This window comes from Anolis sagrei, chromosome 9 (genome assembly GCF_037176765.1).
Source record: "Anolis sagrei isolate rAnoSag1 chromosome 9, rAnoSag1.mat, whole genome shotgun sequence".
Classification (NCBI taxonomy): Eukaryota; Metazoa; Chordata; class Lepidosauria; order Squamata; family Dactyloidae; genus Anolis; species Anolis sagrei.
This window is the reverse complement of record NC_090029.1, coordinates 18,797,330-18,903,367: the sequence shown is the minus strand read 5'-3', so window position 1 is coordinate 18,903,367 and position 106,038 is coordinate 18,797,330. Positions and strand designations below refer to the sequence as shown.

The 106,038-nt window shown below is 44.2% G+C and overlaps 1 protein-coding gene across 1 annotated transcript; it reads left to right on the top strand.

Annotated features, from left to right (window-relative positions):
- Positions 1–28,107: 28,107 nt before the first annotated feature.
- IGDCC4 (immunoglobulin superfamily DCC subclass member 4) lies at positions 28,108–105,329 on the top strand. The gene is made up of 20 exons (XM_060755610.2): positions 28,108–28,362; positions 51,446–51,769; positions 53,209–53,350; positions 53,480–53,613; positions 63,574–63,711; positions 66,344–66,499; positions 70,627–71,037; positions 72,907–73,071; positions 75,787–75,924; positions 77,390–77,560; positions 78,861–79,094; positions 82,163–82,270; positions 85,053–85,236; positions 86,494–86,621; positions 88,459–88,629; positions 89,216–89,353; positions 91,027–91,132; positions 94,313–94,553; positions 100,888–101,049; positions 103,194–105,329. The coding sequence occupies exons 1-20, from the start codon at positions 28,302–28,304 to the stop codon at positions 103,692–103,694; spliced, it is 3,813 nt and encodes a 1,270-aa protein (XP_060611593.2). The 5' UTR covers positions 28,108–28,301; the 3' UTR covers positions 103,695–105,329.
- The last annotated feature ends 709 nt before the right edge of the window (positions 105,330–106,038 follow it).

The window sequence follows — 106,038 nt, the reverse complement described above, 5'->3', positions numbered from 1 at the left end:
TTGTCCTCCTCCTCCTTCCTCCTCCTTCTCCTCTTTCTCTTTGTCTTCCTTCTTTCTCTTCATCTTCCTCCTTCTTCATCTTCCTCCTCTTCTTCTTCTTCCTCCTCTTTCATATCTTCTCTGCCTCCTCCTCCTCCTCTTTCTCTTCATCTCTATACTAGAAAAATGGGGGTGGGGTGGGGTGGAGGATTAATCAGGGCTGTCCATAGCAAATCAGGACAGCTGATCAAATCTCATTTCATATTCCAAATTATCTTACTACTTCATGCATCTGATATAGTGGGCCACGGTCCATGAAGTGTGCAAAATAATAAATCTCTTGGTCATGGAATCGTTCCCTTTCTCCAATTAGGTGCCTGTCTCTTCTCCGGCTGCTTTGAGTTTCGCCCAGGGCAACTTTAAAACATAACTACAAGGTTTAGGCTCCAGGGCTGCTCTTTGCCACAAAACCACCCCAGAGACCATCCAGATGCAACATAAAAAATGATAGAAATCTTGCTGCCTCTGGGGGCCTCTTGTAATGCAATGGTTTTGCTGCCCATCACATTATGTCTGCCTTTTGGGGAGGGTATTTTCTAGGGCTTCAGACTTCTTGGTCTGAAAGAACGCAGGCTTCCCAAGGAAAGGTTCTTGGACTTAAGAAGGGATCGGCATCCAAAGTGTTGGCAGGCCAAGTGTGAAACGAATACGAAGGCATTTGGGACTGATCCCACTGTTTTTAGAAATTGGAGCCCAGACCGAGTGTGTGAAAGGCATCCAGAAAGGGCTGGCAGGATTCGGATAATGGCAGGGGACTGATTTTTCTTCTTCTCAGCATTTCAGAGTTATTTGAAAGGGTTGCATGTTTTCGTGAATAACAACAACATTCTGCTATTGCTTGGCCACACATCTTCATCTGAGGATGCATCTATACTGTATTATCCGCAACCAGAACATTGTATTACATTTCTAACAGAACAAAACAAACAAACAAAAAAAAACAACACAAATTTTGCAAACTTGGTAGCTGATTAAATGTCCTTTGACCAGTATCTGGCCACTTGGAGTGCCTCTGGTGTTGCCGCAAGAAGGTCCTCCATTGTGCATGTGGCAGGGCTCAGGGTGCATTGCAGCAGGTGGTCAGTGGTTTGCTCTTCTCCACACTCGCATATCGTGGATTCAACTTTGTAGCCCCATTTCTTAAGATTGGCTCTGCATCTCGTGGTGCCAGAGCGCAGTCTGTTCAGCGCCTTCCAAGTCGCCCAGTCTTCTGTGTGCCCAGGGAGGAGTCTCTCATCTGGTATCACCCATGGATTGAGGTGCTGGGTTTGAGCCTGCCACTTTTGAACTCTCACTTGCTGAGGTTCCAGCGAGTGTCTCTGTAGATCTAAGAAAACTATGTCTTGATTTAAGTCATTGAAGTGCTGGCTGATACCCAAACAAGGGATGAGCTGGAGATGTCTCTGCCTTGGTCCTTTCACTATTGGCTGCAACTTCCCGGCGGATGTCAGGTGGTGCAATACCGGCTAAGCAGTGTAATTTCTCCAATGGTCTAGGGAACAGACATCCTGTGATAATGCGGCATGTCTCATTAAGAGCCACATCCACTGTTTTAGTGTGGTGAGATGTGTTCCACACTGGGCATGCGTACTCAGCGACAGAGTAGCATAGCGCAAGGGCAGATGTCTTCACCGTATCTGGTTGTGATCCCCAGGTTGTGCTAGTCAGCTTTCGTATGATATTGTTTCTAGCACCCACTTTTTGTTTGATGTTCATGCAGTGCTTCTTGTAGGTCAGAAAACGGTCCAGAGTGATATACTGTAGAGTGAATGCAGTTTAGCACCACTTGCACAGCCATGGTTTAATGCTATGGAATTGTAGGAAGTCTCCATCACTATTGTGAAGAGAAAGCTAAAGACGTTGAGAAACTACAGCTTCCATGATCCCATAGAACTGGCTCATGGCTGTCAAAGTGGTGTCAAACTTCACTCATGCGAAGTGAAGAGGTTAGGAAAAAGTTAGCGGTGTCTCAGTTCCTAAGACCATTGGAAATATGTGTTTTCCAGTGGTGACAGGCAACCTCTGTGAAAGGATTGTTTTTGACCCCAAAGGGGTTGCGACCCACAGGTTGAGAACCACTCTTCTACAGGGTGTTCCAAAAGTCTGCATACATAGGAAAATTAATAAAGTCATATTTTATTTATTTTTGACAACAACAATTATGTGTGTGTGTGTGTAAAATACTTTCAGATATATAACCTATCCAGACATAGCTCTTCTTATGAACCATCTAGGACTCTAAGATCTTCTGGGGAGGATTTGTTCTCAGTCCTGCCTCCTTCGCAGATGAATTTGGCAGGGATGAAAGACAAGGCCTTCTCAGTGGTGGCCCCTTGGCTGTGGAACGCCCTTCCTAGGGATATAAGATTGGCCCCCTCCCTTCTGACACTCCGAAAAAAGGTTAAACCCTGGCTCTTCGGGCAAGCTTTCGCTAATGCAGCAATATCAGGTAAATATAAAATCACCGAACAACCTGACAATGCAATTGGATAATGATTTTAGTAAGGAGACACTCATGATAATGTTTTTATGGCTTTGTGTGGTTTTTATATTATATGCTAAATGTTTTACTTGTGTTTTATAATTGTTTAAATTGTGTTTTATAATTGTTGAGGCATCAAATTGTTGCTGACTGTGAACTGCCTTGAGTTACCTTCAGGCTGAGAAAGGCAATATACAAATGTGGCAAATAAATAAATAATAACAAATAGAGTATATTTTCAATATGTTTTGTAAACAAAGGTAAAAAAAAAAAGGTAAAGGTAGTCCCCTGACATTAAGTCCGGTCATGTCTGACTCTGGGGTGTGGTGCTCATCTCCATTTCTAAGCCGAAGAGCCGGTGTTGTCCGTAGACACCTCCAAGGTCATGTGGCCGGCATGACTGCATGGAGCGCCCTTACCTTCCCGCCGGAGCGGTACCTATTGATCTACTCACATTTGCATGTTTTCGAACTGCTAGGTTGGCAGAAGCTAGGGCTGACAGCGGAAGCTCACGCCGCTCCCCGGAATCGAACCTGCGACCTTTCGATCAACAAGCTCAGCAGCTCAGCGCTTTAACCCACGGCGCCACCGGGGGCTCAAAACAAAGGTACCTTTTGCAATTATATAATATATTTTTAATAATGATATTTTCCATCTATTCTAATACTTTTGGATATGCAGCATGCAGGTGATATTTAGAAATATTTTGTACATCTAGCTACTGCTTTCCATTTCCCCATGTAAGGCGATTTTTTGGGAGACATTTTGTCCAATGTAGATACATATGGTTTCGGTCCCCAAGAAAAGAGGGGAATGAAAGCTTGATAGCAGTACATGTGAAAAAGATCTTGGTGTTCTCATGGACAAGTTAAAGATATATTTTTTTGTCGTGTTAGGAGTGACTTGAGAAAGTGCAAGTCACTTCTGGTGTGAGAGAATCGGCCATCTGCATGTTGCCCAGGGGACGCCCGGATGATTTGATGTTTTTATCATCCATGAGAAGCTAGAGTTGATAGAGGGAGCTCATCCGCCTCTCCCCGGATTCGAACCTGCGACCTGTCGGTCTTCAGTCCTGCCGGCACAGGGGTCTAACCCACTGTGCCACAGGGGGCTCCAAGTTAAAGATAAGCCAACAATGTCATGTGGCAACTAAAAAAGCCAATGGAATGTTGGTCTTCATAAATAGGAGTCTAGTGTCTAGATCCAGGGAAGTCTTGCTACTCCTCTATTCTGCCTTGGTCAGAGCACACCTGGAACCACGCTGTGTCCAATTCTGGGCACCACAATTGAAGGGAGATGTTGACAAGCTAGAATGTGTCCAGAGGAGGACGACTCAAAGGATCAAGGGTCTGGAGAACAAGCCCTATGAGGAGCGGCTGAAAGAGCTGGGCATGTTTAGCCTGAAGAAAAGAAGGCTGAGAGGAGACATAAGGGAAGCCATGGATCAAGAGTTGATGGGAAGTCTAAGAGAGGAGGGAGCAAGCTTGTTTTCTGCTGCCCTGGACACTAGGATGCGGAACAATGGCTTCAAACTACAGGAAAGGGGATTCCACCTGTCCAGCAATGGAACTCTCTGCCCTGGAGTCCAGTGAAGGCTCCTTCTTTGGAGGTTTTTGAGCAGAGGCTGGATGGCCATCTGTTGGGGGTGTTTTGAATGTGATTTTCCTGTTTCTTGGCAGAATTGGATTGGATTGGATGGCCCACGAAGTCTCTTCCAACTCTAGGATTCTATGATTGCATGAAAGTGACCAAAAGGAATGTGAACAAACGGAAGAGTTTGGAGAGATTTTCAACATTGCACTCTCTACCAATCTGGAGATTCAGAGACTGAAGGAAAGCTATTGAAATACACAAGCATGTGCACAATTCAACAGAAAGGAGGAAACCATGAAAATGAACAAAATCTGGCTACCATTATTAAAAAAAACTCTAAAATTATAACAGCACAACAACAGAGAGGAAACAAACAAAGACGTCTAATCACCTCTCAACAAATGTTTGCTTGAGGCACTGTCAGGCCATTATATGCTAATCAAGGTGGCCAGTTGAAACATTCACACCTAGCTCCAGCAGACAAGAGTCCTTTGTCTCACCCTGGTCATTCCACAGATATATAAACCCTTTTTCCTAGTTCCAACAGACCTCACTACCTCTGAGGATGCTTGCCATAGATGCAGGCAAAACGTCAGGAGAGAATGCCTCTAGACCATGGCCATATAGCCCGAAAAAACTACAAAAACCCACTGAAGAAAAGTTTGCTTTGGATGGCCTAATTCTGCCTTCCTTTTAGAAGAACTCCAACCCTTTGAGAAATACCCTTCGCTTCGCAAGGCTGGTTTTTTGGCCAAAGGAGAAAGAATCGAGCAGGGGCGAATTAATCTTCTGCTCTGCCGCTCTTTTCAAAGAAGGGTATGTGTGTTTGTGTGTCTCTGTGCGTGGGTATTCCAGCCTTTCCAAGGGCTTCCACAACAAGGCCAAGGACCCATCTCCCTTTGCCAGGCTAAGGCAAGCGCCAACTCAGCCTTGGGGCCAACAGAGAGAGCCATCCAAACTCTGCTGCTTTGTAGTCTCATTGAGTCTCTTTGCTCCCAAAGTCTTCTTGGCTCCCGTCTCAGGGCTGTTTAGCATCATTAGTTTCCCCAGTGCTATTAAATGTTCTTTCTTGGGTTTCACTTCATGTCAAATAGAGAAGTAAACACCAAGGGCTCTTTCCAGGGAAAGAGTCTTTCTCTCTCTCTCTCCACTCCCCTCTTCCTTCCTTTCTGTCATTCTCTTTCTTTCCGTTCCTTCTTCCTCATTCCCTTTCTTCCTTCTTTGTGTTCCTTCCTCTCCCATTCTTTCTTTCTTTCTTTCCTTCTTTCTTTCTGTTTTTTCTTTCTTCCCTCCTTCTTTCTATGTCTCTCCCTCTGCCTTTTCACATTTCTTCCTCATTCCCTTCCTTCTTTTGTGTCTCTTCTTCCCCCACCCTTTCTTTCTTTCTTTCTTTCTTTCTTTCTTTCTTTCTTTCTTTCGGACTATTCTTTTCTTTCTTCCCTCCTTCTATGTCTCTCCCGCCTTTCTTTCTTTCTTTCTTTCTTTTTGTTCTCCTTTCTTCCTTATTCCCTTCCTTCCTTCTTTCTGTATTGCTTCCTCCCTCCCTCCCTTTCTTTTTTCTGCCTATCTGTCTCTTTTTCTTCCTGCTCTCTCTCCTTCCTTCCTTCCTTCCTTCCTTCCTTCCTTCCTTCCTTCCTTCCTTCCCTCCCTCCCTCCCTCCCTCCCTCCCTCCCTCCTTCTTTCTGTGTCCCCTCCCTCTCTTTCTGTCCATTTTTCTTCATTCTTCCTATTTTCTTCCCTCCCTCCCTCCTTCCTTCTGTCTCTCCCTCCCTTCCTTTCTTTTCCCTTTCTTTCTTTTTCACTTCCTTCCTTCTTTCTGTATCTCTTCCCTCTCCCTTTCTTTCCTTTTCCTGTCTTTCTGTCTTTCTTTTTTCCTATTCTTCTTTCTTCCTTGTTTAGTTCCCTTCTTCCTTCTTTCTGTTTTTCTTTCTTCCTTATTCCCATCTTTCTTTCTTTCTTTCTTTCTTTCTTTCTTTCTTTCTTTCTTTCTGTTTTTCTTCCTTCCTTATTCCCATCTTTCTTTCTTTCCTTCTTTCTGTGCCTCTCCCTTTCTTTCTTTCTTTCTTTCTTTCTTTCTTTCTTTCTTTCTTTTTTCTTTCTTGTTCCTTCCTTCCTTCCTGTTTTTCTTCCTTATTCACATTCTTCCTTCTTTTTGTGTCTCTCCCTTTCTTTCTTTCTTTCTTTCTTTCTTTCTTTCTTCCTTCCCTCCCTCCCCTCTTCCTTCTTTCTGTGTTTTTATTTTTATTTCTTGCATTTATTAACCGCCGCTCTCAGCCCTAGGGCGACTCGTGGCGGTGTACAATACAAAAAAGACACTTTACAAAGCAATCAGGACAACAAACTAACATCACTAATACACAACATTTAAATTACACTAAAAATCCGCTGCGTCATATTATGGAATCATAATCAATCTCGTAGTCGTAAATTCATTCCGGTTGCCATTTCCAGTAACATAGCACTCAGTTGAAAGCCTGCTCGAAGAGCCACGTCTTCAGGCCCTTACGAAAGGCCATGAGGGAGGGCGCCTGTCTGATGTCAGCAGGGAGGGAGTTCCACAGCCGGGGGGCCACCACCGAGAAGGCCCTCTCTCTTGTCCCCGCCAGACGTGCCTGTGAGGCAGGCGGGATCGAGAGAAGGGCCTCCCCAGATGATCTCAAGGTCCTCGTGGGCTCATAGGCCGAGATGCGGTCCGTAAGGTATTTTGGGCCGGAACCGTTTAGGGCTTTGTAGGATAACACCAGCACCTTAAATTGGGCCCGGTAGCAAATCGGCAGCCAGTGGAGCTGGAACAACAAGGGCGTTGTGTGCTCCCTGTGTCCTGCTCCTGTTAACAACATGGCTGCCGCGCGCTGGACGAGCTGAAGCTTCCGGGCCGTCTTTAAGGGCAGCCCCACGTAGAGAGCGTTGCAGTAGTCAAGGCGGGATGTGACCAGAGCGTGTACCACCGTGGCCAAGTCTTCTTTCTTCCTTATTCACATCCTTCTTTCTTTCTGTGTCTCCCTCTCCCTTCCTGTCTCTCTTTCTTTCTGTTCTTCTTTCTTCCTTGTTTACTTCCTTCCTTATTTCCCTCCCTCCTTTCTGTGTCTATCATTCCCCCCTCCCTTCCTTTTTGTCTCTCTTTCTGTGTATCTTTTGCTTCTCCCCCCCCCCCCCCGTGCCACTTTCTGTCTATCTTTCTTTCCTTCCTTGCATCTTCCTATTTGTTCATCTTTTTGTATTACTCCCACACTCCCTTCCTTCCTTCCCTCCTTTCCTTTTGTCTCTCACTCCCTTTCTTTCTTTCTTTCTTTCTTTCTTTCTTTCTTTCTTTCTCTTTCTCTCTCCCCCTTTCTTTCTTTCCATGTTTCTCATCTGTCTTTTTCATCTCCTGATTTTATTTTTTGCTTTCTCCAGCTGTGATCCACAGACTGCTTAGCCCCCCCTTCCCCCCTTCCCCACCTCTTGTTAAAAAGAGAAAAGAAGTCTGTTTCTTTCTCTCCTTCCTTCCTCAACCCCCCTCCTTCTCTCCATCCCAGCAGCTGTTCTTCGCTCTTCATGCCCTTCTCTGCCAGGCCTTTCTAACCCCCAAATCTGCCCCCCCTCCTTGATCTGCTGAGTGAAAACTATGCCTTGGAGACCCAGAGACCAGCAACACTTTGAAAACATGCTGAAGAAAATTGAGTCAGAGGAGTGGGCATTTTGAGACTAGGAAACCACTTTCCTTTCATTGAATTGCACAAATGATTGTGTGTGTGTGTGTGTGTGTATCTCTATCTGTCTGTCTATCTATCTATCTATCTGTCTATCTATCTAATCCATGGCTTGATTGTAGTCTGCATTTTGATAGCAATCACTTACAATTTTGCAGTCTTTAGTGTAAGCACATGATTACAGTCCTCTTGGAGTGCATCCGTACTGTGGAATGAATGTTGTCTGGCCACACTTTAATTGTCATTTATAGTTCGGAGAGGTGCCAGAACTCTAAAGGTGAAAGACCTTGGAAAACTACTCATCCCATGATTCAGCAGCTTCGTGTCATCGCGATCAAAGTGGGGGTCAAACTGCATTCATTCTACAGGGAAGATACACCCCATGGATCCCTTTTGGGAGATGGTGGCAGGATATAAAGATTATTATTATTATTATTATTATTATTATTATTATTATTATTCTGACACAAAAACACAGTATGTCACAGCAAACAAGATCTATATGCTGGATTTCGCATCAAAAAATCACAAGTCGAACACTTCCCAAGCGTCTAGGACTGTGTGATGTATTTTTGAATTATGTGCGCAGATCCAAGTAAGGTGGACTTTTGCAGTTGACAGATCATAATAATATTTATTTATTTGATCAGTCATATGACCATTTCAAAATAGAACACGAGTAAAAAACAAGGCAACAAGGTGATAAGTCAGAATCTTATTTTCCTGGTTCTTCTTTCAAGAAATCTGCTCTTTTCTTAATAGCTTTCAGAATAAAAAGGCTTACTCTGATTATGCTGGATCTTTCCTGCCCTTGCAAGAGGGATGTCAGAATATCATTTCTGTTGGGGGACCTGCAGTTGGATAATATTGGATGTAAATATCTGTCTCGCAGTTCGGTGTATGCTGGACAGTCAATTAAGAAATGTTCAATGTCTTCCACTGTTTGTTCTCCCCAGACGCAGAATCTCTCACTTCTTGGGATGTTACAGTAGCGCCCGGTTTGCTCCATAGTACCGAGTTGGTTGACAGATCATGATTTTGTCAATGTTTATTGTTTCCAAATGCCGGTTGAGATCTTTTGGCATGGCACGATCATTATTATTATTATTATTATCATCATTATTAACTTTGGGTTTGGGTAAGATAAGGAAAAAAGGACAATGATGCTTCGGAATTAGAAAAACACAACCCGCAATGTCCTGTTGTTGTTTATTTGTTCCATTGCTTCTGCCTCTTGGTGACTTCCTGGACCAGGCCAGGCCAGAGTTTCCTGTTGGCCATTCCTTCAAGGATGACATCCATCCATCTTGGTCAGCCCCTCTTCCTTTTTCCTTCCATTTTTCCCAGCATCATTCTCTTCTCCAAAATCTCTTGTCTTCTCATTATGTGGCCAAAGGACTTCATCTTTGCCTCTAATATCCTTCTCTCCAGTGAGCAGTCAAGCTTTCTTTCCTGAAGTATGGACTGGTTGGATCTTCTTGTGGTCCAAGACACTCTCAGGATTTTCCTCCAGCACCACAGTTCAAAAGCACCTCTCTTCCTTCGCTCAGCCTTCCTTATGGTCCAGCCCTCGCATCCATAGGTTAGTATGGGGAATACCATTGCTTTAACTATGTGGACCTTCGTTGCCAGTGTGATGTCTCTACTCTTCACTCCTTTATTAAGATTGGTCATTGCTCTCCTCCCAAGAAGGAAACGTCTTCTGATTTCCTGGCTACAGTCTGTGTCTGCAGTCAACTTTGTGCCTAGAAATACAAAGTCTGTCACTGCCTCCACATTTTCTCCCTCTATTTGCCTGTTATCCATCAGTCTTGTTGCCATCATCTTGGTTTATTTGATGTTGAACTGCAACCCAACTTTTGCCCTTTCTTCTTTAATTTTGGTTAGAAGGCTCCTCAGCTCTTCCTCGCTTTCAGCCATCAAAGTAGTATCATCTGCATATCTAAAGGAGGTGAATGTTTCTTCCAGCAATTTTAACTCCAGCCTTGGATTGGTCAAGCCTCGCACATCCTCACATGATGTGTTCTGCATACAAGTTGAATAGGTTGGGGGAGAGGATACAGCCCTGCCGTGCTCTTTTCCCAATCTTGAACCAGTCTGTTGTTCAGTGGTCTATTCTCACTGTTGCTAGTTGGTCATTATACAGATTCTTCAGGAGACAGGCAAGGTGGCTTGGTCTCTCCAGACCACCAAGAACTTGCCACAATTTATTATGATCCACACAATCAAAGAATAATCACTAAAACAGAAAGAGATGTTTTTTTCTGAAACTCCCTGCCTTCCTCCATTACCCTTTGGATATTGATGCAATGTCCTAGCTTTCACTTAAGGAGACAAAGAGAAACCCAGGGCAGCTGTACCCTTTGCAGGAGTATACTTCCCAGTTGAAGTTGTTAGGGTACCCATTGGCACGAGCTCTATGGAGAAATCCATCACATTAAATATTATTTATTTATTTATTTGCTGTATTTGTATACTGCCTTTCTCAGCCAATCGGTGACTCAAGGTGGTTTCCAACAAAACAGTATACACAGTATCAAATACAATATATATATACAAATACCATATATCCATTAAAATTACATAACACAACAACAATAAAACAACATCATTGGCGTCTCCTTATTGTCAAGCATTGTCCAATTCCATCGTCAGTCGTCCATTTCCTATGTCAATTACCTTTATACGTTACTCTGTGTTTGTGAACGCTTACTCAAGCAGCCATGTTTTGACTTGTTTCCGAAACGTTAAGAGGGAGGGGGCAGATCTAATCTCTCTAGGGAGATTAGATCCATAACTGGGGGGCCACCACTGAGGAGGCCCTGTCTCTTGTCCCCGCCAAACGTACCTGCGACAAAGGTGGGGCCGAGAGCAGGGCCTCCCCCTTCTCAGCCCGGATGATCTCAAGTTCCTAGATGGTTCATAAGGGGAGATACGTTCAGACAGGTAAGTTGGGCCAGAACTGTTTAGGGCTTTATAGGCTAATACCAGCACTTTGAATTGTGCCCGATAGCAAACTGGCAGCCAGTGGAGCTGGCACAACAAGGGGGTTGTATGCTCCCTGAGAGCCGCTCCAGTTAACAATCTGGCTGCTGTCCACTGGACCAGTTGAAGCTTCCGGACAGTCTTCAAAGGCAACCCCACGCAGAGAGCATTGCAGTAGTCTATACTGCATAAGATAAGGAGCTTAAGATCATCTGGGGAAGCCCTGCTCTCGATCCTGCCCTCATTGCAAACATGGTTGGCGGGGACAAGGGACAGGGCCTTCTTAGTGGTGGCCACCCGGCTATGGACCTCCCTCCCCAGGGATATTAGATCGTCTCCCTCCCTCCTGACTTTCTGAAAGAAGGTGAAAACGTGGCTCTTTGAGCAAGCTTTTGAGAATACAGCAGAATAGATGACATGAAACTACGAATGATGAACTCGGACTGGCTAGACGATGTTACTGGAAATCGATTTTCACAGGATGACACCGGAGATTACATGTTTTATTGGCTTTTATATATGTTTTAATATTGTTGTGTTGATTGTTTTTAATTTCTCTTTTAACACTGTATGGCATTGAATTGTGCCAACCTGTAACCTGCCTTGAGTTACCATATGGCTGAGAAAGGTGGGCTATAAATATTGTAAATAAAATAAATCAATCAATAAATAGTAAGTTCTCCAAGCAGAAGGGGAGGAAGCAGGATCCGGATTGTGTTTCTGCAATGCGAGGTCTCCTTTCCCCCCATTTTAGGCCTTCTCCAAAGAGACAATGGGGGTAGCCCTTGGCTCCTTCCCTCCTCCTTGTTTGCTTTCCCACATTCCCTCCTTCTCTCCCCCTTTCCCTCCCTTCATGAATATTCAGAGATGGCTGGCAGTTTGGAAGCTATTGAAGACTCTTGTTAACACTTGGACTAATGAATAGGAGACAAAAACCAAGATAAGAGCTTGTTAGGAAGGCAACCTTGTCCTTCACCTAACAAGGTTCCCATTGACTCAGGGAAACCTTCTCGCACCAAAGAGGAGTTTATTATGATGCTTCTCTCTCTTTTGCTTCCATGGAATAACTATGGATTAGTTAGAATTAAAGCAGTTTGGCACCAGTTTAACAGCCATGGCTCAATGCTAGGGAATCCTGGGAATTGTAGTTTGCACTATTTGACACAAAAGGCTCAAGGCATTGTGAAACTACAGTTCTCAGGTCTCCCTGGCATTGAGCCATGGCAATGAAAGTAGGATCAAAGTGCATCCATTCTACAGTGTTAAATGCACCCAATATTTGTCTTGATGCACCAATTTGCACCACTGCTGTCCTCGGTTCTTTGCCCATCATTAGGCTTGGCTCTTTCCTCCTACCTTTGCAAGGATCTTACTTCGGTGCTTGTCATCCTCCTGTCAAGGTGCTTTGGTATCCATGGTTACCGCTTAATTACATCCCAGCCGCGCAAGTGGCCGCACTACCAATTAAGACCACTCCAGCATTGGAATTCTTGCAAACGCTTTTTAAGTTCGTTTGCAAGAGTTTGCAACTCTCGAAAAAGGACTGTTTTGGATTGTTTGCTGTGATTTGTTACTTCATCATATTCATTAAATAAATACAACTGAGCTACTCACTTAAGAAACGGCAACTTACTGTGTTTATCACATGACATAGGCTTTGAGTGTAGAGGTGAGATATCTTGGCGTTTAAAAAGCATTGCAAAGAGTTATCTTTTCAGACGCTTTCTAACCTGGTTGGAAATGGACTTTTTTTGCAAATTATCTGAATAGAGATGGGCAAAATGGCCGGTTCTGTCATGTGATGGCATTTGTCCTTCTCAACTTTAAAATGATATGGTTATGTAATTTGTGGGATGAGCCGAAATGCCCCTTTGAGAAATAACTCCATATAGTTACGCCATTGATCTGAAGGAAAATTGGCTGAAGACCACACACCACTGGTATATGACACCAAAAAAATTAGGGAAATGCAATAGAAATACCAGCACAAACTGTTGGAAGTGCAAAGAAAAAGAAGGGTCATACTTTCATACCTGGTGGACTTGTAAAAAGGCAAAATAATATTGGAAAGGGGTTCAAAAAGAATTACAAGAAATTCTAAACATCAAAATTCCATGGAAGGCAGAACTTTTCTTACTATTTATTTATTATTTATTTATTTACTGCATTTGTTGACCGCCGTTCTCAGCCCTAGGGCGACTCACGGCGGTGTACAACATATAAAAAGACAATTTACAATGAAAGCAATATCATAAACAACAATAACAACATCACTATTAATAATACCATTACACTAAATCATTCGCGACGTCTCACCATAGAATCACAATCCAATCTCGTTATCCATATTCCGTTCCACTCATCATTGCCAATTTGTTGTAGCACTTAGTCAAACGCCTTCTCAAACAACCACGTCTTTAGGCTCTTGCGGAATGTCATAAGGGAGGGCGCCTGTCTGATGTCTACAGGGAGGGTGTTCCACAGCCGGGGGGCCACCACCAAGAAGGCCCTATCCCTCGTCCCCGCCAGGCGTGCCTGTGAGGCAGGCGGGATCGAGAGAAGGGCCTCCCCAGACGATCTCAAGGTCCTCGTGGGCTCATAGGCCGAGATGCGGTCAGACAGGTATTTTGGGCCGGAACTGTTTAGGGCTTTGTAGGCCAACACCAGCACCTTGAATTGGGCCTGGTAGCAGATCGGCAGCCAGTGGAGCTGGGACAACAAGGGCGTTGTGTGCTCCCTGCGTCCCGCTCCTGGGATGCGTGAATTAAAAATAGAAAAAAAAATCAGACAAAATTCTTTTTTTTATAACAACGGCAGCAAGGATTTGCTATGCCAGAAGATGGAAACAAAAGGAAATACCAGACGAAAATGAGAGACTGACAAAAATTTTGGAAATTAAGAATATGGATAGACTTACTTTCTTAATATCAAGAAGTAAAGGAATGAACATGAAAGAAATGAATTTGGGAAAAGTGATAGACTATTTCAGACATAGGAATAAAAAGATTCTGATCTAATTAAGGAAGAGAAAGAAAAGGAAGGGGAGAAAGAAGGCAGAGCAGACCTCTAGAAGGTTCCAGGAAGTCGATAACAACTATTACTCTCGCTTTTAATTAGGCTGTGGGCTTTAAATCTACTTTTATTCATTTTTCTTTTCTTTTTCTCTCTCTTTTTTTTCTTGTCTCTCTTTGCCCTCTTCATCCCCTCTCTCTCTCTTCTTCACGCATCACATTTCTTTTCGGGATTTTCTCAGCTATCACACTTCACACTTTTTAGCAGCTTTGGCTACATATCTCTATTTTAAATGTAAATCGGAAATTTAATAAAGATTATATACTAAAAAAAGAAAGAAAGAGAAATAGCTCCACCACTACCTTTTGCTCATGAGGAGGAAAGATCGGCCATATGCTGTGTTCCTTTTTGTCTCATGCGCTTTTTATAGGCCTGTCTGCCTTCTTTCCTGCCTGCCTGCCTGCCTGCCTGCCTGCCTGCCTGCCTGCCTTCCTTCCTTCCTTCCTTCCTTCCTTCTCTTTGTTTTGTGTGTGCCATGTGTTACCTCCACCTCCTCCCCTTCCTCCTCCCTCCCTCTCTCCCTCCCTCCCTCCCTCCCTCCTTCCTTCCTTCCTTCCTTCCTTCCTTCCTTCCTTCCTTCCTTCCTTCTGTACATTGTATGTGCCATGCGTTATCTCCTACTCCTCTCCTTCTTGAGGTGCTGTTCAATAACCTTCCTTCTTTCCTCCCTTCCTTTCTTCTATCCTTCCTTCCTTCCTTCTCTTTGTTTTGTGCATGCCATGTGTTAGCTCCTCCTCTCCTTCCTTCTTTCTTTCCTTCCTTCTCTGTGTTATGTGTGCCATGTGTTACTTCCACCCCCTCCCCTTCCTTCCTTCCTTCCTTCCTTCCTTCCTTCCTTCCTTCCTTCCTTCCTTCCTTCCAGGGGCGGCTCAACCCATTACGCGCAAAGTAAGCATTTGCAGTATAGTTGATTTTGCCCAGAGGCGCTCTTGAGGCGCTCTTGGGGGAAAATAGACCTTGACATATGCGAGTTGTAGTTACTGGGATGTATAGTTCACCTAAAATCAAAGAGCATTCTGAACTCCACCAATGATGGAATTGAACCAAATATGGCACACAGAACTCCCACGACGAACAGAAAATATATATCAGTGATTGGTTGGGGGGGGGGGGGGGGGGGAGGCACCAAAATACTGTTTGCTTACCATTGAAAATTACCTAGGGCTGCCTCTGCTTCCTTCCTTCCTTCCTTCCTTCCTTCCTTCCTTCCTTCCTTCCTTCCTTCCTTCCTTCTGTGTGTTGTATGTGCCATGTGTTACCTCCTCCTTCTCCCCTTCTTGAGGAGGTGTTTGATAACCTTCCTTCTTTCTTTCCTTCCTTCCTTCCTTTCTTCCCTGTGCATTGTGTGTGCCATGTGTTACCTCCTCCCTCCTCTCCTTCCCCCCTTCCCCCCTTCCTTCCTTCCTTCCTTCCTTCCTTCCTTCCTTCCTTCCTTCCTTCCTTCCTTCCTTCCTTCTATTTATTTGTCTTCCTCATAGTTCCAAGGTATTGATACTACTCTTCCATCATCATATGAATTTAAAATACTGATAGGGATTGGGGGGAGACTTGTAGAAGATGATGAGAGCTGTAGTCCAATCACATCCAGAGAGCCATGTGAATCACACCCATTAGGTATCTGGGCTTGGTAGTGGTTTGCATACCTTTCATGATCCATTTTAGAGTACTGGTGGGGTATTTTTAGTTGGAAAATGGGAACTGTAGTCCCATCAATGTAGATTTTCTGCTTCATATGTGATGCATCTACACTTTGCAGTTAACGCAGTTTAACACCATTTGAACTGCCAAGCCTCAATGCTATGGAATTCTTGGTTGTACCTTGGTGAAGCATCATTGCTCTTTGATAGCAACAACTTTGTAAAGTGGCAACTCTCACAATCCCATGGCACTGAGCCATGGAAGTTCAAATGGTATCAAACAGCACTACATTCTACAATGTAGATGCACCCTTTGACCCAACCACCAACAGAAGGATTTGCAATGCATACCTTTGGCCTCATTGGAGAACCTTGAAACGTCTTTCCTCCATGACCTTTCTGTCCTGCAGTCTGTTTGTTTTATGATTGCAGTGATATGCCCTGCCTCTGGTGCTTTGAGGATAGAGCAGAAAAGCAGGATATTAGAAACCGTTCGGTTAATAAATAATAAAGAACTCCCAGCGACCAAAACACCAAGAAAGTATCTTTCTCTAAATGACAACAACAGCAAGAATTGAATATGCAAAATTGTGGAATATCAATGATACAGAAATTATAGAAGAACATACACACACAAATATAGGTATATAATAATAATAATAATAATAATAATAATAATAATAATATACTTTATTTATATTCCGCTCTATCTCCCCAACAGGATTCAGGGCGGATTACAGAATACATATGTGGCAAACATCCATTGCTGTTATGCATTTAACAAAGATGATGTCCAAATCTGTCACTCCTTCTCACCTGTCACCAAGGAGGCTGTCCAGACCTTGAACTGGTGTTTGGCCGCTGTATCGGACTGGATGAGAGCTAACAAATTGAAACTGAATCCAGACAAGACAGAGGTCCTACTGGTCAGTCGTAAGGCCGAACAGAGCATAGGGTTACAGCCTGTGTTAGACGGGGTTACACTCCCCCTGAAGACGCAGATTCGCAGCTTGGGAGTGATCCTGGACCCATCGCTGAGCCTGGAACCCCTGGTCTCAGCGGTGGCTGGGAGAGCTTTCGCGCAATTAAAACTTGTGTACCAGCTGCGCCCGTGCCTTGGGAAGTCTGATCTGGCCACGGTGGTCCACGCTCTTGCATTACTGCAATGCGCTCTACGTGGGATTGCCTTTGAAGACTGTTCGGAAACTTCAATTAGTCCAACGGGCGGCAGCCAGATTACTCACTGGAGCGTCATACAGGGAGCATACCACCCCTCTGTTGTGTCAGCTCCACTGGCTGCCGATCCAGTTCCGGGCACAATTCAAAGTGCTGGTTTTGACCTACAAAACCCTTTACGGCTTCGGCCCAGCATACCTGTCCGAACGTATCTCCTTCTACATCCCACCTCAGAGTTTAAAATCTGCTGAGGGGGCCCTGCTTTCGGCTCCACCTTTATCACAAGCGAGACTGGTGGGGACGAGAGACAGGGCCTTCTCGGTGGTGGCCCCTCACCTGTGGAATTCACTCCCTGGGGAAATTAGGACATCAACATCCCTCCTCTCCTTCAGGAAAAAGCTAAAAACCTGGATGTGGGACCAAGCGTTCGGGTAAGCTGGCAGATGGACAAAGACAACCAATAATGACCAGAGTAGGAAAGGACACTGACGATGCTAAATGGTTTACGGACTTGGATTGGTGAACACTGACCACAAAATGTTTATTGCTGCTAGTGTACTGTCTGATGGTTTTAATATGTTATAACTGTGAGTTGAAGCCAAGCCCAAAATTACAGTACAGCAAATAAATAAATAAATAAAATGCAAAAAAGCAAAAATATCATCCAAGTAAATACATGAAATAACAAAATAAAATAAACAGTTTCAAAATAACATGATAGAGAAAAAGAACATAGTGGGCTGGCCAAATGTTCTAGGATAAAATTGATAAAACACTGGATGAGATAGGTAGTGGGAGAATATGTTTCTGAGGGAGGAGCTCAAAAGGAACGCACTAATCACACAAGACAGAGTCCAAAACACATGACATGAGTTTAAAATTTATGCTTAAAGACTTGCTGTGTAGGTCTTTATACAGTTTCTATTCACTTCAAGTCTCATTAGTGGGAAGAAGTAAGGATATTGATGATGATGTTGATGATGATGATAACAACAACAACAATGGGAAAGTAAATAATCACAATAATTGAATAGTTTTATTTTTTTCAAATATGCTATTAGCCAGCCACCTTAAATCTCATTTATGGGGAAAAGATGGAATAGTAACAACAACAACAGAGTTTTTGTATAATTTTTAGTCTGATTCTCTCATTAGTGGGCAAAAGGCAGGATATTAATTATGATGGAAATGGTAGTCTCTAGTATGAAAGCCCTAAACAGTTTGGGACCCGCCTACCTGCGAGACCGCATCACTGTATACGAACCTACGCGATCTCTTCGATCATCTGGAGAAGCCCTGCTTGCGCTCCTGCCTCCATCGCAAGCGCGATTGGCGGGGACGAGGGACAGGGCCTTCTCGGTGGTGGCCCCTCGATTCTGGAACGTACTCCCCAGGGACATCAGACTTGCTCCAACGTTGGCAGCCTTTAGGAGGAGCCTGAAAACGTGGTTGTTCCAGTGTGCCTTCCCAGATTAAGGAAACTCCCAGCAATATGTCCCTTAACGCACTTTAGTAGCGATTTAGGATTGTCTGCACGCCCTATCCCTCTCCAAAATTTCTATCTTGTTTATATGTCACCTGGTCACGCCCAGCATTTTTTTTTTAATTTTAATTAGTACATCTGGCCCTGCCATAGGTTTTTAAACGTCGTTGTGTTATTGTTAATGTTTATTGCTATTTTCTGTTTATGAGTTTATTTACTGTTGTATTACTGCTGCTATGTTTTATTGTTGTATTGTGGGCTCAGCCTCATGTAAGCTGCACCAAGTCCCTTGGGGAGATGGTAGCGGGGTACAAATAAAGTTTAATAATAATAATATGATATAGTGCAATCTCCAGCACCACATGGAGCGAGAGTTGCCAGATGTTCAAGCTGGGATTAGAAAAGGCAGAGGAACGAGAGACCAGATTGCCAATATCCGCTGGATAATGGAGAAAGGCAGGGAGTTTCAGAAAAACATCTATTTCTGCTTCATTGACTATTCTAAAGCCTTTGACTGTGTGGATCATAATAAACTGTGGCAAGTTCTTGGTGGGATGGGCATACCAAGCCACCTTGTCTCTCTCCTGAGGAATCTGTACAAGGACCAAGTAGCAACAGTCAGAACTGACCACGGAACAACAGACTGGTTCAAGATTGGGAAAGGCGTACGGCAAGGCTGCATCCTCTCACCCAACCTTTTTAACTTGTATGCAGAACACATCATGCGATGTGCGGGGCTGGATGAATGCAAAGCTGGGGTGAAAATTGCTAGAAGAAACATTAACAACCTCAGATATGCAGATGACACCACCCTGATGGCCGAAAGCGAGGAGGAGCTGAGGAGACTTCTAATCAAGGTGAAAGAAGAAAGCGCAAAAGCTGGGTTGCAGCTAAACATTTAAAAAAACCAAGATTATGGCAACAAGAATGATTGACAACTTGGAAATAGAGGGAGAAAATGTGGAGGCCATGACAGACTTTGTATTTCTAGGCGCAAAGATTACTGCAGATGCAGACTGTGACCAGGAAATCAGAAGAAGCTTACTTCTTGGGAGGAGAGCAATGTCCAGTCTCGATAAAATAGTAAAGAGTAGAGACATCAGACTGGCAACAAAGATCTGCCTAGTCAAAGCCATGGTATTCCCTGTAGTAACCTACGGATGTGAGAGCTGGACCTTAGGGAAGGCTGAGCGAAGGAAGATTGATGCTTTTGAGCTGTGGTGTTGGAGGAAAGTTCTGAGAGTGCCTTGGACTGTGAGAAGATCCAACCAGTCCATCCTCCAGGAAATAAAGCCCGGCTGCTCACTGAAGGGAAGGATACTAGAGACAAAACTGAAGTACTTTGGCCACATCATGAGGAGACAGCAAAGCCTAGAGAAGACAATTATGCTGGGGAAAGTGGAAGGCAAAAGGAAGAGGGGCCGACCAAGGGCAAGATGGATGGATGGTACCCTTGAAGTGACTGGACTGACCTTGAAGGAGCTGGGGGTGGTGACAGCTGACAGGGAGCTCTGGCGTGGGCTGGTCCATGAGGTCACGAAGAGTTGGAGACGACTGAACGAATAAACAACAACAACAAACAAAAGAAGGCAAGGCCTACTGACTATCTTTGGTTTCTCTCTAGTCTTCCCCCTTTTCATTGCAATGTTTTTTCTTCTGCAACGTCTCCTTTCATCTCTGGCAGCCTTCACTATAACCTGGTTTCCACTCTTCTCGCTCTTGCAAATGTGTGCGCATCCCATCTGTCTGATGCACAAATGCACACAGAGGCGCATCATGACTTCAGTTTGGGAAGCGTTCAGGACGGATGCGCTGCGGACCAATTAGTGGCCAAAGATCTCATTAGCCATTCTGTCCTATCCCTTCCCTGCAGCAAGACATCTGCAAAACAATGGCTTTGTTTGGGAGGGAATATAATGGGACAGTTCAAAGGGACGCGGTGATGTCCTGGGAACTCAAGAGTGAAGGGTTGTGAGTGAAAGTTTTGGAGAGCGAGGAGAGGTGTGTGTTTAGAAGCTTGCATGAAACAGTTCTGTTCCAGAGATGGTCAAGAAAGCAATTCATTGCCTTCCAGGGCAAAGGAGACTTTTTCCTCTGCCTTTCCAAACACTGGAACTATCTAAACTATCTCAGTTGACAGTTCTCTGCATCCTTTTGGCAGTAGCCCCATTGAATGAATGGGATTGATGTAAGCACATTGTTCAGCAACTTGTCTAGGGTGCATCTGTATTGCAGAATGAAGGCAGTCTGATATCGCCATGGTTCAATAGCATGGAATCCTGGGATTTGTAGTTTAGTGAGGCACCGGAATAGGCAGAAGAAAGTGAAAGACTTTGTATACATGTCCCAAGATAGCTCATTGTCTATACATTGCTTAAGTTGGATACAATGTTGGAGGTAGCACTTAAGATTCCGAAAGTTAGCAAGATCTACGCCAGATCCACGAGGTATAAAGATTATTATTATTATTATTGTTGTTATTATTATTATTATTATTATTTTACTGACACAAAATCACAGTATGCACAGCAAATGAGATCTCTATGCCGGATTTCTTATCACAAAAGCACAAGTTGAACACTTCCCAAGCGTCTGGGACTGTGTGATGTATTTTCGAATGATGTGTGCAGATACAAATCAGGTGGCCTTTTGCAGTTGACAGATCGTGATTTTGTCAATGTTTATTGTTTCCAAATGCCGGCTGAGGTCTTTTGGCATAGCATCCAGTGTGCCAATGACCACTGGGACCACATGTACTGGTTGATGCCAGAGCCTTTGCAGTTCAATTTTGAGATCTTGATAACAGCTGAGTTTTTCCTTTTGTTTTGCCTCAATGTAACTGTCACCTAGTATGGCGACATCAATAATCCAGACTTTTTTCTTTTCCACAACCGTGATGTCTGGCGTATTGTGTTCTAAAACTTTGTCCATCTGGATTAAAAAGTCCCACAGTATTTTTGCATGTTCATTTTCCATGACCTTTGCAGGTTTATGATCCCACCAATTCTTTACTGCTGGCAGGTGGCACTTGTGACATAAGTTCCAGTGAATCATTTGGGCCACAGAGTTGTGCCTCTGTTTGTAGTCCATCTGTGCAATTTTCTTGCAGCAGCTGAGGATATGGTCCATGGTTTCATCAGCTTCCTTGCACAGTCTGCATTTTGGGTCATCAGCTGATTTTTCAATCCTTACCTTAATGGCATTGGTTCTGATGGCTTGCTCCTGGGCTGCAAGAAAGAGGCCTTCTGTCTCCTTCTTCAGGGTTCCATTCGTGAGCCAGGTCTTCTCCTTATCAACTTTTCCTTCAGTTTTGTCAAGGAACTGCCCATACAATGTTTTGTTGCGCTAGCTGCCAGCTCTGGTTTGGAGTGCAGTCTTGTACTGTTTTTTGTCTGCTGTGTTTTGAGAAGTTTCTGATTATTGACTTCAATTAAAGCAGGTTCTTGGCTTTCCTTTACATATTCTGCCAGGGCGTGTTTTCTTCTTTGACTGCTTGTTTTACTTGTAAGAGTCCTCTGCCACCAGACTTTCTAGGCAGCTAGAGCCGGTCAACATCACTGCAAGGCTATTATTATTATTATTATTATTATTATTATTTGGTTAATTTCAATACAATCCATATCAAACCCAGAATTCTTTGAGCTCCTTGTGCCTACACCAGGTTGAGGGTGGCTTGTAAATGAGTTTGCCAATTGGATCATTAGGTTATGAAATAACCCCATCCCAGTTCCTGGGCTATTTGCTATAATTACATCCCATTGTGGTGGCCTTTCACATTTGCTTCCCCAAAGCTCCAGTGTTTGACTATTATTTCCATCTCTTCATCCGGACATGTTTTTCCAAATGCCAAGGTCTCAGCCTTGTCGTGTCAACATTCCGAAGGCCTTGAAGCTTGGAATGGATTTCCTCGTTGCTTGTTCAAATCACAAATCCATATAACTCTGGAAGTAGAGTTGCACTACATCTCCTCAAATGTGAGCTCCAAGGGCATTGTCCTCATTGGTCATAGATGGCATTGATAGCAACGTGATGGCAACAAGTCATGCACTAGGGCAAAATGGTGCATGACTTGTTACTTGTATCTAGGCACTAAGCTATATCTCTGATAATACCAGATTATAATAAAGCAGCATTTCTCAACCTGGGGCTCGGGGCCCTTGGAGGGATCACGAGGGGGATGTCAGAGGGATCCCCAAAGACCATCAGAAAACACAGTATTTTCTATTGGTTATGGGGGTTCTATGTGGGAAGTTTGGCCCAATTCTATCATTAGTGGGGTTCAAAATGCTCTTTGATTGTAGGTAAACTATAAATCCCAGCAACTACAACTTCCAAATGTCAAGGTCTATTTTCCCCAAACTCCACCAGTGTTCACATTTGGGCATGTTGAGTATTCGTGCCAGGCTTGGTTCAGATCCATCATTGTTTGAGTCCACAGTGCTCTCTGGATGTAGGTGAACTACAACTCCCAAACTCAAGGTTAATGCCCTCCAAACCCTTTTAGTATTTTCTGTCGGTCATGTGAGTTCTGTGTGCCAAGACTGATTCCATTCCAGCATTGGTGGAGTTCAGAATGCTCTTTGATTTTAGGTGAACTATAAAGCCCAGCAAACTCCCAAATGACAAAATAAATCCTCCCAACCCCACCAGTATTCAAATGTGGACGTATTGCGTATTTGTGCCAAATTTGGTCCAGTGAATGAGAATACATCCTGCATATCAGATATTTACATTACAGTTAATAACAGTAGGAAAATTTCAGTTGTGAAGTAGCAATAAAAATAATGTTATGGTTGGGGGTCACCACGACATGAAGAACTGCGTTAAGGGGTCGTGCCATTAGAAAGGTGGAGAAACACTGCAATAAAAGCATATCATCTCACATTTCATAGATGAAACTGGAGCACATGTTGTCATGAAATATCAGAGTGTGGCCAAGATAGCAGAACTAGTGAATGGAGAAGGAAACACAAGATAGGAAAGGATCAGCAGACGTTTGCTATTGCCCAAGTCTCCTGGGAAGTGCACGATACCACCCTTTTCTCTGCTCTCCCCTTGAGCACACACCACTTTTGAACATCGTTTAGAGCAAGAGAAGTAGGCTGAGGACAAAGGGAGAAACTCAAACAAGGAGGGAGAAACTGGTGTTGGCTATTATGGGCCAGTTTTTGGTGGTCTTGACCAGCCTCGGTCAGTGTCCATTGGTCTTGGTTTTTGATGCTTGTTTTATATTTTGTATAATGTTGTTTTATGTTGTTTTAAATTGTTGTTATGCACTCTAATGTGCTATGTTTTAACCTTGTTATCTGGGCTTGGTCCCATGTAAGCTGCCCGGAGTCCCTTTGGAGAGATGGAGGTGGGGTATAAAATATGATGATGATGATGATGATGATGATGATGATGATTATTATTATTATTATTATTATTTTATTGACAAAAACTGTATGTCACAGCAAACGAGATCTCTATGCTGGGTTTCGTATCACAAAATCACAAAATCACAAGTTGAACACTTCCCAAGTGTCTAGGACTGTGTGATTTATTATTATTATTATTATTATTATTATTATTATTATTATTATTATTATTAGAAACACAACAAGATGAGTCCACAGCAAACAAGATCACTCTACTGGCATTTGTATTGGATCATACGTTGGACACTTCCCAAGTGTCTAGGACTGTGTGATGTATCGGTGAATAATGCGTGCAGATCCCAGTAAGGTGGCCTTTTGCAGCTGGCAGATGGTAATCTTGTCTGCACCGACTGTTTAAGTGCAGGCCAAGGTCTTTAGGCATTGCACCAAGTGTGCCGATCACCACTGGGACCACCTTGACTGGCTTGTGCCTGAGTCTTTACAGTTCGATCTTTAAATCCTCATATTGTGTCAGCTTTTCCAGTTGTTTCTCTTGAATTATAATTATAATTATTATTATCATTATTATATCATTATGTTTTAAAATCAGCTGGAAAAGTATATTCAGCAAGACCATCCCTAGTAAAATGGGACAGTTGGAGGATATATACGTTGCACTTTCCAAACAAAAAGAAGTCCAGTCTCGTTTTATTCTGTGTGTGTGTGTGAAGTGGGGAAAACCTCCTGCCTCGCCATAATGCATCCACCTTACGCTCTCTAAAGAGCAATGAGAGGTTGCCTTCAATAAATATTTATGAGGATTGGTGTAATGAAACGAGCTTATTATCCACAAGTTCCCCGAGGGCCTCAGCGTCGAAAGGTTTCCCTTCCTCTCCCTCGAACGGTACGGAATTGCCCTGATATCTCATGAATTGTTGAGCAAATTGCGTATTTTGTTGTTCACTTATATGAGGTCAGCTATTAAAGGCAGCCAGCTGCTCCGCCTTGGCAGGGCTCACCCAGACAGAACGGGCGGCTGGCGTGGGGACATCTCTGTGTATTTGTCACTTTCTGTATTGTGAGCAGGTTTTATAACACAGACATCCTTCCATGTCCACGAATCTTACATCCAGGGAGAACTACCAAACACCCTATCCAGTAGGTTTGAATAGCCATGGTCAGTGCTCATTGGTCTTGGCTAGCCTGGGTCAGTGTCCATTGAGATTGCTTAGCCTTGGTCAGTGTCCAGTGGTCTCGATAGCATTTGTATATGATTGCTGTGCTTGGCTAGGTCTGGGTCAATGCGTGGTGATCATGGCTAGCTTGAGTCAGTACCCAGTGGTCTTGGCTAGCCTCGGACAATATCAATTGAGCTTGACTAGCCTGAGTTTGTGCACTTGGGCTTGGCTAGCCTGAGTCAGTGTCCATTGGTTTTGAATGGCTTGGGTCAGTGCCTGGAGGTCTGGTGTCTGTTGAGCTTCGCTAAACTGGGACTGGTATTTTTGGCTACCATGGGCCAGTCCCCATTGGACTTTGCTAGCATGGGATAGTTTCCACTAGCTTTAGGAAGCTTGAGTCAGTGTCCAGTATTCATGGCTAGTCTGGGTCAGTGCCTACTGGTCTTGGCTAGCCTCGGACAATATCAATTGAGCTTGACTAGCCTGAGTTTGTGCACTTGGGCTTGGCTAGCCTGAGTCAGTGTCCATTGGTTTTAAATGGCTTGGGTCAGTGCCCGGTGGTCTGGTGTCTGTTGAGCTTCGCTAAACTGGGACTGGTATTTTTGGCTACCATGGGCCACTCCCCATTGGACTTTGCTAGCATGGGATAGTTTCCACTAGCTTTAGGAAGCTTGAGTCAGTGTCCAGTATTCATGGCTAGTCTGGGTCAGTGCCTACTGGTCTTGGTTAGCCTGGGTCAGTGTTCAGTGATCTTGACTAGCCTGGGTCAGTGTCCATTGGTCTTGGCTAGCCTCAGTCAGTGCCCAGTGGCCTTGGCCAGTCTGGGTCAGTGCCTGGTGGTCTTGACTAGCCTTGGTCAGTTTCCATTGGGCTTGACTAGTCTGGGTCATTGTCCATTGGGCTTGGCTAGCCTGGGCCAGAGTCCATTGGACTTGGCTATCTTTGGTGGTGTTGGCTATCATGGGTCAGTTTTTTGTGGTCTTGACCAGCTTGGGTCAGTGTCCATTGGTCTTGACAAGCCTTGATCAGTGCCCATTAGGTTTGGCTAGCCTGGGTCAGTGCATGGTAGTCATATTGGCTAGCTTGAGTCAGTGCCCAGTGGTCTTGGCTAGCCTTGGATAATATCAATTGAGCTTGAGTAGCCTGAGTTTGTGAACATTGGGCTTGGCTGGCCTGGGTCAGTGTCCATTGGTTTTGAATGGCTTGGGTCAGTGCCTCGTGGTCTTGGCTAGCTTGAGTCAGTGTCCATCAAGCTTGACTAACCTTGGTCAGTGCCTGGTGGTCTTGGCTACCCATGGTCACTGTCCAGCGGGCTTGTCTAGCCTGAGTCAGTGTCTGGTGATTCTGGCTAGCCTGGTTCAGTGCCCAGTGTCCTTGGCTAGCCTGGGTCAGTGACTGGTGGTCTTGACTAGTATGGGTCAGTGCCCATGGGGCTTAGCTAGCTTGGATCAGTGCCTGGTGGTCTTGACTAGCTTGAGTCAGTGTCCACTGAGCTTGACCAGCCTTGGTCAGTATCTGGTGGTCTTGGCTAGACTAGATCAATATCAATTGAGCTTGACTAGCCTGAGTTTGTGCACATTGGGCTTGGCTAGCCTGGTGGTCTTGAGTCATTTTCCATTGGGCTTGGCTAGTCTTGGTCAGTGCCTGGTGGTCTTGGCTATCCTTGGTTGGTGTCCAATGGGCTTGGCTAGCCTGGGTCAGTGCCTGGTGGTCTTGACTAGCTTGAGTCAGTGTTCATTGGGCTTGGCTAGCCTTGGTCAGTATCTGGTGGTCTTGACTAGCTTGAGTCTGTGTTCATTGGGCTTGGCTAGCCTTGGTCAGTATCTGGTGGTCTTGACTAGCTTGAGTCAGTGTTCATTGGGCTTGGCTAGCCTTGGTCAGTATCTGGTGGTCTTGGCTAGCCTGGGTCAGTGTCTACTGAGCTTGTCTAGCCTGGGTTTGTGTGTGGTAGCCTTGGCTAGTCTTGGTCAGTGCCTGGTGGTCTTGGCTATCCTTGGTTGGTGTCCAATGGGCTTGGCTAGCCTGGGTCAGTGCCTGGTGGTCTTGACTAGCTTGAGTCAGTGTTCATTGGGCTTGGCTAGCCTTGGTCAGTATCTGGTGGTCTTGACTAGCTTGAGTCAGTGTTCATTGGGCTTGGCTAGCCTTGGTCAGTATCTGGTGGTCTTGACTAGCTTGAGTCAGTGTTCATTGGGCTTGGCTAGCCTTGGTCAGTATCTGGTGGTCTTGGCTAGCCTGGGTCAGTGTCTACTGAGCTTGTCTAGCCTGGGTTTGTGTGTGGTAGCCTTGGCTAGTCTTGGTCAGCACCTGATGGTCTTGACTAACTTGAGTCAGGGTTCATTGAGCTTGACTATCTTTGGTCAATATCTGGTGGTCTTGACTAGCTTGAGTCAGTGTCCATTGAGCTTGACTAGTCTTGGTCAGTATTAGGTGGTCTTGAATAGCTTGAGTCAGTGTTCATTGGACTTGTCTAGTTTTGGTCAGCACCTGGTGGTCTTGACTAGCTTGTCAGTTTCCATTGGGCTTGGATAGCTTTGGCCAGTGCCTGGTGTTCTTAGTTGGTGTCCAGTGGGCTTGTCTAGCCTGGGTCAGTGTCTGGTGATCCTAGCTAGCCTGGGTCAGGTGCCCAGTGTCCTTGGCTATCCTGGGTCAGTGCCTGGTGGTCTTGGCTGCCCTTAGTTGGGTGTCCAGTGGTCTTGGCTAGCCTGGTGGGTCAGTGCCTGGTGGTTTTGACTAGCTTGAGTATGTATCCATTGAGTTTGACCAGCCTTGGTCAGTATCTGGTGGTCTTGACTAGCCTGGGTCAGTGTCCATTGAGCTTGTCTAGCCTGGATTTGTGTCTGGTGACCTTGGCTAGCCTGGGTCATTGCCTGGTGGTCATGGGTAGCCTGGGTCAGTGTCCATTGAGCTTGGCTAGCCTGGGTCAGTGCATGGTGGTTTTGACTAGCTTGAGTATGTATCCATTGAGTTTGACCAGCCTTGGTCAGTACCTGGTGGTCTTGGATAGCCTGGGTCAGTGTCCATTGAGCTTGTCTAGTCTGGGTTTGTGTCTAGTGGCCTTGGCTAGCCTGGATCATTGCCTGGTGGTCTTGGCTAGCCTGGGTCAGTGGCTGGTGGTCTTGGCTAGCCTGGATCAGTGTCCATTGAGCTTGGCTAGCCTGGGTCAGTGCCTGGTGGTCTTGGCTAGCCTGGGTCAGTGCCTGGTGGTCTTGACTAGCCTGGGTCAGTGCCTGGTGGTCTTGGCTAGCTGGGAGCAGAGGAAGGGGCTCTTCCTGCTTCCTCCTTTGGCCCAGAAGGCGACCCTCCGGGCGGTATGGAAGTCCCACCTGTCTTGGGAGAAGGCTGGCGAGCTGTGCGTGTGCCTGGTGTGCCCAGGCCCGAGCGTGCGAGGGAGGGAGGGGGGGGGCGTGCAAGGGGGGCGCGCCTGCTCGCCTCCGTCCCCTTCTCCGCCTGCGCCCAGCCTCCGCATTGTTCTCCCCTTCTCCCTTCTTCCTCCTCCTCCTCCTCTTCTTCCTCCGCGCAAAGATGGCGAAGTCAGCCTGGCAGCCTCGCCGCCCGCTGCCTCGGGGGCAGCTCTAGGACCCCCGCCCGGAAAGAAGGGGCCACCCCCATGGCGACGGGAGCCCCGCTTGGCCTCGCCACCCTCCTGGCCCTGACCTTGGCCCTGCCAGGTAAGCCCCCTCCACTTGGACTTCCCATGCAAAGGAAGCAACTGGGATGATTCTTTTTGTTCTGGGAGGGAGCCGGGAAAGAAAGGCTGTGGAAGGTGTGGAAGGAAAGAGCGTGGGAGCAAAAAAGGGGGATTCCTCTCCCTAAAGGACCCACGAATGGGGAAAGGACCCATTGGCAACACTGTTGGGGGATCAGGCAGAGAAAAGGAGGGTCTCCCCTTCCTTCTCTTCCTTCTCTTTTCCTTCTCCTTTCCTTCTTCTTCTTCCCCGCGTGTCCGCGTCCCTGATGATTGCAAACAGGTGTGTGGATCCATGGGAAAAGGGGCTATTGTTGGCGGGGGCGCGCCTCCTGGAGAGGAGATGGCCTCGTGCGCGCGCACTCCCCCCCCCCCCCACCCGGGAGCCCCTCTGCTCGCCCCTTCCCCAGAAAAGGACTTCCAATGTAAGATGCCTTTTCTCTGGACTTTCTCCTTGAATCAGAGCATCACAGCGTTGTATGTGGTTTTGTGCATGTGTTCTCATGCATTTTCTGCTGGTGGAGGCTGCTTCTTTGGAAGCTTTTAAACAGAGGCTGGATGGCCATCTGTCAGGGGTGATTTGAATGCAATATTCCTGCTTCTTGGCAGAATGGGGTTGGACTGGATGGCCCATGAGGTCTCTTCCATCTCTTTGATTCTATGATTCAAGGGTCATCCAATCCCACCCTCCTCCCAGGCAGGAAAAGCACCATCAAAGCACCCCCAACAGATAGCCATCCAGCCTCCAAGGAAGGAGCTTCCACTGGACTCCAAGGAAAAGAGTTCCACTGTTATAGAATTACTAGCCGTGCCCTGCCATTCGTTGCTGTGGCCCAGTTGGTGTATATGTGTTTTGTGTGTATATATGTATATGTATGTATTTGTTTATATGTGTATATATGTGGTTTTACACATGTGTTGTAATGTATTTTCTGTTTTTTTGGCTTTTAAAGTCTCTTCTGCTGTGTTTTTCAGTGTTTCTATGAGTGATGGTCACTCGTTGACCTGATAGGTGTCTTGTGTCCAAATTTGGTATCAATTCGTCCAGTGGTTTTTGAGTTATGTTAATCCCACAAATGAACATTACATTTTTATTTATACTATCTGTCCCCTGCCATGTGTTGCTGTGGCCCACAGGGGGGTTCTGTGTGGGAGGTTTGGCCCAATTCTATCGTTGATGGGGTTCAGAATGCTCTGTGATTGTAGGTTAACTATAAATCCTAGAGACTACAACTCCCAAATGTCAAACTCCACCAGTGTTCACATTTGGGCATATTGAGTCTCCATGTAGAGTTTGGTCCAGATCCACCATTGTTTGAGTCCACAGTGATCTCTGGATGTAAGTGAACTACAACTCCAAAACCAAAGGACACTGCCCACCAAACCCTTCCAGTATTTTCTGTTGGTCATGGGAGAACTGTGTGCCAAGTTTGGTTCAATTCCATTGTTGGTGGGGTTCAGAATGCTCTTTGATTGTAGCTGAACTATAAATACCAGCAACTACAACTCCCAAATGACAAAATCAATTTTTTTGAGTGAAGGACATACATTGAGTTGTTAGGTGTCTTGTGTCCAAATTTGGTGTCAATTCATCCAGTGGTTTTTGAATTCTGTTAATCCCACAAATGAACATTACATTTTTATTTATATAGATAGACTCATAGAGTTGGAAGAGACCTCGTGGGCCATCCAGACCAACCCCATTTGACCAACAAGTAGGAAAATTACATTCAAAGCACTCCTAACAGATGGCCATCCAGCCTCTGCTTAAAAACCTCCAAAAATGGAGCCTCCACCACACACTGGAGCAGAGAGTTCCACTGCTGAACAGCTCTCACAGTCAGGAAGTTCTTCCTCATGTTCAGGTGGAATCTCCTTTCTTTCCTATAGTTTGAAGCCATTCCTCCATTGTGTCCTAGTCTCCAGGACAGGAGGAAACAAGCCTGCTCCCTCCTCCCTATGTCTTCCCTGGCCTCCCATCTTGATCCATGGCCCGCTTCATGTCTCCTTTCTGCATTCTCTTCTGTAGGCTAAACATGCACAGCTCTTTAAGCCACTCCTCATAGGGCTTGTTCTCCAGACCCTTGATCCTTTGAGTCTCTCTCTTCCTCTGGACACATTCCAGCTTAGAGTCAACATCTCCCTTCAACTGTGGTGCTCAGAATTCTGTGATTCCAGGTGTGATTCCAGGTGTGGCCTGACCAAGGCAGAATAGAGGGTTAGCATGACCATAAGAGTTGATATTAAGACTTGAACAGCTTTTACAGTCAGGAAGTTTTTTCCCCTAATGTTCATCTCCTTTCCTGTCATTTGAACCCATGGCTCTATTGACTCTTAGTCTCTAGAGCAGCAGAAAACAAGCCTGCTCCCTCTTCCTCAGGGCATTCGTTCAGATATGTAAACATTGCCGTCATGTCTCCTCTTTGACACAACTTTCACTGCCATGGTTTAATCCTGTGAGATCCTGGATTTTCCACACTTGGCTATGGAAACCCTCTGGGAGAGCATGGGCCAGTCACACTCTCTCAGCCTCACCTGAGAATATCACCTTGAACAAAGCTTGTTAGAAGTGAATCTCAACTGTGCAATGAAGACGGTTTGATGTTTTGGAAAGGCACAATCTTTTGGAGATCATAACCTTTTGGAAACATCAGAATCTCCATGACCTTTTGGAGAAAAATTGCATTCACAAAAATGTGAAAATCATAACTTTTTGTAAGAGAATGGTCTTCCAGAGCAGAGCCAAAAAACCCATTTGAGTAAAATCTTCTCAGATATATATTGTCTGCGTAAATGGCTGAGACAGTGACTCCTTAGCTTTCTGATGGTTCAGTCCACACAAACACACACTCTGTTGACAATGACACGCAGTGTTTACAACAGACTCTGCAGAAAATGCTTCAGTCGTGCTTCATAAAAAGAAAACCCAGCTTCTTTAACAAGTCCTGCTACAACAACAACTAAACAAAACTTTATTTATATACCGCTCTATCTCCCCAAGGGGACTCAGAGCGGTTTCCAAGTAACATAATCAATACGTACAAAGAAAACAGCATAAACATAAAATTAACAAGACAATATAAGCATTAAAAACCACAATAGCACATATATTTAAAATAATCCTGCCTGTTAAAGGCAGTTTAAAAGGCCGGGCCAGGCTAATGCGATTTTAGAGGGCCTGGGAAATTAGGTAGGGTCTATGGCTGTACATTTCCAGGGCCTAATAGAAGAAAGGGACCTGGGTAATTGATAGAAAAAGATATGGCCAATTTTAACAGTATCTGGGGCAGAGCTAGAATTAGTCGTTCTCAAAGGTTTGTTTAAACCACCAGGTTTTCAGGTTCTTACGAAAGGAGGGGGAGGGATGGGGCCTGTCTTATTTCTCCAGGAAGGGTGTTCCAGGGGAGAGGGGCCACCACCGAGAAGGCCCTCTCTTTCGTCCCCACCAACCACGCTTGTGACGGTGGTGGGAGCGAAAGGAGGGCCTCCCTGGTTCATAGAGGGAGATGCGATCACGAAGATAGGTGGGGCCCGAATCCCTGTGCCAGCAGAACTGAAGACCGACAGCTCGCAGGTTTGAATCCGGGGAGAGCGTGGATGAGCTCCCTCTATCCGCTCCAGCTCCGCATGCGGGGACATGAGAGAAGCCTCCCAAAAGGATGATAAAACATCAAAACATCCGGGCGTCCCCTGGGCAACATCCTTGCAGACAGCCAATTCTCTCACACCAGAAGCGACTTGCAGTTTCTCAAGTCACTCCTGACACGACAAAAAAAAAGTTCATAACCTGCACCTTGAATTTGGCTCAGCAACTTATCGGCAGCCAGTGAAGCTATTTTAAAAGGGGTGCTGTATGCTCCCTATATTTTGCTCCAGTAAGGAGCCTGGCTGCCGGCCGCTGGAGCTTCTGGGCCATCTTCAAGGGCAGCCCCACGTAGAGCGCATTGCAGTAGTCGAATCTGGATGTGACCAAGGCGTGGACCATACTGGCTAAGCTGATTTGTTATCTGAACATGTTTGATTTCTATACCTATTTCATTTACCTATATTTCTCAGTAGGAAAAAGGTCAGGAGTGGGAAACGTTTAAGAAGCCTTGCTCTAGACCAGTATTGTTGACATCAACTGGTAGTGAACCTACTTCCTGGCCCAGTTTGCACCAAACCGTATATGATTGCAATTTTTGTGTTTGGTGTTGCTGTTTGCTGCATAGTCCTGGTTTCTATATTTGAAAATAATAAACAGATGAATACAATCCCGTCCTCCTAGAAAGAGCTGGACCGTTTTGGCCTCTTTGAAAAGAAATACTCCCTTCTTCTTTCTACTCTGTAACAAGCTTAACTGTGAACATGAAAAGGCTGGCTGAAGTATGTTAAGGGAGAAGCTTTTTCCTATTAAGTATCCAGGGATATTCCTTTGAGGTCATTAAGCTTCTGCTTTGTTTAGATGGCACAGCAAATTGAAACATGTCGCCTAAACTATAACAAACTGTTTGCTTGCTTTGACTGGAGGCTGTAGAGATACCTAGAAAGAACACATCTCAAGGAATCTCTAGCTCGTTCAATGTAATTTCAGTAGGTGTTGACTAGAGGCCGTAGAGATATCTAGAAAGAACATTTCTCAAAGAATCTCTCTGTCCTTCCATGTGATTCTAGTTGATTTTGACTGGAGGCTGTACAGATACCTAGAAAGAATACGTCTCAAGGAATCTCTAGGTCCTTCAGTGTAATTCCAGTAGGTGTTGACTAGATGCCATAGAGATATCTAGAAAGAACATGTCTCAAGGAATCTTTCGTCCTTCCATGTGATTCCAGTTGATCTTGCCTGGAAGCTGTAGAGATACCTAGAAAGAACACGTCTCAAGGAATCTCTAGGTCCTTCAATATAATTCCAGTAGGTGTTGACTGGAGGCCATAGAGATACCTAGAAAGAACATATCTCAAGGAATCTCTCAGTCCTTCCATGTGATTCTAGTTGATCTTGACTGGAGGCCCCAGAAAGACCTTGAAAGAACACCTCTCAAGGAATTTCTAGGTTCTTCAATGTAATTCCAGTAGGTTTTGACTAGAGGCTGTAGAGATACCCCAAAAGAACATGTCTCAAGGAATCTCTTGGTCCTTCCATGTGAGTCTAGTTGATCTTGACTGGAGGCCATAGAGATACACAGAAAGAACACATCTCAAGGAATCTCTAGGTCCTTCAATGTAATTCCAGTAGGTGTTGACTGGAGGCCATAGAGACACCAAAAGAACATGTCTCAAGGAATCTCTAGGTCCTTCCATGTGATTCTGGTATATGTTGTTGACTGGAGGCCCTAGAGGTACCTAGAAAGAATGCTTCTATAGGAATCTCTAGCTCCTATCATGTGATTCTGGTAAATGTTGACTGGAAACAGAGATACCTAGAACCTCTAGGTCCTTCCATGTAATTTTGGTAGATGTTGACTGGAGGCCTTAGAGATTCCTAGAAAGAACACTTCTCAAGGAATCTGTAGGTCCTGTCATGTGATTCTGGTAGATGTTGACTAGAGGACTTAGAGATTCCTAGAAAGAACACTTCTCTAGGAATCTCCAGGTTCTTCCATGTGATTCTGGTAAAGGTTGAGTGAAGGCCCTAGAGATACCTAGAAAGAACACATCTCAAGGTATCTCAAGGTCATTCCATATGATTCTGGTAGAAGTTGACTGGAAGCCTTGGAGATACCTAGAAAGAACACTTCTTTAAGAATCTCCAGGTTCTTCTATGTGGTTCTGGTAGATGTTGACTGGAGGCCCTACCGATACTTAGAAAGAGGAATCTCTCAGCCTTTCCATATGATTCTGGTGGATTTTGACTTGAGACCCTAGAGATACCTAGAAAGAACACTCTATTTCTGAGTTGCCTCTGTCATCTCCTTCTCTGGAGGGGAAAACTGCCAACTCTGCACTGTTCATTTCCATCACTTGTAAGGAAGAAACTTAGCTTTGCCATGAAGACCCCGCAACAATGTCATGGTGAAACTAGGATTGTTCATCATAAACAAAGGGAATGAATGGTGTGGAATTGGGTCTTTTGCTACCAGACGAGAAAGACATGACAGAGGCAACCCAGAAGCAATGAACGGTCGAGAAGCAAAGAATGGTTGAGATAAGAACTGATACCTTTCTTCTTTACCACCTCTCTCTAAAACAGACTATATAATATTAAATTTTAACACAACCCAGAGCTCAGGATTCCACCCTCCCTGAAAAATGGTCCAATACACTTTAACATTTAATCCCTGCTCCCGTCTACTCCACCCTGAGTCCAACAACCTATGCAAGCTTCTACACTGCCATATAATCCATATTATCAGAGCGGATTATCCATATTATCTGCTTTGAACTGGATTATATGAGTCTACACCAGAGCCCCCAGTGGTGCAGTGGGTTAAACCGCTGAGCTGCTAAGCTTGCTAACCGAAAGGTCACATGTTCGAATCCGGGGAGTGGTGTGAGCTCCTGCTGTTATCCCCAGCTTCTGCCAACCTAGCAATTTGAAAACATGCCAATATGAGTAGATCATATTGGTGGGAAGGTAACGGCGCTCCATGTAGTCATGCCGGCCACATGACCTTGGAGGTGTCTACGGACAACACCGGCTCTTCAGCTTAGAAATGGAGATGAACACCACCCTCTAGAGTTGAACATGACTGGATTTATTGTCAGGGGAAAACCTTTACCTTTACCTTATACTGCCATATAATCCAGATCAAAGCAGATAATCTGGATTGTTGATTATTTATTTATTTATTTACGATATTTATAGCCCACCTTTTCAGCCATCAGGTGACTCAAGGCGGGTTACAGATTTCTACAATTCGATGTCAGGCATTCATAAAAGTGCCATTAAAAACAACCAACATTACAACATTACAATATAAAACATAAATAAAAACCGTTAAAGCATATAATCATTGGTGTCATCTTGTTAAAAACATTATCCAGTAACATCGTCTGGCCATTCCATGTTCATCATTCATACTTCTGTGTTATCTATTCCGCTACATTCTCAAAAGCTTGTTCAAAGAGTCAGGTCTTTACTTTTTTTTCAGAAAGTCAGGAGGGAGGGGCCAATCTAATATCCCTGGGGAGGGAGTTCCATAGCCGGGGGGCCACCACTGAGAAGGCCCTGTCCTTCGTCTCTGCCAATCACACTTGCGAGGCAGGTGGGATCGCGAGCAGGGTCTCCCCAGACGATCTTAAGCTCCTAGATCAGTGGTTCTCAAGCTGGGGTCCCCAGATGTTTCTGACCTACAACTCCCAAAAATCCCAGCCAGTTTACCAGCTGTTAGGATTTATGGGAGTTGAAGGCCAAAAACATCTGGGGACCCCCAGGTTGAGAACCACTGTCCTAGATGGTTCATAGGAGAAGATATGTTCGGACAGGTAAGCTGGGCTGCAATCGTATATGTCAGTGTAGAAGGGGCCTCAGAGCCTCTGAGGGCTGCACCAAATCCTTGTGAGGGCTGCATCCAGCCCCCGGGCCACATGTTGTGCAGGACTGTATTCGGTGGAAAAATCCCCTATGTTTGTACTTTTTCACTTTTATGGAGAGCTGATTGTAAATTGAGTTTGAGCCTAGCTTGATTCTAGCTTAGGTTGGGGATCTGAAGTCACGGAGATGGATTGTAATTTTACACTCAGGCAATGGAGACATTTGCTGCAGCCTCGCTGAGCTCAGGCCTGTAAATTGTTAACACGGTCGATGCTTCAGTCAGCAAAAGTTGGACTATTTCGGAAGGAATAGAAGAGACCCTTCCCCCACTTACTTGTACAAAGCCTTGACCTTATGTACACCTTGGGAAAGAGAGAGAAAGGGGAAAGAAGAGAGAGCTTGGAGAAAGGAGAACTACAAGCGGAGCCAAAAAAACCGCCCAAACAAAAACAACAAACCTCTATTCTTTCCCTTTTCTCTCCTGCTCTTTCTCGTTTCCAAGGTGTGCATAAGGTCAGGGCTTTGCATAATTCATTGGATCATCTGCTTCCCATCTTTCTCATCACATGGGAGCCAGTTTAGCCTCTCTCTGGAGAGAAAGAAGCTGCAAAAATCTGGATTAGATTCCAAAACCACCAAGATTGTTCTTCTCTGAAGTTCTTTCTCCACCTTTAGGATCCATTTCTTTATTTCCATACACTTTACTACTTCTGTTGATGGCAGTAAGGTATATGGAAGCTGATGTAGGTAAGGGCAAAATAACAACTTTGGGGAGTTTTTGATGCACCCGTAGGCTGGATCTACACTGTCCTATATCCCAGATTATCTGCTTTAAACTAGATTATATGAGTCTACACTGCCAAATAATCTGGGATAGGATCCTGGGTTATAGGACAGTGGAGATCTAGCTGTTGTCTAAGGAGGTGGATTCTGATGGTGTTCCAAGACATGAGATCTCTGAGGCTGGATCTACACTGCCATGTCATCCAGTTTCTGAATCAAGTGCACTGAATTATATGGCAGTGTAGACTCGTGTAATCCAGTTCAATGCAGATAATCTGGATTATATAGCAGTGTAGATCCAGCCTGAGAATGCCAATGAAAGGAAAGAACACTGTAGCATTAATTAGCTAATCACCTCCCAACAAAGGATTCCCCCAGGCAGTAAGAAGCCAGACCTTGAAGCTGCCAGGCCATTAACTGCTAATTAAGGTGGCCAATTGAAACATTCAAACCTACCTCAAACAAACCAGAGTTCTTTCTCCCACTCTGGACATTATTCCACAAATATATAAACCCCGTTTTCCAGTTTCCAACAGAATTCACAACCTCTGAGGAGGCCTGGCATAGATGCAGGCAAAATGTCAGGAGAGAATGCTTCTGGAACATGGCCAGACAGCCTGGAAAACCCGCAACAACCCAGCATTAATGTAGTTTGGATACCTTTAACGGCATTAACTCAATGCTATGGAATCCTTGAGTGCTGTGTAATTTGGTGACAAATGAGGTTCAGGACCTTGTACAGCTACAACTCACAGAATTCTATACAAGCTCCTCATAGGGCTTGTTCTCCAGACCCTTGATTATTTTAGCCACCCTCCTCTGGACACATTCCAGCTTGTCAATATCTCCCTTCAATTGTGGTGCCCAGAATTGTGGTGCTCAGTGTGATTCCAGATGTGGTCTGAACAAGGCAGAATAGAGCATGGGTAGCATGACTTCCCTGGACCTAGACCAGTGTTTCTCAACCTAGGGGTCGGGACCCCTGGGGGGGTCGCAAGGGGGTGTCAGAGGGGTCCCCGAAGACCATCAGAATATACAATATTTTCTGTTGGTCATCGGGGTTCTGTGTGGGAAATTTGGCCTAATTCTATCTGTGCTGTCGCACGCTGGGCCTGTGCATAAGACTGTAGGCAGGACATAAATTCTGTGTGCCCAACGGGATGCCAGGGCTGCCTCATATTAAAGGCCTTTTGGATTTCCTTAAAACAGAATCTTTAGATTTCTTAAAGGTTCAACAAAGTTCTTTATTAATGAAAACAAACAGGTACTTTAAGGCTTTCTTAACAGTCTATTGGCTCTCTCTCAAGCTTGTCCACAGGGAACAGGCACTATCTTCATAACTGTAACTAATGGGGAAATCCTAAACTTCTAATCTGGGCAGTCTATTTTTGCCTCTGTTGGCGTGGAGCCCCTGCACCTGGTACAAACTGCTTCTGGCTTCCGCAAGTGACCCTTACCAAGCAGAGCTTTGTAGACTTCCAGGGGGAAAAGAATTCAGGTTTCCATGATGGCTGACTGAAGTCCTTCAGCAAAGGAACTGTAGGGCTTTTTAATCCTGGCCAAGCTGTGGGCTGTATATCTCCCCGGCCAAGCTGTAGAAGACAAAGCTTTCTACAGGAGCTCTTGGTATTATGTCCTGCATGAAAGGCTTCTCTGTGTGGACTGAACCCAAAAAGGCTCCCATTCCCTCCAAAACCCAAAAAGGGGGCAGGACCAGGGAACCTAACTATAATTGACAGGTGGCTTGCCCTATGATTTCAGCCAAAAGAAGCCACCTCTCTGCAGAGTCCCTGAAACTTAGGACTACAACAAACATTCAATGCAAAGCAAACAAAATTGGAGATCCTGGTACAGCTGTACCTGCACACTATCATTGGTGGGGTTCAGAATGCTCTTTGGTTGTAGGTGAACTATAAATCCCAGCAACTACAACTCCCAAATGTCAAGGTCTATTTTCCCCAAACTCCACCAGAGCCCACATTCAGACATATTGAGTGTTCGTGCCAAGTTTGGTCCAGATTGATCATTGTTTGAGTCCACAGTGCTCTCTGGATGTAGGTGAATTACAACTCCCAAACTCAAGGTCAATGCCCACCAAGCCGTTCTAGCATTTTCTGTTGGTCATGGGATTTCTGTGTGGCCAGGTCTGATTCAATTCCCTCGTTGGTGGAGTTCAGAAAGCTCTTTGATTGTAGGCGAACTATAAATCCCAGCAACTACAACTTCCAAATGATAACATCAATCTCCTCCAATCTCACCAGTATTCAAATTTGGGCGTATCGGGTATTTGTGCCAAATTTGGTCCAGTGAATGAAAATCTATCCTGCATATCAGATATTTACATTACGATTCATAACAGTAGTGAAATTACAAAAATAATGTTATGGTTGGGATTGCTCATGTGGTCTCTTCCAGCTCTATGATTCTATGAACTGCAGGTGTGTCTTGGCTGCAAACGTCATCTGCAGGCTTTGCTTTTCTCTGCAGGTGACCCTGTTGATAGCAAAGCTCTTCCTTTGTGGATTTCCTCTGCCGGGGCCCTTGTCCGTAAATGCATGCATGCTTAGGTACACTTCAAGCGAGAGGCCTTTGGTTTTCCCAAAAGGGTGTGTGTCTGTGTGCACCACTTGTGTGGCAATGGGGCTCTCGAAGGGGACGGGCTCCACTCCTTTCCGGCTCACTGATCCGATTAAATCATTCCCACTGATCCGATTAAATCATTCTTCGTTTTGGTGGATTTTCTCCCTTGACTTTTAAAGCTATTTTTTTTTTTTTTGGCCATGGCTTTATTCTCCTCCTTTCTCCCACTCATTTTCTCTCTTTCTCTCCCTTATTCCCCACTGAATTTGAATGGACCTGTTGCCTTTCCCTTGAGAAGTGGGGGCCTGCTATTATCTGCACTTTCACGGATCCGTTCTTCTTTTTCAATAGATCACTCAGATCCCAACTACACCTGAGTGTAATCCAGATGATCTGCTTTGGACTGGATTATAAGAGTCTCCATTGCCATATAATCCAGTTGAAAGTAAATAATCCGGATTCAGAAATCTGGATTTTATATAGCAGTGTTAAGTGGGGCCTGTGGTTGGATCTACACTGTGACATAATTCAGTTCAAAGCAAATAATCTGTATTTAGAAACTGGATTACATGGCAATGGTGACTCATGTAATCCAGTTCAAAGCAGATAATCTGGATTCAGAAATCTGGATTTTATATGGCAGTGTAAATGGGGCCTGTGGCTGGATCTACACTGCCATATAATCCAGTTCAAAGCAGATAATCTGGATTCAGAAATCTGGATTTTATAATCCAGTTCAAAGCAGATAATCTGGATTCAGAAATCTGGATTTTATATGGCAGTGTAAATGGGGCCTGTGGCTGGATCTACACTGCCATATAATCCAGTTCAAAGCAAATAATCTGGATTCAGAAATCTGGATTTTATATAGCAAGTGGGGCCTGTGGCTGGATCTACACTGCCATATAATCCAGTTCAAAGCAAATAATCTGGATTCAGAAATCTGGATTTTATATAGCAGTGTAAGTGGGGCCTGTGGTTGGATCTGCACTGCCATATAATCCAGCTCAAAGCAAATAATCCAGATTCAGAAACTGGATTAAATGGCAATGGAGACTCATATAAGCAGATCATTTGGATTCAGAAATCTGGGTTTTATATAGCAGTGTAAGTGGGGATTGCGGCTGGATCTACACTGCCATATAATCCAGTTCAAAGCAAATAATCCATATTTAGAAACTGGATTATATGGCAATGGTGACTCATGTAATCCAGTTCAAAGCAGATAATCTGGATTCAGAAATCTGGAGTCTATATAGCAATGTAAGTGGGGCTTGTGGTTGGATCTACACTGCCATGTAATCCAGTTCAAAGGAAATAGTCCGGATTCAGGAACTGGATTATATGGCAGTGGAGACTCATATAATCCAGTTCAAAGCAGATAATCTGGATTCAGAAACCTGGATTTTATATAGCAGTGTAAGTGGGGCCTGTGGTTGGATCTACACTGCCATATAATCCAGTTCAAAATCTGGATTCAGAAACTGGAGTATATGGCAGTGTAGATCCAACCACAGGCCCCACTTACACTGCCATATAAAATCCAGATTATCTGCTTTGAATTGGATTATATGGCGCTGTAGATGCATATGATCCAGTAGATAATCTGGGATCAGATCCTGGGACATAGGGCAGTGTAGATCCAACCTCATCCAGAGTCTTCCGCCTTCTCTGTGCCGCACCAAATGATATCTCCCAGGGCCCCCTAGCATTGAGTCATGGGAGTTAATGTGGTGTCGTACAGTTGACAGTGTAGATGCAGCCCAAGTCAACCTTGGGAGAGTATATTTTTGGAAAGGGTCAGAACACAGCTCTAAATGACATTTTCTTTCAACACCAAAACATTGCATCAGTTTAAAGATTGTAAACTAGATTTACAATATTTAGATTTACAATATTTACAGCCTTTCATCATTCATTGGGGCTAGCCCAGGCATGGGCAAACTCCGGCCCTCCAGGTGTTTTGGACTTCAAGTCCCACAATTCCTAACAGCCTACTGGCTGTTAGGAATTGTGGGAGTTGAAGTCCAAAACACCTGGAGGGCCATAGTTTGCCCATGCCTCGGCTAAAGGAATAGGACCTCTGTGAAAGTGGAGAACCTCCAATAAAGAAATTATATAGTGGCTCTTCCAGTACAACTCTTTGACCAACTTCCACCAGAATTGCACCTGCAGGACATACAGATTCTCAGAATCTCTGTGGGAAACTAAATGCTGGAATTTGGGAGTTGTAGTCAAAATAGTGAAGAGTAGAGACATCAGACTGGCAACAAAGATCCGCCTAGTCAAAGCCATGGTATTCCCCGTAGTAACCTACGGATGTGAGAGCTGGACCTTAGGGAAGGCTGAGCGAAGGAAGATCGATGCTTTTGAGCTGTGGTGTTGGAGGAAAGTGCTGAGAGTGCCTTGGACTGCGAGAAGATCCAACCAGTCCATCCTCCAGGAAATAAAGCCCAACTGCTCACTGGAGGGAAAGATACTAGAGACAAAGTTGAAGTACTTTGGCCACATCATGAGGAGACAGGAAAGCCTAGAGAAGACAATTATGCTGGGGAAAGTGGAAGGTAAAAGGAAGAGGGGCTGACCAAGGGCAAGATGGATGGATGGCATCCTTGAAGTGACTGGACTGACCTTGAGGGAGCTGGGGGTGGTAACGGCCGACAGGGAGCTCTGGCGTAGGCTGGTCCATGAGGTCACGAAGAGTCGGAGACGACTGAACGAATGAACAACAACAACAACAACAAGTCCAAAGGCCATGCTTCCAACGTCGGAGAACTGTATCCAGTTGTGGGTATCTTGGGTTGAAGCTTGGAAGTAAGCCCTGGTTTTCTTCTGGCATAGGAACGGCAGCCCTATTCTGCACCAGATCTGCTTTTCCGCTGCTTGCCGCCGCGATGAACTAGTTTATATAATTAAATGAAGACTTGAGTATTTAATTGCAGTGTAATTTAGTGTTGGCCCGGATCCCAATGTTTTCCACGGCTGTGTATTTGCATTGCAGTCGAGTCGGTGGGTGGGAAGCGAAATCGCTTAATGAGAGTATTGTTTGGGTAGCAAGTTAATTTTGTCTGTCGGGGTAAACAGAAGAGACTATTTTGGGGGTTCTGGAATGGGACCACATTTGGCTCCCTCTTTTGTAGGCGGAAGAAATGGCTCTGTTGTATCAAGAAGTGTTGGGACCTAAAGCAGCATAGCTTTCAGCTTCTAGGAACCTTCAACCAGGATATAAATGCCATGTCTTTGCCTGTAGCTTCCCCAGATTATTTGAAAGTGTAGAGTCATATAATCCAGTTCAACACAGATAATCTGGAATCAGATCCTAGGATATAGTGCAGTGTAGATCCAGCCTGAGACTTTTTCAAAGAGGCTGAGAAAATGGGGACTTTTCTGGCCAAATCTGGACCTCTTTTCCTGGGCCCGTCTTTTCGTTCAGGGCACCTGCAAGGTCGGCATAAAGCCGGATCACGTTTTCCTCCTCCCCTGCGGACTCTCGATCTTTGAGCTGATCTTTAAATAGGCAGTCAATAAATAATTAACTTAATTGGTGTGACCAAGCAGGCCATTAGCTGGCTGAGTGGATTGTTTGTTTTCATTTCTATATTTCCCTCTGGACTCGGAAGAATTTGCGCTCGGTGTGTCTTTGGGAAGGAAATGCAGGTGTTGCTTTCTTAGGTCAGGCTACACAATGGGGGAACGTTTTTCATGTTACACCAGCTGTACCAGTTCTAACCAATCCCAATGAATGAGTCTCTGAATGCATGACCTTGTGTTGTGAGCCCAGAACATGGTGGAACTGAGTAGGGATGCCAAAACTACACAGTCGAGTTGTTTACCTTTCTTTTGGGAGCAATAAGATGTGGGTCATTGATGTGGGCCATTGATGGATATAGAGAAGGTTGCCTTCTTCGCTCTCTCTGCCAACAAGGGAAAGATTAGGTTGCAGGTCATGACCTCCACCTGAAGAGAAGGGGGGGATGGTTAAGTGGGCAGGCATTGCTATTATCTGGCATCAGTTATACCATGTCCCCCAGTTACAATTTCATTTGGTAGTTAGTGTGTGTTATGGTCCAGGATTGCATGAAGGAGACCTCAGGAAGTCATGGATATATGACCCAAGATCTTACATGAAGGAGACCTCAGGAAGTCATGGAAATATGGCCAAGATCTTACATGAAAGAAACCTCAGGAAGTTATGGAGATATGGCCATGATGTTACATGAAGGAGGTCTCAGGAAGTCATGGATATATGGCCAAGATCTTACATGATAGAGACCTGAGGAACTCATGGATATATAGCCAAGGTCTTACATGAAAGAGACCTCAGGAAGTTATGGAGATATGACCAACATCTTACATGAAAGAGACCTCAGGAAGTCATGGATATTTGGCGAAGATCTTACATGATAGAGACCTCAGGAACTCATGGATATATAGCCAAGACCTTACATGAAAAAGACCGCAGGATGTTATGGAGATATGACCAACATCTTACATGATAGAGACCTCAGGAACTCATGGATATATAGCCAATATCTTACATGAAAGAGACCACAGGAACTCATCGATATATAGCCAAGATCTTACATGAAAGAGACCGCAAGAAGTTATGGAGATATGACCAACATATTACATGAAAGAGACCTCAGGAAGTCATGGATATATGGCCAAGATCTTGCATGAAAGAGACTTCAGGAAGTTGTGTATATATAGCCAAGACCTTGCATGAAAGAGATCTCGGGAAGTTGTGTATATATGGCCAACATCTTACATGAAAGAAACCTCGGGAAGTCATGGATATTTGGCCATGATCTTTCATGAAAGAGACACCAGGAAGTAATGGATATATAGCCAAGATCTTGCATGAAAGAGACATCAGGAAGTTGTGTATGTGGCCAATATCTTACACGAAGGAGACCTCAGGAAGCCATGGATATATGGCCAAGATCTTGCATGAAAGAGACCACAGGAAGTCATGGATATATAGCCAAGATCTTGCATGAAAGAGACCTCAGGAAGTTATGGATATATGGCCATGATCTTACATGAAGGAGACCCCAAGTAATCATGTAGATATGGCCACGATCTTACATGAAGAAAGTCTTATTTGAAAGTCTTTTATTCAGCTTTGGGCACCTCGTTTTAAGAAAGATATAAATAAGTTGGGGTGAGTTCAGAGAAGGCCAACAAGATGGTTAAGACTTATTGGAGAGCAAAACATTGAAGGAAAGACTGAAGGAGCTGGGCATGTTTAGCTTAATGAAGAGAAGGGCACTCTTTAAATGCTTTAAGACGTGTTCCCTGCTGCTTCAGAAGATAGGACCAGGTCTAATGGTTTTAAGCTGTGAGAAAGTACATTTCAAGTGAACATTAGTGGGGATTTCTTGACCTTAAGAGCAGTTTGGGGATGTAATCACTTGCTTAAAGAAGCACTAAGTCCTCATTCTCTGAATATTTTGACAAAGAGGTTACACAACTCACAGCTGAGGATAATTTAGATGTAGATCTTGCATTGAGAAGAAGGTTGGACTCAATAGCCCATGAGGCCACTTACAACTCCAGGGATGCATCTTCACTGTAGAATTAGGGCAGTTTGCCACTACTTTACCTCCCATGCCTCCACACTATAGAATGCTAAAGTTTTACATCTGTGGCTGCGCTTCAAACTGAGATCGTAGCTTCCAAAGAATCGAGAAACTGAGCAAATGAGATGCATTCACCCAGTGAAAAGTCCCAGCTAATCCATCCCTGGTTTGACATGGCAAGAACCCTGTTTAATTTTTCAGAAATTGCTCTCAATGCCGACTACTAATCCAAATCAATTTTCATTTCTTTCAGAAAGCCTGAGCTTTCATGTTGAGCATCGGGAAAAAATTACAGCTAATTTGTTTTATTTTTATAACAGCCGTAATGGGCGGAAAGGGGATGAGAGCCTCCTGGCAACCATATTCCCTTTCATAAATTCTTGATGGAAAAACCCATCAAAATGTAAATGGTTTGGGTCAATGATGTGAGCCACATGGCGCTGTGTGGGGCCATCTGTCAATTCGGATTCAAAACTCAGTTGATGCAGTGAATGGGTTGGAAGCAAAAGCATGGAGCTATGGGAGCTAACGTAGCATCAAACTACATTATCTTTCCAGTGTAGACACACCCTAGAATTGATATGTGATGTTAAAGGCGTTCAAGATATCTCCCATGTTAGTGTAGAAAGTGTATTTAAACCAAGTTTTGGTCTGAACTTCAAAGTCAGTGGCAAATGGCTTGGGAGGAAGAGCATGGAGCCATGGGAGTTGAAGTAGTATCAAAATGCATTAACTCTACAGTGTAGATGCACCTTAGAATTGATACATATGATATTATGGAGACTCAACATGACTTGCGGCTGTCACTTCCACATTAATATGGAAAGTGTATCTGTGCTAGATTTTAGTCTGAACTGGAAAGTCGGTGTTGAATAGGTTGGGAGGGAGAGCACTGAGCCATTCTGTGAAAGTGGTATCAAAACTGCATTAATTCTACATTGTAGATGCAGCCTGGAATTGTATATGTGACGCTATGGGAACTCATCATGACTTGAGGTTGGTGGCTTCCTCATTGGTGTGCAAAGTTTGTGCACTCTAGCCTTGAGACACCTTTTCACCCAGCACCACACCAGAGTCCAGTACTACTTAGTACAGAGGCTTATTAAGACAAGTGTATACAAAAGGAAAAAGAGCAATTTCCCAAAAGATAAGTAAAGTAGTAGCTATTCAAAATGGCAAAGCACATGATGTCAAGAGAGGCAAAAACTCAGGCATAAATCCATAGGCATGAAAATAGGAACTTTTTCCAAGGCAGACGTTTCCAGGAACATAGGCGAACACAAGAAACTTGGATTATGAACGTGAGAGCTGAGACAGAAACATCATCCTTATGGCAACCATGTCTCCTCTAAGAGGCATCACTTAATTTAAGCCCAAGCCCGACCAAGAAGCCATGAGATCATGCCGAATGCACCTGGGCATCAAGACCTTCTCACAGAGTCTCTCGGAATACCTAATTAATGTATCATCCACCTGGAGACCTAATCTGGCTTCACGGGAAAACTTCCCATCGACTGAAGACCAACAGAACTGAACTCTTCACTTTCTGTTGCTTGGGAACAAACACAGGAATCCCAAACAGGGGTCTCCTTGGCCTGCAATTCTCCCTGATCACTAGCAGATGCTTCACTTTAAAACCCATCAATTCTCTCATCCTCCGAAACATCAGAAAAATCACCAGCTGCTTGTTGAGCCCCAACAAAAGTATATCAACTCCAGGTTTTAGTCTGAACTTTGAAGCTGCTGTTTTTCATCTTTCCAAGCAGTGGGTGTATTGCCAAACAATTGGCTGGTGATAAAGTTGGACTCTTTGGGCATTCTGTGGTCAAGGCGAGAACACCAGTGACTCTCTAGTGTGGTTGTGCATGCGTCATTGCTCCTCAGGCGGAAGCAGGCCGGATGGCTTTCTGAGATACTTCACAATCATGCAATTACAGGAGAAAGCCATCCATCCGTTCATCGTTAAAGCCATAAAATGCCCTGGCAAATGATACTTCTAGAAATGAACCCATGCCATCATGCGCTGACTCATTAACTTGATGGATTTTGTCTATCAAGTCATTCACGTAATTTGCGAGCATTAGAGGCTCAGTAGTTCTGATTATGGATGGTAGCCATCCAGCTCCATTAATGTGCCAGCGACTGACCACTCTGTCATGGTATCATCAAAGACCTTGGCCTCCCTCGGTTGGCTTTGCCTTTTCATTGAGCATCCCTTACCTGGAAGCCTTGGCATCAGAAGGGTTCTTTTTGGATTTCCCATGTTTGCACATATCTTGGAAATGAGACGGAAATTTATTTATTTATTTATTTCAATTACTTCTACCCCACCCTTCTCACCCCTGAGGGGGGACTCAGGGCGGCTTACAAACGAAGGCACAATTCGATGCCTATATCAAAATTATACAAACATACAAAAACAGTTTAAACAAATTAACAGATTAAAAACATCTATACATAAACAATCTCATGCTCAGTGTTCAGAGTTCCGAATGTCCATTCCGTTCCATCAGTTCCTGCTCATCATCGGGTTTTTCCTTTAGCTGCCAGAATGTCCAAAAGCTTGGTCCCATATCGAGGTCTTCAGTTTTTTTCTGAATGTCAAAAGGGAGGACGCTGATCTAATCTCCCCGGGGAGTGAGTTCCACAGGTGAGGGGCCACCACTGAGAAGGCCCTGCTCCTCGTCCCCGCCAGCCTCACTTGCGATAGAGGCGGGGTCGAGAGCAGGGCCTCCCCAGAGGATCGTAAACTCCGAGATGGGACGTAGAGGGAGATCCGTTCAGACAGATACACTGGGCCGGAACCGTATAGGGTTTTGTAGGTCAAAACCAGCACTTTGAATTGTGCTCGGAATTGGATCAGCAGCCAGCTATTTATGCTTCATATACATCTAAAGGTAACACTTTGAACCTTATTTGCAGGAGCTGGAATAAGCTGAGGATGATGGGAGAAGGCGAGGAGAGAGAAACTGGGACATTTACAAATATTTGTAGATTGGTTTGCATTGAAGCACCAGAAAGCAAAGGGGTCACTGTCTCAGCCATTTGTATGGATGATTTTAGAGTATTTCAGATTCTGGTATTCTGAATAAGGAACGCTTAACCTGTACTGTGCTCCTATGAGTCTACCTTAAATGTTATTGTTGTCGTTAATAATAATAATAATAATAATAATAATAATAATAATGAATGTATTATCCACCTCTCCTTGTGGCTCTTTCTGATGGCTCCCCTCATTTACAAATAAATTAGAAGCCTGAAGCTAAACCTCAACTAGACTTTAGTTGCCATTATTGGGCAAGATCCTTGATTTGTTTTGATGTAGTTGAGATCCTGAAATAGAAAATGATTTATCAAGTTTTTGAATTTTCTGATCTCTCCAACTAGGAGCAAAGAGCCAGCTAAGCTGAGATGTGCTATGAAACAGCCAGTCAGACTTTGGGATTGTTGGAGTTGTAGGTTTTCAAGGGCCGTCACCTTCTCTGCCAAAGAGTGTGGTGCCCATGATTATGTACATAGCTGGCTGTGTGGACCCTCAAGTCATTTCTGACTTATGATGACTCTAAAAAGACCCAATGTGTGCAAACTCTACTTCGAACTATATTTGCAGCAGTTGAAATAAGCTGAGGACAAATGGGAAAATGGGAAGGAGAAGGAGAAACCGGGACGTTTCCAAAGCAGCTGAGAAAATGGGATGGCAGAGGTTGAATAGGAGGGTACGGAGGCATGTGTTCTACACTGTAGAATTAACACAGCTTGATATCACTTTCACTGCCATGCCTCAATAGTATGAAATAATGTGTGTTGTACTTGGGCCAAGAAGTCTACAGACCGTGCAAAACTGCAACGTCCATGGCAGTTAAACTAGTGTCAAACTCCATCAATGCTATAGTGTAGAGATGTACTTTATGATTGAAGAAGGACGCTTTAACCCTGCAGTTTCTTGCTTTACTCACCCAAAAGGCATTTTTGACCTACTTTCTTCTTCTTCTTCATCATCATCATTTGAACCGCCACAAGATGAGTCCACAGCAGACACTCTGCTGGCTGTTGTATTGGATCACACGTCGGACACTTCCCAAGTGTCTAGGATGTGTGATGTATCGGCGAATAATGCGTGTAGATCCCAGTAAGGTGGCCTTTTGCAGCTGGCAGATGGTAATCTTGTCAGCGCCAATTGTGTTTAAGTGCAGGCCAAGGTCTTTAGGCATTACACCCAGTGTGCCAATCACCACTAGGACCACCTTTATTGGTTTGTGCCAGAGTCTTTGCAATTATTTATTAATAATTTATTACTATTATTATTCCCCACTTCATCTCCCCAAAGAAGACTCAAAGCAGCTTGACATGAAAGCATTAGTATGCAGTTTAAAATATACAAACGTTAAAACAGAACTAAACACAAAGCACGCTAAAAAAAAAATCACAGTTAAAATCCATCAAAAACATATTCAAAGTTGCACTCCTTACAGAGAGCAGTTTCTCTGTGTTGGATATGGTTGCTATTCGTTGTGACGTTCCCCAACTGCTGCCCCTTCCTTTCACTTTCCCACCTCCACAGAAGTGGCCTTTTTTTATCCACAGGAGCAATTGGGAAGTTTAATAGGGTGCTTGGAATTGCTATAAAATCAATCTATGATCGGCTCTGGGCATGCAGCCATTGGATTCATAGCCCGGACGATAAACTCATGGTGGGGCCAGGAAACATTTGCTGTTGGCACCATGACAAAATCATTTGAGGCCCCGTCTTCAAATAGTGCAGCCAACCAGTGTGTGTTTGTGAGTGTGCGGGTCATGCACAAAGGCAGTGGCAGCTGCCGTGCGGGTCTCGGTGGCGTCTCCATTGACCCTTGAGCCCAGAAGTGCATCTACACGGCAGGATGAATGCAGTTTGGCGCCATTCTCACAACCAGGGGTCTAGGCCATGAAGTCCTGGGAGCTGTAGCTTCACAACGTCTTTAGTCTTCTTGGCCAAAGAGTGTTGATGCCTCCCCAAACTACATTTTTCTAGGATTCTGTAGCCTTGTAGTCCAGTTGTGCCAGATGTTGATGCAGAAGGAACGACATATTTCCTCTAGTAATTTTTAGGTAATTCAGTGTGATGTCTGTCTCAATTTGACCATATTGGAGGACCTGGAGATTTTCATCCAATCTATAAATAATTAAAGTCCAACTCTTGCAAGTGTTGAAAGTTGACTGTAGATGTCACCATGTCCCTGGGTGCATCTACACCAGACATGGGCAAACTTCAACCCCAGGTGTTTTGGACTTCAACTCCCACCAGCTGTTAGAAATTGTGGGTGCTGAAGTCCAAAACAGCCAGAGAGCCGAAGTTTGCCCATGCCTGATCTACACTAGAATTGCACACTACTGCAACAGCCATGGTACAATGCCATGGAATCATGGGAATGGTGGCTTGACAAACTCAATAACAATAATAACAATAATAACAATAATAATAATCATCTTTATTTATATTCCACCCCATCTCCCCGAGGGGACTTGGAGTGGCTTAACAATAATATGACAGTGCAAACAATGTGGACGATAATAAACATATAATCAATTTATGATTAAATCAAATTAAACAAATAATAACAAAGCAAAATCAATATGAAAGTTAAAAATAAAACATACTAAATTGACACAAGAAATATCCATAAATAAAAATAAGCAGTGGGTTGTGTTGCCTTGTTTTTCCAAAGTGTGCTGATGTCTCACAAAACTACAAATATAGTAATAATAATAATAATAATAATAATAATAATAATAATACATTTATTACCCGCATCTCCTTGCAGCTCAAGGTGGAATAAAACATCATTCAAACAAAGAGATAAAACACTATTAAAATACTAGATGTACACAGTTAAAATTCACTGATAAACTCAGAGTAAAATTCACAGGCTAAAATAGACTGATTCCAGGACCAAACTAAGTTGTGGCAACTCAAGTAGTGTCAAACTACCATGTAAATGCTGTCAAAGGCAGGATAGATGTGTGATTTATAGTTTTCTCCTTGCAATCACACCTTCCCTAAATATGCTGCGCACTGGACTGATTGTCTCAGAGGCAATAACCCATATATAGCAGAGTCCTTATCAGTTGTCAGCAGAGTTTTATTGCATGGTTTGACCTTGGGCCAATCACTATTTAAGAAAACTATTTCACTCAGTTTTCATCCAAACTCATAGTGGAGGCATTTAATCTTGACATGTTGCTTTATGTACAGCTATATACTCACATCAGAATCCCCTGATCTATCAGTCAATGGTATATACAGAGATATACTAATGATGTACATAACAGATATCACCAACAGATGTGAGGCAAGAAGCAAGATAATCATGGCAAGAGAAAGAACACATGCTTCCTGCCCTCTCTTTTACCCATTACTTGCTCGTTGTCAAACAGGGACAAAAAATGAATGATCCAACCCTCATCATGACTGTCACATCGTCATGACCCAGCTTCTTCAGCATGCCCCTTAAGTGCCACATCACCACCCATTTAACCCTTCAGCAGGTGTGTGACCACATGCCCGTTAGAACTGTATTTTTACATCAGGCTTGCACAAGAGAGCTACAGTCAATGCATTCCTGTCTAACAATGCATTGTCTATCTAACAAATGGACTCCCAATGAGAAAATTGTATGCTTTTGTTGTAGGGATATCGTCTTTGGACCTGAGCTGTGGCCTTGGCCCCACCCAAGTGATGTTGGAGCCAAACCAGACGCTGGAGTTGAGCTGTAACCTGTCTCCCGTCGAACAAGTCTTCAACGTTTCTTGGAGGAAGAATGGACTTCCACTTTCAGAAGAAGAAGACAACCTCCATGTCCTCCCCAACGGCTCTTTGTTTGTTTCATCTGCATATGCAGCTTTGGAGGATGACAAGTCTCTAAGAGAAAGCATTGTGGAGGGCAACTACTCCTGCATCTCGCATGGCCCCTTTGGTTCGGTTGCAGGGCAGACCGTTGTGCTTCGTGTTGCAAGTGAGTATTCCCCACATCCATTGCAATAAGGCAAGATTTTACCAACTGTTTCAAAGGTGTGTCAACTTGACTTTGAGGATCACCTCTAAGGTGGCCAGTCCTTCTGGGTAGCTGAAAGTACCATTATCTGGTTTGGGTAGGCTCAGTTTTGGATACAAGTGATGAGGGATGTATGCAAAAGTCCAGCCTTGTAACTCAACTGTTGATCTATCAGCTAACCTTAAGTTTGCACATATCCTTCGTCTCTTATTATCCAGAATTGCTGCTGGATAATGTTGGGTTTGACTTTGCCAACCCAACATTTAAGGCCGGTCTTGCATTCCCTTAATTCCCAGAAGCGATATCCATTGCCTGATGCAGCTACTGGCTGCTAAGGCCAGTTTAGGTGCCCATTCATGATTGTGATAATGATCATCAACAGGAATAGACCTCCCCGCATTCAACAAAGCATGTCCTCTCTGAGGATTTTCTAGGACTGTTGCCAATCCTGTGATATGCAAACACTAGATGTTACTATAGAGCAGTGGTTGTCAACCTGTGGGTCCCCAGGTGTTTTGGCCTACGACTTCCAGAAATCCTAGCCAGTTTACCAGCTGTTAGGATTTCTGGGAATTGAAAACATCTGGGGAGCCAGAGGTTGACAACCACTGCTATAGAGTCACTTTGGAAGATCTAGCAAATTATAGAGATGATACCTCTTAACATTTTTGTGTCTTCCTGGGTCACTCTAGCAGGTGGTTCTTAACCTGTGGGTCCCCAGATGTTTTGGGCTTCAACTCTCAGTAACTGGAGTAACTTATCATGGAAACATAAAACTAGGAATAATAGTGACTGTAGTGTAATAATTGGAGCCCCCGATGGCGCAGTGGGCTGCTGAGCTTGTTGACTGAAAGATCACAGGTTCGAATCCGGGGAGCGGCGTGAGCTTCCGCTGTCAGCCCCAGCTTCTGCCGACCTAGCAGTTTGAAAACATGCAAATGTGAGTAGATCAATAGGTACCGCTCCAGCGGGAAGGTAATGACACTCCATGCAGTCATGCCGGCCACATGACCTTGGAGGTATCTATGGACAACACCGGCTCTTTGGCTTAGACATGGAGATGAGCACCACACCCCAGAGTCGGACCTGACTGGACTTCATGTCAGGGGAAAACCTTTACCTTTACCTAGTGTAATAATAGTAATAATAATAACAACTGTAGTTTTGTTGTTGTTGTTGCTGCACTGTATTGAGCAGTTACTAGTGTGTAAGTTTAGCCAATTCACTTGTAACTGTTCAAGTAAATGCCAGTCCCTGTTGGCATCCCTTCAACAACATTCTTTCTCTGTTTGTGGGGAAATACTTGCCCGATTTCCTGAAAAAGACCAGTGCAATGAGTCTTCTTTCAACTTTCCCTTGTTCCTCAACTTCTCCACTCTCTGCCATTATTTTTTCTCCAGGTTTGCCTCCATTCTTTCACCATCCAGAGTCCCAAACAGTGGAAGAGAATGGCATGGCTCGCTTTGAGTGTCGGATAGAAGGGCTGCCTCCACCAGCGATCTCTTGGGAGAAGGACAGAGTAGAAGTTTCTTCAGGAGACAGGTGAGATGTCCGAGGAATACAGGCATAGCCTTCAAGGGTGTGATAGAAATGCACATGGTAGGAATTGACATTTTGGTTCCATTCAGCTTGGTGAAGAAGTGGTCTCTTGACGTGTTTCATTTTCTGCAGGTTTATCATGCTCCCAAATGGTGTCCTCCAGATCATCGATGTGCAAGAGAGTGATGCAGGGGTCTACCGCTGTGTGGCCACAAACAGGGCAGGAAAACGCTACAGCTCTGACGCAGTCCTCAACCTTTTAGAAGGTAAATGTTTCCATTCAATGCTTTTGCATATTGGCATGTGACATGAAAATATCTGGATGATATTATATAAAGGGGGTTTGTCTGAAATGTATGGTTGTGTGACTGCAGCCAGTAGTGGCTGGCGACTTTTGTAACGGTCCCCTCTGAAGGTGCATCGTAAACCTGACCGGGGTATAGGGTGGCAACCTGTGCTGGACGGGGTTACACTCCCCCTGAAGCCACAGGTCCGCAGTTTGGGAGTCCTCTTGGACTCATCGCTTACGCTTGAGGCTCAGGCGTCGGCGGTGTCTGGGAGGGCTTTCACACAATTGAGACTTGTGCGCCAACTGTGACCGTACCTCGCGAAGACTGATCCGGCCGGGGTGGTCCATGCCTTGGTCACCTCCAGATTGGACTACCTCAATGCGCTCTACGTGGGGCTGCCCTTGAAAACGGCTCGGAAGTTCCAACTGGTCCAACGAGCAGCGGCCAGGATGTTAACTGGGGGCCCTTACAGAGAGAGGTCAACCCTCCTGTTCAAGGAGCTCCACTGGCTGCCGTTTATTTTCCGAGCCCAATTTAAGGTGCAGGTGCTTACCTACAAAGCCCTGAACGGTTTGGGACCATCCTACCTGCGTGACCGCATCTCCGACTATGAACTCACGCATTCACTTCGGTCATCTGGAGAGGCCCTGCTCGTGATCCCGCCTGCGTTGCAGGCGCATTTGGTGGGGACCTGAGACGGGGCCTTTTCTGTGGTGGTCCCCTGACTCTGGAACACCCTCCCCAAAGATCTTAGACAGGCCCCTACATTGGCAGTCTTTAGAAAAAACTTGAAGACCTGGCTGTTCTGATGTGCCTTCCCAGAATAGGAAATCTCCAATACCAAGTCCCATAAGCACTTTATTAAAACTAAGATTGCCGCATGCTGCACACTGCAATAGCCCTATAAGCCTTATATACCACCTGTCACATCAGCACTTTTAATCCTGTACCCATTACTCTGGCCAAGCCCAGTTTCATTGTGGCCTAGTGTATTGTTTATTGCTTGTTGTTATATTGCTTTAATTGTTTTTAATTTGCCTTGGGTTTTGTATTGTATTGTTATGTATTGTTATGTTGTGTGTTGAGGCCTCGGCCTGTGTAAGCCGCATCGAGTCCTTTGGGAGATGCTAGCGGGGTACAAATAAAATTTAATAATAATAAAATAATAATCTGCATTGTAGAATGGATGCAGTTTGGCATCACTTTCATGGCCATGGCCCAATACTATGCAATCATGGCAGTTGTAGTTCTAAAAGGTCTTTGACCTCCTTGGCCAAAGAGGGCTGGGGCCATACCAAACTACAACTCCCAGAATCCCTTAGCCTTGAGCCATTGCGATTCAAGTGGTAACAAGCTTCAATCATTTTACAGTGTATGTGCACTCTGAGACGGGATCTACACTGCCATATAACACAGTGCAAAGCAGATAATGTGAGTTTTATGTGGCAGTGTAGATGGAGCCTGAGTTGCCACCTGAACTTTTAATATATGATGCTGAATCTTAATTTAGTGGGATAAATTTAAAGCTGGCTAGGAAGGAATCATAGAATCATAGAATCAAAGAGTTGGAAGAGACCTCATGGGCCATCCAGTCCAACCCCCTGCCAGGAAGCAGGAATATTGCATTCAAATCACCCCTGACAGATGGCCATCCAACCTCTGTTTAAAAGCTTCCAAAGAAGGAGCCTCCACCACACTCCGGGGCAGAGAGTTCCACTGCTGAACAGCTCTCACAGTCAGGAAGTTCTTCCTCATGTTCAGATGGAATCTCCTTTCTTGTAGTTTGAAGCCATTGTTCCGCGTTCTAGTCTCCAGGGAAGCAGAAAACAAGCTCGCTCCCTCCTCCCTGTGGCTTCCTCCCACATATTTATACATGGCCATCATATCCCCTCTCAGCCTTCTCTTCTTCAGGCTAAACATGCCCAGCTCCTTTAGCCGCTCCTCATAGGGCTTGTTCTCCAGACCCTTAATCATTTTAGTCGCCCTCCTCTGGACACATTTCAGCTTGTCAATATCTCTCTTGAATTGTGGTGCCCAGAATTGGACACAATATTCCAGATGTGGTCTAACCAAAGCAGAATAGAGGGGTAGCATGACTTCCCTAGATCTAGACACTATGCTCCTATTGATGCAGGCCAAAATCCCATTGCCTTTTTTTGCCGCCACATCACATTGTTGGCTCATGTTTAACTTGTTGTCCACGAGGACTCCAAGATCTTTTTCACACGTACTGCTCTCGAGCCAGGCATTGTCCCCCATTCTGTATGTTTGCATTTCGTTTTTCCTGCCAAAGTGGAGTATCTTGCATTTGTCACTGTTGAACTTGACAAAGTTCAACAGTGAAGGAAGGAAGGAAGGAAGGAAGGAAGGAAGGAAGGAAGGAAGGAAGGAAGGAAGGAGGGAGTTGCAGTCCAGGGCTGAATTTCTATAGACGTTGAAGAAGGAGGGTTGTAGAGGGCATCTAGAGCAGGGGTCCACAAACTTTTTAAACAGAGGGCCAGGTCATAGTCCCTCAAACTGTTGGAGGGCCGGATTATAATTTGAAAAAAAATATGAATGAATCTCTATGCACAGTGCACGTATCTTATTTGTGGTGCAAAAAATACTTTAGAACAATACAATAATTAAAATGAAGAACAGTTTTAGCAAATATAAACTTATTAATATTTCATTGGGAAGTGTGGGCCTGCTTTTGGCTGATGAGAAAGGATTGTTGTTGTTGTGTGCTTTGAAGTCATTTCAGACTTAGGTTGACCCTGAGTGAGGGCCGGGTAAATGACCTTTGAGGGCTGTATTCGGCCCCCGGGCCGTAGTTTGAGGACCCCTGATCTAGAGTGTGGAATGCATGCAGTTTGACATCGCTTTGACGCCTGGATCTGCATAGGAAATCCCCCAAGGCAACTCCGATCCTTGACCTTGGAAAAAGGAAGCAACAATCTTCCACTTGACCCAGCATAAATGCATTGGAGGTTCATGCTCCACAGCATTGCATTGGGGTCTGAGTCTCCTTGGAAGGTCACCGAGTGTTGTCGGCTTCCGTGTCAGTAGCCGGGTTGGGGTCCGGGCAGCAACTGTGGCCATGGGCAACGGATGGGGAGAATGAGTGGCAGATGTTTCGGCCCAGCAGACTTCATGGTGTAAATTTCCAGACACTCCGTAGGGAGCTGCATGCCAAGGATCGAGGAGGAGGGAATGGGGGCTTGGCTGCACAAGCAGATCTTTTTCACAGCCCTGAAATGGAGACGTTGTTGTCATGCGGAGGAAATGTCTTGGTGGGGAGGGAAAGGGTGGGAAGAAAGGGGTTGGAGAGGGAAGGGACTGGAGCTGGTCACTTGAGTTCCCTTTCTAGATCTCAGGAAGTCCCCTGCTACTCACTTCCCATCGTCTTTTGTTTCCTGGGAGCATCAACACCAGGAATGTCCAAAGTTTGGCCCAGGGGCCAATTGTGGCCCATGTTCAAATCTCCACCGGCCTGCAGCCTCTCTCAAAAAATCAACAATATGCAGCCCACATATAGAATCATAGAGTTGGAAGAGACCTCATGGGCCATCCAGTCCAACTCCATTCTACCAAGAAGCAGGAAAATTGCATTCAAAGTACCCTTGACAGATGGCCATCCAGCCTCTGTTTAAAAGCTTCCAAAGAAGGAGCCTCCACCACACTCTGGGGCAGAGAGTTCCACTGCTGAACGGCTCTCACAGTAAGGAAGTTCTTCCTAATGTTCAGATGGATTTGCCTTTCTTGTAGTTTGAAGCCATTGTCCTAGTCTCCAGGGCAGCAGAAAACAAGCTTGCTCCCTCCTCTCCATGACTTCCTCTCACATATTTATACATGGCTATCGTGTCTCCCTTCAGCCTTCTCTTCTTCAGGCTAAACATGCCCAGCTCTTTAAACTGCTCCTCATAGGGCTTGTTCTCCAGAACCTTGATCATTTTAGTCACACTCCTCTGGACACATTCCAGCTTGTCAACTATAGCAGCATTTCTCAACCTGGGGTCAGGACCGCTGGAGAGGTTGCAAGGGGGGGGGGGGGGTGTCAGAGGGGATGGCAAAGTCCATCAGAAAACACAGTATTTTCTGTATGGCGAAGGCTTTCATGGCCGGAATCACTGGGTTGTTGTAGGTTTTTCCGGGCTATATGGCCATGTTCTGGAGGCAATTTTTCTCCTGACGTTTCACCTGCATCTATGGCAAGCATCCTCAGAGGTAGTGAGGCCTGTTGGAAGTAGGAAAAATGGGTTTATATATCTGTGGAATGACCAGGCTGAGACAAAGGACTTTTGTCTGCTGGGGCTAGGTGTGAATGTTTCAGCTGATCACCTTGATTAGCATTCAATGGCTTGGAAGTGCCCGGGCAACAGCTGGTAAACTGGCCAAAACACCTGGGGACCCACAGGTTGAGAACCACTGCTCTATAGTAACATCTTGTGTTTGCATATCACAGGATTGGAAACAGTCCTAGAAAATCCTCAGAGAGGACAAACAGGCACATAAAATCACTCTCAACAAAAGATTCCCCCCGGGCACTTCCAAGCCATTGAATGCTAATCAAGGTGATCAGCTGAAACATTCACATCTAGCCCCAGCAGACAAAAGTCCTTTGTCTCACCCTGGTCATTCCACAGATATATAAACCCATTTTTCCTACTTCCAACAGACCTCACTACCTCTGAGGATGCTTGCCTTAGATGCAGGCGAAACGTCAGGAGAAAAATTGCCTCCAGAACATGGCCATATAGCCCGGAAAAACCTACAGCAACCACAGTATTTTCTGTTGGTTATGAGAGTCCTGTGAGTGTGCAGTGCATGACTTCCCTGGATCTAGACACTAGACTCCTATTGATGCAGGCCAAAATCGCATTGGCTTTTTTCCCCGCCGCATCACATTGTTGGCTCATGTTTAACTTGTTGTCCATGCGGACCCCAAGATCCTTTTCACACGTATTGCTCTTGAGCCAGGTGTCCCCCATTCTGTAATGTTTCAAACATACCTAGATATGTCTAATCTTAAAGATAGACCCTTTCTTCGTTTTATACATTCTTCAAACATGAAAGGCAGATTTTTGTAAAAACTTGTGAAATGAAAATTTGCAAAATTTCATAAAATCTCTCATTTGCACTTAATGTTTATGGTTCAAATAATGTCAGGCTGAATAGTCGGCCCGTACACATTTTCACCTCACCAAATCTGGCCCTCTTTGCACATTGGACCTAATTGGACTCTGTAGAATGGATGCAGTCTGACACAACTTGAACCACCATGGGACAATGCTATGAAATCCTGGGAGTTGTAGTTTGCACCACAAGGTACCAAGCTGTTTTTGTTCCACAGCATAGATGCATCCCATCTAGACAAAAATGGGATTTCTCCCTGTCTGCTTTCTACCCGCGTCTTGTGCAAATATTTGACGGCACAAACAGGCTTCGCGCTGGGACCCAGGCACAATGAGCGATTAGGGCTGTCAGCTTCAATGATGTTCCACCAGGAGCAATCTCCGTCGTGTCATCTCCAATCACAGCTGATTAAATCCCAATTCTCCAGGAACAGATTTTCCTGCCAAAGCGGTGGCACCCCCACACACAGTGATTCCCCGATGTTGCCAAGGTGCCGTTTTAGCAGGATGGGCTCAAGGGGCCAATCTCCTGCCACCTCTTCAGCACAAAAAGAAAGGCATTGGCTGAAGTCCTACATGAAGGGGTTTCGTGGCATAGATATCCACAGAAACTGTACCATGCACCCATTTTACAGAATGGTGGTGCAAGATCACAAAAATGGGCATGGAGGATACAACTGCAAAGTCTGTTTTGCTTCATTCAATATTTGCACAAGATATGGGTAGCAAGAGCAAGCAAGGAGAAATCCTACTTTTGTCGAGATGAGGCCTGAGGTGCATCTATGTTGTGGAACCAAAGCAGTTGGACACCATTTACGGCTCATTGACATGCTCTATTCCGCCTTGGTCAGATCACACCTGGAATATTGTGCCCATTTCTGGGCCCCACAGTGGAAGAGAGATATTGACAAGCTGGAATGTGTACAGAGGAGGGTGACTAAAATGATCAAGGGTCTGGAGAACAAGCCCTATGAGGAGTGGCTTAAGGAGCTGGGCATGTTTAGCCTGAAGAAGAGAAGGCTGAGGAGACATGATAGCCATGTATAAATACATGAGAGGAAGTCATAGGGAGGAGAGAGCAAGCTTGTTTTCTGCTGCCCTGGAGACTAGGACACAATGGAACAATGGCTTCAAACTACAGGAAAGGAGATTCCATCTGAACATTAGGAAGAACTTCCTGACTGTGAGAGCCATTCAGCAGTGGAACTCTCTGCCCTGGAGTGTGGTGGAGGCTCCTTCTTTGGAAGCTTCTAAACAGAGGCTGGATGGCCATCTGTTGGGGGTGCTTTGAATGCAATATTCCTGCTTCTTGGCAGGGGGTTGGACTGGATGGCCCATGAGGTCTCCTCTAACTCTGTGATTCTATGATTCTATGGCTCACTTCATGGCTCATTGCTATGGAATCCTGGGAACTGTTGTTTTCACTCTCCTAGGATTCTATGAAGTCATGGCAGCTCAAGTGGCGCCAAACTCCATTCATTCTTCAGTGTAGACCAGGCATGGGTAAACCTGGGCCCTCCAGGTGTTTTGGACCTCAACTCCCAAAATTCCTGGCTTCAGGTCCCTTCCTTTAAGCAGCTGAGGGGGAAAAGGAAGGGACCTGATGTCTGAAATTGAGGTCCAAAACACCTGGAGTGCCCAGGTTTGCCCATGATGTAGATGCACCCTTCATTCTAACTTGTTGGGTCTGGGCATTTGGATTTCAGCTATGGATGAGGATTTGGTGGCACCTCAAATGCAAAGTCCCAGCATTCCCCACCACTGACTGTGTAGCCTAGGAATGCTGGGCCTTACAGTCCAGCAGCATTTGGATTCTCGACCCTTGGAGTCAATGTGCAAGATGCACCCGTAGCCATTGCGAAACCTGATTTTCTTTGACGAGGAATCTGTAATTCTGAATATACTTGAGCCACACACTAACTACTTCATTGCACTAGAGAATGATCCCACTTTAAATCCAGTTGCTGCCTCCTGCAGAATTCTGGGGTTTGTAGTTTAGGGAGGAGCGTTTAACGGTCTCACTAAACTACAAACCCAAAAATTCTGTAGGAGGCAGAAACTGAATTTAAAGTGGATTAATTCTCTAGTGTGATGAGGTAGTGGTTGCTCTATCCATTACACCATAGAGATGGCCAGACCTTGGAAGCTGTTCCCAAAAACATTTCACTCTTGGAGCGCCAGCACACTGCGGGTCCAAGGAAGGGAATGAGATGGAGGAGAGTTTTCGTTCCCAGCTGTCTGTGTATATGAGACAACCGGGCTGTCAAGCGCTCTCTCGGCTGTTTTGTTGTGAACTTTCTCACCCTTTTGCCCAAGGAGGAGCTTGCAACCTTATTGAGCCCCCTCCTCGAAAACCTCTCCTGGGAACGGAGGGAATGGAGCCCAGCCTTTTCAGCAGCTGTTCGGAGAGAAAAGGGATCCGTGCATGATTTCTTTATTTCTTTCTTTTTCTTTGGCCCATTCTTCTGCAGATAGCAAAAGAGGCCAGCTTGCCAGGATTGTCGGAGAGCTTTGCAAAAAAAAAATAAAAAAATAGATCTGCCCCATTTCATCTCCTCTTTCTTTGTGAATATATTTGAGAGAAACTAGCAATCCAAAAAAAGAGCAGAGGCTTTATTTTCAAATGCACTTTGCGTGAAGGATCTGCTGGAAAATAATACCATGTATTGTCGAAGGCTTTCATTGCTGGAATCACTCAGTTCTTGTGGGTCTTTTCGGGCTATATGGCCATGTTCTAGAGGCATTTCTCCTGACGTTTTGCCTGCATCTATGGCAAGCATCCTCCAGAGACCTCACCTCTGAGGATGCTTGCCATAGATGCAGGCGAAACGTCAGGAGAAATGCCTCTAGAACATGGACATATAGCCCGAAAAGACCCACAAGAACTGAATAATACCATGCTTCTTCTATTGTAATTTTGGTATCACCACCACCAGCAAAAATACAAAAGATACATCTGCGATTCGAAGATGCACCCAGGTTTTAGAGGAGATGATGATGATGATGATGATGATGATGATCTTTATTTATACCCCGCCACCATCTCCCCAACGGGGACTCGGAGCGGCTTACATGAAGCCAAGCCCGAACAACAAATTACAATACAATGAGATGTTTATATATGGGGGGAAAGTGTGCCTTAGAATTGAGGAAATACATAGTGTGGAGAGGAAACATTCCTTGATGAATTGTATGGATACACAAAACCATGAATAATAGGGAATCCAACTGAGATGAAAATCTTCATCTGTCATGGGTGATCTGTCAGGGGTGATTTGAATGCAATATTCCTGCTTCTTGGCAGGGGGTTGGACTGGATGGCCCATGAGGTCTCTTCCAACTCTTTGATTCTATGATTCTGCCCAAGCACACCATAGAGCAGCATTTCTCAGCCTGGGGGTTGGGACCCCTGAGGGTGTTGTGGGGGGGGGGGGGTTGGGTTCAGGGGGGTTGCCAAAGACCATCAGAAAACTTATATTGGCAGAGAAGGCTGAAGATCTCTCCGTCTGTCCTTCGCTTCCTTTTTTGGAAACAGATGGTGAATCCCCTCACCAAAACCTCTCCTCCTCTGTGATTGGCCTGCCTTTCATCCAAGGGGAGGAATGTTTCTGAGACTCCAAGTGGAGAGGGGAGAGCAGGCATACTTGGCGCATGGTACTGTGGTGCGCATGTGCGGGTGAGGGAGAGCATGAGAGGCTGGAGGGTAGCTCGTGCCAGCGAATCCCTTCAAGGCAGGGGGAGGGGGTTCTGTGTGGGAAGTTTGTCCAAATTCTATTGTTGGTGGGGTTCAGGATGCTATTTGTTTGTAGTGAACTATAAATCCCAGCAACTACAACTCCCAAATGTCAAGGTCTATTTCTCCCAAACTCCACCAGTGTTCACATTTGGGTATATTGAATATTCATGCCAAATTTTGTTCAGAACCATCATTGTTTGAGTCCACAGTTCTCTCTGGATTTAGGTGAACTACAACTCCAAAACTCAATACCAATGCCGACCAAACTCTTCCAGCATTTTCTGTTAGTCATGGGAGTTCTGTGTGCCAAGTTTGGTTCAATTCCATTGCTGGTGGAGTTCAGAATGCTCTTTGATTGTAGGTGAACTATATATCCCAGCAACTACAACTACCAAATGACAAAATCAACCCCTTCCAACCCCAGCAGTATTCAAATGTGGACGTATTGGGTATTTGTGCCAGATTTGGTCCAGTGAATGAAAAGACATCCTGCATATTGGTTATTTACATGATGATTCAATTCCATCATTGGTTGAGTTAAGAATTCTCCTTGATTGTAGATTAACCATAAATCCCAGCAACTACAACTCCCAAAGGACAAAATCAATCCATTCCCAACCTCACCAGTATTCAAATTTGGGCATACTGGGTATTTGTGCCAAATTTGGTCCAGTGAATGAAAAGACATCCTGCATATCAGATATTTACGTTGCAATTCATAACAGTAGCAAAATTACAGTTATGAAATAGCAACGAAAATAATTTTCTGGTTGGGGGTCACCACAACATGAGGAACTGTATTAAGGGATCGTGGCATTAGGAAGTTTGAGAAACACTGCCATAGAGTCCTAGAAAATGCCAAGTTTAGGACATACTGTGTTAGAAGTGGATAAAAGACACTTTGGGTACAGATATGGGGCTCATGCTGTGCTAAGATCATGAGGGAACCAAATTTTCAGAAAAAGACACGCGTGTATTCAGAACAGAGGTGATAACCCAGGAGGCAACATGTAGGTTGAAAAAAAGCCTGTTGAAACTCTCTTTTATTGAAGGAAGAAGAGGAAATCTGACTTTTGTTTCCTTCAGGTCCCCAGCCATCAGTGACAGTGGATGTCCTCATTGTTGCCGCACCAGAAAATGCCACCGTCGTGGTGGGAGAAAATGCAGTGATGGAATGCATGGCATTTGCCCACCCGACTCCTTTTGTTTCGTGGATACGGGAAGGTAAACTGGGCTGGAAAAACAACATTGAGACCTTTGGGGGGGGGGGGGGGGGGCGAGGCGGGGTGATGTTGAAATTCCTTTGGAGAGCTTTGGATACGTCTGCATTGTAGAATTAGTCCAGTTTGACCCCACTTTAACCGCCGTGGCTCAATACTATGAATTCTTTGGAATTGTCATTTTACAAGATGTCCCTGTCATGCCAAAGAGTGCAAATGCCTCGCCAAATGACAACAGCAACAATTCCATAGCACTGAGCCATGGCAGTTAAAGTGGTGTCAAACTGTGTTAGGTTCACGGTGTAGCTGCTTTCTGAGTTGACTGCAGGCGAACCTGGCAGAGCTGGAGTTTTCACCATTGGGGTTTGGCACGCCACTTGCCAAGGAGCTGTTTAGTTCTTCCGTTTGATCCGTAAAGGAGATGAAATTCTCGTTACCGGATGCCTTTTGATCTAAATTGGTCACGGACAGGATTGAATGACAGTCCCCTGCCTCTCACTTGGATGGTCAAGGGGGCATCAAAGGGGTCTTTTTTGGAGAGGTTTCACTGGGCTGTTGGGGATTCTGGTGCATCTGTTGGTGCTTTGCGGAAATAACTCCTGCTTATCTTTAGGATTAGAAGATGTGATAAAGATCACTGAAGTACTGAAGTGGTTGGGAGGGTTGTGGGTGCATGTTCCTCGGAAGAAAGCTTGCATTTACCCAATTGGCATGGGAAAGTGAACCGAGTCTGACTTTGGGCATTGCAGTCCATAGATGAGAAAAACAGGCATGGGCAACTCTCACAATTCCTCACAGTCTTAGGCACTTAAGCGGCTGTGTGGGGAAAGGAAAGGGCTTGAGGCTGTGAGAAATTGTGGGAGTTGAAGTCCAAAACAACTGGAGGGAGGGCTGAAGTTTCCCCATGCCTGATCTAAAACCTGGGTACCCTTTAGCAGTTGAAGAACACAGGGAGGGATCTGTACTACATATGATGCTGAATCTTAATTTAGCCACACAAATTGAAAGCTGGCTACAAAAATGAAAAGGTGGGAGTTGTAGTCCAATCTCTACTGATATTGCAGAAGGAGGATTGCAGAGTCTGGCCTCGTCTACACTGCCATGTAAAATCCAGGTTATGATCATCTGGATTATATGGTAGTGTAGACTGAAGCCCCTTCGACACATCTGAATAAAATCCCACTATATCTGCTTTGAACTGGGCCGGCATTAGCACAGCAGGTTAATCACCAGCTGCAGTCAGTCTTGCCAACTGAAAGGTTGACAGTTCGAAGCCGGGTCATGGTGAGCTCCTGATCTTCAGCCCAGCTCCCCCGCCCACCCAGTGGATCAAAAACAGCAATGTGAGTAGATGAATATGAACCGCATTAAGCGGGGAGGTATTTTAGACACAGCATTTCGGAGGAAAGTTTACAAACAAAGAAAGCTCTTCAGCAAGGAGATGTAGCAACATCACCCCCCTCTGGCCAGAATGAGCACAACCTCCAAAAGATGCCGAATGATGAGAAAAAGCCTATACATACCTCTATCTGTTGTTTGTCTTGTCATTGTATAACTGGTATTGGATGTTTGCCATTGTCTTATCCCAGAGTAGGAACACTTCTGTCCTTTAACACCACACCAGTTCAGTATAATCAACAAACAGTTTATTGAAGGATATATGTAGGCAAAGCAGTAAAAATGGTAGAGAGATTATAGTCCAAAACAGTGTACTCCAAAGGTAACAGATAGTCCATGAACTTCAAGGTTCAAAGGTAATAACACAAGATCCAAGGATGCAAAATTCAGAAAAACAAGACAGCATGGAGATCCAATACATAGAACAGGAACCTGACAAAACTTGAAGCATGAAACTAGAAATTCACTTGGAAATAAGACGATCATGAAACTCAAATGTTGACCAGACTGAGCTAAAATTCTTTCCCTATCTCATATAACGCTTTTCCTGTCTCATGAAATGAAAGGAAAACATTCCATTTGCTTTTATAGCCAGGATTTATTTTCCCTCTTTTCTAATAGATGGGCTGATCTTCTGCGAGTTTGGGAACTTTCTTTTAATTTACAAAAGTCTTGTCTTCTATCTTTAATCTCATTAACTTTTGCATCTGACCAATCATTCTCAGAAGACAATTGCTCAGAGAAAGGCTGCTGTGGGCCCCTTTCAGGAATGTGACCTTCAGGAAAAGCACTCCATTCATTAGAAACCTCAGGCCTTTCAGCAAGGCCAGAACCAGGCTTTTCAACAAGGCCAGGACTTGAAAGCCCAGACCCAAGAAAACCATTATTCCCATTGACATCAGACACAGGCCCAGGGAAACTATCATCTCCGAGCCTGCGAGTGTAGATCCGAGCCTGCTCTATTGTGTGGAATTAATGCAGTTTGACGCTACTTTAACAAATAACAAATTCATACTCTGATCCAATCCTTTGCCGATCGGAAATCCTCTTCAAATGCTATGGCCCATTGAGAGGAACAAATATGGGTATCACATGAAGGAACTGATGCAATCATGTTGTGTTTTGGCTAGAGTTGTGCACTGACTGCGAGTTCCTAAGAGTTGTAGCCTTCCTCCAAGCTCTGTTTCTAACAGCTCCTCACTGTTCAGATGTGACTTTGATATGCCTTCCCTTTCCAGATGGGGACCCTGTGGCCACTGATGTGATTGTGGTGGGACGCACCAACCTCTTGATCCCTCAGGCCCAGCTTCACCATGCCGGTGTCTATGTCTGCCGGGCCAACAAACCCCAAACCAGGCAGTTTGTGATGGCTGCGGCTGAGCTCACGGTCCTTGGTAAGAGAGAGGATAAAACAAAACAAAACATTCCCTTGTTTTTCTCCCATCGCTCCCTTCAGGAGAACCTCAAGGGTATGGCAAAGGCGAAGATCATGTTTCTATCGGACCAGCACTTCTTTAGTTTGCTTGCAGGGCTCTCTGCCAAACACGTTGCCCAAATCTTATACACACCACTGGCAGTTATATGGAAGGAGAAGAAGAAGGTGATAGTGAACAAAAGAACCGAAGGTTGGAATAGATCCTGGAATCATTTATGAGGTTGAAATGGGTCCAGATTGGCAGATTGCTATTAATTTTGTCAATGTGCAGAGACTTTTAAAAGTATATCAATGCCCCCATGTTTCCTATTCTGTGTGCATTGGGTGGATTGCAGGCATCCTTTGTTGTTCCTGGGATGTGGTTGTTGTGGGCCTTTGAGCAATCTGGAATCGAAGCAAACATACAAATTGCTGCGTTGCTGTGAATTTTCCGGGCTGTCTGGTCATGTTCCAGAAGAATTATCTCCTGACGTTTCGCCCGCATCTATGGCAGGCATCCTCAAGAGGTTGTGAGAGGTCTGTTGGAAACTAGGCAAGGAAGGTTTATTTATCTGCGGAATAATGTCCAGGGTGGGAGAAAGAACTCTTGTCTGGGTTGTTGTACGTTTTCTGGGCTGTATGGCCATGTTCCAGAAGCATTCTCTACTGATGTTTCACCTGCGTTTATGGCTGTCATCCTCAGAGATTGTGAGGTGAGGATGTGAGGAGAGAATGCTTTTGGAACATGGCCATACAGCCCAAAAAACTTACAACAACCTAGTAATTCCAGCCATGAAAACCTTTGACAATCCATTGAACACTTCAGGAGAGAATGCGCCTGGAACATGGTCATACAGCCTGAAAAATTTACAACCCAGTGATTCCATCCATGAAAGCCTTTGACAATACATTGAACATCTTTACGGGGAGAAACAAAAACCTGGCAATTCCACAGATATATAAACCCCATTTTCCTAGTTTCCAACAGACCTCACTACCTCTGAGGGTGCCTGTCATAGATGTAGGCAAAACGTCAGGAGAGAATGCTTCTGGAACATTTATTATTATTATTATTATTATTATTATTATTATTATTATTAGGAGCATTTCTATCCCGTCCTTCTCAGTTCCGAAGAGGGACTCAGGATGGCTACCAACAGGCACTATTCGGTGCCAAACAATAAAAACAAAGCATAATATACATTTAGCATACATTAAAACAATTCTAAATACATTAAAACAATTTGCCATTTCACATCGTCTTCCAAATCAATCCATTGCTGTCCATTAAAACAATCTATTTTGCAAAAGCTTGATCCCATAACCAGGATTTGAGTTTTTTCTGGAGGGTCATGAGGTAGGGGGCAGCTCTGATCTCATTAGGGAGGGAGTTTTACAGCCGAGGGGCCACCACCGAGAAGGCCCTGGCCATATAACCCGGAAAACACACCACAACCCAGTGATTCTGGCCATGAAAGCCTTCGAAAATAGATTAGAAAACAGTTTGAAACCACAGTTTAAAAGCACAGGTTAATGTAGCAGGCATAGAACCAAGGGAGGAAGACTGATAGAAGGGGTCAAAGCACTGGCAGGGGGTGGGGGGAACACTAAAGGGGACGGGAGGGACACATTACAAGTCTAGTAGCATTTCAGCTGTATCAGGTTTCTCTAACTATATTCCAAACAGGGTCTTGCCTTGCGGGCTTGATCATCATCTGTCTAATTTTACGCGCTGCAGCACAAAACTTAGCAATTATAGTGCTAAGTAGCAAGGTACCAAAAGTAGCAAGGTGGAGTAATATTTTTTGGTGCACCGTGGATATTTTGAAAGCCATGGTGTATTGAGATTAGTTCTGATGTCTCTGTAGAACAGTGGTCCCCAAACTACGGCCCGCAGGCAACTTCCAGCCCACCAAGGGCCCCGATCCGGCCTGCGGAGGAGGAGCGCCCCCCCCCCCCACACACAGTGCCCCTCCGTTGGCTGGCTCACGCTATCTGTCAGGCCCGATGGACAGCGTGAGCCAGCCAAGGGAGGCTGCTCTGCATGGTCTACTCATGCGTAAAGCACCTCGCGAGGGGCTTTACTCGCAAGTAGGCCGCGCGGGCCTGCTCCTCCCTTGGCAGGCTCACGCTGTCCATGGGGCCTCATGGACAGTGTGAGCCAGCCAAGGGAGGCTGCTCCTTGTGGTCTACTCATGCGTAAAGCACCTCGCGAGGTGCTTTACTCGCAAGTAGGCCGCGCGGGCCTGCTCCTCCCTTGGCAGGCTCACGCTGTCCATGGGGCCTCATGGCGCTGTCCATGGGGCCTCATGGACTCCTTGTGGTCTACTCATGCGTAAAGCACCTCGCGAGGTGCTTTACTCGCAAGTAGGCCGCGCGTGCCTGCTCCTCCCTTGGCAGGCTCACGCTGTCCATGGGGCCTCATGGCGCTGTCCATGGGGCCTCATGGACTCCTTGTGGTCTACTCATGCGTAAAGCACCTCGCGAGGTGCTTTACTCGCAAGTAGGCCGCGCGGGCCTGCTCCTCCCTTGGCAGGCTCACGCTGTCCATGGGGCCTCATGGACTCCTTGTGGTCTACTCATGCGTAAAGCACCTCGCGAGGTGCTTTACTCGCAAGTAGGCCGCGCGGGCCTGCTCCTCCCTTGGCAGGCTCACGCTGTCCATGGGGCCTCATGGCGCTGTCCATGGGGCCTCATGGACTCCTTGTGGTCTACTCATGCGTAAAGCACCTCGCGAGGTGCTTTACTCGCAAGTAGGCCGCGCGGGCCTGCTCCTCCCTTGGCAGGCTCACGCTGTCCATGGGGCCTCATGGCGCTGTCCATGGGGCCTCATGGACTCCTTGTGGTCTACTCATGCGTAAAGCACCTCGCGAGGTGCTTTACTCGCAAGTAGGCCGCGCGGGCCTGCTCCTCCCTTGGCAGGCTCACGCTGTCCATGGGGCCTCATGGCGCTGTCCATGGGGCCTCATGGACTCCTTGTGGTCTACTCATGCGTAAAGCACCTCGCGAGGTGCTTTACTCGCAAGTAGGCCGCGTGTGCCTGCTCCTCCCTTGGCAGGCTCACGCTGTCCATGGGGCCCGATGGACAGCGTGAGCCAGCCAAGGGAGGCTGCCCCTGCGCTCCATGCAGTCATGCTGGCCACATGACCTTGGAGGTGTCTACGGACAATGCCGGCTCTTCGACTTAGAAATGCAGATGAGCACCAACCCCCAGAGTCAGACATGGCTGGACTTCATGTCAGAGGAAAACCTTTAACCAGGAAAATTGTGGAAGATCCAGGGTGGGAGAAAGAACTCTTGTCTGTTGGAGGTAGGTATGAATGTTTCAATTGGCCACCTTGATTGCCATTTCATAGCCTGACAGTTTTTAGGGAGAATCCTTTGTTGAGAGGTGATTAGCTGGCCCTGATTGTTTCTTGTCTGGAGTTCCCCTGTGTTTGAGTGATGTTCTTTATTTACAGTTATAATTTTAGAATTTTTTAAATACTGGTAGCCAGATTTTGTTCAGACTAGAAATAGGAAGATTTCCCATTCTCTGCTCCTGGAATTACTGCCTAAAGAGGGCTAGAAAGAACCCCCTCTAAGGGCCCTTCCACACAGCAAAATAAGATATGTGCAATGTGCAGAGGAATTTTTTAATTGATTTAAAAAAAAACAAACTATAGTCCGGCCCTCCATCAGTCTGAGGGACAGTAAACTGGCCCCCGGTTTAAAAAGTTTGAGGACCCCTGCTGTAGAACATGCATTCAAGAAGAACATGCTCAGTTGTTTCTATGTGTCTGGACTCATGTGGCCATAATTTCTCCTTCCGGTACCTCCCTTCCAAGACCACTGATGGAAAGGCATGGCATCTTGCCAGGGTAAAAGCCCTTCAGTGTTTGGGTACCTCCAGATTTGCTAGATGAGCCATGGAGGTGGTGAGGTATCTATTCGCTTCACTAATGATAAAGGCTGGGGCGCAGGCTGTCCGATTAGTGCTCGATGTCCAGGATCCATTACGTAATGAGATCCTTGGCTTGGTCCCATTCCATGCATAGCAGTTATCCTTGGGAGAAACCTAATGCCGGTACTGAATTATATTTCTCTCTCCCCTCTCCTATTATCTAGCTCCCCCGAACATCTCCCAGGCTCCGGAAACCATCTCTCGAACCCGCGCCAGCACTGCCAGATTTGTCTGCAAAGCCGAGGGTGAGCCTCAACCCAGCATCTCCTGGATGAAGAATGGGGAACCCCTTTCGTCCAAAGGACGGGTGAAGATGCAGCCCAGTGGCACCTTGGTCATCAACCAGATTGGACTGGACGATGCCGGCTACTACCAGTGTGTGGCCGAGAACCACCTGGGCATGGCGTGCGCCACCGCCCGGCTGGAGGTCATTGTGCGCGAAGGGCTGCCCAGCCCACCCAAGAAGCTCTCAGCCAGTTCGCTCTCCAGCACCAGCGTCCTGGTTTCTTGGGAAAGGCCCGAGTTCAACAGCGAGCAGATCATTGGTTTCTCCTTGCATTATCAGAAAGCCTTGGGTGCGTACCTTCTGTTTTCCAAATATAGTAGTCCTTGAGTTACAAAAATCCAATGACTCCTAGTTATGAACGGGGGTGAGACAATAATAATAATAATAATAATAATAATAATAATAATAATAATATTTCTAGTATCTCAGGCCCTTGGGAAGAGCCCGATATTCAGAAACAGCCCAGACACTCAGACCTAATGTGCATGTGTGTTGTGTTGTTATGTATATGTACATATCTAGTAATAATAATAATAATAATAATAATAATAATAATAATAATAGTCAAGGTGGTCCCAATGGTGAATGGCACACTGGGCGCAGTGCCTAAGACCTTGGCCTGCACTTAAACACAATTGGCACTGACAAAATTACCATCTGTCAGCTGCAAAAGGCCACTTTACTGGGATATGTACGCATTATTTGCCGATACATCACACAGTCCTAGACACTTGGGAAGTGTCCGATGTGTGATCCAATACAACGGACAGCAAAGTGTCTGCTGTGGACTCATTTTGTTGTGTTTCAAATAATAATAATAATAATAATAATAATAATAATAGTAATAGTAATAATAATTATTCACCGATACATCACACAGTCCTAGACACTTGGGAAGTGTCCGACATGTGATCCAATACAATAGCCAGCAAAGTGTCTGCTGCGGACTCATCTTGTTGTGTTTCAAATAATAATAATAATAATAATAATAATAATAATAATATATTTATTACTTGCCTTTCATTGTGGCTTGAGGCCAGGTACATCATGATTAAAATGGTGAGATAAAACACTGTTAATATACATAGCAATGATTCTTTGAAAAATGTGCAAAGGCAAAGGTTGATTCCACATTGAATAGACTTGGATTCCCATTCACACCAGCTATGACCTAGAGTTCATCTACATTGTGGAGCACATACTGCTTTACCCCACTTAAATTGCCATGACTCAGTGGATCTTGGAAGTTGTCCTTTCAAGGTCTTTTCTGCTCAAAGCTGCCAATGACTTGCCAACCAATGCAATACAAAACAATACAATACTATTACGGTCACTGACCAGCACAAAGCAGGGACTTGCCAACCTAGAAATCCCAAAATTTCCATGGCATTGGGCCATGGCAGTTAAAGTAGCTAGTAAGGTAGGTAAAGGTAGTCCCCTGACATTAAGTCCAGTCATGTCTGACTCTGGGGTGTGGTGCTCATCTCTATTTCTAAGCCGAAGAGCCAGCGTTGTCCGTAGACACCTCCAAGATCATGTGGCCAGCATGACTGCATGGAGCGCCGTTACCTTCCCGCCGGAGCGGTACCTATTGATCTACTCACATTTGCATGTTTTCGAACTGCCAGGTTGGCAGAAACTAGGGCTGACAGCGGAAGCTCACGCCACTCCCCGGAATTGAACCTGCGACCTTTCGATCAACAAGCTCAGCAGCTCAGTGCTTTAACCCACTGCGCCACCGGGGGCTCCCTAAAGTAGCTAGTAGGGGGGTACAAAATTTAATTTTTAATTCATTTCCCCAAATATAGTAATTATGCACAATTACTGTAAAGAAGTAGTAATGAAATTTCGTTAGTCTTGTTATAGTAATGCATTTTTCACAAACTATATTTTAGAAACACTTTAGAAACAAAATGCCAGCACCCCCCAGATTAGTAATGAAATTTGAACCATTTTTTAAAAGAATGGATTGCACATCCCTAGTAGCTAGGGAATGTGTTGAAATGGTGGCAAGGTTGCTCCAAGCTATGAAAAGCCCCAAATAGGGCGAAAACTGTATCGAGAACATTTCTGTGCTTCTCGCCAAGGAAGCTAAGTTGGAAGAAAGGACAAACCCTTCTCCTTTTTTTTGTCTGACAGCGTTGTGTACCCTCTCTAGGCACCAACAACGTGGAGTACCAGTTTGCGGTGAACAATGACACCACTGAGTTTCAGGTCAGGGACTTGGACCCTGCCAGCAGCTACCTTTTCTATGTTGTGGCCTATTCTCAGCTCGGTGCCAGCCGGACCTCGACTCCAATAAACGTACAGACGCTGGAGGATGGTGCGTAGAATGTTAAACCCATGTCTTATGTTCATGATATTTTAATCTTTGGTTCAGTGTGTGTGTGTGTGTGTATATCAGAAATACATTTTAAGTTGTGTATTTTAAGTGATATTTAGGATAATTTGTAGCTGTGTTGTAATCTGCCTCCAGCCACGAAAAGAGGCAGGTAAGAAATGATTTTTGAAAAATGGAAATCTCTAATAAAGTCTCTGTCTAGTCTGAAAGTCCAATGAAGTCTAGTGGCTTCTGTATAGCATACCATTCCTACTGAAGTCTCTACATTGAGAGTCTAAAGCATAATATTCTAAAATGGAGTCTGAGATCTGAACAAGCCCAGTTCTGGTCACATGGTCTGCAGCCCCTCCCACAACAAAGAGTTAAGGTAAAAATGCAAACCAATACACACATATAACACTTGGCCACGGTAGTACACGCTCTGGTCACATCCCGCCTTGACTACTGCAACGCTCTCTACGTGGGGCTGCCCTTGAAGATGGCCCGGAAGCTCCAGCTAGTCCAGCGCGCGGCAGCCATGTTACTAACAGGAGCGGGATGCAGGGAGCACACAACGCCCTTGTTGTTCCAGCTCCACTGGCTGCCGATCTGCTACCGGGCCCAATTCAAGGTGCTGGTGTTGGCCTACAAAGCCCTAAACGGTTCCAGCCCAAAATACCTGTCTGACCGCATCTCGGCCTATGAGCCCACGAGGACTTTGAGATCGTCCGGGGAGGCCCTTCTCTCGATCCCGCCTGCCTCACAGACACGCCTGGCGGGGACGAGGGATAGGGCCTTCTCGGTGGTGGCCCCCCGGCTGTGGAACACCCTCCCTGTAGACATCAGACAGGCGCCCTCCCTTATGACATTCCGCAAGAGACTAAAGACGTGGTTGTTTGAGAAGGCGTTTGACTAAGTGCTACAACAATTGGCAATGATGATTGGAACGGTATATGGATAACGAGATTGGATTGTGATTCTATGATGAGACGTCGCGAATGATTTAGTGTAATTGTATTATTGATAGTGATGTTGTTATTGTTGTTTGTGATATTGCCTTTATTGTGAATTGTTTTTATATGTTGTACACCGCCGTGAGTCGCCCTAGGGCGGTCTACAAGTGCAGTAAATAAATAAATAAATAAATAAACACAGTAAGCAATTATATACATAACAACCTTGTTCTTTCTATGTTGTACACCGCTGTGAGTCACCCCCGGGCTGAGAACAGCGGTATATAAGCAAAGTAAATAAATAAATAAATAAATAAACAACCAACTAGTGGAGGCTTGAAGAAGGTTGCTATTTCCAACAGAAATAATAATAATAATAATAATAATAATAATAATAATAAGTCAGAAACAACTGGAAAAGCTGACACGATATGAAGATTTAAAAACTGAACTGCAAAGACTCTGGCACAAACCAGTAAAGGTGGTCCCAGTGGTGATCGGCACACTGGGTGCATAGTTTAAAAGCCATAGTTAAACAGCCATAATAATAATGTTTTATCATCATCATCATCATCATCATCGTTACACTATGTAACCTGATTTTTGTTCCTGGGTGATAAATGTCATTTCCTAATTGGTTCTATCATAAAAGTGTCTTAAACTGCAAAAACTTTGTTTTTGGGGGACATCCTGCTATAACATATTTTAGTTTTTCAATGAATCTATCCTAGACCAGGCATAGGCAAACTCTGGCCCGCCAGGCATTTTGGACTTCAACTCCTCTGTGAAAATGTATTGTCGAAGGCTTTCATGGCTGGAATCACTAGGTTCTTGTGGGTTTTTTCGGGCTATAGAGCCATGTTCTAGAGGCATTTCTCCTGACGTTTCGCCTGCATCTATGGCAAGCTTCCTCAGAGGAAGCTTGCCATAGATGCAGGCGAAACGTCAGGAGAAATGCCTCTAGAACATGGCTCTATAGCCCGAAAAAACCCACAAGAATCCTCTGTGAAAGTTTGCCCTTGCCTGTCCTAGAGTCCCAATCAATTGTAACATCATTTGTGGCAGCCGCAAAAATAAAGTTTCTGGAGTATAACAACTACTTTCAATGTTAGGATTACACATTTAAACAAGAAATGATACTTTCAAACCAGGAACAGAATTTATTTCAAATTTTGTTACATAGTGTTTTGGTGGAAAATGCCCAACTTTATTTCCCCGGAGGCTCCCAAAAAACGGATCTGGGGATCCACCGAAATCCAGATACTGAAAACAGAATGGAGTTTAACCAAATTGCGCACTCCTAATGCCCACAAGCTTCTCAGGTGGGAAATGTTCTGCCCTGCCATGGAGCCCTGGCTTGGAATGATACCATAGGAGTTATTTAAAAAAACCCTAACACAGTATGTGGGATGTGAGCCATGTGCTATTTGGAAGCTACCTTTCACTATTGGCCTATCAAGACAAATGGCATCTATACTGTAGAATTAAAGCTATGGAATAAAAGATGTTGTCATTGTGCAAGGTCTTTCACCCTCTCTCTGGAAGAGTGCAAACTATAAATTGTAGAAATCCACAGCCATGAGCCAGGGCAGTCCAAGTGGTGCCAAACAGCATTAATTCTACAGTGTAGATGCACCTGAGCTCAGTACCCTCTGCTGCAGGGATGGTCTATCGCATTTTTAAATATCAGTTGAATGCTTGGTGTCTTGTTGGTGTCTTGGATGATGATTATGTAGACTCACTGGTTTTGTGGCTTGTGTCCCAGTTCCCAGTGCGGCCCCCCAGTTGACGCTTTCGAGTGTGACGCCGACTGATATCAAGGTGATGTGGCTGCCGCTTCCCCTGGATCTGAGCAACGGGAGGATCACCAAATACAAAATCGACTATGCCCCAGTCAAGGATGGTGAGGAGGAGGCAATTGAGTACTTTATTTATTTATTTGCAGTATTTATATTTCACCTTTCTCACCCCAAAGAGCCATGTATAAAGATGTGAGGGGAAGTTATAGACAGGAGGGAGCAAGCTTGTTTTCTGCTGCCCTGGAGACTAGGATGCAGAACAATGGCTTCAAACGACAGGAAATAAATGAGATTCCACCTAAACACGAGGAAGAACTTCCTGACTGTGACAGCTGTTCATCAGTAGAACTCTCTGCCCCAGAGTGTGGTGGCTGGATGGCCATCTGCCAGGAGTGCTTTGAATGCCGTTTCCTGTTTCTTGGCTGAGTGGGGTTGGACTGGATCGTTCATGAGGTCTCTTCCAACTCTAGGATTCTGTGATTCTAAGTCCCAGAGTAGTAGTAGTAGTAGTTATTAATAATAATAATAAATAATAACACTTTATTTATATTCCGCCCATCTCGCCCTGAAGGGGACTCAGGGCAGATCACAGTACACATACACGGCAAACATTCAATGCTGCTTTGTATAGACAATACAAAGACAGACAGAACAGAAGGAGGTGTGTTCTTTCGACTCAATGTCCAGCTGCTTTGGTGCCATGGAAGGTTGGGCTCACGTCCAGCCACAGGGGGTGCAATTGCTCGTCCTCTATGACAAAGAGCTGTCAGGACTTCCTCCTTCCATTTGGTTGCCCAGAATTTTCTGATCATCTTTCTTTATGGTGTCATAAAACACCTCCCCCACTTTTAGCAGTATCTATTTTCTCTAATTACAGCTAAAGCTGTTTTTGACTGATTAGGTAAACAGTAAGCTGGGCTGACAGTCAGCAGCTCACACTGACCTGGGGCTTCAAACTTGCAATCTTTCAATTGATAGATCTTATAGTTTCTGGTGATTTACCAGCTGTGCTACTTAATAATAATAATAATAATAATAATAATAATAATAATAATCTTTATTTATACCCTGCCTCCATCTCCCTGATGCGGACTCGGGGCGCCTTACATGAGGCCAAGCCCAGAAACATAATACAATAACTAAAATCAAAACACATTATTACACTATGTAACTAAATTTGACAAATGTTCTGGTCCTGGTTTGAAAGTATTATTTCCTGTTTCATTGTGTGGTCCTTACTTTGAAAGTAGTTGTTCTGCTCCAGAAACTTTGTTGTTTTTCTAGCACAAACTATGTTGAATTGGTTGAGACTCAATGATGAGATATTCAAGGAAAAGCTAGAGCAAAATATGTCGCAGGATGTCCCTCCCGCAGAAACAAAGTTTGGGCAGTTTCATGAACTTTACCCATGTTTTTATGCTAGAACCAATCAGAAAATTACATTTATAACCCAGGAACAAAAATCGTGTTACATAGTGATATTACATGGGAGATGGTCCTTGGGGTCTATTTCAGCTCTGAGGTTGTATGGTTTTCTCAAAGGAGCTGCCCTTTGTCTTCGTGACGCAGATCTGATTTCTTCCACGGAAGTCGGTGCAAATGAGACGCAGCTTGTGCTCCATGCCTTGCACCCCAATAAGGTCTACAAAGTGCGGATTGCGGCAAGCACCAGCGTGGGTTATGGGGCACCTTCGGAGTGGACACAGCATCGCACCCCGGACAGAGACAACCAAACCCATGGTAGGGCTGCTACTGGTTTATATACTGACCTATCTCAAAGTATTATTATTATTGTTATTATTATTATTATTATTATTATTTGAAACACAACAAGATTAGTACACAGAAAACAAAATCACTCTGGTGGCTGTTGTATTGGATCACACGGTGGACCCTTCCCAAGTGTCTAGGACTGTGTGATGTATCGGCGAATAATGCATGCAGATCCCTTCTGCAGCTGGCAGATGATGATTTTGTCAATTCCGATTGTGTTTAAGTGCAGGCCAAGGTCTTTAGCCACTGCACCCAGTGTGCCGATCACCACTAGGACCACCTTGACTGGCTTGCATTCTCTTTGCATTCTCCTTCTCCTTCTCCTCCTTCTCCTCCTTCTCCTCCTCCTTCTCCTCCTCCTCCTCCTCCTCCTCCTCCTCCTCCTCCTCCTCCTCCATCTCCATCTCAATGTAATTTTGATTGTATTTATTGCATTTTAATTGTATTTTAACTCTATATCTATGCACTAATATTTAATTTTCATATTGGTTTTGTTTTACATTGTTATTAGATTGTATGATTGTTAGTATACACCTTATTTAAATTCTGCTTTATCTCCCTGGACGAACTCAGAGCAGATTCCAATACACACATATGAGGAAAACATTCAATGCCTTTTACACACAGCAAGCAATGACGTACAACACGGACAAAAGTAAAGACCTTCCCCTTTTTTGATCTCCAGCATCTGGAGGCGATGCTCAACTCCAGCCACGGGGAGGTGCTCTTGTTCCATGTTTCCATGCTGAGGAGCCTATTGTCTATACACATCTCTGATTGTGTTGCCGGTTTGCTTGCATATCTGTATGGTGTACCCTTTTTCCTTCCTGCCGAGGTGGTACCTATTGATCTACTCGCATTGCATGCTTTCAAACTGCTAGGTTGGCAGAAGCTAGAGCTGACAGTAGGGAGCTCACCCCGACTCGTGGCTTTGAACCGCTTTGGTCCTTATGGGGAGAAAGGCAGGATATAAACAAAGATAATAATAATAATAATAATAATAATAATAATAATAATAATACTCAGTCCTAGACACTTGGGAAGTGTCCGACGTGTGATCCAATACAACAACCAGCAGAGTGATCTTGTCTGCTGTGGATTCATCTTGTTGTGTTTCAAATAATAATAATACCACTCACTTAATATTTCATGTTCTAACTTACAAATAAAAAAATGAAATCATTCTCATTGAAGCTTTTTAGTGTTTCTTAGGCTTAAGTCTCTTAAACAATTTAATCTCAGCAGGATATGTTTCCCATTTCCCTAGTTCCATTCGCCCCGACCGAGTTAAAAGTCAGAGCCAGAATGGAATCCCTCTTGGTAAGTTGGCAACCTCCAGCCAACCATGCCCAGATTTCAGGCTACAAGCTTTACTACCGGGAAGTGGCTGCCGAGGAGAAAAGCGAGGAGAGCCCTTCGGAAGGCACCGGGGATGGCCTTTGGGACGTGGGGCCCATCAAGCTGAAGAAGAAGGTCAAACAATATGAGTTGATCAACTTAGGTATGTACACTGAGTCTTGTTCTTAAGCCCTGCAATGTGGGGTGGGGGGCATAGTTAAGTTGTTATTGCTGACTATGGGTGCATCTACTACACTGTAGAATGAATGTAGCTTGACACCACTTTCACTGTCCTGGCTCCTGAGAGTTGTAGTGCCAGAGCCTCATTGAACTTAAGAACAGACAAGCATCTCGAGATCTGAGGATTCCCTGGGAAGGAATCCCACTGGAGCATTGCAGGACAAACACAATACCTGGGAGTCACTCTGGAATATGCTCTGACCTACAAGAAGCACTGCTTGGATATCAAGCAAAAAGTGGGTGCTAGAAATAATATTGTATGAAAGCTGACTGGCACAACTTGGGGATCACAACCAGACACAGTGAAGACATCTTCCTTGCGCTTTGCTATTCTGCTGCTGAATATGCATGACCAGTGTGGAAAACATCTCACCACACTAAAATAGTGGATGTGGCTCTTAATGAGACATGCTGCATTATCACCGGATGTCTGTGCCTTACACCACTGGTATTGCAACACCTGACATCCACCGGGAAGTAGCAGCCTGTAATGAAAGGACCAAAGCAGTGACATCTCTGTCCCATCCCCTGTTTGGATATCAGCCAGCACACCAATGCCTTAAATCAAGAAACAGCTTCCTAAGATCTACAGAGATACTCTCAGGAACACATCTATCTATCTATCTATCTATCTATCTATCTATCTATCTATCTATAGCATATAGATCTCATTTGCTGTGACATACTGTGTTTTGTGTCAGTAAAATAATAGTAATAATAATAATAATAATAATAATAATAATAATATAATCATCATCGTCGTCGTCGTCGTCATTTTCTGGGGCAAGTAAGGAAGACAATCTGCTTTCTTGATCCCTGTCCCTCTTGCCTGGTCATCTAGGGAGGAGAGGCAATTTGATCTCAAATGCAATAAATTATTAATGCATCTCTCAGGGAGGGAAACTTTCTATCCTGTTTAAAAGAAGGAAAAGGAAAGAGGAGTAGACAAAACCTCGTCCTTCCCAGTGTGCACAGGCAAAAGTAAACTGCTGCTGTTCTCATTTGTTCTTCTCTGTTGATAATATTTTGCTATCTCATGTCGTTCTCTTTTTCATCTCCAAAATGGTGGAAGGTAACACGGGGCCATAATTGTGAAGAAGAACAATGGTTGCCAATGCAACTTCGAGTGCCAACTTTGCTGCAAAGCTCTTAGAAAAGAAAGGCACCAAAATATAACTTTCTTTCCAGATGGCAAATGCAGGCTCTAAGGCAAAATAACCTTTTGAAGCTTTTCCTTGAAACGAGGGCGCAGTGGCATTGCTCGCATCTCCCACTCGCATCCCAGCGAGAGAGATCCTCCTGGCATCGCTGAAAGCCTGCTTTGTGTGGGCCGCATTGTGGCTGCCAACGGAGCTGGCGATCCTTAGCTTAATTAGCGGCGCTTCATCAGTGGAGGCTGACAAGACGGGAGGCCGTGCGGGAAAAGGGAACCGGGCGCCCAAAGAGAGAATTGTCCCCATTCTCTGCTCTATTTGTAAACACGGAGTTGCTCAAGCGGTTCCCCTTGAATGAGCCCATCTCGAAAAGAAGAAGGGATGGAGAATGAGCCCCAACAGGACCAGGGAAGGAAAAGTGGGGCAGGAGGCCTTTGAAAGAGCCCTTTTTTGGATGTCCGCAGGAGGCTTGGCTTCCCTTGCTGCAAGAAACGGTGCCCAGAAAGCTCAGCTGATCGTGTCCGAAGTGCTGCACCCTTTTAAACCTCCTTCTTCGGGGAGTGTGTAATGATGCGGTGTCACTGCAACGGAAACAAACAGGTCCATGCAATTACTTAATGGGCGCCTTTGTCCTGGCTGTTTAAAAGCTTGCCCTATTTATCCCTTGGCAATGGGGAATTGGAACGTTTAAAAGCCCTGCCCCAGTTTCTTGCTGTTCGGGAGGTCGAGGGGAGCGTGGAATAAGGCTTTCTCCCTGGTTCAGTTGTTCCAGAGGAGGAGGAACACCAGCCCTTCATGGCCCAGCACTTGGTTGGGTTGCAAGATGGAGTTGAGATCCTTGCTTCTTCATAGCAATTGCTTAGCTTTCCTACTTTAAATGCATACGGACGCATGACTCTCAGCCAGGAGAAAGCGTTTGGTTCCCATATATGAGTGAATCTGTTCCAGTCTGCGATTCGTAGTGGCTTTCCAAGTGGATAGTGAGCAGATGCAGCGCTTTGAATGGCACTTTTCAAGTTCAGAGTAAAACCCAGAAGAAATCCACACCCTCTCTATACACTCTCCCTCAACATGGGAGCCAAATCCAGTGCATTTACACCAGGCACAGGCAAACTTCAGCCAGTAGGCTGTTAGGAACTGTGGGAGCTGAAGCCCAAAATACCAAAATACCTGAATGCTACACTGTAGCATTAATGCAGTTTGACACCACTTTAACTGTCATGGCTCAATTCTGCGGAATTATGGAATGTGTCGCTTGGTAATGCACCACCACTGTTCAGCAGAGATGACTATAGACCTTCTAAAACTACAGCTCTCGTTATTCCATAGCATTGAGCCATGGTATTAATTCTACAGTGTAGATGTACCACTCATCTCTGTAGATTGGTGTTTCTCAAGTCTGGGAATGGAGACAGCAACTTATTTGAATGGGGTTGTAGTCCTCCTGAAGGACCAGGTATCCATCTTTGGGGTGCATCTAATTATTATTATTATTATTATTATTATTATTATTATTATTATTATATGCCTCCCTTTGTAATTATTTAACGGCTCGCTTTGATTGTTGAATTTTGAAGAGTGTATGTTTTTTCTTCATATAGCACAATAAAAATGCTATCAAACAAGAGAGATATTGGATGTTTATATGTGTGAAATGTAATCCCCTTTGTCTGTGTTACCAATTTAGCTATAGACTGTATGTCTGCCTTCTTGCTCTGTAAAGTGGCTGATATAACTCTGTCTCACTGGAAACAGAATAAAAGAACCTTTTTAATGTTTAAAAGGTATTAATGACATGTAGATCTAGCTCATTCTCTTCTCCGTTTGCTCAATCCAGTTCCTGGGAGGCTCTATGAAGTGAAGGTGGTGGCCTTCAACAAGCACGAAGATGGCTACGCGGCGATTTGGAAGGGAAAAACAGAGAGAGCCCCAGCTGCAGCAGCAGGTAGGTTGTCCTTCCGCACCCAGACTCCTTCTGCCCAGTCAGGGATGGCTTTCATAGAAGAATGGAACTAATACTTGAGGTTAGATCAGAGCTTGAAATTGCTGAATTTTCTTTGAAGAAGGATAGGGAACCATTGTTTAGTGTCCCAGCAAGATCGCAGCCATCAAGGCTGCTAGAAAACAGAAATGGCAATTGAGCAGATAGAGTGGGAAATAAATCCATTTCTTTTCTTGAAATTATTATTTCCAGAGTGTACACATTATAACGTAACTATTGGAATATAAAGCCATCAATTAACAGTAACAATTTTTCACTTTCTAATAATAGTAAAAGATATGTACCATATAAACTCGAGTATAAGCTGACCCAAATATAAGCCAGGGAACCTAATTTTACCCCCCAAAACTGGGAAAACATATTGACTCCAGTCTAAGCCAATGGTGGGAAATGCAGCAGCTACTGGTACATTTCAAAATAAAAATAGATACCAATAAAATTACACGAATTGAGACATCCAAAGGTTAAATGGTTTTTAATATTTACATAAAACTGTAATTTTAGATAAGGCTGCCCAATTAAGATTAAACCATTATTCTAACCTTCTTCAATGTAAATGTGCTTACGTATCCTTCCAATTATAATAAAGAGAGTAAAATAATGGAATGTACTAATCAGTAATAATGGAGTAAAATAATACATGTAATAACAACAACAACAAATAGAGTAAAATAATAAATGTAATAATAATAGAGTAAAATAATAAATGTAATGATAATAATAACAGAGTAAAATAATTAATAACGTTGCCTTGAGTATAAGCCAAGAGGGGTTTTTTTCAGTCTAAAAAAAGGGCTGAAAAACTTGGCTTGTACTTGAGTATATAAGATTTGAAAGAAAACTTCCCAACCTTACTCTGATAAAGTCTTACAATATTTTGCCCTATAAAAGCTCTTAACAAGCAATGTATATTTATATATGTGTAAAATTTACATAAAGTAGTCAAAGATGGCCTAATTGTACAACATTTATCCTAATCTTGCTCTTCTTTCTGACAATGTATTTTAACTGCTTAGCACTATTATGGACCAGTCCTTAAATATTTCACCTGTGTATTCTGTTGCAAAAAGGTTTTCTTAACTGCTGGCCAAAATGCATGGGCTTTATGACAGGTCCACCATATGTGGAGAAATGCCCCTTCTTGTGTCTTACATTTCCAACATTGATTACAACATTCTTTGGTTTTTATTCGTCTTGGCAAGTTTTATTGGAGTGATGTACTGCCTGTGAAACATTTTAAGGCAGTAATGGACAACATGGGAGTCCTGGAGGCTTCATTAGCTTCCCAGGAGGACACACAACTGCCTTTTGCCCTTTCCTATATTGCTACTTCTTTAGTACTGATATGTACAGGGTGCGGCAGCATAACTTCCTTTTTTAAAAATGCGCACCATTCAGTCGGTTGAAGACATAGCGGAGCGCTACTGGTCTCGTTCGAGAGGCGGGAGTATCAAGTTTTGTCCTGACACAGTTCAGTCGCTATCATGCGTTGGAACAGTGAGGAGCGTGCCTTTGCCATTGAGGCCTATTTTTCGAGCAGATGTTCTGTGATCGCAACCCAGTGCACCTTTCGGATTCACTTTAATTTAGTCCCATTGGCCCCTATCCTGGACCGGAAATCAATTGTGATGTGGGTCACTACAGTCAAACAAACTGCAAGTGTGACAAGACGAAGAACTGGAGTCCCTCGGCCCATGAGATTGCCAGAGAACATTGAGGCAGTGAGAGTGTGAATGTTGCAATCACCACTGCATTCTGTGTGCAAACATGCACCTGCCCTTGGACTTTCTGATCATTCTGTGAGGAGAGTTCTTCACGTTGATCTTCATTTCCATCCTTACAAGATGGCGATTGTGCAGGAACTTTCTGAACGTAACTTCAATTCTCGGAGGAATGCGTGTGAGGTTCTTCTTGAAGTCATTCCTGAGGACACTATTGTTGTTGTTTTTTTGTGATGAAGCCCATTTTCATTTGTGTGGATCCGTCAACAAACAAAACATGCACTACTGGGCTGACAACAATCCTTGAGAATTGCATCAAAGGCCTTTGCATTCACCTAAAATCACAGTGTGGTGTGCAATTTCCTCAGCTGGCATTATTGGTCCCTGGTTCTTTGAGGAAAATGAAGTAGCAGTGACAGTGAATTTGGATGGTATGTAAACATGTTACAAGTTTTTCCCCCCACGGCTAGATGGGTTGGAATTAGGGGACATTTGGTTCCAACAAATTGGTGCAACTGCACACACTTCAAGAGCATCAATTGTTGTTTTGAGGGAACACTTCCCAGAGTGCCTCGTCTCAATTAGGGGGGATTTGGAGTGGCCGGCCCGCTCTCCAGATTTGGCCCCTTGTGATTTTTTTATATGGAGTTTTTTGAAATCCCATGTTTATGTGAACCATCCAAGGACCTTACAAGATTTGAAGAACAACATCCAGGAAGAAATTGCCAACATAATGCCTGCTATGCTGGCAAGAGTCATGACAAACGCCAGAAATCGGTTTACTCAGTGTATGGAGAATGAGGGATGTCACCTACCTAATTTGATCTTCAAAACTACGTAAAACAAAACTTTAGGTATGCACCTACATTATAAAAAATTCTGATTCATACAATGGGTTTTATTAAGTTTTGAAAAAAGAAAGTTATGCTGCTGCACCCTGTATTTTATCCCCTCTCATTATTTTGAATCTGTGCGCCATTCCTTGCTGTTTCCTTACATCTCAGACCCGCCAGTTCAGAAGGGACCACCACTGCCTCCAGCACATGTCTATGTTGAATCCAACAGCTCCACTTCAATTTGGTTGAAGTGGAAGAAACCCGATTTCTCCACGGTGGAGATTGTCAATTACACCGTGCGCTTCAGCCCCTGGGGACTCAAGAACGCTTCCCTTGTGACCTACTACACAAGGTAAGACGTCAGCTGAAGAACAAGGTCGTAAATGCAATGACATATCCTACCGCACTCCTTCATGAAAACCCAAGTATATGTGGCCAAGCAACACGCATCAGAGTCTGGTCAAAACATCCAAAGGTACTATGTAATATGATTTTTGTTCCTGGGTTATAAATGTAATTTCCTAATTGGTTCTATCAGAAAAACATGGGAAAAGTTTGTTAAATTGTAAAAACTTAGTTCGTTCAGGAAATCTTGCTATAGCACATTTTGCCCTAGTTTTTTAATGAATATCTCATCATTGAGCCTCAACCAATTCGACCTACTTTGTGGCTGCCACAAAAACAAAGTTTCTGGTGTAGAACAACTACTTCCAAAGTAAAGAGTGCACAATTAAACAGGAAATCATACTTTCAATCCAGGAACAGACTCCCCCCCCCCCAAATTTTGTTACATAGTGTCATTGAGGAGGAAGAAGGGAAAAAAAAAAAAAGAAAGCCTACAGCAGTTTGTTTTTGCCGGAGGTTCTCGGGAAATGGAAGATTCTGTTCTCTCCCCTCCACTTCCTTCTGCTGAGCCCATCAAAAACAATTCTATTTGGGGGAAAATGCATGAAGCTGGGGTGGAGGGGAGAAATGATGTTTAGGAGAGAGAAATTGGGAGGACATTTTACAAGCAGCTTAAAAAGCGTGATTAATTGGGACTTTCTCTGCCAAATTGGGATACGTTGAAGGCATGAAATTGATATGATGGAAAGGTGGTCCTTCCCTGGAGACATTTGGCAGTAATGCAGGCAGATTTATGTCCTGACTACATGGATTTTCACTGCTATTCCCTACAGCTATTTTGCCCATGTGAGAAAAGAGTCTTAACACCAGTGTCAGTTGCTTTTGTATCAGTATAACTTACTAACAAGAGATCAGCTATTTCTTTGGCATTGTTCCCTATTTACTTCTTCAGCAGTAATTGCAGGGAGGTGTCCATCATGTATTCCTGACCCTTTGTGGATGTGGAGTGCATGCCCACTGCTGATTCGCAAAAAGAGGCCTCCTTTCGATGTCTCCGCTTGTTTTTCAAAAGGCATCTATGGCTCTGTCAAGAGTGGCCAAATTCCAGCAAACACAGTGACACCTCCTCATCTTGCAAGACCTGGCAACTCTTTTGCCCTTGCTGGCTTGCCAAACACTCGCCTAGCCTTTCGCAGGTCACACAGCTGGCAATCTGTGCCATAATATTTCTCTCCCCTCTCATGGCTCTTCCTTGCCACCACAGCTCCAACGAAGAGATCCTCATCAGCGGCTTGAAGCCATTCACCAGATACGAGTTTGCTGTGCAGTCGAATGGGGTTGGCATCGACGGTCCATTTGGCAACGTGGTGGAATGGTTCACCCTTCCAGACCGTGAGTAGCCCAACGTCAAAGTATTGGCAAGAGAAGAACAATACTATAGTTCCCAGAGGCTACACCACAATATGGCAATTTCTGGGTCAGCTTCCAGCGGAAGAACATCATAGAGTTATGCTGGAGGATCTAAAAAATGCCTAGAGGCAACACCTCTCCAGCATGACTGGATTCTTCAGCATGACTATGGACAACTTCCTATGGAAATGCCTAGAAAATGCCTAGAGTATCATATCTGCAGCAAGTCTGAACTCTTCAGCATTACTCTACAGACAACTTCCAGTTGAAGTATACCATAAAATTATGCTGGAAGATCTTGAAAATGCCTAGAGATAACACCTCTCTAGCAAGTCTGGATTCTTCAGCACGAGTATGGACAGCTTTCTATGGAGGTATACCAGAATTATGCTGGAGGGTCTAGAAAATGCCTAGAGATAACACCTCTCCAGCAAGTCTGGATTCCTCAGCATCCTTCCTATGGAAATATTCCATAGAATTATGCTGGAGGATCTAGAAAATGTCTCGAGATAACACCTCTCCGGCAAGACTGGATTCTTCAGCATCATTCCTATGGAAGTATTCCATAGAATTATGCTGGAGGATCTAGAAAATGTCTAGCGATAACGCCTCTCCAGTAAATCTAGGTTCCTCAGCATGACTATGGACAACTTCCAGTGAAAGTGTACCATAGAATTATGTTGGAAGACCTAGAAAATGCTTAGGGACAACTTCTTTAGCAGTTCTTGGTTCTCCAGCATGAATCTATGGCCAACTATGGGAAGAAGGATGCCAGCAAATTGCACTGGGAGGACCTAGAGGTAAATGTCTAGGGAGAACACATTTTTAAAGTGAAATTGTGGGTGAGCCACATATATAGGTGCCTTTCTATAGTTGTTTCATCTTTAATCTTGCTAGAATAAAGGATGACAAGGTGCAAGACATGATCCATTACTAGTTGCGACATCTTTTGTGCGGGTACCAGATCCCCAATGCCCCATTGTTATTGCAATGGTGGTTTTACACTTTAGCAGGGACCTCTTCACCATCCAGATCAGAACTGGAAGAAGACACCTGGAGAATTCCAAAGGACTGTTATGTTGAAGGTGTGAACACAAATCAGTTGATTGAATTTAGGACAAAAGTGGCTCATTAGGAAGCAAGTTGCTCAGCAGTGGAATGAACTTTGAATTCTCCATTTGTTAGGAGTTTTTTAGAACCAAATTTTGGATGTTCATCTCTCAGAGGTGCTTTAATTTAAGATTTTCTTGCAGCAACATGAAATTGGATTTGATGACCCTAACTCACAGATTCTATAACTTCTGGTTTCTATTTAAGAATTAGTGACTTAACTTAAATTTAAAACACCTCTGAAGACCTATCTCTTCTAGCAGAAGGTCTCCCCAGTTGGTTTTAATCATGAATTTTAGACTTGCGTTTTGTGTTCACGATGTTTTAATCTTTGTGTGGTGTATTTTAATATAAGTAGAAATAAGTTTCAATATATGTATATAAAGTTTATGATGATTATGGGCTTTAGCTATGTTTTAACCTGCCTCGAGCCACAAGGAGAGGCGGCTAAGAAATAAAATAATAATAATAATAATAATACTTATATATACAATTTAATATTATTATTTTATATTATTTTATATCATTATTATAATAATTTATTATTATTATTATTATTATTATTATTATTATTATTATTATTTCCAAATCTGGTGCTGTCTGAAACCAATGTTGGGGATGAAAATTTGACCACAAGTAATCTTAATGTTCATTTATGTGTAGTTTAATGTTGACTGGTGCCACTGAACATTGTGCTCTGTTTTTGCAGGACCCTCAACTCCTCCCTCCGATTTGCGGCTCCACCCCATCAACCCATATGCTGTGCAGGTCCACTGGTGCCCCCCTTCCGAGCCCAATGGCATCATTGTGGAATATATCATCCTTTATAATGCCAACAGTACTCAACCTGATGAGATGTGGACTCTCCTGACCAAAGAAGGTGAGTATCTGCAAATGCACATGAAGGGAAACAACTGTGTACTACGATGCTTGACAACCAGATCTGTCAAACTCAAGGCCCACCATGCCATTTTATATGGCCCTGCAGATGCTGAACTACAACTCCTGTATTCTTCATCATTAGACATCCTGAGTACAGCTGATGGGTGTTGTGATACAGGAACATCTGGCAGGATGCAGTTTGTTCTGTTTAGTCAGGAGATCGGGGTCTGGATAGAGATACATGGCTTGTGGATAGGATGTCTAACTTTAAAACGCCCTTCAACCTTTCCCCAACCTCAGAGGCACAAGAGCTGTTGGGTTGCCATTCCCATTATGCTCAGTCCACATGGTGGATCATCAAAAATGATAAGAGTCATCATTCCATGACACCTGAGCACCCGAATTAGGTGGAAACTGAACAGTACTGACCATGATGTAATACAATTATAATTGGCCTTCAGTTTCCATGGAGTCTCCATCCATGGATTCAGCGGCCCCTTGAAGGCAACCAAAAGGTTGATGTGCCCTTCATGAAAATGAGTTTGACCCCAGAACACAATGCTCTGAATCTCTCTCCTGTTCAGGCAATACATTCAGCACTGAAGTCCATGGGTTGGAAAGCAACACCAGATATTTCTTCAAGATGGGAGCCAAGACGGTGGTTGGGTCAGGACCTTACTCGAAGGTGAAGGATGTGCAAACCTTGCGAGAGAGGTTCTCAGGTACCATTCGTTCTTGCTCAGGTACCATTCGTTCTTGCCAAGAGACATTTGTTTGTAACAAATGTCTCTTGGGAGACATTTGTTACAAACTAATGTTCTGCAGGGTCTACCTTAGTGAAGGCCAGAGTTGAGAAAAAAAACCCTCCTCCTCTCCCTCCAAGCTTTCCCTCCTCTTTCCTGCTTCCCCCTTGCCTTCCTCACCTTAAAAAGCTCTTTTTCCTCATGCCCCATCCCGCCAAAAGCCTTTTTCCTTCACCTTCCTTGCCATCCAGATGCTTTTCTCCTCACTTTCCTTGCTTCTGAAACCCTATTTCCCTCGCACCATTCAGGAGATGCTTTGATTGGGCTTTTCCTGTGTAGCAGAAGTTGACCTGCATGGTCCCTGGTGTCTTCCACTGAAATACTGTTAAGTTTATGGACATCAGAAAATTTGTCCATGCTCTCTCTCTCTCTCTCTCTCTCTCTCTCTCTCTCTCTCTCCACACACACTCAAGATACACACACACGAGTTGAATGAAAAGTAATGCCTCCATCTTCGTAACTCCTCAACAGATGGCAGTACTGGTATGCGGCAGGTACTGGCTTGTTCAGTAGATTCTCCTCTACAGTTCCATTTTGGCGGGAAGCCTTAGTATTGCACAGTTGTGTTGTTAAAATGCCAAGTATGGAGCCCTGCGCAGATGGTCGGTCAATGCAACTTAAGCAATGTGCAGTCATTGAATTCTTGATAGCAGAAGGTGTCACCCTCAAAGGAGATTCATCAGAGAATGCAAGCTGTTTATGGTAACTGTGTTGATGTGAGTACTGTGTGTTGTTGGGCGAAAACGTTTAAAGATGCTGAGGTGGGAACATCTGATTTGCGTGACAAACAAAGAATTGGATGTCCTGTGACAGCAACCACCGAGTTTCACAAGCAAAAGGTTGACAGATTGATTCAGGATAATTGTCATATCACTCAGAGAGAAATTTCAAGCATAATCGGCATTTCACAAGAATGTGTGGGTCACATTATTGCTTTGCTTGGCTAGCGGAAGATCTGTGCACGATGGGTACCCACGATGCTGACGCCTGAAATGAAAGTGCACAGACTTGAAACTTCAGAGACTGGATCTCACCACCGTACGACACCCTTCATACAGTCCAGATTTAGCATAGTCTGACTTCTATCTGTTCCCGAAAATGAAAGAAGATCTGCGGGGACATCATTATGCTTCTGATGAAGACATTGAGAGAACTGAGAGATGCTGGTTGTGGAAAAAGAGTGTCAACTTCTTCCATGACGGCTTCAGAAAACTTGTTCATCATTGGCAGAAATGTATCCAGTTGTCTGGTGATTATGTGGAAAAGTGAATAGTGGTAGTTAAAGAGCACATTCTAAGGATTATTTCTGCATTTGATTTATTAAAATATTCCCATCCAAACCCAAGTAACGCAGGTGGAGGCATTACTTTTCATTCGACCCTTGTATAATATATAAACATTTCTTGGGGCTCTATGAGAAAATTTTGCTTCAAAAAGAGCTCTGTGGCTGAAAATGTTTGAGAACTCCTAGACTAGAACAAAACCATTGAATCAGATGGATTTACCCTTTGACCGGTCCCAGCTTTCCAATTCTCATTGTCTCCATCGTTTCCTAAGAATATTGACTCTTTCCTTTGCCTCTTGCCCATCAGATCTTCTGGACATCCACTCGGTCACAGGGATTATCGTCGGTGTCTGCTTAGGCTTGCTGTGTGTCCTTTTCTGCATGTGTGCCAGCTTCCGCAACCACAAACCGAGGTAGGTCTCACATCGCCTGGAAAAGGTGGAGCCACTTTGGGTTGAAAACTCTCCAAGGTGCTGAACCTCAGTGAAGTTTAAGACATGGAATAGAGTTGGTGAAAGAAAAATCACCTAATTGCCAGATCCATATCTGATTGAACCATACCAAGCAGTCCTGTTTGGGGGACATATATCTCCAAATTCCATGCAGATCAGGCTGGGTCTGTCCACCTAAACATTAGGAAGACCTTCCAAACAGTAAGAGCTCTTATTGGATGGCAGGACGGATTGTCTCAAAGGGTGGCGGACTCTCCAACTTTGGATCACTTTAAAAAAGAGCCGGATGGTATTTTGATTGTGTTTTCTGTCTGGGGGGATTGGACTAGATGGATCTTGTAGTCTCTCCCAGTGCTATGATTCTTTGAAAATTCCAGCATGGATCATTTGCACAAAAAATGGCATCTTCTTTACAGGACTAATTTGCAGGATATAATTTTTTCTGCACAGAAAAACCACTCGTAAATGTTGTTGGAAGTCCCAATCTGCAAACAGAGCAGACTCCCAATTAACCAGCACCCATGGGGATTGCTAAATGCCAGATAAATGTAGTTTCTAGTTTTTTAGAGTTATTATTCATAATAGACCTAAATTATACTATACCCCCTATGATAATATATCATAAACTCTGTATTGGCGTGATATTCATATATATATTTTGTCGTGTCAGGAGCAACTTGAGAAACTGCAAGTCGCTCCTGGTGTGAGAGAATTGGCCGTCTGCAAGGACGTTGCCCAGGGGACACCCGGATGATTTGATGTTTTTGTCATCCTTGTGGGAGGCTTCTCTCATGTCCCTGCATGAGGAGCTGGAGCTGATAGAGGGAGCTCATCCACCACTCCCTGGATTCGAACCTGCAACCTGTCAGTCTTCAGTCCTGCTGGCACAGGGGTTTAACCCACTGCACCACCGGGGGCATATTGCATATTGATATGCAGTAACTAAAAGCTAAGGAAAAGAAATAAAGACAAATGTAACCTAATATAAGACAGTTTTATCACTTTGTGAAGGTTGTATGCAATAAAGTATTGTCTTTCCCCATGTTTTTTCAGCTGCTTGAGAATTCCATTTACTTGAGACTTCCAGTTAACTGAGAGTCTGCTGTAGTATTCAGAACCAGTGCAGGTCTCAGGGACTCTCTTGCATTCGTGAGGCAATAGATATAATAAATGTAATAATAATAAATGTTTTTAATTGATATGTATGTATGTGTGTTTATGGCATCTAATTGTTGCCAATCTGTATGCTCGCTGCCCTCAGTCGCCTTTGGGCTGAAAAGAGCAGGATAAAAATGCTGTAAATAAACAAACAAATAAATAATAAACATAATAATAAGAGATTCAATTGTTCACCCTGACCAATGAGAATGCAGTTAATAGGGATTTACTAGGCATGGTTAGGTTCGGTCGGAATCTTCACAATTCAAAATAAATTGAGAAAGATTTGCTTTTTGAAGCAATTTCGAAGTTTTTAAGGAAACCAAAAGTCCCTTTGTCCTTCCAAAGCCTTTTCCGTCATTTCTGTTGTGAAGCAGTAAGTGAGTCCCTGCTTCTGATCCCTGGCCTTAGCTCAAGCCAGAGAATCTGTTTTAAACCAGAGTGGATGAATTTCCTCCCCCGCTTGTGTCTCAAGCCTGGGAAACCGTTTCAAACTAGAGTGGATGAATTTCCTCCCTATCCTCTCCGCCACTTGTGTCTCAAGCCTGGGAAGCCGTTTTAAACCAAAGTGGATGAATTTCCTCCTTTTCCTTTCCCCCCGCTTGTGTCTCAAGCCAGAGAAGTTGTTTTAAACCAGACAAGGATGAATTTCCTCCCTTTGCCCCCCCCCCCCCACCGCTTTTTGAAATAAAGACCACCCAATGAAACAGGAAATAACACTTTCAAACCATTAAGGAAGGATTCGGAAGTTGCAGAAGTTTCAAAATGTTCTGAACATTTTTTTCTGTGAAAATCAGAATTGACTTTAGAATTGAATCACCAGCGCCCCCTACATCCGAAACGAATTTTGAACCATTTTTTTATTTACCCTATTTAATTTTATGCTCACCCTTTGGAGCTAAATTCTCTTGCAAAAATCTGAGTGGGCATTAGATTTGCATCATATGGTAATCTTAGTGTTTATGACCTTGTAAAACTATATGATTTCATAACATTAAGTCAGGGTAGTTAATGTTGACTTAATCTACGACACAAATGCACCCCAAGGTTTTCCTTTCCATTGCAGAAAGCTTTGGTGTTCTAACGCTTTTATTTTTGAAGAAGGAATGCTAAGCTTTGGAGTAATTTGTTGACAGATATTCCTCTTAGCAGTAGGTACTGAAATCCTTTGGAATATATTTAAGACCCAAACAAGAGAGAGAGAGATGAACACTAGATCATCTGCTACATCAGAATGAAAATCTTTCTGTTCTTGATTACTGGCAAAGGAGAATTTTAGCTAAACAAGGCACTAAGTCATTCATATAGATCAGGGGTCCTCAAACTTTTTAAACAGAGTGCCAGGTCACAGTCCCTCAAACTGTTGGAGGGCTGAATTATAATTTGAAAAAAAAATATGAATGAATTCCTATGCACACTGCACATATCTTATTTGTAGTACAAAAAAACACTACAAATGAAGAACAATTTTAACAAATATAAATTTATTAGTATTTCAATGGGAAGTGTGGAGTTGCTTTTGGCTGATGAGATAGGATTGTTGTTGTGTGCTTTCAAGACTTAGATTGACCCTGAGCGAGGGCCGGGTAAATGACCTTGGAGAGCTATATCTGGCCCTCGGGCATTAGTTTGAGGACCCCTGATATAGATGTTAAAAGAGTGGGGCCCAGAAAGCATCCTTGTTTTACTCTCTGTGTTGTTGGAAAGACATCTGTCAGAGAACCCTTTCTGCCAACTCTGACCCTCATTCCTGTGTCACTTCTTCATGTACACATTGTTAGAATCTTGAGCAGGCAGCAACTGTAATGCCCAAATGACAAAAAGTGCACTTTATACCGCTGCACATGACATTTGGCAGCAAGCCCTTTTTTTGTTTCAAGGTTTTGAAAATTGAGGAGTGCCTTAGATTCAGTGCCACATGAGACAACATCCTTCACTGCTGATCAGCCAATAGGGCGTTTTTCCTCTTGAACATTCCTGCAGAGAGTCCGTTCCGGGCCTGGATCCTCAGACGCCTGGGAACCATGTTTATCATTACCACCGCAGCCGCCAAGTCCCGCCTCTTCCTGTAGCCCCCTCCAACCCCCACGAATTGGAGTCCCTCATGTCTCCGCTCTCTGAAGAGGCTCCTTCTCCCCCGACGGACATCATGGAGCTGACAGATGTCCAGGGCCACATCCAGGGCGGTCCTCCAAGCGACAGCATGGGCCACATCAAGAGAAAGGTATTTCCAGTTGGGCTTTGGGGTCATCTTTTACAAGAAATCATGCCAAATGAGCCTTGTTCTCATACATTTTGAATAAAAGTGAAATTGAGACTTTCGATAGTCAGAGCTAGGTTTTGTATCTATCCTCATCTATTCGCCCTCTTTTTTGTGTGTGCAAACAAATCACTATCACAATGTCAGGATTATTTAGTTATGTATGTGTGTTTTTCAATGTGCTTCTATGAAATTCAAGATGGATTATGATGTACTTCAAGATGGATTCTATTCAGTTCAATTGTGTATTAGAAATACTGTGCTGAGGCTGTGATAATGTAACCTTGACAGAAATGAGATAACGTGTTCTCTTCCTGGGAAGAGAAGGGAGGAACTGGTCTCAGCCAGAAGTCAGATAAGCAGATGTTCAGAGACTGTTGTTTATTGCCTATGAGTTCCTGTCTGTAGCTTGCTGTGAATAGATGTGTTTAGATGTACTTAGTGAAACTTAGTTTTCTATTGTAACTGAAAGCCTGCAGAGTCCTTATTTTGAACACAGTGTCTGCTGATCTAGCAATCCTTCCGCTGGCAGGCGTCAATACTCTGACACACAAGTGGTCTCCGGTAAAGATTTCTAGGATTTTCAGGTTTGGGGGCTATCGCAAGTGATGTTTTGCAGAGTTTTGGAAGATGTCTAGGGGCAACTATGGATATTTTCCCACATGATTTTCATTCCTTTATTTTATAGGAAATTGCAATAGTTTGAGGAAGGAATCCAGTCAAATTTGAAGGGATACAGGTCGCATTCTGCTCTTCTCTCCTTGGGAAATCTCTCTCTTAAGTTTGATATTTGATGGTGTGTCACACACACTATGAAATGTTGTTATTTCTCTCAAAGTTCTCTTAGTTTCTGTTGGGATTCTTTGAACATTGCTTCCCAGGAGCCTCAAAGAAGCAAAAACTGGGGTTCCTCTAGCAGAATGCGTAGAAGAAGCAAGTACGTCCCAAACACTGGTCTTTCAGGTCTTTTGGACTGGAGTGCCTAGAACTCTTGATCATTGGTCAAAGCAGCTGAGGCTTCTGGGAGTTGCAGTCCAAAATATTGAGAGTCTTTGTATTTTTCCTCCAAGTTGCAAAGGTTTAGTTAGCTTCTTTACCTGTTATCTGCATCCCCAACCGGCCGCTAGAGGGAAGCAAATTCACAGTTTATTCCTTCACTGTGGAAAGGAAGGAAGAACTCTCTGGATCCCTGGATCATTCAGTGGGAATCTCCGCAATATAACCGTGCTGAGCAAATGTGAATGAATAAATTCCTTTTCACCAAAAACCACAGAGAGGATAAACATTCCTGTGCATTTGTTTTGCGTAAAGCTACATTGAATCTCTGCTCTGGGTCTTTTAACATATGTGTTATAATGGTGTTTTGTTTTTATCTGTGTATTTTAACTGTATTCTTTCCTACCTGAATGAAAAGTAACACAATAATAATAATAATAATAATAATAATAATACATTACACAGTCCTAGATGCTTGGGAAGTGTTTGACTTGTGATTTTTGTGATACGAAATCCAGCATATAGATCTCATTTGCTGTGACATACTGTGTTTTTATGTCAGTAAAATAATAATAATAATAATAATAATAATAATAATAATAATAATTGTATTTGTTATTTTATTTCGGATTCCAAGGCTGGCATTTCTATGAGGCAATGTGAAATGGCTGCCCTGACATCATCCTTTGGAGGACTGCAGATTATTATTTTCCTTTTTGGTATTGTGTTTTCTTACCGATAGGAAAGGGTCAGAAGATTTGGAGCCCTGAATCCAAATATTTCAGTTTAGATCAATGAGTTTTGTATTAGAGCTTGCTTACCATCCAGCATCCTATTCAATGCAAGCTGGCATGGATACACACAGCCTTTGTATTCCTTCCTCGGGTGGCTTAATATCTTGGGACAACCTTGTTGCATCTGAACAAAGGATGGGGAGAATATTCTGTTTCAGACCTTCCTTTCCCCTGTTTCTAGTTGGCTTGGCTACTGGCTTAATCCTGCCTCTGGAGACTTGTTTCTTTTGTCCTGGCACCTCTGACGCATTAACTAATCCTCAACCAGTCTGGCTGGGATTTTCTAATATTCCTCTGGTCAGTTGCAGCTGCAAGAAAACAGCTGAGGAAAACTTGCTGTTTTCCATTTCTACCCGTCAGTCTGCCCAGTGAAAAAGGCATTGCTTTAATCCTTTGCTTCCCTTTTAATTTCCTTCCCCACCATAAACCCTTCTCAATCGATTGGATCCCAGTTGTTGTTATTGTTGGGAGTCGGACTCTGCTTTGCCTTCCCTACAGATGTGGGATGGAGATCAACATCTGTGTTTCGAAAACAGCAGGTTCCTTCGGGAAGGAAATCAACCGCAGCCGTTTCTCCAGCTGCAAGCGCGGGATTTGGGTCACAGTCGCCCCAATGTCCTGCAAAACATATTTTGGTCTTGCTCTTCTCTTGAGATTAAAAGAGCTTTGTTCTGTTTATTTTGTAGACCTCTGTTTGAATATGTGTGTGTTATATAATGATTGTGTTTTATGTAATGATTGTGTTTTAGCAAAATAATCACCCACCTTGAACCGTAAGGAGGGGCGGGTAAGAAATAAAATTATTATTATTGTTGTTGTTGTTATTATTATTATTATTATTATTATTATTATTATTCTAACACAAAACACAGTATGACACAGCAAACGAGATCTATATGCTCGATTTCATATCACAAAATCACATTCGCAAGCATCTAGGACTGTGTGATGTATTTTCAAATGATGCGTGCAGATCCAAGTAAGGTGGCCTTTGGCAGTTGACAGATCTTGATTTTGTCAATGTTTATTGTTTCCAAATGGCAGCTGAGGCCTTTTGGCATGGCACCCAGTGTGCCGATGACTACTGGACCACCTGTACTGGTTTATGCCAGAGCTTTTGCAGTTTGATTTTGAGGTCCTGATAACAGCTGAGTTTTTCCTGTTGTTTTGCATCAATTCGGCTGTCACCTGGTATGGCGACATCAACAATCTATACTTTTTTCTTTTCCACAGTCATGAGGTCTGGTATATTGTGTTCCAAAACTTTGTCAGTCTGAATTTGAAAGTCCCACAGTATTTTTGTGTGTTCATTTTCTACTACTTTGCAGGTTTATGATCCCACCAGTTCTTTATAGTGGCAGGTAGCACTTGTGTCATAATTTCCACTTAATCATTTGGGCCACAGAGTTGTACCTCTGTTTGTAGTCCATCTGTGCAATTTTCTTGCAGCAGCTGAGGATATGATCAATGGTTTCATCAGCTTATCATCCTCTTCCTCATCATCATCATTTAGGGAGTCCTTTTTTGCATCCCATTTGAGAACCTAAGTGGTAAAAATCATCCACTGAATGTGTCTGTTCCACCTCAAATAAATACATCCAACTATCTCCCTAGAAAAAATTTACATGTGGAGCTCCAATGGATTCTTGACCCAGCCCAACAATTTCCTTCATTACTTCCCCCTTCCTTCCTTCCTTCCTTCCTTCCTTCCTTCCTTCCTTCCTTCCTTCCTTCCTTCCTTCCCTCCCTCCCTCCCTCCCTCCCTCCCTCCCTCCCTCCCTCCCTCCCTCCCTCCCTCCCTCCCTCCCTCCTTCCCTCCCAAAAAGTGTATAAGGCATAAAAGCAGCCCCAGAACTTCAGGCTCTTCTGAAGTTCCTATGTTTCCCGATACGCCTTAGGACAGTTGGCCTGTGGCACATTTGCCTGCAAGGTCATCACCTTTCTCCCTTCCCCCTTTGCCCTCAGCCCTCTTGAAAAGATGAGCCCTCCTTGACCCTTTGCATCTGGAAATGGCAGCGTCAAGGCAGGAATGTGACATCTGGTTCCTCCATTTGGGGGCTGCCGAAAGGAGGTCAGCTTGTCTTGAGCCAAGGTCAGGCTCATGTTAGGGAAGGGCATCCTGGCCAAGAGTAACAACATGGTTACCAGTGCCAGGAATGCTTTCTCCACTCTTAACTTCTTTTGCCTTACTTTATCTATACCTCTCAGGGGCCTTCGATACTATCGACCATGGTATCCTTCTGGAATACCTGGGAGGGCTGTGCATCAGAGACACTGTGTTGCAATATTTCCAGTCTTACATCTCAGGCAGGTTCCAGATGGTGCCACTTGGGAAGAGCTCCTCCTCCAAAAAGGAGTTGCTATATGGTATCCCAACCAAGGTTCCATTCTATCCCCAATGCTCTTTCATATTTATATGAAACTGCTGGGAGAGATCATCCATAGGCATGGGGCGGAGTGTGCTGATGTATGCTGATGACAACCAAATATATTTCTCCATGCCTTCCAAAGCCGCCTCAGCTAAGGATAGCATGTCTCATCTGAATGAATGCCTGGAGGAGGTCATGGGCCGGATGAGGAAAAACACATATATTGGGATTGTCCTAGATCTGTCTCTCCAAATATCAGCCCAGGGAGATGCGACAATGGTCAGGAGGGCTTACTATCAGCTTTGGCTGATCCACCAGCTGTACCCCTTCTTAGATTTGGAAGACCTAAAGATGGCAGTGCACATGCTGGTCACCTCAAGGCTGGACTTCTGCAATGCACTCTATATTGGGCTACCCTTGGACCAAGATTGAAAATTCCAACTGCTTCAAATTATGGCAGCCAGACTGGTTACAGGAACATCTAGGAGTGAGCATATCACACTGATCCTAAAGTCACTCCACTGGCTGCCAATTAGTTTCTAAGTAAAGTACGTACAATGTATTGGTTTTGACTTTTAAAGCCCTACACAGTTTGGGTCCATGTTCCCTCCAGGGTGGCCTTCTCCCATACAATCTGCCCCACACACTGAGGTTCTCTGGGGGGCAGTTACTCCAATCAGCCAGAACTGTCACCCAGACGACCTTTTCATTGGCTTCCAAGGCTGTGGAATGACCTGTGCCAATTGTGTTTAAGTGCAGGCCAAGATCTTTAAGCACTGTACCCAGTATGCCGATCACTACTGGGACCACCCTTGACTGTCTTTGCAGTTCAATCTTTAAATCATCGTAACATGCCAGCTTTTCCAGTTGTTTCTTATCAATCCTGCTTTCACCTGGGATTGCAACATCAATTATCCATATTTTGTTTTTTTCCATGATCATGAGGTCAGGAATCTTGTGCTCCAAAACTCTGTCAGTCTGAATTCAGAAGTCCTAGAGTAGTTTGATGTGTTCATTTTCAGCTTGTGATCCCACCAGTTCTTTGTGGCAGGCAGATGGTATTTGTGGCACAGGTTCCATTGGATCAGTGTTATGCCTCTGCTTGTAGTTTGTCCGCCCGATCTTCTTGCAGCATCTGAGGATGTGATCTATTGTTTCATCTGCTTCCTTGCAGAGTCTACACTTGTGATCTGTTGTCGACTTTTTAATTCTGGCTTTGATGGCATTGGTTCTAATGGCTTGTTCTTTGGCTGCCAGAATCAGGCCCTCTTTTGTCTCCTTTTTCAAAGTTCCATTTGTGAGCCACAGCAATATTTTTTCTTTGTCAATTTGGCTCTCAATTTTTCCTAGGAACTCTCCATGGAGAGCCTTCTTTCGCCAGTTTTCTTTTCCTTCTCTTTATTGTATTTTTACGGCATTCTCTCTTTGTTTCTTGCACTTTAAGCAGTTTTCTACTATTGACTTCCCTCAATGTTGGTTCTTGACTGCCTTTCACATAATCTGCCAGTGCATGTTTCTCTTCTTCTACCGTTTGTTTCACTTGCAGAAGTCCTCTGCCTCCTGATTTTCTGGACAGGTAAAGACTGTCAACATCACTACATGGGTGTAATGAATAGTGGATTGTCATCAGTTTCTTGTTTGGTTGTTGCTGTTGTTGTTGTCTTTCCCTTCGACTGCCCAGAAGGTCATCTTCAACAAAAGCCTTGGCTTCTTTTTATTATGTTTTTTTTTTGGTCGTGTCAAGAGCGACTCTCCTGTTGTGAGAGAATTGGCCGTCTGCAAGGATGTTGCCCAGGGGACGTCCGGATGATTTGATGTTTTATCATCCTTGTAGGAGGCTTCTCTCATGTCACCGCATGAAGAGCTGGAGCTGATAGAGGGAGCTCATCCGCCTCTCCCCGGATTCGAACCTGCGACCTGTCGGTCTTCAGTCCTGCCGGCACAGAGATTTAACCCACTGTGCCACCGGGGGCTCCTTTTTATTATGGTCAGATGCCAGAAATGGGAGCACCCTTGGGCAGCTATGGATGAAAGTGGGCAGAAAACCTGGCATTGCTTTGTACACAGATTTAGCTACTATAATACAAGCGAGCAGCACCCATAACAAATCCTTCTTTCTCCTTTTCCCCTTTTTTGCAGCCTCCTTGGGAGAAATCACTGAACAGCTGGGCAAACACCATGGTCAACTATGGAGACACGGTTCCTAAAGAGTCGACCGTGACTTTGAACGGATCACTGAAAATGGCACCCAACGGGGGACAGAAGCTCTTATTGCAAGCTTTGGTTTACGAGGTGGTTGCGGTAGGTGTTCAGAGCAGAAAGGCTCTTCTGTTCAGAATAGGAAAAGCAGACCCATTATTTCTTTCAAGGATTCTTGTAGCCTTGTACTTAGGTCTTAGAGTCCCCTATAGTTTTTGAATCAGGGTGAATGGAGAGAAGCTATGGATTCTGCATCCCAGAGAACTGAAACATAACCATGGGATGGACAACTGCAACTGGTTCCAGGCCAGTGGTTGACCCAGGACTTTTCAAAAGCTACATGGACTCCCAAACCTCCTTAAACAGCAAAGAAATCAGAGACCAATCCTGGAGGTGGCCAAGTCCAATAAGCAGTGTGTTTGGTACAGACATGGTAGCCTTCTCCAACCTGCTGGTCTCCAGAGGCATCATCCTGTAACGCTCAGCAGTCCAGGACTGATAGAAGTTGTAGTCCAACATATCTGGAGAACATTGGATTGGGAAAGGCCGAAGAAGAAGAACAAAGTGACTCTTTTAGCAAATGTGGAGGGAATTAGAATAAGAAGTTAACTTTAAGAAGGTTGGTGCCATTTTTATGGTAATATATAAGAGGATTTATTCTGTGTAGATCCTACGTGAATGATAGATAATTAAAACAAATATTTACATGTATATTACTAATCTACCCACAGAAGAAATGAACTTTAAGATATGTAGATAGGTGACTGCCATCAAGAGTAGAAATTAGGTAATGGATAAAATAAGGAGAAGGAATATTATGCAGAGTCGGAAGAGAAGAAGGAATAATAAAAGAAGATAAAATAAACTACTGCAGATTCAGAATGACAATTTGTTACTCTTGTTAGAAAAGATGTCAAAGTTGGAACTTTTTCTCTCTTTTACTTCTCTTCCTTCCTTTACTAAAGAATAGCTAGTTAGACAATTTCTCATAGCTCAAGGATAATAATAATAATAATTATTTATTTATTTATTTATTTATTTATTTATTTATTTATTTATATTCCACTCTATCTTTCCAGAGGGACTCAGGGCAGATTCTAAACATAAAAGGCAAACATTCAATGCCTGAATAAAACAACAATAATACATCCATACTAACAAAATGTATACAACCCAACAGATAAACACGAATTATAACTTAACAACTAAAATTAAATAAAAAGCACCACCTGTTATGATGGTCCTGCAAGTATAGTGTCTTGGCAGTGGGTCCGTAGGTGACCGTGGAGCCGTATTCTTGACCTGCATGTTCTTCCACAGTGAGGACATTGGGTTCCAGGTGGAAAGCGGTCCTGGTCAGGTTTGACTTGACATGCCTTCCTCTTAGCATGTTTCTCCCTTCACCCTCTATCCGTGCCTCTTCGATTTCTGCAGCACTGCTGGTCACAGCTGACCTCCAGCTAGAGCGCTCAAGGGCCAGGGCTTCCCAGTTCTTGGTGTCTATGCCACAGTTTTTAGGATTGGCTTTAAGCCCATCTTTACATCTCTTTTCTTGTCCACCAACATTACATTTCCCATTATTGAGTTCAGAGTATAGTAACTGCTTTGGGAGACGGCGATCGGGCATTCAGACAACGTGGCCTTCAGTCCAGCAGAGTTGATGGTGTAGGAACATCGCTGGTGGTCTTTGCTGGAAGACAGGGGGACATTTGTCCGCCTGTCTTCCCAAGAGATTTGCAGGATTGAGTGTGATGTAGACAGTCCATGTTTCACAGACATATAGCAGGGTTGGAATATGTATAAAGATACCTCCTCCCTTTTTATGTCTTTGACGAAACCATAGACTTAGTTGTAGAACTATTAAGCTGACATGTTAAAGTTAAAAACTTGGCATTATACTACATTTCCTTTGACCAGAAACTGACTACTTTGAGTGCCTCTGGTGTCACTGTAAGAAGGTCCTCAATTGTGCATGTGGTGAGGCTCAGACTGCATTGTAGTAAGTGGTCTGAGGAAAACTTTCATGGAGAACATGGAAGTATTATTTGGAGATGCAATTACTCATGTTGCTCCAATTGCTAAAGCAGCGTCCAACTCCCCCTTCTCCTTCTCCTGGCAGGTCTGTGTTACAAGTCTTGAGTCCCTTTGGGGAGATGGAGTGGAATATAAATATAAATAAAGTTTATTATTTCTGGGACTATTTCACCCACCCTCCCTACTTCTTTTTCTTACGTGTCTCAATGCAGAATGAAGTGAACAAGGAGCACGTTCCTAGCAGCCTCAACCAGGTGGAAGCCGAGGTGATTGTCCATTCCGACTTCTCCGCCTCGCACCGAGGTGACGTCTCCCGGCTTCCCACAGAGGAGATGGAGGGGACGCTTCCTGAGGACCAAAGCCTCGAATCCTTGCCTGTGGAAGACCTCACTCTAGAGTCTTCACCCAACTCCTTGAAGGACAATCTAGGCAAGGATGGAGAAGACAAGCATGAACCTGAGATCCCTGCTTCTTGGCAGGGTACTGACCAGCAGACTTGCCAGGCGGCCACCAAATTGCTCGAGACAGCCACTTCTGGCTTCTTCAGGATGGATGAAAGCCTGGATTCAGGGCAATTTGGGGACTCTGACACCCTCCAAGGAGGGAACAAGGAGCCCATCCTGCAGGACACTTTCCCCATGGGACAGTCTCGGGCCCTAATTTGCAGCTCGCCTGCCGGTTTTGAGAACATAACATGTGTCCACCATCTTTGAAGACCACACTGACTGTAACACTGAAGTAACATAACGAAGTAAGGCATAGCCTTCCCATGGTACTAAACAGTAACCCGTGGTTTGGAAGACAAGGAGATACAAAAGTGCCTCCCTTATTTCATTGTTTTTGTATTCCCTGCCCATTTGTGAGTGTTTTCTCATTGCTTGGGGACCCCAAAGGCTGTCCTTTGCCTTTGAGTCCTCTCTGGTCTACAGGAAAGAGTTGAGAAGATACCAAACGTTGAGCAAACCAAGGAGGTGTAAGGTATGGAGTAGGTGTGGCAAGAAATGTGCGGCAAGGTCCACTGGGTGCCAACCTGACCACCCATTGCAGTGCTGTCACTCTTTCACATGGCACAACTAGAGTGTTATTATTCCGCTTTAACTGTCATGGTGCCACATTAAGGGAATAGGAGCGATGGAGTTTTGATCCTTTCAGATGGCACAACTAGAGTGTTATTATTCTGCTTTAACTGTCATGGTGCCACATTAAGGGATCAGGAGCAATGGAGTTTTGACCCCTTGAGATGGCACAACTAGAGTGTTATGATTTTGTTTTGACTGCCATGGTGCCACATTGTGGGATCAGGAGTGGTGGAGTTTTGAAAGAATTACTGTAATGACAAACTCTGTAGGATGTTGCCATAGCAGTTAAAGTGGAACCGCAGCACTAATGGGCATGAAGATGGACCAAGCTCCAGAGACTAGGACACAGAGCAGTGGAGTCAAAGATTCCTCCTAAACATTAGCACAACAAATGCTGTTCAGTAATTGAATCTGCTGCCGCCACAGAGTCCAGTCGAGTCTCCCCCTCTGTAGGTTTTAAAGCAGAAACTGGATGGCTATCTGCTGGGAGTACTTGGATTGTATGCTCCTCCTGCATTGCAGCCCAGAGGTGCACTGTTCAACCCAGATCCATGTATTCAGTAGGATTGAGGATTAAGTCAATGCGACTTAAGCAGTCCCAAGTATGAAACCCGAGGAGTGGGTTCTATGTGATGGTAGAGACCCCAAAGGCCATCCAGTCCAACCCCCTTTCCAGTGTAAAACAGAGAGCCCATCATTCCTGACTTGAGATAGAGTCCAGCTAGCTTGGCATGGCTAACTTTCTACTCACAAGTTTGTGTGTCTTCGTGTTAACAGGGGGGAATTTGAACACACAACTCACTTAGCCTTGGAAGGTTGAGTCTAAGGGTATTTCCAACAAACTTATAAAATATTGAATAAAAAATAATGCCTCCACCTTTGTAACTACTCAACAGATGGCAGTACTGGTATGCGGCAGGTACTGGCTTGTTCAGTAGACTCTTCTCTACAGTTCCATTTTGGCAAGAAGCCTTAGCATTCAATGGTTGTGTTGTTAAAGCGTAAATTATGGAACCCTGCGCAGACGGTCGGTCAATGCAACTTAAGCAATGTGTAGTCATTAGATTCTTGACAGCAGAAGGTGTAATCTCAACATCTTTATATGTACTCGCCCAACAACGCACAGTACTCACATCAACACAATCACCATAAACAGCTTGCATTCTTTGATGAATCTCTTTTGGGGTGATACCTTCTGCTGTCAAGAATTCAATGACTGCATTTACTTTAGTCGCATTGACTGGCCACCTGCGCAGGGTTCCATACTTTGCACTTTAACAACAAAACCATTAAATGCTAAGGTTTCCTGCTAAAATAGAACTGTAGAGGAGAGTCTACTGAACAAGCCAGTATCTGCTGCATACCAGTACTGCAATCTGTTGAGGAGTTATGAAGGTGGAGGCACTACTTTTCATTCAACCACCATACATAGAATATTAGGGAACTCTTGTCCAACTCTGGTGGGTCATCATGATATGGTGATAATCGCAGGGATGTTCATCCAACCACAAGCAAATGGAGAGGAGATGCTGGTCAAAGGGCACCGTTTCGGTCCTTGCGCCTAATATTTTTGGTATTGATCCCTCCCTCCCGCGCCTTTTTTAACGTTACGACAATGTATTTTTTATTTCCTCAGAGCATCTTTATATTATTTAATTTTTATATATGAGAAAAAAAGGGGACAAAATTTAGTCGCGTGTGTTTTAGTGTAGCCTTTGTACTGCTCTATTCGCTATTGTGGTTTTTTTTTCCTTCTTAACACAACAACTACCTCAAGCTTGTTTTAAAAAAGGAAAAAAATAAAAGCAATAGATTTTGCTCTTTGGCCAGTCTGGTTTTTTAATTTTTTTTTTTTTTTTGGTGTCATTGGGATTCACTTTTACAAAATGTAGGAATCGATGCTATCGAGGCTGTTCGACTGAAGAGACAGGCAACTGTGGAAGGAGAGGGTGTGATAGACCCAGGCCTGCAAAATCCA

Coding starts and splice junctions, on each gene's coding strand:
- IGDCC4 (XM_060755610.2), top strand. CDS start 28,302: ATGGCGACGGGAGCCCCGCTTGGCCTCGCCACCCTCCTGGCCCTGACC. Junction 77,561..78,860: donor CAGAGACAACCAAACCCATG/GTAGGGCTGCTA, acceptor CCATTTCCCTAG/TTCCATTCGCCCCGACCGAG. Junction 94,554..100,887: donor TGGGCCACATCAAGAGAAAG/GTATTTCCAGTT, acceptor CCTTTTTTGCAG/CCTCCTTGGGAGAAATCACT.